Raw genomic sequence first — 127,048 nt, 5'->3', positions numbered from 1 at the left:
CGCGGAATAAGTCGACTTCGCGTCCAAGTATATGGAATCTCAAGTTATTATTGTTAAGAATGAAACCCTTAAGTTTGCGGAAAACTTGGATAGATCAAATTAGGGCAAGTATAACTTTTATAGCTCTATGAATTTGTTTATAACTTCGAAACGTTTCCTTTTATTAGAATACAACCTTTTTCTCGAAGAACATAACACTAAACAATACCAAAGTGCGTCCCCTGAAAAGTCTTTCGTGGAATCCATTCTTGAAAAGGTCGAATATATTGCGTTTAAGTTTTTAAAAAAATGAGTGTTAAGAAAGTGATATGGTAACGAAAGGAATCAGCTTTGTGGTTTCGTAAGTTTGATTTTTTCTTTTTTTCGCAACTTTCTCATAACCTCGAATCATGTTTTTTCAGCCTGGCCATTTAGCGACTATTCCATATTCACTTAGCGAGAAAATCCTTCAAATCATGGCTCCATCCGGAACCCTGAACTTTGTCTTTCAAAAAGGAAGAAATACGGTGTTTATGTTGAGATAGAGAAAGAGCGACTGTTCTCTACGACCCTCGTTGCTTTAAAATACAACGCTTAAAACTTAATCACAAAACAATTCTCCGTCTTGGTATTGAAGCTTTTCCTTAACATTTATTTATAATTTAACACTTAAATAAACGCTTTATTTTAGGTCTCCACCTTTCAAGAGGCGTTTATCGAAATCGAAGAGTCCTTGCAAAATTATCTCTCACTAGACGACCTTAATTCCAATGTCGACAATGTAAAATTTACTTTAAAAGAACGGTGTGACGCTAACTGGCGGTGGCGAAGAGTTTGAAGTCGCTAAAACGTTTATCGAGTCCCAACTAAATTTAGTTGTTAAGGCTGAAACCCTTAACTTTTCCAACAATTTTGACCGATCGAGCAAAGGTGAGTGTCTACGTTTTAAAATCGAATTTATTTCCTCAGATCTCAACCTCATCCTCGAGGAAATTAATTCGAATATTTACTTAAGACAAAATCCGTCGTCGCAAACGTCGTTCGTGGATCACATTATAAACAAAGTACGATTTTTCCTCTAATCATTTGTACAGCAACCTTAGAAAATACTTTATGAATGTTCTCGAGCCTTAGACTTGTGATTCCCCAAGAAATCGAGCGTTAGGCCTAGCTCTGCATTGTTGATCACCAACAATTAGAGCGTAAGGTATCAATCTTCAACAAATAGAGCGTTAGTCTTGGCTCAGCGTCATTAATCTTCAACAAATAGAGCGTTAGGCATAGCTCAGCATCTTGAATCTCCAACAATTAGAGCATTAGGCTAAGCTCAGCGTCATTAATCCCCATATAGTGGGATGGCGTAGCGGTTGGCGCTTTCGCCTCGCATCAAAAGGGTCCCCTGGGTTCGGTCCCGGACAGTGGCAGTGGGTGAAAACACAGGGGACAAGCCCTTCTGCGTTGAGTTTGCAAGTTCTCTCCGCACTTATAAAAGTAGTTTTCCTCCGCTGCCTAACCCGGTTTCTCCATTCCATCGAAACTTCTTGAGGTTAATGTTAATAAATAGTGTAGGGCGATGTCAGTTAGCTGTGGCATAGGGGGTAGCCAGCACCCCTCTATACATTTTAAAGGGACCCACCTGTAAATAAGCCTTAGGCTTAGTGTGCACATCCCTTCGTAGAAAAAGCTTTAATTATTATTATTATTAACAATTAGAGCTTTAGTCTTAGCTCCGTGTCTTCAAATCTAATTACGACATTTTTTTAAAAAGGTGGCCGAAGGCGTAAACCTACCAGACAACTAGAGCTATAATCCCCTCTATTGAACCCGAACAAATTATGGAAAAAAACAGTCTCGCGAACAAATCATTTTACTTTGTCTGTGGAAAGTATGAGAAAAATTTACGCCTTTTGAAAGAAAAGCTTCAAGTTGAAATTCTCGTGGACGAAGTTAATTACGAAATAATAATCTCGGGATTGGTTAAAAATGTTGATAAAGCTATCGAAAGGTTGCGCGATTCCCAATCAAACTTTAGTAAAAACCTACTGGATATGACTTACAACGTAGATCGCAAACTCGATCCCAAAAACGTATTTAACAATTTTGGTGTTTTTTTTCTAAATCTGAGAGCGAGGGCTCGCAGATTTTTTATAACATTGAAAGTGATTTATCAAAGTTTTTCAAACATCTCAATGAGAATGAGGAATTGAAAGGCAATATTTAAAGCCAAGTATTACGTATTAATTACGGTGATGTAAAAGAGGTCTCTAAACATTGAAGGAGAGAGGAAGGGAGTGGAAACCCCCATACCTATAGCGTTGCCTCTGTAGCCCCACCTACGGCACCGTTGTCTTCCCAGCATCCTTAGCGGTTAGGGTCGTACCGGACGAAAATGTAAAGGACGCTCCCTCTATCTAAAAATTAGAAGCTAGTTCTCGTACATATAAAATGGCGCTACGCGGCAGCACTTGGCAATCGCCTACCGAAGGGTAGGGGCGTGCGCGAGGTACACTGGGAGAGATACGGTGCCTCATGTCGCCCTTCATCATTTCCAATCCATCTCACCTCCCTTATCCTGTCTAAACACTATTTTTAGGACTTTTTGCATTTCGTAATGAGTAAGAAGTGAAATTTAACTCTTTTCATATTTAAAAAAAATTTCATATTTAAAAACATGGTTACATTTAATGAGAAAGGAAATTAAAAACCAGTTTCATATTGGAAAAAAACATATTTAAAAAGTGCGTCATATTTAGAAAACAAGTTTCTTAAAAAAATGTTTCATATTTTGAAAAAAGGGCTCCATATTTAAAAAAAGGGTTTCATAATTTGAAAAAAAGGGTTTCATAATTTGAAAAAAAGGGTTTCATATTTTGAAAAAAAGGGTTTCATATTTTGAAAAAAAAGGGTTTCATATTTTGAAAAAAAAAGGGTTTCATATATTGAAAAAAAGGTCTTCATATTTTGAAAAAATGGGTTTCATAATTTGATAAAAATGTTTCATATTTTGAAAAAAAGGGTTTTATTTTGAAAAAAAGGGTTTCATATATTGAAAAAAAGGGTTTCATAATTTGATAAAAATGTTTCATATTTTGAAAAAGAATTGATATTCTGAAAAAAGTTTTGATATTTTTAAAAAGTTTGATATTTTTAAAAAGAAGTTTGATATTTTGAAAAAGTTTGATATTCTGAAAAAAAATTTAATATTTTGAAAAAAAATGTTTCATACATAGCGATTTAAAATAAAAGCATTAATAATTTCAATAATGTTAAAATTATCTCAAAACTATTTTTCACTTTTACGTTTGTAAAAGACAAAGACATCTTGAACATAGTGTTTTTAAACATTATATATATTCTAAATAAATATACGCTATAAATTCGTAAAGCCACTTGCAGACTGAAAATTTGGCCTTTTCAAGCCAAAAAGCATATGTATTTTACACACAAGTGATACATTGGTGTTTGGCGGACGACCTTGAAATTCACGAAATGTCTCATTGTGTTACTGCGTTTAGAGCCTGAGACCAAAATATTGAAGTTCTACCCCATCAGATTCCATCAAAAGCATGGCCTTCAAAAAAATGATGGGGTACTGCAGGTACTTTTTTGAAATTGGCCTCTACATAAAATCCCTATGTTGCTGGTGGAGGAAAGCGTGGCCGAAGGGTGTTCATCCCTCCCGCGAAGAGAATATTTTGCGGGAGGGGGTAGAGATGAAGGGTATTCTTACCCTTCCGCTGAAGGAGTTCATGAAAAGACTCCTTTTGACAAAAATTAAATTCCCAATTTTTTTAGCCCTCTTTTTGAAACTTTTAACATGGATAAAGAATGCCCGTGAGGAAATTTGTTTTCACTCTATAGAATAGGCAACTCCCTATCTCTGATGACAGCTTATTCTGTATATACTCTGTTACAACATCGGTTCTCAGCACGCGCAAACCCACGTCTCTATGTGACGTAGCTTTGTACGTGTTGTCAAGAGACGAAAAACTTCAGGATCTAAAATATCGGCCAGTTTTTTTAGCTCGAGTGCACGGACCTCTAGACCTTAGTTTCAGATACGTGTGAAATTGCCTACTGCCTACAGCGATTTTGAGGTTACTGTATGGCAAGTGTACCCGCCTATCCATTACTTCTTCCAATAAATGTATTAAAAAACTATAACTTTATATTTTTTTTTTTTTTTTGTGTGAGGTTTCAATGCGATAGGGTCTATGGACCGCGGCAAGGATGTGATTATTCAGGTTTCAGTAGGAGTGTAAGCAGGGGAAGGAAATGAGGTTTACTTGGGAGGTGACGGGCGGGGTGTGGGGGTCAAGTCACCTCCGGCGGACACGGGGCAGTCGGCACCTATAGGGTAGGATCGCCGACATGTGTCGTATTCCCTCAAATTTTGCCGCCCAGTAGCTTGGCTTACAGGAGTGCGCCACACTCCCGGCTATAACTTTATATTCGTAAGGAACTAGTACAGCTCTCTACGACGAATAGACCTAAATCGTAAGCAGACGAAAGGTCACGATGAATGTGATGCTGTCAGCAATCTGCCACCATGGAGCAATATTAGTATAGACGTAAGTTTATTTAAGGCAATTTTAATAGAAATACCATTATCACTCCACTAAAACTACTCCATGGAAAACGGCAAAAAATGTAAGTCTATTAAGGGCCAGCGCCGATTGGATGGCCAACTATATGACGGTGATTGGCTTGATTACCGAGTTGTATTTAAGGCGCGAAAAATCGTTGTTTTTTGTGAGTCGTGACCAAAGAACTTGGAACATATAGCCCCCTAGAATTACACAGCCACGCTCGAATTTTTCAATTTCCAAGCCCACTTTTTTTTTAAACGATAACTTTATCATTCGTTGGTAACGCCATCTATAATGCTTGAGACGAAATAATTATCAGTCGTCTGCTAAATTGACGGCGGTGAAAAGGTGAATTTACCTCATTTGCTTTAATTGCTTATGAATTTGGGCGCATAGACGCGGTAATGAAAATGTTTTTACCTCTCCGAGTGACGATGACGTCACGGAGAGGTTTTACACTGGACGTGTCTGTGTGTGTGTCTGTTACCGCGTTCGCAGTTGCCAAGTCAGAGCAAACGTGTTCGCAATCTCCGGACCGCGTTCGCAGTACACAGAAATTCGGAACCAATGATGGAGAAAATAGTATGAATTGCCGACTAACCATAAATTTTCGCCTTTTCCAAAATATCGCTGACTAACCATAAATTTCCGCCTTTTCCAAAATATCGCTGACTAACCATAAATTTCCGCCTTTTCCAAAATATCGCTGACTAACCATAAATTTCCGCCTTTTCCAAAATATCGCTGACAAATTATAAATTTCCGCCTTTTCCAAAATATCGCTGACTAACCCTAAATTACAGCCTTTTCCAAAATATCGCTGACTAGCCATAAATTTACCCCTTTTCCAAAATACTGCTGATAACCATAAATTTCCGCCTTTTCCAAAATATTGCCGACTAACCATAAATTTTCGCCTTTTCCAAAATATTGCTGACTAGCCATAAATTTCCGCCTTTTCCAAAATATCGCTGACTAACCATAAATTTCCGCCTTTTCCAAAATATCGCTGACTAACCATAAATTTCCGCCTTTTCCAAAATATCGCTGACTAACCATAAATTTCCTCCTTTTCCAAAATATCGCTGACTAACCATAAATTTCCGCCTTTTCCAAAATATCGCTGACTAACTATAAATTTCCGCCTTCTCCAAAATATCGCTGACTAACCATAAATTTCCGTCTTTTACAAAATATCGCTGACTAATTATAAATTTCCGCCTTTTCCAAAATATCGCTGACTAACCCTAAATTTCAGCCTTTTCCAAAATATCGCTGACTAGCCATAAATTTCCCCCTCTTCCAAAATACTGCTGATAACCATAAATTTCCGCCTTTTCCAAAATATTGCCGACTAACCATAAATTTTCGCCTTTTCCAAAATATTGCTGACTAGCCATAAATTTCCGCCTTTTCCAAAATATCGCTGACTAACCATAAATTTCCGCCTTTTCCAAAATATCGCTGACTAACCATAAATTTCCGCCTTTTCCAAAATATCGCTGACTAACCATAAATTTCCTCCTTTTCCTAAATATCGCTGACTAACCATAAATTTCCGCCTTTTCCAAAATACTGCTGATAACCATAAATTTCCGCCTTTTCCAAAATTTTGCTGACTAACCATAAATTTCTGCCTTTTCCAGAATATCGCTGACTAACCATAAATTGCCGCCATTTCCAGAATATCGCTGACTAACCATAAATTACCGCCTTTTCCAAAATATTTTTGACTAACCACAAATTTTCGCCTTTTCCAAAATATCGCTGACTAACCATAAATTTCCCCCTTTTCCAAAATATTGCTGACTAACCATAAATTTCCACCTTTTCCAAAATATCGCTGACTAACCATAAATTTCCGCCTTTTCCAAAATATTGCTGACTAACCATAAAATGCCGCCTTTTCCAAAATATTGGAATTTTGGAAATAAGTTAAAACAAAATCAGTAGTTTACTTCTTTTGGTTTAGGAACATTGTTTGCTATACCTTTCACTCTTGTGAATTATACTTTTGCATTATTATTAAAGATAATCTTTGGATTTGGGCTTCTGTTTACCTTTACTTCTAAATGCCTATTATCTGGGGGATTTTCAATAAAATGATCCTTTCGGTAGGATTTTGTTGAACAGTTTTCCTTTTGGGGAATTTTGTCCTGGACGTTTTCTCTGGGGGGATTTTGTCCTGGACGTTTTCTCTGGGGGGATTTTGTACAAACACGTCTAAAATCGGGGGGAAAAAGTCTTGGCAAATCCAAAATAGGGGGATTTTGTCCGGGGGGATTATGTCCAGGGGGATTATGTACGAGACCCGTGAAAACTAGGCCTATAATATTAAATATGTTTTGAAGCGATTGTAGGCCTATACTTAGCTGCTGTTATTATTGTCCTTAAAATAATATCAATTTGGTAAGCTTTTTTCCAACAGCTTCCATTTTCATTTTTTCATTAAAAATACGAATAACACTGGAAACTAGAAAGTTCAGAACATGTTTTCATCCAATTTCTTGGGAAAAATGTTTTCACGCATCAGACACCTTTTTACGATGGATTAAATTTTGAGAGCAATTGTTTTAGAAGCAGTACCACCATCATTTTCAAGGTTTTGCATCCGCAGGCATTTTTTGGTGAGATCAAGAATTTTCACTACGCTCTCCGAAGGATATATTATTAAACTACCATGATCTCTAACAATTAATCCTCTGGTCGACGTGGTCGTAATGCAGTAGTTGTGAAAACTCTTGTGATAAAGAGGAGGTTTTTCTTGTGCAAGTTTGCATTGATTGCATTTGAGGACTTTGTGCAGTTTCCGTACACAAATCCAGCCTAAATAGTGAATGATGGTGTCTCTCAATAGGTTTGACCCATCAAAATATAAATGTCCTCTGTTAGCTTGGAGAAAATTTGTTGTCACCTCAGAAAAAATTGGTGACACAGTATTATCACGAGCCAAGGCATTTGCACAACCAGAACCCTCAACCACAAAGGCGTTCTTATAAGCTCCTTTAAATTTTAAAATCGTGGGATTGTTGTTCCATCCACCTTTTTGTCTTGCTACTCCGAAAAAATATCTAAATGGTTTTGAGACAGTTTGCACGTTGGAACGTAATTTTTTTTTGATTAAAACAATACATTAGTAGATATCAACAGATTTTGATGACCCTAAACTATCACTCTTTTTGCTAGCCCGACTATGTTTTCTATAATTAATGATTAAAAGTTTGAAAACACCGTTGGAGTTTCTCAAAATTTTTTTAATAAAATATAATTCCATCTCTTAGTTGTGGGTTTGTGGGTACACGCAAAGGTAATGTAGAATAGCGGTTTTGCCCAAGTGACAAAAAACTTATTTTGGTGACTTTCCGATAGTCAGATATTTGAAAATGATTGCTAACAGGGTTGCCACAGTACCTGGAAAACCTGGAAAAGTCAGGGAATTTAAAAATGGGTTGAAAAGTCAGGGAAATTGATTTAAGTGAGTAAAATTTCTGGGGATAAGTCTTTATTGAAAGAGTAATGAAAGTTTTCTCCTCATCCTCTCTTCTTAACACAACGCGGTATTTTTCCCGGAGACCAATTTGATTTTCCAATGGCATTGAGCCATTTTACTAACAAACTGGACTGATCAACCGGATATCTTTATTTGAGTTGCAGTTAGTAATAAAAATAATGTAAAATTGTGGAACAATTTTCGCACTTTGCTTACTTACGCCAGGAGGACTGTTCCCATCTGGAACTCCATTCCCACCGAAGTAGTTGGCCAGCCCACTCTTTCTCTATTTAAACTCAAAATACGTAAGTTCCTAAAACTTTAACTCTGATGGAGGGAAAGAAATCCACCAATCCCTATCTCTTTAACAACCTTTTTACTATATTAACAGTGTATAAGTTCAAGTTGGAGCTGTAAGGCTTCACAGCCCTAGCTCGTCAATTGAATGGAGCAAAAAAAAAGAACATTTATTTTTCTACGAGTATTTTTACACTCTTCAATTGAACATTTTTTGCCCATTTTATACTTGCACACTTTGAAATTAGCGCAAGAAAGTGTTTTTCTCAATAATAAATCGTTTTTATTATGTTATTAAACGTTTAAAAACTATATTTAAACATGTAGTGTATTAAACTAAAAGCACTTTGAAATCTCGCTTTTTGCCGCCAAAAAGTTTGAAAATGAAAGTTTGAAAATGTTTCATTTTCGCGCAAAAAATAAAATATAGAAAATTCTAGTTATGCGCCACACACATAGATGGCGCTACCGACGAATGATAAAGTATATCCTACTTGTTGAAAAAACCGGGCGCGCGAAGCGTAGATTTGATGTGTAATTCTAGGCGGCTTATATGTTCCAAGTTCTTTGGTCGTGACACGGTTTTGGTGTTTGCTAGATACTGCTTATACGTATTTAGTTTTGAATCTTTTAATTGTCTAAATTCGCGCACCGGTATTAAGTTTATTTTTCGCCACCAATTTCTTCAATGCCACCCAAGAGTAAAAAATCAGCAAGAGCCAAGAAAGTAAACGAACAAGATGAAGGGAAGTTATTGTTTGAAAACGCTGAGGCGCAAGATGACGGCAAATCATCATATGAAATCGTTGAGGCGCTATGCCAAAATGCAATTGCTAGACTTGAAAAAGATTTCAACGCCAAAATGAACAACTTGACTGTCGGAAAGGAAAAGCTGAATGCCAAAATGGACAACTTGACTGTCGAAATGAACAACCTCAATGCCAAAATGGAAAACCTCACTGACAAATTTCATCTAGCTGTAAAGCAGATCCCAATGGTAAGATTGTAACTAATCAAAAGGGTAAAAATTTGTATAACACATGTAACGTGTTACATTGTCTCATTGTAGCAAGTTATAGGACGGATGCACGTGGACGATGCGTTAAAATTACATGGTAGATTATTAACTTGCCTCGCATTGTAATCTTCTAGTTACTGGTAATTACTAATATATATATATATATATAATTACTTGTAGGCAAGCACCTTCAAGAGGAAAAGGGAGCCTCGGCAAATGCTGTGGATGATGACAGTGACACTGACACTGACACTGACAGTCACATATCACTCATGTAAGTTTTAGTTTAGGCTTAACTGCCAAGTTACTAATATACTAAAGTGTATTAAATTTGGTTTCCAGACGACAAACCCGCAGGCAGCGAGCCAGGTCCAACTCGGATGGCTCTGATGGCAAGCCCAAACAAACGAGAAGCAGATCAAGGGCAGCTTCATTGAAGAAGGCTGGAAGCAGTGAATGTTTAACGGAAAGTAGTGAAATTTACCACAGACCTCTGGGTGGAAGGAGAAAAATCTCCAAGATTCCACCCAAGATTGATCATAGGTATAATGGGGGGAGAATGGTTCTATGTTAAGTAGATGTCCATTATTTTATTAACAATTGCAAATATTTCATTTATAGCAAACTCCTGGAGCGTTCACCGGTGAGACAACCACATCCAGGTGAACTGTTGCTTTCCTTGGCTGGAAGTCCAGTTGATTTGAGTTCCCTTCTTGCGAATAGAAATGCCCAGGTGAAAATTGATAAGATAAGTTTTAATCATTGCATTAAAAATAATTTCAAGCATTATCATCTTCTTCTTTTCCTAGCCCCAGACTACAACAGCCGAGTTGGAAAAGGCAGCAGAAATGCTGAAACGGACTCTGCGTCGAAAATGAGTGTTTTTTAATTTTATAAATTCGTTTTTCTGTTTTTAATTAATAACATGTTAAATATTATTTTGAATTTTATAAATTCGTTTTTCTATTTTTAATTAATTCCCATGTTAAATATTATTTTGTCTAAATTTATCTTTAAATTATTCTTGGAAAAAAAATTTGTTCATATATAAAACGACTAAAGTTGATATTAAAAACTGTTCGTGCATTTTGTACAATAAAGAATGCTGGTTAAAATATATTTATATGCTCTTTGAATATCAAAATATGAAAAAATTATCAATTGCAAGTTAAAAACCACATCAGTTTAAATTATTGAAGAAAATACAATCTATTAAAGGGAGGGTGAAGTAGAAAATCAAGTGATTTTTTATCAATTCTTCTACCAATTTTAAGACCACACTGTTAAAAATAACCGTTTCTTCCTGTTGAATTACCGTAAAATTTCAACAAGTAATATCCAATACTAGATATTACCGTTGGATTAACAGGATATTTACTATAAGCAACAGTAAAAATGTAATAATTTTATCAACTGGGTCAGTCCAGGTGAAATCAGGCAGTGTCCCGAAGGCACCATCACCAATTTTGAGGAAACTTTAACCAGTTGAAATATAGACTATCTCATCGGGAAATCCAAGTTTTCAAGTTAAAATTCAATCTAGATTTTAAGATATGAATAATTGAAAAACAGTCACATGGGGGAAGGAAACTTTTCACCCCCAATTCCAGCGATTTTGACAGCCGATATCTAGGTAATAAAACCAAATATAACCTTACAATCTTTTTTATTCTTCAAATGGGTGGTATAGCCTAGATTAAGCTAATAATAGTTTGCGAAGAACATTTTGTTTTATTTCTATAAATCATCAAAGTGCTCTTTGAATTCAATCAAACGCGAAAAGTAGCCTATAACTTCATATCTCCCGATTCCAAAAACCAAGCTAAAATTAATCAAAGATAATGCTTTCTGGTAGTAATTGAACCGGGGAACACGAATAAATTTCTAGATTTATGGTACGACCAAGGGATGCGGTGCCATTTGCCTTCGAACACCGCCAAGATTTGAAAAATAGTAAAAACATGGTGGTCTTTGAAGCCGTTGCAAGGTACCACCACAATTGAAATAAGTACCAAAGTACAAACTATCTGAAAGCCCTTGTTTTAATCTATAACATATCAAAAATCCAAGGATGATATAGAATTCCTTTGTATGTACACGCGACATCAAATCTGAACGAAATTCTGAAAAAAGTTAAAATTTTAAGTTAGCCAAAACAATTGGAAAATGATTATGGATTAATCAAAAATGTCTTGATTAGAATCAAGACCTGAAAAGTATGGATAAGACTGAGGTTATCACTTGACTGAAGGATCAGATATTAATTTTTCTTTTTAATTGAAACTTAAAGGCATGCTTAAGAAAAAACAACGTTCCATTACAGTTTTCCGTTGAAAAAATTATTTTACTGGTAATCAATTTTAAAAATTTACTTATCTCGGCTTTTTGACCACAATTCCATTCCTCGAAAACATTTTATCATTACATTAATTACTTTTGAGAGAGTACTTGTATGGATTTGCGTTTTAAAAGGTTATTATGGACGTTCCATCCCCATTCCTCCCGGCACGCTTTGCAGTGGAACATTTTAATTATTCCAAAAGCAATGGCGGCAAATTCAATAGGGACAGTAAGATTTTTTCTTGTGGTTTTGCAAAATGATGTGATATCAAGTGTACTTTAGTCAACCGTCGTATTGTTCTTTCTCTTAGTTCAGGGCATGATCAGTGTTACTCCGCAATTTCTCTCTCGAGTTTCTAACAATGGTTAGAGACTATTTGATATGGCACGTCACAACGTTATATACATTTGTAAATTCTAAGTAGCACAAAACGAAAAAGAATTCAATTTATTTTATATTTTGGTTTGAAATAAATAAACTCATGATAGTAGTTATAAAGAACTGAAACTCAAGGGAATGACACCGGTAATGAGCAGCAAAATGAGAGGAAAGTTTGCTTCAAGTTAGCAGAGGGAGATGGTAGTGAAAATAGTAATCTGGAATTTTGTTCCTTCAAATCTTGAAAAATTCAAGTGAGGTGAAACATTGATTTGGCGTGAACGAGTGGTCCGTGAAAATAGCAGATAACAGCGAAAAAATTCCCTTGGATCATAGCAGCTTATGTCGTTAAGCGTGCGGAATCGAGTGGGCTACGCCTGGCACCGAAGTCCTCCCAGCATCCTCAGCATTCAGATGATGCATCACAAGGAACACTGGGAGTTTCAGTGCCACAGGTTGCACATGATGATATTTCAACTGCAGTTTACATAAATTCTCCCTGGTTTTAATAGTAGCGGGTAAAGCTCAAGTTTCTTCAGGTCCTGTTTGTCTCGAAAGGGTTATATGGTGCTTTTAATAATTTAAAGGCTGTTTACATGGCTAAAGAGACCACTATTTCAGTTTTTCTTGTTGTTTTTTAGCTTATCTTGACACGTTGTCTCCCAAAAGTAATTAATGTAATGATAAAATGTTTTCGGGGAATGGCGTTGTGGTCGAAAAGCCGAGATAAGTAAATTTTTGGAATTGATTACCAGTAAAATAAGTTATTTCAACGGAAAACGGTAATGGAACGTTGTTTTTTCTTAAGCATGCCTTTAAGTTTCAATTAAAAAGAAAAATTAATATCTGATCCTTCAGTCCAGTGATAACCTCAGTCTTATCCATACTTTTCAGGTCTTGATTCTAATCAAGACCTTTTTGATTAATCCATATTGCGTTCATAATCATTTTCCAATTGTTTTGGCTAACTTAAAATTTTAACTTTTTAGAATTTCGTTCAGATTTGATGTCGCGTGTACATACAAAGGAATTCTATATCATCCTTGGATTTTTGATATGTTATAGATTAAGACAAGGCCTTTCAGATGGTTTGCACTTTGGTACATATTTCAATTGTGGTGGTACCTTGCAACGGCTTCAAAGACCACCATGTTTTTACTATTTTTCAAATCTTGGCGGTGTTCGAAGGCAAATGGCACCGCATGCCTTGGTCGTACCATAAATCTAGAAATTGTTTCGTGTTCCCCGGTTCAATTGCTACCAGAAAGCATTATCTTTGATTAATTTTAGCTTGGTTTTTGGAATCGGGAGATATGAAGTTATAGGCTACTTTTCGCGTTTGATTGAATTCAAAGAGCACTTTGATGATTTATAGAAATAAAACAAAACGTCCTTCGCAAACTATATTTAGCTTAATCTAGGCTCTACCACCCATTTGAAGAATATAAAAGGTTGTAAGGTTATATTTGGTTTTATTACCTAGATATCGGCTGTCAAAATCGATGGAATTGGGGGTGAAAAGTTTCCTTCCCCCATGTGACGGTTTTTAAATTATTCATATCTTAATATCTAGATTGAATTTTAACTTGAAAACTTGGATTTCCCGATGAGATAGTCTATATTTTAACTGGTTAAAGTTTCCTCAAAATTGGTGATGGTGCCATCGGGACACTGCCTGATTTCACCTGGACTGACCCAACTGTACATTTAGCAGTAAATGTTCAATAAATAACAAGAAAGTTACTGTTATCTTAATATACCGTACCATCAACAATAAAGTAATGGTAAAAATACTGTCGATGAAAAATACTGTAAAATCAACACTAAGTAATAGTAGAAACATAGTCGTTTAGAAATATCGTAACATCAACAATAAATACTCGGTGATCAACTGTGAGGATGCTGTTAGGTTAGGAATAACATATCAACAATGGTATTCTTTGCATTGCGTTTCGTACTACCCCAAATGAAATAAATTCAAATAATTTCACCTTTTTTCTCTGTTAGGATATTATTTACTATTATTTATTTATTATTACAATTTACGACATTGGGCAACAACTAAGCGTGACAAATCGGATTAACCAGCAATCTTCCACGTAATTCAAGGATGCCATATCTAGGGAAATTTATTTTAATGGTATTGGATTTATTTCCTATAAATTAATTGACTTAAAAATTACTTATCTCAGATTTTTCAACAACAATTACAATTTCCTAAAACATTTTATCTAGAAATTTATTTTTACCTCTCCGAGTGACGATGACGTCACGGAGAGGTATTATACTGAACGCATCTGTGTCCGTCTGTCTGTCAAAGCGTTAGCAGTTGGCAAATAGGAGCAAACGTGTTCGCAATTTCCGGACCGCATTCGCAGTATACAGAAATTCGGAAAACTATACTTCATTGCTATATTTATCTTACTTAACGTCAATCATTAACTAGCCGTTATAACTTCATCAGCTGGCTAACCGCGAACTCTTTCACCCAATAACAATCGGTATTTAAAGGATTCTAACAACAACACCATGCACTAGTCTTTCGTCTATACAACATAGACACCAATCTGCAACATAAGCTCCTACTGCATCTACATCTTTAGGTTTAAGATGTACGCGGCGAGCAGCTAGGGTTACGAGAAACGTCTAGCCTCCCAATGGCAGGGCTTCCACCGCAGGTTCACGCATATGCTAATTTTCTTATACCTCACTGTGAATCGATCACCTTATATACCCTAAATTCACGAAAATTCGGAAAAAGGTGTTCGCTGGAAGTCAAACGTTAACAATGGCTATGTTTAAAATAATTTTAATAATGAAGTTTCTTGCATCGACTTAACTATAATTAATCTAAAATACAGACGACTAGAATAATTAATATAAGATATATAAATTTAATTATTTAAGATAAACTTCTTTCTTCAGAACGACACGATTGAAAGTTTATATAGAACGAGTAATGAAGATTGCATCTGAATCGAAACACTATACGCGTATCAAAGTTAATATAAAGTGAGTAGGATGAAAAGATCTTTTACAAAACCATAAACATTTTCTTTTTGCAGAATATTAAATGAAAATCAATTAAATATATTTCGGTATTACGATTCTTTTAGTAGTTGTGTAGCTATAAAGCTCTGATTCATTTCAATATTCCAAGAACATCTCTTGATAATAATATTTCAAATTTTGTGTTTACTATTTAATTCAGCTTTACTACATTGATATATAGCGTAAAAGTAAAATTTATCTTTCATAGTTTCAATGGATGTTAACGCATAATACTTTAGTAACTGTTGCTCTGAGTGGATCCATGAATTAAGAATTCCTTGGGCTAAAGCAAAATAAGCCTTGATTCATGTTCTCCTTGCGGAGGTCTTAACGGTTCAGAGTGAGCCGAACGTTAAATACACATTTAAATGATATATATTAGGTCCTTATATAGAATTAAGGAGGATATATAGTAAAGGAATAGACACTTTAACCTTTACAAATGAACTAGGCAAAATTGTACTTTTTATTTCCTGTTATCTCATTGGCTGATTGTGCTTGCTTGAAAAGTATAATTCTTTTTAGGAAATGTTAGCTCTCGACTCGGAGAGGTTTATTTTGGTTTCCCAACTTAATTTGAGGGATATTGTTACCATCTATTTAGACTTGAAAATTATGATTGATAAACCTTGAAAATAAACCGTAAAAACACATAAAATTTGCTGTAGTTACGATGGGCTGCCGTCATTTAATTTTAAAATAATGGGATGTTACCAGTAATTACTACGGTTAACTGTAATTTTATTTGAAAAACTAGTAGGAAGGAAGGCAGAATTTAACGTTGGAACAACAGTAACGTTCCAGTAAAAGTAACTTTACTTCACTTCTGCATGGAGCAAGATCTTAATTTCAAGATTTACGTGTAAAATAACGTTGGAGTTTTTTACCGTCATTTTATTTTAAAATAATAGTAGAAATCAGGTACAGCTTACTGTTGACACCACAGTAACGTTTCTGTTAAACTAACTATACTATACTTGTACATATATCAGGTTTTTAATTGCAAGTTTCATGATACAATTAATGTTGATGTTAACGGTAAGAAAAACCTGTAATTTAACGGTAACTTTCCTGGTAATTTTCTGCCAGTAAAATTGCCGTAATTTCAACAGTAATTTTTTACAGTGCAGTCTGCATAGTGAAACATTCAGGAAATACTTCCGAATGATTTTAAAATTCAAATTAGGTTCAGATTTTAAGGATAATTTTAAACAAGCACTGCTGACCAATCGCGTAACGCCCTGCCTTTATATTAACAAAATTTTCGTGGCACGTTCCGTGTCTCGAGCAACGATTATCACGTCGCGCGCGAATTTTATCAAATCTCGTGATAAATTTCATTCAACACGGAACGTGCCACGAGAATTTTGTTAATAAAAAGGTAGGGCGTTACGCGATTGGTCGGCAGTCCTTGTTTAAAATTATCCTTAAAATCAGAACCTAATTTGAATTTTAAAATAATTCGGAAGTATTTCCTGAATGTTTCACTATGCAGACTGGCCTTATAATTAGTAGAAGAATCGATAAAAAATCACTTTATTTTCCACTTCAACCTCCCTTTAAATAAATTTTTATTGTAGCCAAGAACCTTATAGAAATCTCAGGGAAATTTGTTTTCCAGAAGTTGTATGAACCCTGGTAAATTTGTCGTGAAACACGAATTTAAATTCTAAAATAAGTTTTTGTTTCTTTGTTTGTTTGTTTGTTTGTAGGATCGCGAATGAGATGTCAAATTCATCAAAAATCATGTCATCAATTAGTAAATGATGCTAATTAATTAGAATTTTAATTGGCAAACTAACTGATTAGCACAGCTCTGAATTATTCCTTTTGTACAAAACCATTAAGAATAGAATCTGACGATTCCAAAGACGAGAAACAGTCCTCCAGCGATGGTAATTCCGATCACGAGGATTATGATGCAGTGCGCTCTGTTTGATTGTTTATTTGTTTGTTTTTAGCAAAATACTAATGTTTGTTTGCCTTTTAAAAAATACATTACGTTTTAAAGTTGTTTTTTTACTATTTTTTTTAATATTTATAAATAAATGAATAAATTTTAAAAGTTGTCCATTTTTAACGTAACAATCGCGGCTCAAAAACTGGGAAATAAATAGTTGACAAAAACCTCAGTGAAATTTCGAATTTTTGGAGGGCCGAGTAATTAAGCAAAAATGTTCATAAACATAGCCCCGCCTCCATAGGATTAACATTACACTCGAGGCTCATAACGCTGGTTCTACTAGAGTTATGGATATTTCCTTTTGTTTATAGTGTCGAACTTATTGTTATTACCTTATGCCTTTAGTGTCGAAGTTATTGTTATTACTAACCTATTCTAAAAAAGCTTTTCATTGTGTTCATTGCTGTTTTAAAAAGCGGACGGGTTTTTGACCGCCAAATAGCCCCGCCTCCTGGTGTAAATGTTATGAATCCTCCATGTGTGAAAACTATCTATAGGCCAAAAAATGACACCAGAGAGGAAAGAGGAGATATGGAGTCGAAATAGGCCAAATGGTATGAATCCTCCATGTGTGAAATCTATCTATAGGCCAAAAAATGACACCAGAGAGGAAAGAGGAGAGATGGAGTCGAAATAGGCCAAATGGTATAAATCCTCCATGTAATAACTGTACTGAACTGAACTGAATTGAACTGTCTCTTATTACGTGGGAGAGAGCCAAGGGGTGCTTATTTGCGAAAAAAAACGTATCGCTGAAAGAAAAATTCTCTCTCCTCTCCGGGCAGTCGCGAGTGACGTAGCTGGATCCCAACAGCCTTTGGGAAGTAGATTTTTGGGGGTATTACGCGGATTTCAAAAAAGTCTGTCTTAGCAAAATGCGTGAAGTGGAATATTTTTCAATTGCATATAATAACGTATACGTTTGCAAATTCTTAACACAGTAGACCGAAATGAGTATATAACTTCTTAATTTTTGATTCTATAAATTCAGCTCTCAATAGTCAATTTTATTTTTCACAAGGTTTTAATCCATACAAAAATGAGGTAGAATTTTAGAAAATTGTGAAAGTTTATCACATACTTTAGCTTTAAAATGTGTTGTAATTGGAAAACTTTGTTTACAAATAAATTTATTGACTAGCCTAAAAACGCTAGTGTAATACTGTATCAACTGTAGAACCAAATTTATCACAAATTTATCTGAGAATTATAATTATTCTGTTTCTACATAGTGAGCTTTTCCATTTTCTTCTCCCGCTTCCTTTCTTGCACTTCACCCAGAGTAGTTAAATTTATGAATTTTATCCTGATATGCGTTCTCATCTTTATGTAAGTAAATATTATTTCTCTTGGGTATTGAGGAAATAATTTAAAAATTTTCTCAGTAAGATTTTTAATAACACCCCTCTCTTTGCTTATTGAAATTCCTTTATTTTTAGTCGGCCCTCTATGATGGTCGAGAAAACATTTTTCAAAGGTATTTACATCACTTAAAAAGTTTTTGGATGGAACTGTAGCGCCCCCATAACTTAATTGAGAAACCCACGAAGGAATACCATAGGAATGATCTGCTAGGGTATTGGAAGAGCTTTTCAATTGCAGATTGGGACATTTATCAACAAATTTTCTCGCAACCCAGCCAGCTAAATACTCCATTCCACCCTCTTCTTGGGTAGTTAATTTTTCCCCCATATTTTCCTTGTTATTTACCTGTACTTTTGGTGAAGAACTAGCATTTTTTCTATTAATTTTCATTGTATTGAAATTTGTTAAGTTTTGAAATCTAGGGTTTTTTTAAGAGGCGAGTGCGTGGGAGAAACAACAGCGTTAATGGAATGAACAACAGTATCATTAAGATCTTCACACAGACTATCACTGGTATCTTCCATTATATCGCTATCTTCTAAAACAATATCTGATTCTTTTAGAACCCACGTTACAAAGTATTCATCAGATGTTTGCGATACCGTATTAACATTTGATTTCACTATTCCAGGATTTTTTCCCAGGACAATCATCCTAATCCTGTAAAATGCATTTATAGGAGTTGGATGATCATCCAAACCCCCTCTTGTCCTTAATTGTGAAAAGAAGTTCTCTAAACAATCCTGATTTAATCTGTGTGTTAAGATGTACTTAATTCCGTACTCCCTTTTCAAGTCATAATATAGATTTTTGAGGGAACTATTGGATATTATAATAGATTTCTGAAAAATTTGTAAGGACCCATTCTTCTTGCAATCGCAAATCATGGCATTCATAGTATAAGACATTTTGTCTAAAATTTCATTTTGGGCAGCCAAATTCATGCCATACCCACATTTAGATTCTGGGGTATCAAATTTTACGTAACTGATCATAACATCGAACCAGCTATTTATTATTTCTAGGAACTCTGCTGTTTCGTCACTAAACCCCATTATTTTCACAGCTGTTGCCACATTCTGTGATAAAAGCTCAGCCGCTAGTTTCACATTTTGCCTTTGAGTTTTAACACAGTTAAAATGCAAGTCAGTCAGCTTTAGACACATCTTGACTTCACCCCAATCTTGCTGGAACATTCGCAATACGGGTTCTTTCGAAATTTTTTCATCATCAAGAATGAACCCTGTGTCCAAAAACCAGTTTCTCACTAATTTTAGTAGATGGGGGGCATCAGCAAAAGAGTAAATTATTTGACTAGAGTCAGCAGGGTTTTTAAACCAAGTTCTATTAAGTGACACACCTAATTCTCTCCACAATCCCTGGTTGCCTCCACCCATATCATTTACACATGCAACCACTTCAAAGCCAGCGTTTTTTTAACTCAACTATGGCTGATGAAAGCACTGACTTGGTCATTTTTTGATCTAGTCCCAAATATATTGGCTGCTTCCAGTTGGTTAATAACCCACGCGCCACAATGACCTGTAGCTGACTATGAGGACCAACAACTTTGACATTTTTGACATCATACTCCAATAGTGACCTAACCTTAACCTCATCAAACGTTAGTACTACCAGTTTATCTTTAATGTCCATGGTTTGCCCATTGGCTCTCATTATGTTTATGATGTCATGCAGCAAACCCTGACTAAAATCGAGCTTGGCAGCATAGCGTCTTAGCGTTGAAAGGTGCGGCAAAGGATAGTTGCACTTTTCTCTAAGATAGATGTAGCTTCGTTTACCCAAATATCTTAGTGCAAAAGCGTTTGCTAAATCTTCATTTCCCCACCGAACCTTTCTCTTCCCAATAATTAATCTGACTTGGCAAGGACTAAAAACCTTACTTAGTAAATATCGGCAATGGCTTTGTTCTTTTTCAAGCATGAAATTCCTTTTCTTAATCAATTTGTTGTCTTTTTTTAAACTACGGTTAGAATATGTTAAAGCGAATAATTTATAACCCATATCTCCTATTTTTTTTTGCTTTTTAAGCAATTTAAAACGAATATTGCTTTCCCTTCTTTCAGATATTTTTTTCTTTGCTCTTAATTTTTCTATTATTTCCAATGCATTACAATTGCAATTATTCCTTGAATGGGGCGGGTTTTTGAAGCATTGCCATGCCGAATAGAAAGGCTTTGGAATTTCAACTTCATTTGTTGATGATCTACAAGTGTGTGATGATAAACCCTCTAAGTTATTAATGCTTTCTGATAAACCCTGAGATTTATTTGTAGTTTCTGATAGACCCAAAGAGTTGTTTTAAGTTTCTGATAAACACAAAGAGTTGTTTTAAGTTTCTGATAAACACAAACAGTTATTTGTAGCTTCTGATAAACACAAACAGTTATTTGTAGCTTCTGATAAACACAAGTTGTTGTTTGTAGTTTCTGATACACTTGGAGTTTTATCGGTGGTTTCTAAAGAATGCGGAGAGTTATCGGTGGTTTCAAAAGAATGCGGAGAGTTATCGGTGGTTTCTAAAGAATGCGGAGAGTTATCGGTGGTTTCAAAAGAATGCGGAGAGTTATCGGTGGTTTCTAAAGAATGCGGAGAATTATCGGTGGTTTCTAAAGAATGCGGAGAATTATCGGTGGTTTCTAAAGAATGCGGAGAGTTATCGGTGGTTTCTAAAGAATGCGGAGAGTTATCGGTGGTTTCTAAAGAATGTGGAGAGTTATCGGTGGTTTCTAAAGAATGCGGAGAGTTATCGGTGGTTTCTAAAGAATGCGGAGAATTATCGGTGGTTTCTAAAGAATGCGGAGAGTGGAGCGGGGCTGCAGCAGTCGATGGAAGCGGAAGCTGGCGGCTGAGAGAATTTATAAATTCTCTCTGCTGGCGGTAGTAAACGACGTCACTCGCGCCTGCGCGTTAGCTAAAATTGTGAAACGGAGATAAAAATTCCTACCTCCACTTTCTTTCCCATATGACGGTTTTTTTAGCATTAGATCAACACTCCTAACGTTCCTTACTCCCTGTTTATACCTATCGACATTCGCAACTTTGCTTCTGTTACTTGCTTTTAGTATTTGTGATGTTCTGAATTCGAGAAATCCCATGGCTAAGGGTTTCAAACTTCAAAGCGCCAATTCGGCGGTACAAACTTGAGATCACAAAAAAGACCTGATGAAAACCAAGAGTCTTTTATTTAATTTAACAGACACTGTAGGAAATTTAGTTCTTAATGGACCAAGAAATACTGCCATTTTAGGTTTTGAAACCTTGAAACTTTAAAGTCTATTTTTTTACTTTCGGCTCCGAATTTGTTAAATCAGGTAGAATTTTTCGCTGTTCTTAATACTGGTGGCTGTTGTTGAATGCCGTGGTGACGCTCAGGGATGGATAGTAAAGTGTTTTGCCCTCCTTCCTCGTGAATATTTAAAGTTATAGAGTATTCAAATTTGATAGTTTGCGCCAAGGCTTAGCTGAGTAAAGCCATTAGGGTGGAAGTGAGCCTCAGTGGGAACCCTGGGGTAAAGGCGCCATCCTCTGGCTTTAGGTTGTCTTAGATTTTTTCACGTGTGATACATATCTCATAAGTAAACGAAATTTGGTCAAGATCTTTCAAACAGGACAATGTCTGACGTATGTGGCAAGTGCAATTCCGAGGACACCCCTCGTGAGTTGAGTGATGGCTCCACTAATACCTGGATCCAATGTCAGGATTGCGTTGCATGGTACCATGCTGAATGTCTAAGTATCCGGCCGGCCAGCGTCCAACGCTTAGCACGGTCCATGTGGAAATGTTAGCAGTGTAATACAGACACTTGTACTAAACTGGCTACTGTCTCGAAGGGGTTGGTTACAAATGAACCATCCTTTGACGCGACTCCGGGGAAGCTGGTGGAAAATGGACAATCCCAAGTTGCTCTGACCGTGCCAACGACTATGAATAGGGAAACCTACTCGATGGAGAGCCTTTTAAGATGCTATGATGGAAAAGAAACTGGGTGTCTATCAAGCCGATTTATTTAAAAAAATTGACAGCATAGCCTCGTTCCATGAAACAGTGAGCAAAAAGATAGATCACGGCTTCCACACATTAGAAACGCGTTTCGATAAGCAACTAGATGCGTTGGATGAACAATTCTCAAACCATTTAGGTGAATTGCAGGAGACGACGGGGGCTCAGGGTTCTGAAACAGCAGCATTGAAGGAACAGGTGGCCTCCTTGCAGGCTTCATTGGAAGAACTTAAGACCCACGCAGCGGCTACTCCGGGTGCGTCGGAAGCCCCAGCTATGGTTGTTACCAATAATGCCAATATCCTTGCCTTTGGCTGTAGTACTGAGGAGCTGCAATGCCCAAAACGTGTTGAAGGCTGGCTGCGTAAAAATTTAAAGTTGGAAGAGGGCTCGTCTGTAGAAGTTCTCCAGTGTGAACTGTTTGGACGCCAGAAGGAGCTAAGCAAAAGACCCATCAGGTTGACGCTTGCATCTATCGAAGCCAACGCACTTGTTCTGAAACGGGCAAAACTGTTAAAGGACAGCGCGGACGTTCCGACGCGTAAAATAATGTTGCAACCGGACCGCTCACTACATGAGCGCATGTGGCATTGGTACCGGACGCGCACGTTCGCCGGCAAGCCGAAAAAACCTCCAGCCCCTCGCAGCAACAAGGGGGCTACTTCCCAGGGAGGTGGCCAAGACAAAAACCAAACAAAAAACATGCAATGAAGCCCGCTTCCGGGGAAGTGGGCGCACCCAATAACTCTGTAAATATATTTGTAAATAGTGTGCATAATAATAAATCCCCCTCGTGCTATTTGCCGCCGGTTTTGTTACCCCTTCGCACCCAAAGCTTAGTCTTATCGCATCGAATCGAACCATTGAATACTCTGGCTCAGACTGTTCCCCGAGCGGAGGACCACTCGGTAGATGCCGACCCGTTGAGAGATGGAACTAGCCCTGTCGGCAGTGGCCATGACAATCACATGAAGCGTAAGCACTGTAAACGAGGAAAACGACGCCGTCAACGAGTCCAGCGCGCCTTACGTTTTGGCTTTCTGAATATTCGTGGGGGTCGGTCTGAAGTAAAATGAACTGAATTGTGTAAATTGTTGATAACAGAACGCTTATCTTTCATGGGGATAGCCGAAACCCACTTACCTAATGGGGAGGAGCCCAGCGGCCGTATTCTGCTGAAAAAGAATGCTCCTCCCCAGACTTAAGCTCGCGGATTGGTCGGTCAGGATCGAACTTAGGGCTGTTGGTTGGATATCATGCTGATGACGCCATTTTGCCCTAGGGGTGTTGATTCGTAAAAATAAATAGGGCAGGCTGCGCAGGCTCTCCTCAACATAGTCAAAATAAACACGAAATTCAAAATTATGAATTTGATGACCGTCGAAACGTTTAGGTTCTTGAATCGATTATCTTACCGACTTTTATGGTTACTTGATGTTGCTGAATGCACTATGAAGCAGACGACAGCCAGCACGAATGTTCATTTCTAATTCTACAATGGCGGGTCGTGCCCGTGTTTATGTAGCTGCTGTTGCCTATCTTGATGAACGAGATAATGGTGATGTTTATCGTAGAAATAGAGGCGATTCACATCTTTTGCCAGATGTGGAGTATTTAAGTCAATATAGACTCAGTAAAGACAAAGTTCGTGCCTTGTGTGACCGACTAAGACCCGAACTTGGAAATAAACCCAATCAGGAATATGTTTTGACGGTGGAGCACCAAGTCCATGTGGCCCTTCTATTTTATGGTTCCGGTAGTTTTCAGCATGCGCTCGCCAGTAACTACGAGCACGGCATGAGTCAGCCATCAGTGAGCCGAGCCATAAAGAATGTTACCGAGGCAATCATTGTTTCCATTAAGGAGCTGGTAAACTTTCCTACTGGTGAAGCTGAAGTGGCTGCGGTTAAGGTTGGTATTATGTGATACAAGAAACCCTCCAAAGTGTTAGCAAGGTTTTGGCGGGCATGTGGGGTTTCAACTTTACTTTTGTACTAGCTGTTACCCGCGGCGTCGCTTGCGTGTAATAAGAACTTCCATCAAAATGATGCAAAGAATGGGTAGATTTAACTGATGACTAATATTTTTGTAGCACCCTAGAAGCGAAGGCACTCGGCGTTGCCCTTCAGCCCGTCGGGACATTTTTTTATTACTTTTCACGCGGGCATTATTCCATAAAGAAGGGATTTTAGTATCTGGCCCCCATTTAAAAAGATGGCAGCAAATCGAACCCAAAAGACCATTCAGCCCGTCAATAGGTTAAAGGAAACCCGTGTACTAAATATCTGTGAAATCGGTTGAAACGCGCGAACTTAGTTGCATAGAGAAGAGTTTTTACATTTCTGGGCACCATTTTTTAAGATGGCGGCGTATTGGAAAAATCTTTCTTAGTACGCGACTACTATTTATGAGTAACGTTCCTGCAAATTTTCAGCCTTCTAGGGCAAGCGGTTTGGGCTGGGCGTTGATTATCACTCAGTCAGTCAGGACTTTGATTTATATAGATATAGATAGCCGTTTAAAGTATTCTTCGATCGTAGCTTCTCCCCCAGAGTAAAGCTCTGAATATCTGGTATATGATTTCGTTATTAGACACATGTTTGAAAAGTACATTGATATTCATGTTCAACAACCGCGAATTTGCCAGAGGCAATCAAAATGTTTTTTTTCCGAAATGTTATTTGGTTTTGTTTTGGTGAGATTTGCCAAAGTAATTTCAGGCATTTTAAGTGGGGTTTTGGGGTTAAATTCATCATGCCAAGTTTAGTTTGCAAGAAAGTTTTTATGGAACCAAAATTTTAACTTGAACATAGAGACAATATTGAAAATTAAGTGTCTCGTATGGTTTTTACAGGCATCATTGAGAGCCAGGTGCTCTTTCCCAGATGTTTTAGGTGCAATTGATTGCACTCATGTGCTAATCAAAGCACCAGTTATTGAACCAAATGCTCACATGGATAGGAAAGGAAATTACTCCCTTAATGTCCAATTGGTAAATGGTGTCCTCCTTGAATGATAATGTGCATACTGACAGTCCTTTTTCTGTACCAGATTTGCGATAATGAAATGCGTATCACTGATGTTGTGGCAAAACATGCTGGTGGGACGCATGACTCATTTATATGGCGTTTCAGCGACATATTTGGGCGTTTTAAGGCTGGAACAATGCCACAAGGGTATCTTTTGGGCGATAGTGGTTACCCGTTACAGCCATTCCTAATGACACCCATTCTCCACCCTGAAACACCAAATGAACAACGCTATAATCAGCGTCATATGTCAGGTAATTGCATTTTGAATGTTTGATTGATAAATAACATAGACCATTCTGACCAATTACGCAAGTGATAGCTATTGACTGACATTAACTATTTAAGTGATAGTTGTCACTTGTGATATTTTCAAAAAACATTTTAAACTATTGGTCACGTTGATACCTGACATAATCAAAGCTAGTGTTGCTGTATTAACTTAGTCAATGAATTGTTATTAACATTTAAGTCGGAATGTTATTGAACGCGTCAATGGCATTTTGAAGATGCGTTTCCGATGCCTATACATGTCAAGAGGTGCCCTTTGCTATAACCCTAGAAAGGTCACTGACATAATTTATGCTTGCTGCATCTTACACAACTTCTGTTTGGATGAGCCAATGCCTAGGGAGCAAGGTAAATTATAGTTATATATGTTGAATGTTAAATTTATTCATGTGCATGGATATATGTACATCATTATGATTAGGATGATGGGGGAAGTATGCGTAATCTGGGAGAAACCGGCACGCTTAATGTGTCACAGCTCAGGTTGGATGGGTCGCCAAAAATGGGGAAGAAAGAGTAGGATTCAATGGATTGTTGCTTCATCTGTAGCCCTTAGTGTTGAGTCCGGCGATTCCTCCCCCTTTTTGGCGTCCTGAGCTTTGATACATTAAGCGTGCCATTTTTCTCTCAGATTACGCATCATCCTGTAATCTAACTGTTAAGCCCATGGTCAGTAAAGGGTGTGTACTAATCTAAATTAATTACAACAGCTTTCTTGACTCCATTTGATTAGAACCAGTTTAAATATAAGGTTTTTGTTTTTAGCTGCACCAGTTGCATTAAATCCGCAACCAAATACCAATGACACCGATGACGAACTTGAAGCAGAACAAGCCCATGACCACAATGAGCTGCTTCAAGCTGGACGAACGATTCGGCAAACATTGATAGCGCTGTAAACGCTGACGTTGGGTGGAAGCACAGCATTTAGCATCATGAAAGTGGGGTGGCGTTGCAGTTATCACTTTCGCCTCACACCAAGTGGGAAATTTTGATCATGAACTGTGGAACCGGTCTACTGCTGCGTAGATTTTGCAAGTTCTCTCCCCATACACTTGTTAAAGGAGTTCTTCGTGGTCTCACCCCGTTTCGCCTTTCCATCAAAACGTGCTGCGGTTAACAGTAATAGTTAGTATAGGACGCTGTCAGTTAGCTGTGTCGGTAGATAAAGCTTGTACTACGCAACGAAATGCGTCTACAATAAGTTCAATAACCCTTAAAAATTTGACCTTGACATTTCACGACGCTTTAAACCGAAATATTTTGTGTCGGTCACGCAGACCCATTCTTCGTGGAAGGTTGAATAGTGTGCTCAGTTGAAAGCTACACAAAACGTTTTGACCTCACAACTAATCATATTCGGGGTCATTAGTTGAGAACTTTAGAGTCTCATTATTTCCGTATCGCGCGTCACTAATTAGAAAATGAGACGTGGCTCACAGTGCAGTAGAACCATTCTTGGTTGAAGATAATGATTTAGAGAACATTCAAAGAACTCGTTTGCGTCAACTGTTCAATAGCCATAATAATGGTTCATTGTAGACGGACGTGTCGATCTGGCGAGACCGCTTTTTATGCATCACAAACACATGTCGGCTAAGTTTGTTAATGATCATGATGTACTACACTGGAAACCACACTTTGGCCTTTCCCAAATATTATCTATATCTATATAAATCAAAGTCCTGACTGACTGCCTGATAATCAACGCCCAGCCCAAACCGCTTGCCCTAGAAGGCTGAAACTTTGCTGGAACGTAAAGGCTCGTTTACATGTGCGCGAGAAATGGAAAAAGTCGAAGCGTAAAGCAGAGAGATGAGGCGTATTGGGGTTTGCGTTCCCTTGGCATACCGTTTACAAACAAGCGAAAGCTTTTTAAGTCGCGCTTGTTGCTCATAGATGAAGCGGGTGTTCGGAATAAGCTCCGATCTGCCGCAGTAGAATCTTCAGCTCGTGTTTGCTTCTCGCAAAGAGTCACGTGATTTTCCAAGCCAATAATATCCATGGACCGAATATCGTTTGATATTTTTGCGTTTGTTTATCTCGCGAAATAGGCCTAGGCACCACCATTGAGAATGTCTTTAAAAGAACAAGATAAAATCCTCATCCTTTCAAGCTCGACAATTAAATCAAAATTATTCTCAAGCTCAAGTAGAGAAAATATACGCATCTTGACAAATTAAATCAAGTTACCTTCCAAAAGGCGAAAATAGCCTTCTTTGTTTCTATTTCTCCATATAGGATGTGCCCACCAACGACGTTCCGTTCTAATTTTCTGTTTTTTTTTGTTATAAATGTCGAATGTTTTTCAAAAGCAATAGTTTCATTTTAAGCAGAAGTAAACTAACGAGAGTCCACGCCATTTTAGTTGTTTACTTCCGACTGAAAGACAACTCTGCAATCTAGGCTCATGCTACCGCCCAGCTCGTATGTAAACGAAGGAGCAGGTGGAGCAGCGGGAACAAACGCTTTTGGCAGACGCGATTTTTTTAGGCGCGAGAAAAAGATTCGACTTTCAACTTCTACTCTCCGCTTTAAGCTTAATTCTCGCTCACATGTAAACGAGCCTTAATTCATAAGTAGTAGGCGCGTACTAAGAAAGATTTTTCCAATCCGCCGCCATCTTAAAAAATGTCGCCCATAAATGTAAAAACTCTTCTCTATGCAACAAAGTCCGCGCGTTTCAACCGATTTCACAAATATTTAGTACTATGGCAACCTATAGACGGGCTAAACGGTCTTTCGGGTTTGATTTGTTGCCATCTTTTTAAATGGCGGCCAAAAACTTAAAAACCCATCTTTATGGAATAATGCCCGCATGAAAAGTAATAAAAAATGTCCCGACGGGCTAACGGGCAACGCTGAGTGCCTTCGCTCCTAGGGTGCTACAAAAATATTAGTCATCAGTTAAATCTACCCATTCTTTGTATCATTTTGATGGAAGTTCTTATTACACGCGAGTGACGCCGCGGGAATAACAGCTAGTATATACATTAAATTAAATGAAACTACAATAAAAGCGCATGTAAACATTAACTTAAAGCAAATTACAATAAAAGCGCATGCCACACTAAGCATGTAAAATATTAATTTAAATTACAATAAAAGTGCATGCCAGACTAAGCATGTAAAACATTAAATTAAATGAAATTACAATAAAAGTGCATGTAAACATTAACTTAAAGTAAATTACAATAAAAGCGCATGCCACACTAAGCATGTAAAATATTAATTTAAATTACAATAAAAGCGCATGCCAGACTAAGCGTGTAAACATTAACATATAGTAAATTACAATAAAAGCGTATGCCAGACTAAGCATGTAAAACATTAAATTAAGATAAAAGCGCACGCCAAATTTTGCGTGTTATAAATAATAAATGAAATGAAACAAATGATGATTGAGAAAAGCGCATGCCAAATTAAGCGCGAAATAAATAATACAAAATAAATATACATGAAATGAAGCAATACAGTAGTGAAAATATACAATGAAAATGTGCAATTTAAAGGTACAATGAAAATAGACAATGAAAATAAGAAACAAAATAGAAAAAGGTGCGTCTTAAATTAAGCGCGAAATAAATTAAAGAAAACAATTTGCATATCAAGTTTTGCATGCAATTAATAAATTAAAAAAAAAGAACAAAACAAAAAGAGGACTTCACGGAAACATGCGTGCAACTAAGGTTTTCAACGCTTCAGCCTGGACCATTGCAGGCTCAGCCTGATGCATAGCAGCCTCGGCTTGAATTTTAGCTGCCTCAGCCTTCAACCTTTCTGTTTCATTTTTCTGCTTCTCATTTTCGGCTTTTCTTTCCATCTTAAGTTTCTTATATTCCAGCCTGGCCCCTTCTTGTTCCAACCTCACCCGTTCATTTTCTACCAGAACTCCCATTACGGAGTGAAGGTGTTCTTCACGCGCATTAGCTTCATTGGCAGATAGAAGAAGCTCTTCTTTGAAGGTTAAAGGTCTCTTGCGGCTGTTCCTGTTAGGCAATTCAGCTGTAAAAGAACTGTGTTCAGTTATGATACCAAATACTAAGCAGCGGACGAACACACTAAGTGTTATGATACCAAATACTAAGCAGCGGACGAACACACTGTAAGTGTACGATGTACGTCATTTATCCGCTGTTGTGTTAATGAAACAATTTCATTTGCAGAGCAATGTCTTTTACAAGTAAATTCTCGCAAGATAACAACGAATATTGCGACAAAAGTTAATGTCATCAGTAGATAGAAAGTACCGATTTGGGGACATGGCGTCAGCCAGTGCCAGATGGCACATGATCTGGCACCAATAAATATGGCGTCAATGGACGCCCACAACATTTTTCCTCTTATGGCGCCAGTGAATCAAAATTTATCCCCCTATATTGTTGTGACGCACATGACGTGTCTTTCCATGGCGTCAGTGAATCAATCATGGCGTCAATGTTAGGCTTAAGCGTCATATTCGACAACGTGGTAAATAACCTTTGTCATACACGTGGTTTAACTATAAGAACGTGATTGGTCTAAAAAGAGCGCCATGTTTACATGGTCAGAAAGTCACGTGACATTAAAGTATAAAAGACGAGGACGGTTTAAAGATAAGGCATTCTACAACCCTCCTTGAAGTACCGATCCAGATCCGAAAAATTTAAGAATAATTTCCCATAAAATCTTAGTGCTATAATCTTGGTCCGCATCCTATTTATTGCGATTACCATATTTCTATTTAATGCGAATATTTAGGGATAACTCCAACGTGTTTGAGATTTCTTCAACTAAATCAGTCACTGTAACGCCGGACTGTAGGATTAGACTAGGAATGACTGATGGTTCAACTGGGATCGTATTAAGCGAGGAGGAATATATGCAACTTCACGGAATGAAGGACTCCATAAACGGATTTTTCGAGAAGGACGACGCTCAACCCACTACGTGCTTTTTCGAGGGATCGATGGACAAGCGAATTCAACTGGTAACTTATCAGGAAAGGAAGATGTTAAATATCCGCCAAGTGATCCAGGGTCAAGGAACGAACTACGGAATCCAATACCCAACTTGGAATGGATTTGCCATAGGACCATTCCTATGGGAGAAGTTATTGGAAAAACACATTCAGGTGACGACATTCATTACCGAAGCGAAACGTGTGGAGAGTGCTATTAAGGACATAGTAATACAGCAACTAACTGAGGGAATAAAGAATTCGTGCAACGGCTGCATTATCGACCATCCTTCACAATTACAGCATGATTGTATAATGATGGAATGGGGTGAACGTGTAGATGAACATTATTCTAATGCCGTGTCTAATTTAAATATCGAGATGATAGTTAATATTTTTAATAGTTCCACTTTCTTAAGTTTTCAATTCTGTAAGCAAATGGTCTCTCGAAGTGTATGCAACTCTAAAAAATTCTTGTAATACATTGAATTTAAATAATAAATATTCAAATTTAATACTTTTTCATTTACCTAAATATAAGCCTATTTCAAATTTTATTATTTTAGTTATTTATATTCGAATTTAATACTATTTAACTAAATATATAGGCATATTCCAAATTTTAGGAGTTATTTCAACTTAATATCTGAATTTAATACTTCTAAATATAAACTTTAGAAATTATTTCAACTTAAACCAATTTCTCTTTATTGATAGGCCTATTTCAAGGATAGGAAATGTAAATAACAAGGTCGGTGAACGGGAATCGAGAAACTCGGACGGTAAATAAACGGCCTATTTCAATAATTAGAAATCATGATAAGCGCTTGTATGAAATCGGTTAGTGTCAACATGGGATGATAGTTGGGGTTGCAATGTTTGTTTATGATAGGAAACTAGTAAGTAAACAAACTAGATTGAAACTTTGCGTGAATTTCGAAACACGGCACGGTCTTCGAAACATGGCGCGGCCCTCATCGTGACGTCAATGGGAAAACCCATATCATAGTTCAGGCAGAGATTTAATGGACGACACCGCAATGTTTGTTTATGCCAGGAAACTTGTAAATAAACAAACTAGATTGAAACTTGGCGTGAATTTCGAAACATGGCGCGAATTTTCGAGTTGGCGTCAATGGAAAAACCCATATGATAGTTCGGGCAAAGATTAAATGGACGACGCCAAGAGGCAAGAGTATAAAAGCCCGGCACGTGTCCATACTCTGTCACTTTTGTTCCTGACTTCAGACGAGATCCAGCCTGCTCCCTAGTTACTTTATAGTATTTATCAATACTTGGTAACATTTGCTGTTGGAAGTTATTTTGCAGAGGGTAAGAAAAAGTTTACGGGCTAGTACCGAAATTACTTGTGATTTTTACAAGTACTTGCGATTTTTTTACAAGTACTTGCGTATTTTTACAAGTACTTGCGATTTTTCTGAGATTAAGATTGTCTTTATCATTCTTTGAGAATGTTTAAGTGTAATATTTGTGAGTGTTCCTTTTGAGACATAAAAGGGAGAAACACGAAGGTGTTAAATACCCATGCTCGCAATGTCCGGCCGTTTATACCAGACTTGCGAATTTAACGTTGCACGCGGCTGCCCGACACTCTACCTTTAAGGTTCCACTCCCCCTCATGACCAATGCAGGTCCATCAACTTCTACCTTTGTCCCATTCTTGGGTCCATCAACCTCTAAGTTTGTTCCATTCTTGGATCCATCAACCTCTACCTTTGTTCCTCCTGTTATCCCATTCTCGGGCCCCTCAACCTCTACCTTTATCCCTCCTGGGACGCAGAGGCCGAAACGGTCCACGTCCGACCCATCCACTCCTGAGACGAAGCGGCCGAAACGGTCCACGTCCAACCCTATTCCTTCCCTAGATGAACTGTCCGACGATGAGAATCGTGCCCTGGACGCGTTCATGAACCGAGAAGAGGGTATTATCAATGGATCTCTACTGGGAACTCCTCCACCCGCCGTTTGCGAAAATCTTGATGAGCTGTCCGACGATGGAAATCGTGCCCTGAACGAGTTCATGGACCAGGAGGATGACTTCCCAGCCCTTTCCAGCCAGGAGAACCGCGACATCCATCGCTTTATGGATCAGCAGGAGGGTGGTGGTGGTCAAGAGCAGGAGGAGGAACCCATCGTTGCGTCACCGGATGTTCCTCTTCACGACGAGCTAGAGGAACTGGAGGTACTCGGTAGGGCTATTTGTTGTGCACGTTTCACACCCGTAGAGACTGAGACAGACGTAGAGCTGTACGTGGGTAGACATAGGGTAGCGATTGAAAATTACTTGCGCAATAAACTGGCTAGGGATAGAGGTATTAAGTGGTATTTAACTGTCAGGGCTCGCTACACCCGTCAGTTAGCCGACACTGACGAGGAAGTAGAAATTTTAATTTATCATAGAACCCAAAACCTTACTATTTTGAACTCCGACTTTATCCCCGGACAGATAGACTTTAGTATTCGGACTCTGAAACGTTTAATGGAGGAGTACGAAGCGCAAGGTAGTGGGTGGGTTTTAGATAAAATTCTCTTCCTGCAAATTAATATCATAGCGTACCTCCCGCTTCACGGGGGTACGTACTTTGAAATCCCTAAAAATCTCCTAGCTAAGAGGGCCCTATTAAATGTGCAAAATACAGACAATAAGTGTTTCTTATGGTCAATTTTGGCACATTTACACCCTGTAAACGTTAACCCGAATCGTGTAACAAAGTACCTAGAGTATAGTAATGAATTACGTTCCCCGTGGAAGTAAATACCGGTAAATTAGAGAATTTCGAACGGGTGAATAACCTTTCGATTAATGTTTTCGGATACGAGAAAGAGGTCTTCCCCCTTTACGTGAGTTCCAAGAGAGTTGAGGAACCACGCCAAGTAGATTTATTGCTACTAACCGAGGGTGAGAAGAAGCATTTTTGCTTAATCCGAAGCATGAGTCGACTTCTAGCGAAGTCATTCACCGTACACCATAGCATGGACTATTACTGTCGTTATTGCCTGCATCGATTCTCCGGTGTAAACTCGGAGAAGAACTACAGGGAACACATCAAGGAGTGCAGTATACACGGACCCCAGAAGATCGAGATGCCGGTAAAGGAACCTACTCTGGAAACAAAAAACGTCGCATGGCAACAAAAGGTAAACTAAAACTTTTGTTATTTATCAGGGTATTTTGAATAACGCGCCAAAAATAGTTTACTGAGACTAACGTCAGACGGCGCCCATAGCAAGATAAATAAAGCAGACGATAAGATGCATGGGAGAGAGGGAGAGAATGTTTTGTTTACATCTTATCTAATATAGTTTTATTTCTATTTCTCACAGGTTAAATACGTCATCTATGCCGATTTCGAGTCTATTCTCCGTAAAGTTCATCGATGCGATCCCGATGCCGACCTCTCTTCAACCACGAAAACTTCGCAGCATATCTCCTGTGGGTTTAGTTATGTCATTGTTAGTCACGACGGTACAGTCTCAAAACCAGTTACTTATCGAGGGATAGATGCCACGGAAACGTTTTTAGAAAACCTTTTGCGTGAAGACGCAATTATTCAGCGTAAGATTAAAGATAACGCCCCCATGAATCTATCAAACTTAGAAAAGGCGCAATTCGCCTCGGCCCAATCCTGTTACTTATGTAACAAGCCTTTCACTGTAAATGACAGTAAAGTTCGTGACCACGACCACACTAACGGAGCCTACAGGGGAGCTGCCCATAATTCGTGTAACCTGAAACTGAGGACCCGGAATTTCGTTCCGGTCTTCATGCATAACTTATCTCGTTACTATTCCCATCTTATTATGGACAAAATTGGATTGGTCAAAGATCACAAGATTACGCGTATCCCCACGAATTCCGAAACGTACATTTCGTTTTCTCTGGGTAATTTACGATTCTTAGACTCAATTAGGTTCATGCCGGCATCGCTAGAGACACTCGTATCGAATTTGGCTCGAGGAGGAGCCGATAAGTTCAAGTGTTTAAACCATGCCTTCAGCGCTGACGAAGTACCGCATCTGCTGAGGAAACAGGTTTACCCCTATGACTACTTCGACTGCGAGACTAAATTCGACGAGACCGAGTTGCCACCCAAGGATGCCTTCTTCAATTCCTTAACTGACGGAGAGGTTTGTGAGGTGGATTATTCTCAGGCTAAAAGTTTTGGGAAAAATTCCAACTCACTAACCTCGGTGAGTACCATGATTTATACGTTAAGACCGACGTTTGGCTCCAAGCGGATGTTTTTGAAAGTTTCAGGGCTATGTCTCTAGAATATTACAAGTTTGATTGCGCACACGCATATACAGGTCTTGGTTTCGCTTGGCAAAGTGCACTTCACATGACCCAAGTGAAATTGGAACTACTCCAGGATCCTGATATGCATCTCTTTATTGAGAAGGGTATAAGAGGGGGTGTTTCTTTAATTACGCATAGACTAGCCATAGCCAATAATAAGGATCTACCCGAGACATTCAACCCGGCAGAACGTAGCTCTTACATTACCTACCTAGACTGTAATAACCTTTACGGCACCGTAATGTGTCATCACCTGCCGATGAGAGGATTTCGATGGATTCAACCATTTCAAGATTTCACTCGTGAAATTATCTTGAATCACCCAGACGATGATCCTTAGGGTTTTATCCTGGAGGTGGATCTTGAGTACCCGGAAAGTTTGCACGGAGAACATAACTGTCTACCCTTAGCACCCGAACGTAGAGTTAATAACGCGGATGAGCTTTCACCGTATTCGATTGAACAGTTGAACAAACTGAAAATTAACGTACAGGATAGCCTTCCAAAGTTAGTTCCCTCGCTCTACAATAGGGAGAAATATGTCCTCCACTACCGGAATCTCAAGTTTTACATCGCTAAGGGGATGAAATTGGGGAAAATCCATCGAATACTCGCATTCGAGCAGGGTGCGTGGTTAAAACCATTTATCGAGTTCAACACGGAGAAAAGGAAGCAGGCAGTGAACGACTTTGAGAAAGATTTTTTCAAGTTGGCCAACAATAGGTACGCATCCACAAAGGCGTATTTACTGAAAACGTCAATGCAGCACAGGAGGTATCTGAACCCTTTATTGTGACGAGTTAGGTTCTTCAAATCGGCTAAATCAATCTGCCACTGCTCATCGATCCCATAAACTATTGTCCTATTTCTCTTAAAGTTTTTTCTAGCATTCCTGTGTAATATATACGTATCTTGGGTTTTTAAAAATGTCTCCACGTCTTTAACCCGACCTCTTTAGCTGCTCGGTATAATCCGAGAACACTTCCATATGAATCCGGGTCAGAAACATTAGAATAAATCTCTTTTAGTCTATCCATTAAGGGTACAGTTGGTTACACTATGATGTCTGAAGGAAAAATCGCTAACCTCTATAATTAGGAATATGGTAATTACTAAAACCACAGTTAAAATTTTAGGAGATTTAAAAAATGTGTCTACTAGGTTGGCTAACACCACAACAGTACCCACCTGATTATCACAACCTTACATATCGGAATACTTAAAATGAATGAAACGTGGAATGTAAATGAATCGTATTTTATTAACAACAAGTGCTACAAGTTTATCCAATTTCCGAAACCTTCACCAGTCTGAGCGGGGAAATAATAATCCCCCTTCACTTCTTCTTCTTTCTCCACTTTTTCTTTCTTCGCTTCACTTTTTTCAGGCGGGGGTAGGTCTGTTTTTCTAATTTTAATTAATGATCTTGGTACATTAACCGTATACAAAAGTTGGTAAATCTGTGGGGCGCCAATGACGGACGACCGTTTTTTAGAACTCGTCGCAGTATAAGCTAATAAATCAATTATATTTGAACCGATGATTTTACGGTTCTCATATATTAACTCTCCCGCGTGTGTCCATCTTATTTTTGATATACGGTCAATCCATTTGTACAAGTTCAAACAATCAGCTGCGCTATAGGAAGGAACCGAAGAGACTATTTCAGGACTCCAATTCCGGTTTTTCGCAGGTTTTGCTTTCACCCTTTTCACCGTTTTATTAATTTCCCTCGAAAGTACGTGGTTATATCTTAATAATTTATCGGTATCGTTTAATTTAGCATCGTTTATGATGGATTTCAACTTGTCTTCCTTATCCAACTCCATTGAAGTGTCGACTTTTAAACCACTATTTGAATTTAACCTATTATACGTTTCTTCGGAAATTAATAACATTTTTCGCGCCATTTTAATTTTATAGCTCGACTTATAGCCGCACCTGCTACTGAACTAATGATAGATAGTAACGGACCGAGAAGTAAAGGGATGAAACCTCCGTTTTGAATTAATAGTTTCCTTTTCTTTGAAGGGCGGATGTTAGACGAAACTCTTCTTATAACGTGTCGATGTTTCTTCAAATGCTCCTTCTCCTCCTCTGAAAGAGGGACATTGCCCCGTAGGATATTTATACAACACTCGACAATAGATTTAATCGCATCTTAATTGGCAAATTTTATTGCGGCATTTCTTTGGCAAGAGTTACAATTTGAAATATATTTTAAAAAATTTAAATGATCGTCGACTCGTTTTGACGGAGCCATTCCGCTAGTTTGGACGCCTTCACCAGGGTACAGTTGTTGCTGTCCCTATGAAATGTACAGGCCCTGGGGGTATCGCACTCGATACTTGATAATCTCGGGCAACCGTAGTCTTCGGCGTTGATAACTTCGCACCCCAAGAACTTTGATAGGGTTTCGGCCTTCTCCGCTCCTTTCGTCACGTATGACGATGCTCTTGCTCGGATGTAGTCGGCGGCCTCCTGCGTCGTTTCGTATGGGTAATCGCCCTCCTCGAATGCCAGATCGCAAGTGTTCCGTGAGAGCCACCTGCACTGTCTTTTATCCTTGGTGGATAACTCTGAGAACTTGCATGGGGATTGGAAGATCCAGACTTCGTGGACGTCGGTCTCCTTCAGGAACATCGTCAGCTCTTTGATTATCCATTGCCCCTTAATCCGGAAAAAGTTCGCTTCAAGGATGGCCGTCATTTCGGTATGAACAGTGCTGCTTGTTGACCTGGAAGTATACCTGTTCTTAGACGGTGGTTATCTAGGGTGTTAGCCTTAAGGTCTACAAATAGATAGCCGTAAGGTTCCAACGTCGCCTGTCTAAAGGAGTCTACCACGTATTTACTATTTCCCGGCGAAATTTGTTTCGCAAGATGGATAATGGCAGACTGATCACGTGGTGTTTTAAATATAACCAAGTAATGGGCATTTAAGTTTAAGGTACGAATTTCCTTCCCGGGGTAATAAAGATTCTGCATTAAAATTAAAACTGAGGTGTTCCTATGGTGCGAGCCCCTAATGAAAAGATTCGTCACGTCCTTATTATTCGCTATTTCACATAGTAAGTCGTCTAATATAACGAAGTTCCTCACACTAGCATCTAGGGTGTTAACATCTAATAAGCCCTCGTGAAATTCTACACTCGGAGTATGGGATAGTATAGCACCGTATAGTTTCGACTGATACTCCGTGTAACACCAAATTATTCTTTCGGGGGTGGGTGAAATACATATATCCTTATGCTTAATTAATTCTCCTACGAAAACATTTTTCCCACAGCCGGTGACTCCGGCTACTAGTCCGGTAAAGGGGTGTTGCATACTTAAATCGATATCGATAAATGCTGGAGGAATTAACTACCATAAACTTATATTTAAAGAAATTTATACTTACATTTTTCGGATCTGGATCGGTACTTCAAGGAAGGATGTAGAATGTCTTATCTTTAAACCGTCCTCGTCTTTTATACTTTAATGTCACGTGACTTTCTGACCATGTAAACATGGCGCTCTTTTTAGACCAATCACGTTCTTATAGTGAACACGACGTGTATGACAGGGGCTATTTACCACTGTTGACGCTTAAGCCTAACATTGACGCCATGATTGATTCACTGACACCATACACGTCATGTACGTCACAACAAGATTGGGTGAAAAAGGTTTGATTCGCTGGCGCCATAAGAAGAAAAATGATGTGGACGCCCATTGACGCCATATTTACCGGTGCCATCTGGCACTGTCTGACGCCAGTGGGCCAGCTCGCACACTTTCTATCTACTAAAGGCGACCTGTAATGTAGGACAATATGACGTAAGATAGGAGTGTACCTTTCCTAGTACGTAAATCGTGCGCTAGCGTCTAGTTCGCAATTGCATGTGGAAGGTACGGTCCAGTGGGGGCCGAATAGGTTTACCGCATTCTATGGGTTTAGGTTTGACCATCGGGGTTACCCGATCCACTTGGTCACGCTCATTGTAGAGCTTAAGTTCCCGTAAGTGGAATGTCCCTTTTAAAACCACGCTACTACCCTGTGGGCGGAGAGTGTAGGAATAGGGTGATAATTTGGAGCTTATTATAAACGGACCTTCCCAGGATGGTGCTAACTTGGCGGAAAACCTATTCCCAGCGGATGATTGGTAGGGTTTTCTTTAAAACTAAATCTCCCTCTACAAATTCGAACTCTCGCTTCTTTTCATCATAAATAGCCTTATTCCTTTGCTGGCTATTTACTAAATTAGCCTGGGCTTTTTTATGGCGCTACTAATTAATTCTGCCTTACGAAGGGGTTATCTCTCTACCAAAATTTAAAAACGAAGGTGAAAATCCTGTTGATTCGTTTTTCGACGCGCGCAATGCCATGACGAACTGTTGAAGGCCTTCATCCCAATATTGGTGGCTTTCTTTGACGTAGCATTTTATCATAATTCCTAAGGTTTTATTAGCTCGCTCGGTTTGATTACTTTGAGGGCTATAGAATGATGTGAATCTCTGCTTGATGTTAAAGAGACTACAAACCTCGCGCATTAGGTTTGACACAAATTGTGACCCATTGTCTGAGACTATTCTTTTCGGAACGCCAAATCGAGAAAATACTTGATTCACCAGGATGTTAGCTATGTTTTTCGTTGTTGCTTTTTTTTTAAAGCAAAAGCTTCAACCCACTTGGTGGAATAGTCTACTACTACTAAAATATGAGTGTTCCCCTTCTTACTTAAGATTGGGGATTGATGCTGTTCAACAAACTACCGAGGAAACTACGACCGACAAATGCACCACTCCAAACCCCAATGATAAATCAGGGTTGCCACGGGTCAGGGAGAACCTGGAAAAGTCAGGGAATTTGAAAATGGTCCAAAAAGGTCAGGGAAAAGTTAGGAAATTTATTTTAGTAGGTAAAATTTCTGGGGATAAGTCATTATTGAAAGAGTAATGAAAGTTTCTCATCCTCTCATAACACAGAAAACTCTAGAGCAATCCTAAAAAATGTCTAGAATTGTTTTTGTAAAGTTAATGCTCTCTAAAGAAATCTACCAGACTGTTATTTATAGTTAAAATGTTTCTTAATCATTTTGGTGAAAAATGTTTCTTAATCGTTTTGGTGTGAAAAATACATTGGAAAACTTAAATGTAGAGACTTTATTTAATTATAAGCACTTAAAACGTGCTGTAAACATTTACACTTTCGGCCTAAAAGGTCAGGGAAAATCTCAGAAAAAGGTCACGGAAAACCTGGAAAAGTCAGGGAATTTGGTTTTGAATATTCCGTGGCAACCCTGTAAATGCATTATGGTCAACACCTTGGAAAATCATACATGTTATGTTAATGCTTCTAATGGAATATTGAATGCCACCTCTATAATTTCATTAACAGGATTACAAAGTACTGGTCTATTTGATGCGATCATTAAAAATATTAACAGTAAATTCATACCCCTTTTTCATGGACAAATAATGTAGAGAGGGCCAAGAATGGGGGAAACTACGAGTCTCGAGATAGGGTATTTTTGACACTAAAACTTGGCATTTCATTCACCGCACTATCAGCTTTGTTTGGAATAAGTAAAGTTCAGACCTCAAATCATTTTAAATTAACTCTTACGCAGTTCCCAAGCTTGTTAAAACCCGTTAAAAAAATGCAAATAAATAATGAACCAAGACTCCTGACATTTTGTAAAACAATTTTATTTAAAAAATTTATAAGATTCTATCACATTTTAAGAAACTTAAAAATATCTCTTCAGCCTTATTTGCGCCATTACATTCCGTACTTTTTATTCCATTTCAAATAATTTGGAATGTAGTAATTAAAATAAGTAATTTATAATCTTGGTAAAAGATTGTTAATAAATTTTTGGTCTTTAGGCACATAAATAACAAAACAGTCATCTTCCAGTTCAGAATAAATTCCAAAATGACAACTTTGAAGTCCTAAAGGGCCCAAACTAAGTTGCACTTGCCCATAATACATTTGTTAGGGTTTCAAAGAAAATGTTCTGTCCTTCTTGATTACGTAAGGAGTTTTCTTGAGGACTGTTTCTAAGTTTCCTTTTTCACCAATGACTGGACACTTCATTTCGACCAAATTATCGTTGACTAGACCGTCAGGGGAACACCCCAAGAATGGATAACAAGGGTTGACTTCAAAGCCAATCTTCGGTACAGACTGTTAAATAAGTCTTTGCGCGTTGCAGTTTTCGCTCATATTTTACTATATTTCTAAAACTATTCAAGCTAATGCTCTGGAATAAAGTGCGTTATAGAAGTTTTGCATTTATCTTTCATATTTTACCCGTTTCACAGTTATCCTTTGCATACTTATACCGGAAACCGGAAATGTCAAAATTATCAACTTTGAAAATATTGGATTCTCGAGGATATAAATGCGATTTTCGGATTCCTTGGGGTCGATTCATATTTGAAAAATTTTCACCAAATTCAATTCGGATGAATAGGTCACGAGTAATCAGCCTTTATTCAAAATCTGGCAACTTCGATTTAAATGGCGATAATTCATAATCGGGAATCGAATCTTTGTCGTAATAATGCTTGTTAGATGTTATGGCGCTTTATGCATATATATATGATTGGTCTTGTGGCGCGATACTTTGGAACACTTCAGACGCTCATTAAAGAGATGGTGAAGTTGAAAATTAAGTAATTTTTTACTGATTCTTCTATAAGACCAATCTGCATAGTGAATTATCCAAGAAATAACACCGAAGGATTTTTATACGTCAATTAGTTTGAAATTTCATGGATAATTTTAAATAAGGATCTCCGACCAATCACGTAGAGCCCTGTCCTTTTATAAACAATTTTCTCGTGGCACGTTCCGTGTTGAATCAATTTATCGCGAGATTTGAAAAAATTTGCGTGATGTGACAATTGTGGCGCGAGACATGGAGCGTGCCACGATAATTTTGTTAACAAAAAGGCACGGCGTTACGCGATTGGTCGGAGGTCCTTATTTAAAATTATTCTTAAAATCTTAGCCTAATTTGAATATTAAAATCAATGGGAGGTATTTCCTAAATTTTTCATTATGCAGACTGGTCTTATAAGAACCGATAAAAAATCACTTTAATTTCCACTTCCCCCTCCCTTTAAGAGAAAACTCGCGTCTTTTGAAGAGGAGAAGCGGTTTGAAAATATTGTTATTTGGGCCATGATATCATAATATTTAGAACTCATATTAATTACGTCTAGGTGTTCAGCCCGACTCATTGCAGCCTAGTGAAAATCTCATTCATGATGGCATATGCCCTTCACGAGATCCTTTCAAATAGACATATTCGACTATTCCATTTAAGAAACAACATCAGAGGAGATGGCTTCTATGCCAGGAAGGTTGGCTACGCGATTGAGCTTCGCTAAACGGAGCCTGGGGTTGCTTATAGCCTCCCGCGCATAGAGCAAATGTCGGGCCATTGAAAGATTTTATTTTAGAGGTAGGAATAGGGAACAGAGTAATCTAGGCGCGCGTCAAAGTCCCGGACCCCCTTCCTCGAGACGGTGGGATATGAAAGAAGAGGCGTGTCATAGCGACAGAGGTAAATAGGAATTACGTATTTTTCGCCGTCCCAGTCAGTAACGTCATAAAAACCTAGTTTAAGTGAGCCAATCTGAAATTTTAAACTTTTAATTACGTGTTGGAGGGAGGGGCTCTATACTGGGCTATGAGTCGGACTGAATTAAACACTAACCGTTCTCTATTCCTACTTCTAAAATTAAATATATCTCTGGTAAGGCTTAATAATAAAGCCGACCACAACCAAAGCATGGGAAAGGCGTATTTCACAACTGACATTCAAAGCTACCGATGGAAAAGCCTAAAAATTAAATGAAAAGAATTAAAGCCGGTAACAATGATCACAACTAAAAATAACAGCTAACAGCTAAACCGAGCCCGAACGGTAAATCTTGAAGTTAGTCTCTGCGCTGCTGGTCTGCTACTCCTTTTGTTTATTTTCTATGGCAAAAACACTAACTTAGGGAGGTATTGGGATATTAGGGCATTTTGTGTTTTAAAAAATTTATTGTGAAGGAAAGAAAACAAGCCTGTTTAAAGATATTTCGAATAACTTTTAATATCTTTAAAAGTCGAAAAATATCTGTAAAATTATTTGGACGAAAATTTTCAAATAACAAGACTTCCTTCGAGTTTCAAATTGAAGAATGTTCGTGTGCTTTATTGAACTTTTTTTTACAAACAAGGCAGTCACTTTCAGTTTTAATTGTTGCTCTATTTTTTATTGGACCTCCCCTAGTCTTTAAATGGAGGATTTAGAGCGGGCAACGGAAATTTTGTTAACAGGAAGGCAGGGTGTTAAGCGATTGGTCAGACTTGCTTATTTCCAATTATCTATAAAATCTGAGCCTAATTTGTATTTTAAAATCATTCGGAGACATTATTTCCTGGAAGTTTCACTATGCAAAATGGACTTATAATTAGAAGAAGAATCGGTAAAAAATCACTTTATTTTCCTCTTCATCCTCCATTTAAAGACTAGGGGAGGTCCAATGAAAAATAGAGCAACAATTAAAACTGAAAGTGACTGCCTTGTTTGTAAAAAAAAGTTCAATAAAGCACACGAACATTCTTCAATTTGAAACTCGAAGGAAGTCTTGTTATTTGAAAATTTTCGTCCAAATAATTTTACAGATATTTTTCGACTTTTAAAGATATTAAAAGTTATTCGAAATATCTTTAAACAGGCTTGTTTTCTTTCCTTCACAATAAATTTTTTAAAACACAAAATGCCTTAATATCCCAATACCTCCCTAAGTTAGTGTTTTTGCCATAGAAAATAAACAAAAGGAGTAGCAGACCAGCAGCGCAGAGACTAACTTCAAGATTTACCGTTCGGGCTCGGTTTAGCTGTTAGCTGTTATTTTTAGTTGTGATCATTGTTACCGGCTTTAATTCTTTTCATTTAATTTTTAGGCTTTTCCATCGGTAGCTTTGAATGTCAGTTGTGAAATACGCCTTTCCCATGCTTTGGTTGTGGTCGGCTTTATTATTAAGCCTTACCAGAGATATATTTAATTTTAGAAGTAGGAATAGAGAACGGTTAGTGTTTAATTCAGTCCGACTCATAGCCCAGTATAGAGCCCCTCCCTCCAACACGTAATTAAAAGTTTAAAATTTCAGATTGGCTCACTTAAACTAGGTTTTTATGACGTTACTGACTGGGACGGCGAAAAATACGTAATTCCTATTTACCTCTGTCGCTATGACACGCCTCTTCTTTCATATCCCACCGTCTCGAGGAAGGGGGTCCGGGACTTTGACGCGCGCCTAGATTACTCTGTTCCCTATTCCTACCTCTAAAATAAAATCTTTCAATGGCCCGACATTTGCTCTATGCGCGGGAGGCTATAAGCAACCCCAGGCTCCGTTTAGCGAAGCTCAATCGCGTAGCCAACCTTCCTGGCATAGAAGCCATCTCCTCTGATGTTGTTTCTTAAATGGAATAGTCGAATATGTCTATTTGAAAGGATCTCGTGAAGGGCATATGCCATCATGAATGAGATTTTCACTAGGCTGCAATGAGTCGGGCTGAACACCTAGACGTAATTAATATGAGTTCTAAATATTATGATATCATGGCCCAAATAACAATATTTTCAAACCGCTTCTCCTCTTCAAAAGACGCGAGTTTTCTCTTAAAGGGAGGGGGAAGTGGAAATTAAAGTGATTTTTTATCGGTTCTTATAAGACCAGTCTGCATAATGAAAAATTTAGGAAATACCTCCCATTGATTTTAATATTCAAATTAGGCTAAGATTTTAAGAATAATTTTAAATAAGGACCTCCGACCAATCGCGTAACGCCGTGCCTTTTGGTTAACAAAATTATCGTGGCACGCTCCATGTCTCGCGCCACAATTGTCACATCACGCAAATTTTTTCAAATCTCGCGATAAATTGATTCAACACGGAACGTGCCACGAGAAAATTGTTTATAAAAGGACAGGGCTCTACGTGATTGGTCGGAGATCCTTATTTAAAATTATCCATGAAATTTCAAACTAATTGACGTATAAAAATCCTTCGGTGTTATTTCTTGGATAATTCACTATGCAGATTGGTCTTATAGAAGAATCAGTAAAAAATTACTTAATTTTCAACTTCACCATCTCTTTAATGAGCGTCTGAAGTGTTCCAAAGTATCGCGCCACAAGACCAATCATATATATATGCATAAAGCGCCATAACATCTAACAAGCATTATTACGACAAAGATTCGATTCCCGATTATGAATTATCGCCATTTAAATCGAAGTTGCCAGATTTTGAATAAAGGCTGATTACTCGTGACCTATTCATCCGAATTGAATTTGGTGAAAATTTTTCAAATATGAATCGACCCCAAGGAATCCGAAAATCGCATTTATATCCTCGAGAATCCAATATTTTCAAAGTCGATAATTTTGACATTTCCGGTTTCCGGTATAAGTATGAAAAGGACAACTGTGGAACGGGTAAAATATGAAAGAGAAATGCAAAACTTTTATAACGCACTTTATTCCAGAGCGCTAGCTTGAATAGTTTTTGAAATATAGTAAAATATGTGCGAAAAACGCAACGCGCAAAGACTTTTTTAACAGTCTGTACAAGTAGAGATCATCGTTAAAATAAATCCTTTTAGACTAAAACCGCGAAATGGTGATACCGTGGGTTGAACCCGGGACTTCTCACATGCAAAGCGAGCGCTCTTCCACTGAGCTATATCCCCTTCGGATATACAAGTAGAGGTCATCGTAAAAATAAATACTCTTAGACTATAACCGCGAAATGGAGATACCGGGATCGAACCCGGGACATCTCACATGTAAAGCGAGCGCTCTTCCACTGAGCTATATCCCCTTCGGATGTACGAGTGGAGATTTTCAGAAAAGAATACATATTTTGTTAAAACCGCGAAATGGAGAAACCGGGGGTTGAACCCTGGACTTCTCACATGCAAAGCCAGCGCTCTTCCACTGAGCTCTATCCCCTTCGGATGGATGAGTGGAGATTTTCAGAAAAGAATACATATCTTGTTAAAACCGCGAATTGGAGATACCGGGGGTTGAACCCTGGACTTCTCACATGCAAAGCAAGCGCTCTTCCACTGAGCTATATCCCCTTCGGATGTACAAGTAGAGATCATCTCAAAAATTCAATTCAATTCAATCAAGTGTTTTGTAATTCAAATAAATACTTTTAGACTAAAACCGCGCAATGGAGATACCGGGGGTTGATCCCGGGACTTCTCACTTGCAAAGCGCGCGCTCTTCCACTGAGCTATATCCCCTTCGGATGTACAAGTAGAGATCATCGTTAAAATAAATCCTTTTAGACTAAAACCGCGAAATGGTGATACCGGGGGTTGAACCCGTGACTTCTCACATGCAAAGCGAGCGCTCTTCCACTGAGCTATATCCCCTTCGGATGTACAAGTAGAGATCATCGTAAAAATAAATACTCTTAGACTAAAACCGCGAAATGGAGATACCAGGGTCGAACCCTGGACTTCTCACATGCAAAGCGAGCGCTCATCCACTGAGCTATATCCCCTTCGGATGGATGAGTGGAGATTTTCAGAAAAGAATACATATTTTGTTAAAACCGCGAAATGGAGATACCGGGGGTTGGACCCTGGACTTCTCACATGCATAGCGAGCGCTCATCCACTGAGCTATATCCCCTTCGGATGTACAAGTAGAGATCATCTTAAAAATTCAATTCAATTCAATCAAGTGTTTTGTAATTCAAATAAATACTTTTAGACTAAAACCGCGAAATGGAGATACCGGGGGTTCATCCCGGGACTTCTCACATGCAAAGCAAGCGCTCTTCCACTTAGCTATATCCCTTTCGGATGTACAAGTAGAGATCATCGTTAAAATAAATCCTTTTAGACTAAAACCGCGAAATGGTGATACCGGGGGTTGAACCCGTGACTTCTCACATGCAAAGCGAGCGCTCTTCCACTGAGCTATATCCCCTTCGGATGTACAAGTAGAGATCATCGTAAAAATAAATACTCTTAGACTAAAACCGCGAAATGGAGATACCAGGGTCGAACCCGGGACTTCTCACATGCAAAGCGAGCACTCATCCACTGAGCTATATCCCCTTCGGCGGGATCAGTGGAGATTTTCAGAAAAGAATACATATTTTGTTAAAACCGCGAAATGGAGATACCAGGGTTGAACCCGGGACTTCTCACATGCAAAGCGAGCGCTCATCCACTGAGCTATATCCCCTTCGGATGGATGTGTGGAGATTTTCAGAAAAGAATACATATTTGGTTAAAACCGCGAAATGGAGATACCGGGGGTTGAACCCGTGACTTCTCACATGCAAAGCGAGCGCTCTTCCACTGAGCTATATCCCCTTCGGATGCATGAGTGGAGATTTTCAGAAAAGAATACATATTTTGTTAAAACCGCGAAATGGAGATACCGTGGGTTGAACCCGGGACTTCTCACATGCAAAGCGAGCGCTCTTCCACTGAGCTATATCCCCTTCGGATATACAAGTAGAGGTCATCGTAAAAATAAATACTCTTAGACTAAAACCGCGAAATGGAGATACCGGGGGTTGAACCCGGGACTTCTCACATGCAAAGCGAGCGCTCTTCCACTGAGCTATATCCCCTTCGGATATACAAGTAGAGATCATCGTAAAAATAAATACTCTTAGACTAAAACCGCGAAATGGAGATACCAGGGTCGAACCCGGGACTTCTCACATGCAAAGCGAGCGCTCATCCACTGAGCTATATCCCCTTCGGATGGATGAGTGGAGATTTTCAGAAAAGAATACATATTTTGTTAAAACCGCGAAATGGAGATACCGGGGGTTGAACCCTGGACTTCTCACATGCAAAGCCAGCGCTCTTCCACTGAGCTCTATCCCCTTCGGATGGATGAGTGGAGATTTTCAGAAAAGAATACATATTTTGTTAAAACCGCGAAATGGAGATACCGGGGGTTGAACCCTGGACTTCTCACATGCAAAGCAAGCGCTCTTCCACTGAGCTATATCCCCTTCGGATGTACAAGTAGAGATCATCTTAAAAATTCAATTCAATTCAATCAAGTGTTTTGTAATTCAAATAAATACTTTTAGACTAAAACCGCGAAATGGAGATACCGGGGGTTGAACCCTGGACTTCTTACATGCAAAGCAAGCGCTCTTCCACTTAGCTATATCCCCTTCGGATGTACAAGTAGAGATCATCGTTAAAATAAATCCTTTTAGACTAAAACCGCGAAATGGTGATACCGCGATCGAACCCGGGACATCTCACATGTAAAGCGAGCGCTCTTCCACTGAGCTATATCCCCTTCGGATGTACAAGTAGAGATCATCGTTAAAATAAATCCTTTTAGACTAAAACCGCGAAATGGTGATACCGGGGGTTGAACCCGTGACTTCTCACATGCAAAGCGAGCGCTCATCCACTGAGCTATATCCCCTTCGGATGCATGAGTGGAGATTTTCAGAAAAGAATACATATTTTGTTAAAACCGCGAAATGGAGATACCGTGGGTTGAACCCGGGACTTCTCACATGCAAAGCGAGCGCTCTTCCACTGAGCTATATCCCCTTCGGATATACAAGTAGAGGTCATAGTAAAAATAAATACTCTTAGACTATAACCGCGAAATGGAGATACCGGGATCGAACCCGGGACATCTCACATGTAAAGCGAGCGCTCTTCCACTGAGCTATATCCCCTTCGGATGTACGAGTGGAGATTTTCAGAAAAGAATACATATTTTGTTAAAACCGCGAAATGGAGAAACCGGGGGTTGAACCCTGGACTTCTCACATGCAAAGCCAGCGCTCTTCCACTGAGCTCTATCCCCTTCGGATGGATGAGTGGACATTTTCAGGAAAGAATACATATCTTGTTAAAACCGCGAATTGGAGATACCGGGGGTTGAACCATGGACTTCTCACATGCAAAGCAAGCGCTCTTCCACTGAGCTATATCCCCTTCGGATGTACAAGTAGAGATCATCTCAAAAATTCAATTCAATTCAATCAAGTGTTTTGTAATTCAAATAAATACTTTTAGACTAAAACCGCGCAATGGAGATACCGGGGGTTGATCCCGGGACTTCTCACTTGCAAAGCGCGCGCTCTTCCACTGAGCTATATCCCCTTCGGATGTACAAGTAGAGATCATCGTTAAAATAAATCCTTTTAGACTAAAACCGCGAAATGGTGATACCGGGGGTTGAACCCGTGACTTCTCACATGCAAAGCGAGCGCTCTTCCACTGAGCTATATCCCCTTCGGATGTACAAGTAGAGATCATCGTAAAAATAAATACTCTTAGACTAAAACCGCGAAATGGAGATACCAGGGTCGAACCCGGGACTTCTCACATGCAAAGCGAGCACTCATCCACTGAGCTATATCCCCTTCGGCGGGATCAGTGGAGATTTTCAGAAAAGAATACATATTTTGTTAAAACCGCGAAATGGAGATACCGGGGGTTGAACCCATGACTTCTCACATGCAAAGCAAGCGCTCTTCCACTGAGCTATATCCCCTTCGAATGCATGAGTGGAGATTTTCAGAAAAGAATACATATTTTGTTAAAACCGCGAAATGGAGATACCGTGGGTTGAACCCGGGACTTCTCACATGCAAAGCGAGCGCTCTTCCACTGAGCTATATCCCCTTCGGATATACAAGTAGAGGTCATCGTAAAAATAAATACTCTTAGACTAAAACCGCGAAATGGAGATACCGGGGGTTGAACCCGGGACTTCTCACATGCAAAGCGAGCGCTCTTCCACTGAGCTATATCCCCTTCGGATATACAAGTAGAGATCATCGTAAAAATAAATACTCTTAGACTAAAACCGCGAAATGGAGATACCAGGGTCGAACCCGGGACTTCTCACATGCAAAGCGAGCGCTCATCCACTGAGCTATATCCCCTTCGGATGGATGAGTGGAGATTTTCAGAAAAGAATACATATTTTGTTAAAACCGCGAAATGGAGATACCGGGGGTTGAACCCGTGACTTCTCACATGCAAAGCGAGCGCTCTTCCACTGAGCTATATCCCCTTCGGATGCATGAGTGGAGATTTTCAGAAAAGAATACATATTTTGTTAAAACCGCGAAATGGAGATACCGTGGGTTGAACCCGGGACTTCTCACATGCAAAGCGAGCGCTCTTCCACTGAGCTATATCCCCTTCGGATATACAAGTAGAGGTCATCGTAAAAATAAATACTCTTAGACTATAACCGCGAAATGGAGATACCGGGATCGAACCCGGGACATCTCACATGTAAAGCGAGCGCTCTTCCACTGAGCTATATCCCCTTCGGATGTACGAGTGGAGATTTTCAGAAAAGAATACATATTTTGTTAAAACCGCGAAATGGAGAAACCGGGGGTTGAACCCTGGACTTCTCACATGCAAAGCCAGCGCTCTTCCACTGAGCTCTATCCCCTTCGGATGGATGAGTGGACATTTTCAGGAAAGAATACATATCTTGTTAAAACCGCGAATTGGAGATACCGGGGGTTGAACCCTGGACTTCTCACATGCAAAGCAAGCGCTCTTCCACTGAGCTATATCCCCTTCGGATGTACAAGTAGAGATCATCTCAAAAATTCAATTCAATTCAATCAAGTGTTTTGTAATTCAAATAAATACTTTTAGACTAAAACCGCGCAATGGAGATACCGGGGGTTGATCCCGGGACTTCTCACTTGCAAAGCGCGCGCTCTTCCACTGAGCTATATCCCCTTCGGATGTACAAGTAGAGATCATCGTTAAAATAAATCCTTTTAGACTAAAACCGCGAAATGGTGATACCGGGGGTTGAACCCGTGACTTCTCACATGCAAAGCGAGCGCTCTTCCACTGAGCTATATCCCCTTCGGATGTACAAGTAGAGATCATCGTAAAAATAAATACTCTTAGACTAAAACCGCGAAATGGAGATACCAGGGTCGAACCCGGGACTTCTCACATGCAAAGCGAGCACTCATCCACTGAGCTATATCCCCTTCGGCGGGATCAGTGGAGATTTTCAGAAAAGAATACATATTTTGTTAAAACCGCGAAATGGAGATACCGGGGGTTGAACCCATGACTTCTCACATGCAAAGCAAGCGCTCTTCCACTGAGCTATATCCCCTTCGAATGCATGAGTGGAGATTTTCAGAAAAGAATACATATTTTGTTAAAACCGCGAAATGGAGATACCGTGGGTTGAACCCGGGACTTCTCACATGCAAAGCGAGCGCTCTTCCACTGAGCTATATCCCCTTCGGATATACAAGTAGAGGTCATCGTAAAAATAAATACTCTTAGACTAAAACCGCGAAATGGAGATACCGGGGGTTGAACCCGGGACTTCTCACATGCAAAGCGAGCGCTCTTCCACTGAGCTATATCCCCTTCGGATATACAAGTAGAGATCATCGTAAAAATAAATACTCTTAGACTAAAACCGCGAAATGGAGATACCAGGGTCTAACCCGGGACTTCTCACATGCAAAGCGAGCGCTCATCCACTGAGCTATATCCCCTTCGGATGGATGAGTGGAGATTTTCAGAAAAGAATACATATTTTGTTAAAACCGCGAAATGGAGATACCGGGGGTTGAACCCGTGACTTCTCACATGCAAAGCGAGCGCTCTTCCACTGAGCTATATCCCCTTCGGATGCATGAGTGGAGATTTTCAGAAAAGAATACATATTTTGTTAAAACCGCGAAATGGAGATACCGTGGGTTGAACCCGGGACTTCTCACATGCAAAGCGAGCGCTTTTCCACTGAGCTATATCCCCTTCGGATATGCAAGTAGAGGTCATCGTAAAAATAAATACTCTTAGACTAAAACCGCGAAATGGAGATACCGGGGGTTGAACCCGGGACTTCTCACATGCAAAGCGAGCGCTCATCCACTGAGCTATATCCCCTTCGGATGGATGAGTGGAGATTTTCAGAAAAGAATACATATTTTGTTAAAACCGCGAAATGGAGATACCGGGGGTTGAACCCGTGACTTCTCACATGCAAAGCGAGCGCTCTTCCACTGAGCTATATCCCCTTCGGATGCATGAGTGGAGATTTTCAGAAAAGAATACATATTTTGTTAAAACCGCGAAATGGAGATACCGTGGGTTGAACCCGGGACTTCTCACATGCAAAGCGAGCGCTTTTCCACTGAGCTATATCCCCTTCGGATATGCAAGTAGAGGTCATCGTAAAAATAAATACTCTTAGACTAAAACCGCGAAATGGAGATACCGGGGGTTGAACCCGGGACTTCTCACATGCAAAGCGAGCGCTCTTCCACTGAGCTATATCCCCTTCGGATATACAAGTAGAGATCATCGTAAAAATAAATACTCTTAGACTAAAACCGCGAAATGGAGATACCAGGGTCGAACCCGGGACTTCTCACATGCAAAGCGAGCGCTCATCCACTGAGCTATATCCCCTTCGGATGGATGAGTGGAGATTTTCAGAAAAGAATACATATTTTGTTAAAACCGCGAAATGGAGATACCGGGGGTTGAACCCGTGACTTCTCACATGCAAAGCGAGCGCTCTTCCACTGAGCTATATCCCCTTCGGATGCATGAGTGGAGATTTTCAGAAAAGAATACATATTTTGTTAAAACCGCGAAATGGAGATACCGTGGGTTGAACCCGGGACTTCTCACATGCAAAGCGAGCGCTCTTCCACTGAGCTATATCCCCTTCGGATGTACGAGTGGAGATTTTCAGAAAAGAATACATATTTTGTTAAAACCGCGAAATGGAGAAACCGGGGGTTGAACCCTGGACTTCTCACATGCAAAGCCAGCGCTCTTCCACTGAGCTCTATCCCCTTCGGATGGATGAGTGGAGATTTTCAGGAAAGAATACATATCTTGTTAAAACCGCGAATTGGAGATACCGGGGGTTGAACCCTGGACTTCTCACATGCAAAGCAAGCGCTCTTCCACTGAGCTATATCCCCTTCGGATGTACAAGTAGAGATCATCTCAAAAATTCAATTCAATTCAATCAAGTGTTTTGTAATTCAAATAAATACTTTTAGACTAAAACCGCGCAATGGAGATACCGGGGGTTGATCCCGGGACTTCTCACTTGCAAAGCGCGCGCTCTTCCACTGAGCTATATCCCCTTCGGATGTACAAGTAGAGATCATCGTAAAAATAAATACTCTTAGACTAAAACCGCGAAATGGAGATACCAGGGTCGAACCCGGGACTTCTCACATGCAAAGCGAGCACTCATCCACTGAGCTATATCCCCTTCGGCGGGATCAGTGGAGATTTTCAGAAAAGAATACATATTTTGTTAAAACCGCGAAATGGAGATACCGGGGGTTGAACCCATGACTTCTCACATGCAAAGCAAGCGCTCTTCCACTGAGCTATATCCCCTTCGAATGCATGAGTGGAGATTTTCAGAAAAGAATACATATTTTGTTAAAACCGCGAAATGGAGATACCGTGGGTTGAACCCGGGACTTCTCACATGCAAAGCGAGCGCTCTTCCACTTAGCTATATCCCCTTCGGATATACAAGTAGAGGTCATCGTAAAAATAAATACTCTTAGACTAAAACCGCGAAATGGAGATACCAGGGTCGAACCCGGGACTTCTCACATGCAAAGCGAGCGCTCATCCACTGAGCTATATCCCCTTCGGATGGATGAGTGGAGATTTTCAGAAAAGAATACATATTTTGTTAAAACCGCGAAATGGAGATACCGGAGGTTGAACCCGTGACTTCTCACATGCAAAGCGAGCGCTCTTCCACTGAGCTATATCCCCTTCGGATGCATGAGTGGAGATTTTCAGAAAAGAATACATATTTTGTTAAAACCGCGAAATGGAGATACCGTGGGTTGAACCCGGGACTTCTCACATGCAAAGCGAGCGCTCTTCCACTGAGCTATATCCCCTTCGGATGTACGAGTGGAGATTTTCAGAAAAGAATACATATTTTGTTAAAACCGCGAAATGGAGAAACCGGGGGTTGAACCCTGGACTTCTCACATGCAAAGCCAGCGCTCTTCCACTGAGCTCTATCCCCTTCGGATGGATGAGTGGAGATTTTCAGGAAAGAATACATATCTTGTTAAAACCGCGAATTGGAGATACCGGGGTTGAACCCTGGACTTCTCACATGCAAAGCAAGCGCTCTTCCACTGAGCTATATCCCCTTCGGATGTACAAGTAGAGATCATCTCAAAAATTCAATTCAATTCAATCAAGTGTTTTGTAATTCAAATAAATACTTTTAGACTAAAACCGCGCAATGGAGATACCGGGGGTTGATCCCGGGACTTCTCACTTGCAAAGCGCGCGCTCTTCCACTGAGCTATATCCCCTTCGGATGTACAAGTAGAGATCATCGTAAAAATAAATACTCTTAGACTAAAACCGCGAAATGGAGATACCAGGGTCGCACCCGGGACTTCTCACATGCAAAGCGAGCACTCATCCACTGAGCTATATCCCCTTCGGCGGGATCAGTGGAGATTTTCAGAAAAGAATACATATTTTGTTAAAACCGCGAAATGGAGATACCGGGGGTTGAACCCATGACTTCTCACATGCAAAGCAAGCGCTCTTCCACTGAGCTATATCCCCTTCGAATGCATGAGTGGAGATTTTCAGAAAAGAATACATATTTTGTTAAAACCGCGAAATGGAGATACCGTGGGTTGAACCCGGGACTTCTCACATGCAAAGCGAGCGCTCTTCCACTGAGCTATATCCCCTTCGGATATACAAGTAGAGGTCATCGTAAAAATAAATACTCTTAGACTAAAACCGCGAAATGGAGATACCGGGGGTTGAACCCGGGACTTCTCACATGCAAAGCGAGCTCTCTTCCACTGAGCTATATCCCCTTCGGATATACAAGTAGAGATCATCGTAAAAATAAATACTCTTAGACTAAAACCGCGAAATGGAGATACCAGGGTCGAACCCGGGACTTCTCACATGCAAAGCGAGCGCTCATCCACTGAGCTATATCCCTTTCGGATGGATGAGTGGAGATTTTCAGAAAAGAATACATATTTTGTTAAAACCGCGAAATGGAGATACCGGGGGTTGAACCCGTGACTTCTCACATGCAAAGCGAGCGCTCTTCCACTGAGCTATATCCCCTTCGGATGCATGAGTGGAGATTTTCAGAAAAGAATACATATTTTGTTAAAACCGCGAAATGGAGATACCGTGGGTTGAACCCGGGACTTCTCACATGCAAAGCGAGCGCTCTTCCACTGAGCTATATCCCCTTCGGATATACAAGTAGAGGTCATCGTAAAAATAAATACTCTTAGACTAAAACCGCGAAATGGAGATACCGGGGGTTGAACCCGGGACTTCTCACATGCAAAGCGAGCGCTCTTCCACTGAGCTATATCCCCTTCGGATATACAAGTAGAGATCATCGTAAAAATAAATACTCTTAGACTAAAACCGCGAAATGGAGATACCAGGGTCGAACCCGGGACTTCTCACATGCAAAGCGAGCGCTCATCCACTGAGCTATATCCCCTTCGGATGGATGAGTGGAGATTTTCAGAAAAGATTACATATTTTGTTAAAACCGCGAAATGGAGATACCGGGGGTTGAACCCGTGACTTCTCACATGCAAAGCGAGCGCTCTTCCACTGAGCTATATCCCCTTCGGATGCATGAGTGGAGATTTTAAGAAAAGAATACATATTTTGTTAAAACCGCGAAATGGAGATACCGGGGGTTGAACCCTGGACTTCTCACATGCAAAGCAAGCGCTCTTCCACTGAGCTATATCCCCTTCGGATATACAAGTAGAGGTCATCGTAAAAATAAATACTCTTAGACTAAAACCGCGAAATGGAGATACCGGGGGTTGAACCCGGGACTTCTCACATGCAAAGCGAGCTCTCTTCCACTGAGCTATATCCCCTTCGGATATACAAGTAGAGATCATCGTAAAAATAAATACTCTTAGACTAAAACCGCGAAATGGAGATACCAGGGTCGAACCCGGGACTTCTCACATGCAAAGCGAGCGCTCATCCACTGAGCTATATCCCTTTCGGATGGATGAGTGGAGATTTTCAGAAAAGAATACATATTTTGTTAAAACCGCGAAATGGAGATACCGGGGGTTGAACCCGTGACTTCTCACATGCAAAGCGAGCGCTCTTCCACTGAGCTATATCCCCTTCGGATGCATGAGTGGAGATTTTCAGAAAAGAATACATATTTTGTTAAAACCGCGAAATGGAGATACCGTGGGTTGAACCCGGGACTTCTCACATGCAAAGCGAGCGCTCTTCCACTGAGCTATATCCCCTTCGGATATACAAGTAGAGGTCATCGTAAAAATAAATACTCTTAGACTAAAACCGCGAAATGGAGATACCGGGGGTTGAACCCGGGACTTCTCACATGCAAAGCGAGCGCTCTTCCACTGAGCTATATCCCCTTCGGATATACAAGTAGAGATCATCGTAAAAATAAATACTCTTAGACTAAAACCGCGAAATGGAGATACCAGGGTCGAACCCGGGACTTCTCACATGCAAAGCGAGCGCTCATCCACTGAGCTATATCCCCTTCGGATGGATGAGTGGAGATTTTCAGAAAAGATTACATATTTTGTTAAAACCGCGAAATGGAGATACCGGGGGTTGAACCCGTGACTTCTCACATGCAAAGCGAGCGCTCTTCCACTGAGCTATATCCCCTTCGGATGCATGAGTGGAGATTTTAAGAAAAGAATACATATTTTGTTAAAACCGCGAAATGGAGATACCGGGGGTTGAACCCTGGACTTCTCACATGCAAAGCAAGCGCTCTTCCACTGAGCTATATCCCCTCCGGATGCATGAGTGGAGATTTTCAGAAAAGAATACATATTTTGTTAAAACCGCGAAATGGAGATACCGTGGGTTGAACCCGGGACTTCTCACATGCAAAGCGAGCGCTCTTCCACTGAGCTATATCCCCTTCGGATATACAAGTAGAGGTCATCGTAAAAATAAATACTCTTAGACTAAAACCGCGAAATGGAGATACCGGGGGTTGAACCCGGGACTTCTCACATGCAAAGCGAGCGCTCTTCCACTGAGCTATATCCCCTTCGGATATACAAGTAGAGATCATCGTAAAAATAAATACTCTTAGACTAAAACCGCGAAATGGAGATACCAGGGTCGAACCCGGGACTTCTCACATGCAAAGCGAGCGCTCATCCACTGAGCTATATCCCCTTCGGATGGATGAGTGGAGATTTTCAGAAAAGAATACATATTTTGTTAAAACCGCGAAATGGAGATACCGGGGGTTGAACCCGTGACTTCTCACATGCAAAGCGAGCGCTCTTCCACTGAGCTATATCCCCTTCGGATGCATGAGTGGAGATTTTAAGAAAAGAATACATATTTTGTTAAAACCGCGAAATGGAGATACCGGGGGTTGAACCCTGGACTTCTCACATGCAAAGCAAGCGCTCTTCCACTGAGCTATATCCCCTTCGGATGTACAAGTAGAGATCATCTTAAAAATTCAATTCAATTCAATCAAGTGTTTTGTAATTCAAATAAATACTTTTAGACTAAAACCGCGAAATGGAGATACCGGGGGTTGATCCCGGGACTTCTCACATGCAAAGCAAGCGCTCTTCCACTTAGCTATATCCCCTTCGGATGTACAAGTAGAGATCATCGTTAAAATAAATCCTTTTAGACTAAAACCGCGAAATGGTGATACCGGGATCGAACCCGGGACATCTCACATGTAAAGCGAGCGCTCTTCCACTGAGCTATATCCCCTTCGGATGTACAAGTAGAGATCATCGTTAAAATAAATCCTTTTAGACTAAAACCGCGAAACGGAGATACCGTGGGTTGAACCCGGGACTTCTCACATGCAAAGCGAGCGCTCTTCCACTGAGCTATATCCCCTTCGGATATACAAGTAGAGGTCATCGTAAAAATAAATACTCTTAGACTATAACCGCGAAATGGAGATACCGGGATCGAACCCGGGACATCTCACATGTAAAGCGAGCGCTCTTCCACTGAGCTATATCCCCTTCGGATGTACGAGTGGAGATTTTCAGAAAAGAATACATATTTTGTTAAAACCGCGAAATGGAGAAACCGGGGGTTGAACCCTGGACTTCTCACATGCAAAGCCAGCGCTCTTCCACTGAGCTCTATCCCCTTCGGATGGATGAGTGGAGATTTTCAGAAAAGAATACATATCTTGTTAAAACCGCGAATTGGAGATACCGGGGGTTGAACCCTGGACTTCTCACATGCAAAGCAAGCGCTCTTCCACTGAGCTATATCCCCTTCGGATGTACAAGTAGAGATCATCTCAAAAATTCAATTCAATTCAATCAAGTGTTTTGTAATTCAAATAAATACTTTTAGACTAAAACCGCGCAATGGAGATACCGGGGGTTGATCCCGGGACTTCTCACTTGCAAAGCGCGCGCTCTTCCACTGAGCTATATCCCCTTCGGATGTACAAGTAGAGATCATCGTTAAAATAAATCCTTTTAGACTAAAACCGCGAAATGGTGATACCGGGGGTTGAACCCGTGACTTCTCACATGCAAAGCGAGCGCTCATCCACTGAGCTATATCCCCTTCGGATGCATGAGTGGAGATTTTCAGAAAAGAATACATATTTTGTTAAAACCGCGAAATGGAGATACCGTGGGTTGAACCCGGGACTTCTCACATGCAAAGCGAGCGCTCTTCCACTGAGCTATATCCCCTTCGGATATACAAGTAGAGGTCATCGTAAAAATAAATACTCTTAGACTATAACCGCGAAATGGAGATACCGGGATCGAACCCGGGACTTCTCACATGCAAAGCGAGCGCTCATCCACTGAGCTATATCCCCTTCGGATGGATGTGTGGAGATTTTCAGAAAAGAATACATATTTTGTTAAAACCGCGAAATGGAGATACCAGGGTCGAACCCGGGACTTCCCACATGCAAAGCGAGCGCTCATCCACTGAGCTATATCCCCTTCGGATGGATGAGTGGAGATTTTCAGAAAAGAATACATATTTTGTTAAAACCGCGAAATGGAGATACCGTGGGTTGAACCCGGGACTTCTCACATGCAAAGCGAGCGCTTTTCCACTGAGCTATATCCCCTTCGGATATGCAAGTAGAGGTCATCGTAAAAATAAATACTCTTAGACTAAAACCGCGAAATGGAGATACCGGGGGTTGAACCCGGGACTTCTCACATGCAAAGCGAGCGCTCTTCCACTGAGCTATATCCCCTTCGGATATACAAGTAGAGATCATCGTAAAAATAAATACTCTTAGACTAAAACCGCGAAATGGAGATACCAGGGTCGAACCCGGGACTTCTCACATGCAAAGCGAGCGCTCATCCACTGAGCTATATCCCCTTCGGATGGATGAGTGGAGATTTTCAGAAAAGAATACATATTTTGTTAAAACCGCGAAATGGAGATACCGGGGGTTGAACCCGTGACTTCTCACATGCAAAGCGAGCGCTCTTCCACTGAGCTATATCCCCTTCGGATGCATGAGTGGAGATTTTCAGAAAAGAATACATATTTTGTTAAAACCGCGAAATGGAGATACCGTGGGTTGAACCCGGGACTTCTCACATGCAAAGCGAGCGCTCTTCCACTGAGCTATATCCCCTTCGGATGTACGAGTGGAGATTTTCAGAAAAGAATACATATTTTGTTAAAACCGCGAAATGGAGAAACCGGGGGTTGAACCCTGGACTTCTCACATGCAAAGCCAGCGCTCTTCCACTGAGCTCTATCCCCTTCGGATGGATGAGTGGAGATTTTCAGGAAAGAATACATATCTTGTTAAAACCGCGAATTGGAGATACCGGGGGTTGAACCCTGGACTTCTCACATGCAAAGCAAGCGCTCTTCCACTGAGCTATATCCCCTTCGGATGTACAAGTAGAGATCATCTCAAAAATTCAATTCAATTCAATCAAGTGTTTTGTAATTCAAATAAATACTTTTAGACTAAAACCGCGCAATGGAGATACCGGGGGTTGATCCCGGGACTTCTCACTTGCAAAGCGCGCGCTCTTCCACTGAGCTATATCCCCTTCGGATGTACAAGTAGAGATCATCGTAAAAATAAATACTCTTAGACTAAATCCGCGAAATGGAGATACCAGGGTCGAACCCGGGACTTCTCACATGCAAAGCGAGCACTCATCCACTGAGCTATATCCCCTTCGGCGGGATCAGTGGAGATTTTCAGAAAAGAATACATATTTTGTTAAAACCGCGAAATGGAGATACCGGGGGTTGAACCCATGACTTCTCACATGCAAAGCAAGCGCTCTTCCACTGAGCTATATCCCCTTCGAATGCATGAGTGGAGATTTTCAGAAAAGAATACATATTTTGTTAAAACCGCGAAATGGAGATACCGTGGGTTGAACCCGGGACTTCTCACATGCAAAGCGAGCGCTCTTCCACTTAGCTATATCCCCTTCGGATATACAAGTAGAGGTCATCGTAAAAATAAATACTCTTAGACTAAAACCGCGAAATGGAGATACCAGGGTCGAACCCGGGACTTCTCACATGCAAAGCGAGCGCTCATCCACTGAGCTATATCCCCTTCGGATGGATGAGTGGAGATTTTCAGAAAAGAATATATATTTTGTTAAAACCGCGAAATGGAGATACCGGGGGTTGAACCCGTGACTTCTCACATGCAAAGCGAGCGCTCTTCCACTGAGCTATATCCCCTTCGGATGCATGAGTGGAGATTTTCAGAAAAGAATACATATTTTGTTAAAACCGCGAAATGGAGATACCGTGGGTTGAACCCGGGACTTCTCACATGCAAAGCGAGCGCTCTTCCACTGAGCTATATCCCCTTCGGATATGCAAGTAGAGGTCATCGTAAAAATAAATACTCTTAGACTAAAACCGCGAAATGGAGATACCGGGGGTTGAACCCGGGACTTCTCACATGCAAAGCGAGCGCTCTTCCACTGAGCTATATCCCCTTCGGATATACAAGTAGAGATCATCGTAAAAATAAATACTCTTAGACTAAAACCGCGAAATGGAGATACCAGGGTCGAACCCGGGACTTCTCACATGCAAAGCGAGCGCTCATCCACTGAGCTATATCCCCTTCGGATGGATGAGTGGAGATTTTCAGAAAAGAATACATATTTTGTTAAAACCGCGAAATGGAGATACCGGGGGTTGAACCCGTGACTTCTCACATGCAAAGCGAGCGCTCTTCCACTGAGCTATATCCCCTTCGGATGCATGAGTGGAGATTTTCAGAAAAGAATACATATTTTGTTAAAACCGCGAAATGGAGATACCGTGGGTTGAACCCGGGACTTCTCACATGCAAAGCGAGCGCTCTTCCACTTAGCTATATCCCCTTCGGATATACAAGTAGAGGTCATCGTAAAAATAAATACTCTTAGACTAAAACCGCGAAATGGAGATACCAGGGTCGAACCCGGGACTTCTCACATGCAAAGCGAGCGCTCATCCACTGAGCTATATCCCCTTCGGATGGATGAGTGGAGATTTTCAGAAAAGAATACATATTTTGTTAAAACCGCGAAATGGAGATACCGGGGGTTGAACCCGTGACTTCTCACATGCAAAGCGAGCGCTCTTCCACTGAGCTATATCCCCTTCGGATGCATGAGTGGAGATTTTCAGAAAAGAATACATATTTTGTTAAAACCGCGAAATGGAGATACCGTGGGTTGAACCCGGGACTTCTCACATGCAAAGCGAGCGCTCTTCCACTGAGCTATATCCCCTTCGGATATGCAAGTAGAGGTCATCGTAAAAATAAATACTCTTAGACTAAAACCGCGAAATGGAGATACCGGGGGTTGAACCCGGGACTTCTCACATGCAAAGCGAGCGCTCTTCCACTGAGCTATATCCCCTTCGGATATACAAGTAGAGATCATCGTAAAAATAAATACTCTTAGACTAAAACCGCGAAATGGAGATACCAGGGTCGAACCCGGGACTTCTCACATGCAAAGCGAGCGCTCATCCACTGAGCTATATCCCCTTCGGATGGATGAGTGGAGATTTTCAGAAAAGAATACATATTTTGTTAAAACCGCGAAATGGAGATACCGGGGGTTGAACCCGTGACTTCTCACATGCAAAGCGAGCGCTCTTCCACTGAGCTATATCCCCTTCGGATGCATGAGTGGAGATTTTCAGAAAAGAATACATATTTTGTTAAAACCGCGAAATGGAGATACCGTGGGTTGAACCCGGGACTTCTCACATGCAAAGCGAGCGCTCTTCCACTGAGCTATATCCCCTTCGGATGTACGAGTGGAGATTTTCAGAAAAGAATACATATTTTGTTAAAACCGCGAAATGGAGAAACCGGGGGTTGAACCCTGGACTTCTCACATGCAAAGCCAGCGCTCTTCCACTGAGCTCTATCCCCTTCGGATGGATGAGTGGAGATTTTCAGGAAAGAATACATATCTTGTTAAAACCGCGAATTGGAGATACCGGGGTTGAACCCTGGACTTCTCACATGCAAAGCAAGCGCTCTTCCACTGAGCTATATCCCCTTCGGATGTACAAGTAGAGATCATCTCAAAAATTCAATTCAATTCAATCAAGTGTTTTGTAATTCAAATAAATACTTTTAGACTAAAACCGCGCAATGGAGATACCGGGGGTTGATCCCGGGACTTCTCACTTGCAAAGCGCGCGCTCTTCCACTGAGCTATATCCCCTTCGGATGTACAAGTAGAGATCATCGTAAAAATAAATACTCTTAGACTAAATCCGCGAAATGGAGATACCAGGGTCGAACCCGGGACTTCTCACATGCAAAGCGAGCACTCATCCACTGAGCTATATCCCCTTCGGCGGGATCAGTGGAGATTTTCAGAAAAGAATACATATTTTGTTAAAACCGCGAAATGGAGATACCGGGGGTTGAACCCATGACTTCTCACATGCAAAGCAAGCGCTCTTCCACTGAGCTATATCCCCTTCGAATGCATGAGTGGAGATTTTCAGAAAAGAATACATATTTTGTTAAAACCGCGAAATGGAGATACCGTGGGTTGAACACGGGACTTCTCACATGCAAAGCGAGCGCTCTTCCACTGAGCTATATCCCCTTCGGATATACAAGTAGAGGTCATCGTAAAAATAAATACTCTTAGACTAAAACCGCGAAATGGAGATACCGGGGGTTGAACCCGGGACTTCTCACATGCAAAGCGAGCGCTCTTCCACTGAGCTATATCCCCTTCGGATATACAAGTAGAGATCATCGAAAAAATAAATACTCTTAGACTAAAACCGCGAAATGGAGATACCAGGGTCGAACCCGGGACTTCTCACATGCAAAGCGAGCGCTCATCCACTGAGCTATATCCCTTTCGGATGGATGAGTGGAGATTTTCAGAAAAGAATACATATTTTGTTAAAACCGCGAAATGGAGATACCGGGGGTTGAACCCGTGACTTCTCACATGCAAAGCGAGCGCTCTTCCACTGAGCTATATCCCCTTCGGATGCATGAGTGGAGATTTTCAGAAAAGAATACATATTTTGTTAAAACCGCGAAATGGAGATACCGTGGGTTGAACCCGGGACTTCTCACATGCAAAGCGAGCGCTCTTCCACTGAGCTATATCCCCTTCGGATATACAAGTAGAGGTCATCGTAAAAATAAATACTCTTAGACTAAAACCGCGAAATGGAGATACCGGGGGTTGAACCCGGGACTTCTCACATGCAAAGCGAGCGCTCTTCCACTGAGCTATATCCCCTTCGGATATACAAGTAGAGATCATCGTAAAAATAAATACTCTTAGACTAAAACCGCGAAATGGAGATACCAGGGTCGAACCCGGGACTTCTCACATGCAAAGCGAGCGCTCATCCACTGAGCTATATCCCCTTCGGATGGATGAGTGGAGATTTTCAGAAAAGATTACATATTTTGCTAAAACCGCGAAATGGAGATACCGGGGGTTGAACCCGTGACTTCTCACATGCAAAGCGAGCGCTCTTCCACTGAGCTATATCCCCTTCGGATGCATGAGTGGAGATTTTCAGAAAAGAATACATATTTTGTTAAAACCGCGAAATGGAGATACCGTGGGTTGAACCCGGGACTTCTCACATGCAAAGCGAGCGCTCTTCCACTGAGCTATATCCCCTTCGGATATACAAGTAGAGGTCATCGTAAAAATAAATACTCTTAGACTAAAACCGCGAAATGGAGATACCGGGGGTTGAACCCGGGACTTCTCACATGCAAAGCGAGCGCTCTTCCACTGAGCTATATCCCCTTCGGATGGATGAGTGGAGATTTTCAGAAAAGAATACATATTTTGTTAAAACCGCGAAATGGAGATACCGGGGGTTGAACCCGTGACTTCTCACATGCAAAGCGAGCGCTCTTCCACTGAGCTATATCCCCTTCGGATGCATGAGTGGAGATTTTAAGAAAAGAATACATATTTTGTTAAAACCGCGAAATGGAGATACCGGGGGTTGAACCCTGGACTTCTCACATGCAAAGCAAGCGCTCTTCCACTGAGCTATATCCCCTTCGGATGTACAAGTAGAGATCATCTTAAAAATTCAATTCAATTCAATCAAGTGTTTTGTAATTCAAATAAATACTTTTAGACTAAAACCGCGAAATGGAGATACCGGGGGTTGATCCCGGGACTTCTCACATGCAAAGCAAGCGCTCTTCCACTTAGCTATATCCCCTTCGGATGTACAAGTAGAGATCATCGTTAAAATAAATCCTTTTAGACTAAAACCGCGAAATGGTGATACCGGGATCGAACCCGGGACATCTCACATGTAAAGCGAGCGCTCTTCCACTGAGCTATATCCCCTTCGGATGTACAAGTAGAGATCATCGTTAAAATAAATCCTTTTAGACTAAAACCGCGAAATGGTGATACCGGGGGTTGAACCCGTGACTTCTCACATGCAAAGCGAGCGCTCATCCACTGAGCTATATCCCCTTCGGATGCATGAGTGGAGATTTTCAGAAAAGAATACATATTTTGTTAAAACCGCGAAATGGAGATACCGTGGGTTGAACCCGGGACTTCTCACATGCAAAGCGAGCGCTCTTCCACTGAGCTATATACCCTTCGGATATACAAGTAGAGGTCATCGTAAAAATAAATACTCTTAGACTATAACCGCGAAATGGAGATACCGGGATCGAACCCGGGACATCTCACATGTAAAGCGAGCGCTCTTCCACTGAGCTATATCCCCTTCGGATGTACGAGTGGAGATTTTCAGAAAAGAATACATATTTTGTTAAAACCGCGAAATGGAGAAACCGGGGGTTGAACCCTGGACTTCTCACATGCAAAGCCAGCGCTCTTCCACTGAGCTCTATCCCCTTCGGATGGATGAGTGGAGATTTTCAGAAAAGAATACATATCTTGTTAAAACCGCGAATTGGAGATACCGGGGGTTGAACCCTGGACTTCTCACATGCAAAGCAAGCGCTCTTCCACTGAGCTATATCCCCTTCGGATGTACAAGTAGAGATCATCTCAAAAATTCAATTCAATTCAATCAAGTGTTTTGTAATTCAAATAAATACTTTTAGACTAAAACCGCGCAATGGAGATACCGGGGGTTGATCCCGGGACTTCTCACTTGCAAAGCGCGCGCTCTTCCACTGAGCTATATCCCCTTCGGATGTACAAGTAGAGATCATCGTTAAAATAAATCCTTTTAGACTAAAACCGCGAAATGGTGATACCGGGGGTTGAACCCGTGACTTCTCACATGCAAAGCGAGCGCTCATCCACTGAGCTATATCCCCTTCGGATGCATGAGTGGAGATTTTCAGAAAAGAATACATATTTTGTTAAAACCGCGAAATGGAGATACCGTGGGTTGAACCCGGGACTTCTCACATGCAAAGCGAGCGCTCTTCCACTGAGCTATATCCCCTTCGGATATACAAGTAGAGGTCATCGTAAAAATAAATACTCTTAGACTATAACCGCGAAATGGAGATACCGGGATCGAACCCGGGACTTCTCACATGCAAAGCGAGCGCTCATCCACTGAGCTATATCCCCTTCGGATGGATGTGTGGAGATTTTCAGAAAAGAATACATATTTTGTTAAAACCGCGAAATGGAGATACCAGGGTCGAACCCGGGACTTCCCACATGCAAAGCGAGCGCTCATCCACTGAGCTATATCCCCTTCGGATGGATGAGTGGAGATTTTCAGAAAAGAATACATATTTTGTTAAAACCGCGAAATGGAGATACCGGGGGTTGAACCCTGGACTTCTCACATGCAAAGCAAGCGCTCTTCCACTGAGCTATATCCCCTTCGGATGTACAAGTAGAGATCATCTTAAAAATTCAATTCAATTCAATCAAGTGTTTTGTAATTCAAATAAATTATTTTAGACTAAAACCGCGAAATGGAGATACCGGGGGTTGATCCCGAAACTTCTCACATGCAAAGCAAGCGCTCTTCCACTGATCTATATCCCCTTCGGATGTACAAGTAGAGATCATCGTAAAAATAAATACTCTTAGACTAAAACCGCGAATTGGAGATACCAGGGTCGAACCCGGGACTTCTCACATGCAAAGCGAGCGCTCATCCACTGAGCTATATCCCCTTCGGCGGGATCAGTGGAGATTTTCAGAAAAGAATACATAGTTTGTTAAAACCGCGAAATGGAGATACCGGGGGTTGAACCCAGGACTTCTCACATGCAAAGCAAGCGCTCTTCCACTGAGCTATATCCCCTTCGAATGCATGAGTGGAGATTTTCAGAAAAGAATACATATTTTGTTAAAACCGCGAAACGGAGATACCGTGGGTTGAACCCGGGACTTCTCACATGCAAAGCGAGCGCTCTTCCACTGAGCTATATCCCCTTCGGATATACAAGAAGAGGTCATCGTAAAAATAAATACTCTTAGACTAAAACCGCGAAATGGAGATACCGGGGGTTGAACCCGGGACTTCTCACATGCAAAGCGAGCGCTCTTCCACTGAGCTATATCCCCTTCGGATATACAAGAAGAGGTCATCGTAAAAATAAATACTCTTAGACTAAAACCGCGAAATGGAGACACCGGGGGTTGAACCCGGGACTTCTCACATGCAAAGCGAGCGCTCTTCCACTGAGCTATATCCCCTTCGGATATACAAGTAGAGATCATCGTAAAAATAAATACTCTTAGACTAAAACCGCGAATTGGAGATACCAAGGTCGAACCCGGCACTTCTCACATGCAAAGTGAGCGCTCATCCACTGAGCTATATCCCCTTCGGATGGATGAGTGGAGATTTTCAGAAAAAAATACATATTTTGTTAAAACCGCGAAATGGAGATACCGGGGGTTGATCCCGGGACTTCTCACATGCAAAGCAAGCGCTCTTCCACTGAGCTATATCCCCTTCGGATGGATGAGTGGAGATTTTCAGAAAAGAATACATATTTTGTTAAAACAGCGAAATGGAGATACCGGGGGTTGAACCCTGGACTTCTCACATGCAAAGCAAGCGCTCTTCCACTGAGCTATATCCCCTTCGGATGTACCAGTAGAGATCATCTTAAAAATTCAATTCAATTCAATCAAGTGTTTTGTAATTCAAATTAATACTTTTAGACTAAAACCGCGAATTGGAGATACCGGGGGTTGATCCCGGGACTTCTCACATGCAAAGCAAGCGCTCTTCCACTTAGCTATATCCCCTTCGGATGTACAAGTAGAGATCATCGTTAAAATAAATCCTTTTAGACTAAAACCGCGAAATGGTGATACCGGGGGTTGAACCCGTGACTTCTCACATGCAAAGCGAGCGCTCTTCCACTGAGCTATATCCCCTTCGGATGTACAAGTAGAGATCATCGTAAAAATAAATACTCTTAGACTAAAACCGCGAAATGGAGAAACCAGGGTCGAACCCGGGACATCTCACATGCAAAGCGAGCGCTCATCCACTGAGCTATATCCCCTTCGGCTGGATCAGTGGAGATTTTCAGAAAAGAATACATATTTTGTTAAAACCGCGAAATGGAGATACCGGGGGTTGAACCCAGGACTTCTCACATTCAAAGCAAGCGCTCTTCCACTGAGCTATATCCCCTTCGGATGCATGAGTGAAGATTTTCAGAAAAGAATACATATTTTGTTAAAACCGCGAAATGGAGATACCGGGGGTTGAACCCTGGACTTCTCACATGCAAAGCAAGCGCTCTTCCACTGAGCTATATCCCCTTCGGATATACAAGTAGAGATCATCGTAAAAATAAATACTCTTAGACAAAAACCGCGAAATGGAGACACCGGGGGTTGAACCCGGGACTTCTCACATGCAAAGCGAGCGCTCTTCCACTGAGCTATATCCCCTTCGGATATACAAGTAGAGATCATCGTAAAAATAAATACTCTTAGACAAAAACCGCGAAATGGAGACACCAAGGTCGAACCCGGCACTTCTCACATGCAAAGTGAGCGCTCATCCACTGAGCTATATCCCCTTCGGATGGATGAGTGGAGATTTTCAGAAAAAAATACATATTTTGTTAAAACCGCGAAATGGAGATACCGGGGGTTGATCCCGGGACTTCTCACATGCAAAGCGAGCGCTCTTCCACTGAGCCATATCCCCTTCGGATGTACAAGTAGAGATCATCATTAAAGTAAATCCTTTTAGACTAAAACCGCGAAATGGAGATACCGGGGGCTGAACCCGGGACTTCTCACATGCAAAGCAAGCGCTCTTCCACTGAGCTATATCCCCTTCGGATGGATGAGTGGAGATTTTCAGAAAAGAATACATATTTTGTTAAAACAGCGAAATGGAGATACCGGGGGTTGAACCCTGGACTTCTCACATGCAAAGCAAGCGCTCTTCCACTGAGCTATATCCCCTTCGGATGTACCAGTAGAGATCATCTTAAAAATTCAATTCAATTCAATCAAGTGTTTTGTAATTCAAATAAATTATTTTAGACTAAAACCGCGAAATGGAGATACCGGGGGTTGATCCCGGGACTTCTCTCATGCAAAGCAAGCGCTCTTCCACTGAGCTATATCCCCTTCGGATGTACAAGTAGAGATCATCGTAAAAATAAATACTCTTAGACTAAAACCGCGAATTGGAGATACCAGGGTCGAACCCGGGACTTCTCACATGCAAAGCGAGCGCTCATCCACTGAGCTATATCCCCTTCGGCGGGATCAGTGGAGATTTTCAGAAAAGAATACATATTTTGTTAAAACCGCGAAATGGAGATACCGGGGGTTGAACCCAGGACTTCTCACATGCAAAGCAAGCGCTCTTCCACTGAGCTATATCCCCTTCGAATGCATGAGTGGAGATTTTCAGAAAAGAATACATATTTTGTTAAAACCGCGAAACGGAGATACCGTGGGTTGAACCCGGGACTTCTCACATGCAAAGCGAGCGCTCTTCCACTGAGCTATATCCCCTTCGGATATACAAGTAGAGGTCATCGTAAAAATAAATACTCTTAGACTAAAACCGCGAAATGGAGATACCGGGGGTTGAACCCGGGACTTCTCACATGCAAAGCGAGCGCTCTTCCACTGAGCTATATCCCCTTCGGATATACAAGTAGAGATCATCGTAAAAATAAATACTCTTAGACTAAAACCGCGAAATGGAGACACCAAGGTCGAACCCGGCACTTCTCACATGCAAAGCGAGCGCTCATCCACTGAGCTATATCCCCTTCGGATGGATGAGTGGAGATTTTCAGAAAAAAATACATATTTTGTTAAAACCGCGAAATGGAGATACCGGGGGTTGATCCCGGGACTTCTCACATGCAAAGCGAGCGCTCATCCACTGAGCTATATCCCCTTCGGATGGATGAGTGGAGATTTTCAGAAAAGAATACATATTTTGTTAAAACCGCGAAATGGAGATACCGGGGGTTGAACCCTGGACTTCTCACATGCAAAGCAAGCGCTCTTCCACTGAGCTATATCCACTTCGAATGCATGAGTGGAGATTTTCAGAAAAGAATACATATTTTGTTAAGACCGCGAAATGGAGATACCGTGGGTTGAACCCGGGACTTCTCACATGCAAAGCGAGCGCTCTTCCACTGAGCTATATCCCCTTCGGATATACAAGTAGAGGTCATCGTAAAAATAAATACTCTTAGACTAAAACCGTGAAATGGAGATACCGGGGGTTGAACCCGGGACTTCTCACATGCAAAGCGAGCGCTCTTCCACTGAGCTATATCCCCTTCGGATATACAAGTAGAGATCATCTTAAAAATTCAATTCAATTCAATCAAGTGTTTTGTAATTCAAATAAATTATTTTAGACTAAAACCGCGAAATGGAGATACCGGGGGTTGATCCCGGGACTTCTCACATGCAAAGCAAGCGCTCTTCCACTGAGCTATATCCCCTTCGGATGTACAAGTAGAGATCATCGTAAAAATAAATACTCTTAGACTAAAACCGCGAATTGGAGATACCAGGGTCGAACCCGGGACTTCTCACATGCAAAGCGAGCGCTCATCCACTGAGCTATATCCCCTTCGGCGGGATCAGTGGAGATTTTCAGAAAAGAATACATATTTTGTTAAAACCGCGAAAAGGAGATACCGGGGGTTGAACCCAGGACTTCTCACATGCAAAGCAAGCGCTCTTCCACTGAGCTATATCCCCTTCGAATGCATGAGTGGAGATTTTCAGAAAAGAATACATATTTTGTTAAAACCGCGAAACGGAGATACCGTGGGTTGAACCCGGGACTTCTCACATGCAAAGCGAGCGCTCTTCCACTGAGCTATATCCCCTTCGGATATACAAGTAGAGATCATCGTAAAAATAAATACTCTTAGACTAAAACCGCGAAATGGAGACACCAAGGTCGAACCCGGCACTTCTCACATGCAAAGCGAGCGCTCATCCACTGAGCTATATCCCCTTCGGATGGATGAGTGGAGATTTTCAGAAAAAAATACATATTTTGTTAAAACCGCGAAATGGAGATACCGGGGGTTGATCCCGGGACTTCTCACATGCAAAGCGAGCGCTCTTCCACTGAGCTATATCCCCTTCGGATGTACAAGTAGAGATCATCATTAAAGTAAATCCTTTTAGACTAAAACCGCGAAATGGAGATACCGGGGGCTGAACCCGGGACTTCTCACATGCAAAGCAAGCGCTCTTCCACTGAGCTATATCCCCTTCGGATGGATGAGTGGAGATTTTCAGAAAAGAATACATATTTTGTTAAAACCGCGAAATGGAGATACCGGGGGTTGAACCCTGGACTTCTCACATGCAAAGCAAGCGCTCTTCCACTGAGCTATATCCACTTCGAATGCATGAGTGGAGATTTTCAGAAAAGAATACATATTTTGTTAAGACCGCGAAATGGAGATACCGTGGGTTGAACCCGGGACTTCTCACATCCAAAGCGAGCGCTCTTCCACTGAGCTATATCCCCTTCGGATATACAAGTAGAGATCATCGTAAAAATAAATACTCTTAGACTAAAACCGCGAAATGGAGATACCAGGGTCGAACCCGGGACTTCTCACATGCAAATCGAGCGCTCATCCACTGAGCTATATCCCCTTCGGATGGATCAGTGGAGATTTTCAGAAAAGAATACATATTTTGTTAAAACCGCGAAATGGAGATACCGGGGGTTGAACCCTGTACTTCTCACATGCAAAGCAAGCGCTCTTCCACTGAGCTATATCCCCTTCGGATGTACAAGTAGAGATCATCTTAAAAATTCAATTCAATTCAATCAAGTGTTTTGTAATTCAAATAAATTATTTTAGACTAAAACCGCGAAATGGAGATACCGGGGGTTGATCCCGGGACTTCTCACATGCAAAGCAAGCGCTCTTCCACTGAGCTATATCCCCTTCGGATGTACAAGTAGAGATCATCGTAAAAATAAATACTCTTATACTAAAACCGCGAATTGGAGATACCAGGGTCGAACCCGGGACTTCTCACATGCAAAGCGAGCGCTCATCCACTGAGCTATATCCCCTTCGGCGGGATCAGTGGAGATTTTCAGAAAAGAATACATATTTTGTTAAAACCGCGAAATGGAGATACCGGGGGTTGAACCCAGGACTTCTCACATGCAAAGCAAGCGCTCTTCCACTGAGCTATATCCCCTTCGAATGCATGAGTGGAGATTTTCAGAAAAGAATACATATTTTGTTAAAACCGCGAAACGGAGATACCGTGGGTTGAACCCGGGACTTCTCACATGCAAAGCGAGCGCTCTTCCACTGAGCTATATCCCCTTCGGATATACAAGTAGAGGTCATCGTAAAAATAAATACTCTTAGACTAAAACCGCGAAATGGAGATACCGGGGGTTGAACCCGGGACTTCTCACATGCAAAGCGAGCGCTCTTCCACTGAGCTATATCCCCTTCGGATATACAAGTAGAGATCATCGTAAAAATAAATACTCTTAGACTAAAACCGCGAAATGGAGACACCAAGGTCGAACCCGGCACTTCTCACATGCAAAGCGAGCGCTCATCCACTGAGCTATATCCCCTTCGGATGGATGAGTGGAGATTTTCAGAAAAAAATACATATTTTGTTAAAACCGCGAAATGGAGATACCGGGGGTTGATCCCGGGACTTCTCACATGCAAAGCGAGCGCTCTTCCACTGAGCTATATCCCCTTCGGATGTACAAGTAGAGATCATCATTAAAGTAAATCCTTTTAGACTAAAACCGCGAAATGGAGATACCGGGGGCTGAACCCGGGACTTCTCACATGCAAAGCAAGCGCTCTTCCACTGAGCTATATCCCCTTCGGATGGATGAGTGGAGATTTTCAGAAAAGAATACATATTTTGTTAAAACAGCGAAATGGAGATACTGGGGGTTGAACCCTGGACTTCTCACATGCAAAGCAAGCGCTCTTCCACTGAGCTATATCCCCTTCGGATGTACCAGTAGAGATCATCTTAAAAATTCAATTCAATTCAATCAAGTGTTTTGTAATTCAAATTAATACTTTTAGACTAAAACCGCGAAATGGAGATACCGGGGGTTGATCCCGGGACTTCTCACATGCAAAGCAAGCGCTCTTCCACTTAGCTATATCCCCTTCGGATGTACTAGTAGAGATCATCGTTAAAATAAATCTTTTTAGACTAAAACCGCGAAATGGTGATACCGGGGGTTGAACCCGTGACTTCTCACATGCAAAGCGAGCGCTCTTCCACTGAGCTATATCCCCTTCGGATGTATAAGTAGAGATCATCGTAAAAATAAATACTCTTAGACTAAAACCGCGAAATGGAGATACCAGGGTCGAACCCGGGACATCTCACATGCAAAGCGAGCGCTCATCCACTGAGCTATATCCCCTTCGGCTGGATCAGTGGAGATTTTCAGAAAAGAATACATATTTTGTTAAAACCGCGAAATGGAGATACCGGGGGTTGAACCCAGGACTTCTCACATTCAAAGCAAGCGCTCTTCCACTGAGCTATATCCCCTTCGGATGCATGAGTGAAGATTTTCAGAAAAGAATACATATTTTGTTAAAACCGCGAAATGGAGATACCGGGGGTTGAACCCTGGACTTCTCACATGCAAAGCAAGCGCTCTTCCACTGAGCTATATCCCCTTCGGATGTACAAGTAGAGATCATCTTAAAAATTCAATTCAATTCAATCAAGTGTTTTGTAATTCAAATAAATTATTTTAGACTAAAACCGCGAAATGGAGATCCCGGGGGTTGATCCCGGGACTTCTCACATGCAAAGCAAGCGCTCTTCCACTGAGCTATATCCCCTTCGGATGTACAAGTAGAGATCATCGTAAAAATAAATACTCTTAGACTAAAACCGCGAATTGGAGATACCAGGGTCGAACCCGGGACTTCTCACATGCAAAGCGAGCGCTCATCCACTGAGCTATATCCCCTTCGGCGGGATCAGTGGAGATTTTCAGAAAAGAATACATATTTTGTTAAAACCGCGAAATGGAGATACCGGGGGTTGAACCCTGGACTTCTCACATGCAAAGCAAGCGCTCTTCCACTGAGCTATATCCCCTTCGAATGCATGAGTGGAGATTTTCAGAAAAGAATACATATTTTGTTAAAACCGCGAAACGGAGATACCGTGGGTTGAACCCGGGACTTCTCACATGCAAAGCGAGCGCTCTTCCACTGAGCTATATCCCCTTCGGATATACAAGTAGAGGTCATCGTAAAAATAAATACTCTTAGACTAAAACCGCGAAATGGAGATACCGGGGGTTGAACCCGGGACTTCTCACATGCAAAGCGAGCGCTCTTCCACTGAGCTATATCCCCTTCGGATATACAAGTAGAGATCATCGTAAAAATAAATACTCTTAGACTAAAACCGCGAAATGGAGACACCAAGGTCGAACCCGGCACTTCTCACATGCAAAGCGAGCGCTCATCCACTGAGCTATATCCCCTTCGGATGGATGAGTGGAGATTTTCAGAAAAAAATACATATTTTGTTAAAACCGCGAAATGGAGATACCGGGGGTTGATCCCGGGACTTCTCACATGCAAAGCGAGCGCTCTTCCACTGAGCTATATCCCCTTCGGATGTACAAGTAGAGATCATCATTAAAGTAAATCCTTTTAGACTAAAACCGCGAAATGGAGATACCGGGGGCTGAACCCGGGACTTCTCACATGCAAAGCAAGCGCTCTTCCACTGAGCTATATCCCCTTCGGATGGATGAGTGGAGATTTTCAGAAAAGAATACATATTTTGTTAAAACAGCGAAATGGAGATACCGGGGGTTGAACCCTGGACTTCTCACATGCAAAGCAAGCGCTCTTCCACTGAGCTATATCCCCTTCGGATGTACCAGTAGAGATCATCTTAAAAATTCAATTCAATTCAATCAAGTGTTTTGTAATTCAAATTAATACTTTTAGACTAAAACCGCGAAATGGAGATACCGGGGGTTGATCCCGGGACTTCTCACATGCAAAGCAAGCGCTCTTCCACTTAGCTATATCCCCTTCGGATGTACAAGTAGAGATCATCGTTAAAATAAATCCTTTTAGACTAAAACCGCGAAATGGTGATACCGGGGGTTGAACCCGTGACTTCTCACATGCAAAGCGAGCGCTCTTCCACTGAGCTATATCCTCTTCGGATGCATGAGTGGAGATTTTCAGAAAAGAATACATATTTTGTTAAAACCGCGAAATGGAGATACCGTGGGTTGAACCCGGGACTTCTCACATGCAAAGCGAGCGCTCTTCCACTGAGCTATATCCCCTTCGGATATACAAGTAGAGGTCATCGTAAAAATAAATACTCTTAGACTATAACCGCGAAATGGAGATACCGGGATCGAACCCGGGACTTCTCACATGCAAAGCGAGCGCTCATCCACTGAGCTATATCCCCTTCGGATGGATGTGTGGAGATTTTCAGAAAAGAATACATATTTTGTTAAAACCGCGAAATGGAGATACCAGGGTCGAACCCGGGACTTCCCACATGCAAAGCGAGCGCTCATCCACTGAGCTATATCCCCTTCGGATGGATGAGTGGAGATTTTCAGAAAAGAATACATATTTTGTTAAAACCGCGAAATGGAGATACCGGGGGTTGAACCCTGGACTTCTCACATGCAAAGCAAGCGCTCTTCCACTGAGCTATATCCCCTTCGGATGTACAAGTAGAGATCATCTTAAAAATTCAATTCAATTCAATCAAGTGTTTTGTAATTCAAATAAATTATTTTAGACTAAAACCGCGAAATGGAGATACCGGGGGTTGATCCCGAAACTTCTCACATGCAAAGCAAGCGCTCTTCCACTGATCTATATCCCCTTCGGATGTACAAGTAGAGATCATCGTAAAAATAAATACTCTTAGTCTAAAACCGCGAATTGGAGATACCAGGGTCGAACCCGGGATGTCTCACATGCAAAGCGAGCGCTCATCCACTGAGCTATATCCCCTTCGGCGGGATCAGTGGAGATTTTCAGAAAAGAATACATATTTTGTTAAAACCGCGAAATGGAGATACCGGGGGTTGAACCCAGGACTTCTCACATGCAAAGCAAGCGCTCTTCCACTGAGCTATATCCCCTTCGAATGCATGAGTGGAGATTTTCAGAAAAGAATACATATTTTGTTAAAACCGCGAAACGGAGATACCGTGGGTTGAACCCGGGACTTCTCACATGCAAAGCGAGCGCTCTTCCACTGAGCTATATCCCCTTCGTATATACAAGAAGAGGTCATCGTAAAAATAAATACTCTTAGACTAAAACCGCGAAATGGAGATACCGGGGGTTGAACCCGGGACTTCTCACATGCAAAGCGAGCGCTCTTCCACTGAGCTATATCCCCTTCGGATATACAAGAAGAGGTCATCGTAAAAATAAATACTCTTAGACTAAAACCGCGAAATGGAGATACCGGGGGTTGAACCCGGGACTTCTCACATGCAAAGCGAGCGCTCTTCCACTGAGCTATATCCCCTTCGGATATACAAGTAGAGATCATCGTAAAAATAAATACTCTTAGACAAAAACCGCGAAATGGAGACACCGGGGGTTGAACCCGGGACTTCTCACATGCAAAGCGAGCGCTCTTCCACTGAGCTATATCCCCTTCGGATATACAAGTAGAGATCATCGTAAAAATAAATACTCTTAGACAAAAACCGCGAAATGGAGACACCAAGGTCGAACCCGGCACTTCTCACATGCAAAGTGAGCGCTCATCCACTGAGCTATATCCCCTTCGGATGGATGAGTGGAGATTTTCAGAAAAAAATACATATTTTGTTAAAACCGCGAAATGGAGATACCGGGGGTTGATCCCGGGACTTCTCACATGCAAAGCGAGCGCTCTTCCACTGAGCCATATCCCCTTCGGATGTACAAGTAGAGATCATCATTAAAGTAAATCCTTTTAGACTAAAACCGCGAAATGGAGATACCGGGGGCTGAACCCGGGACTTCTCACATGCAAAGCAAGCGCTCTTCCACTGAGCTATATCCCCTTCGGATGGATGAGTGGAGATTTTCAGAAAAGAATACATATTTTGTTAAAACAGCGAAATGGAGATACCGGGGGTTGAACCCTGGACTTCTCACATGCAAAGCAAGCGCTCTTCCACTGAGCTATATCCCCTTCGGATGTGCCAGTAGAGATCATCTTAAAAATTCAATTCAATTCAATCAAGTGTTTTGTAATTCAAATTAATACTTTTAGACTAAAACCGCGAATTGGAGATACCGGGGGTTGATCCCGGGACTTCTCACATGCAAAGCAAGCGCTCTTCCACTTAGCTATATCCCCTTCGGATGTACAAGTAGAGATCATCGTTAAAATAAATCCTTTTAGACTAAAACCGCGAAATGGTGATACCGGGGGTTGAACCCGTGACTTCTCACATGCAAAGCGAGCGCTCTTCCACTGAGCTATATCCCCTTCGGATGTACAAGTAGAGATCATCGTAAAAATAAATACTCTTAGACTAAAACCGCGAAATGGAGAAACCAGGGTCGAACCCGGGACATCTCACATGCAAAGCGAGCGCTCATCCACTGAGCTATATCCCCTTCGGCTGGATCAGTGGAGATTTTCAGAAAAGAATACATATTTTGTTAAAACCGCGAAATGGAGATACCGGGGGTTGAACCCAGGACTTCTCACATTCAAAGCAAGCGCTCTTCCACTGAGCTATATCCCCTTCGGATGCATGAGTGAAGATTTTCAGAAAAGAATACATATTTTGTTAAAACCGCGAAATGGAGATACCGGGGGTTGAACCCTGGACTTCTCACATGCAAAGCAAGCGCTCTTCCACTGAGCTATATCCCCTTCGGATGGATGAGTGGAGATTTTCAGAAAAGAATACATATTTTGTTAAAACCGCGAAACGGAGATACCGTGGGTTGAACCCGGGACTTCTCACATGCAAAGCGAGCGCTCTTCCACTGAGCTATATCCCCTTCGGATATACAAGTAGAGGTCATCGTAAAAATAAATACTCTTAGACTAAAACCGCGAAATGGAGATACCGGGGGTTGAACCCGGGACTTCTCACATGCAAAGCGAGCGCTCTTCCACTGAGCTATATCCCCTTCGGATATACAAGTAGAGATCATCGTAAAAATAAATACTCTTAGACTAAAACCGCGAAATGGAGACACCAAGGTCGAACCCGGCACTTCTCACATGCAAAGCGAGCGCTCATCCACTGAGCTATATCCCCTTCGGATGGATGAGTGGAGATTTTCAGAAAAAAATACATATTTTGTTAAAACCGCGAAATGGAGATACCGGGGGTTGATCCCGGGACTTCTCACATGCAAAGCGAGCGCTCATCCACTGAGCTATATCCCCTTCGGATGGATGAGTGGAGATTTTCAGAAAAAAATACATATTTTGTTAAAACCGCGAAATGGAGATACCGGGGGTTGATCCCGGGACTTCTCACATGCAAAGCGAGCGCTCTTCCACTGAGCCATATCCCCTTCGGATGTACAAGTAGAGATCATCATTAAAGTAAATCCTTTTAGACTAAAACCGCGAATTGGAGATACCGGGGGTTGATCCCGGGACTTCTCACATGCAAAGCAAGCGCTCTTCCACTTAGCTATATCCCCTTCGGATGTACAAGTAGAGATCATCGTTAAAATAAATCCTTTTAGACTAAAACCGCGAAATGGTGATACCGGGGGTTGAACCCGTGACTTCTCACATGCAAAGCGAGCGCTCTTCCACTGAGCTATATCCCCTTCGGATGTACAAGTAGAGATCATCGTAAAAATAAATACTCTTAGACTAAAACCGCGAAATGGAGAAACCAGGGTCGAACCCGGGACATCTCACATGCAAAGCGAGCGCTCATCCACTGAGCTATATCCCCTTCGGCTGGATCAGTGGAGATTTTCAGAAAAGAATACATATTTTGTTAAAACCGCGAAATGGAGATACCGGGGGTTGAACCCAGGACTTCTCACATTCAAAGCAAGCGCTCTTCCACTGAGCTATATCCCCTTCGGATGCATGAGTGAAGATTTTCAGAAAAGAATACATATTTTGTTAAAACCGCGAAATGGAGATACCGGGGGTTGAACCCTGGACTTCTCACATGCAAAGCAAGCGCTCTTCCACTGAGCTATATCCCCTTCGGATATACAAGTAGAGATCATCGTAAAAATAAATACTCTTAGACAAAAACCGCGAAATGGAGACACCGGGGGTTGAACCCGGGACTTCTCACATGCAAAGCGAGCGCTCTTCCACTGAGCTATATCCCCTTCGGATATACAAGTAGAGATCATCGTAAAAATAAATACTCTTAGACAAAAACCGCGAAATGGAGACACCAAGGTCGAACCCGGCACTTCTCACATGCAAAGTGAGCGCTCATCCACTGAGCTATATCCCCTTCGGATGGATGAGTGGAGATTTTCAGAAAAAAATACATATTTTGTTAAAACCGCGAAATGGAGATACCGGGGGTTGATCCCGGGACTTCTCACATGCAAAGCGAGCGCTCTTCCACTGAGCTATATCCCCTTCGGATATACAAGTAGAGATCATCGTAAAAATAAATACTCTTAGACTAAAACCGCGAAATGGAGACACCAAGGTCGAACCCGGCACTTCTCACATGCAAAGCGAGCGCTCATCCACTGAGCTATATCCCCTTCGGATGGATGAGTGGAGATTTTCAGAAAAAAATACATATTTTGTTAAAACCGCGAAATGGAGATACCGGGGGTTGATCCCGGGACTTCTCACATGCAAAGCGAGCGCTCATCCACTGAGCTATATCCCCTTCGGATGGATGAGTGGAGATTTTCAGAAAAAAATACATATTTTGTTAAAACCGCGAAATGGAGATACCGGGGGTTGAACCCTGGACTTCTCACATGCAAAGCAAGCGCTCTTCCACTGAGCTATATCCACTTCGAATGCATGAGTGGAGATTTTCAGAAAAGAATACATATTTTGTTAAGACCGCGAAATGGAGATACCGTGGGTTGAACCCGGGACTTCTCACATGCAAAGCGAGCGCTCTTCCACTGAGCTATATCCCCTTCGGATATACAAGTAGAGGTCATCGTAAAAATAAATACTCTTAGACTAAAACCGCGAAATGGAGATACCGGGGGTTGAACCCGGGACTTCTCACATGCAAAGCGAGCGCTCTTCCACTGAGCTATATCCCCTTCGGATATACAAGTAGAGATCATCTTAAAAATTCAATTCAATTCAATCAAGTGTTTTGTAATTCAAATAAATTATTTTAGACTAAAACCGCGAAATGGAGATACCGGGGGTTGATCCCGGGACTTCTCACATGCAAAGCAAGCGCTCTTCCACTGAGCTATATCCCCTTCGGATGTACAAGTAGAGATCATCGTAAAAATAAATACTCTTAGACTAAAACCGCGAATTGGAGATACCAGGGTCGAACCCGGGACTTCTCACATGCAAAGCGAGCGCTCATCCACTGAGCTATATCCCCTTCGGCGGGATCAGTGGAGATTTTCAGAAAAGAATACATATTTTGTTAAAACCGCGAAATGGAGATACCGGGGGTTGAACCCAGGACTTCTCACATGCAAAGCAAGCGCTCTTCCACTGAGCTATATCCCCTTCGAATGCATGAGTGGAGATTTTCAGAAAAGAATACATATTTTGTTAAAACCGCGAAACGGAGATACCGTGGGTTGAACCCGGGACTTCTCACATGCAAAGCGAGCGCTCTTCCACTGAGCTATATCCCCTTCGGATATACAAGTAGAGGTCATCGTAAAAATAAATACTCTTAGACTAAAACCGCGAAATGGAGATACCGGGGGTTGAACCCGGGACTTCTCACATGCAAAGCGAGCGCTCTTCCACTGAGCTATATCCCCTTCGGATATACAAGTAGAGATCATCGTAAAAATAAATACTCTTAGACTAAAACCGCGAAATGGAGACACCAAGGTCGAACCCGGCACTTCTCACATGCAAAGCGAGCGCTCATCCACTGAGCTATATCCCCTTCGGATGGATGAGTGGAGATTTTCAGAAAAAAATACATATTTTGTTAAAACCGCGAAATGGAGATACCGGGGGTTGATCCCGGGACTTCTCACATGCAAAGCGAGCGCTCTTCCACTGAGCTATATCCCCTTCGGATGTACAAGTAGAGATCATCATTAAAGTAAATCCTTTTAGACTAAAACCGCGAAATGGAGATACCGGGGGCTGAACCCGGGACTTCTCACATGCAAAGCAAGCGCTCTTCCACTGAGCTATATCCCCTTCGGATGGATGAGTGGAGATTTTCAGAAAAGAATACATATTTTGTTAAAACCGCGAAATGGAGATACCGGGGGTTGAACCCTGGACTTCTCACATGCAAAGCAAGCGCTCTTCCACTGAGCTATATCCACTTCGAATGCATGAGTGGAGATTTTCAGAAAAGAATACATATTTTGTTAAGACCGCGAAATGGAGATACCGTGGGTTGAACCCGGGACTTCTCACATGCAAAGCGAGCGCTCTTCCACTGAGCTATATCCCCTTCGGATATACAAGTAGAGATCATCGTAAAAATAAATACTCTTAGACTAAAACCGCGAAATGGAGATACCAGGGTCGAACCCGGGACTTCTCACATGCAAATCGAGCGCTCATCCACTGAGCTATATCCCCTTCGGATGGATCAGTGGAGATTTTCAGAAAAGAATACATATTTTGTTAAAACCGCGAAATGGAGATACCGGGGGTTGAACCCTGTACTTCTCACATGCAAAGCAAGCGCTCTTCCACTGAGCTATATCCCCTTCGGATGTACAAGTAGAGATCATCTAAAAAATTCAATTCAATTCAATCAAGTGTTTTGTAATTCAAATAAATTATTTTAGACTAAAACCGCGAAATGGAGATACCGGGGGTTGATCCCGGGACTTCTCACATGCAAAGCAAGCGCTCTTCCACTGAGCTATATCCCCTTCGGATGTACAAGTAGAGATCATCGTAAAAATAAATACTCTTAGACTAAAACCGCGAATTGGAGATACCAGGGTCGAACCCGGGACTTCTCACATGCAAAGCGAGCGCTCATCCACTGAGCTATATCCCCTTCGGCGGGATCAGTGGAGATTTTCAGAAAAGAATACATATTTTGTTAAAACCGCGAAATGGAGATACCGGGGGTTGAACCCAGGACTTCTCACATGCAAAGCAAGCGCTCTTCCACTGAGCTATATCCCCTTCGAATGCATGAGTGGAGATTTTCAGAAAAGAATACATATTTTGTTAAAACCGCGAAACGGAGATACCGTGGGTTGAACCCGGGACTTCTCACATGCAAAGCAAGCGCTCTTCCACTTAGCTATATCCCCTTCGGATGTACAAGTAGAGATCATTGTTAAAATAAATCCTTTTAGACTAAAACCGCGAAATGGTGATACCGGGGGTTGAACCCGTGACTTCTCACATGCAAAGCGAGCGCTCTTCCACTGAGCTAAATCCCCTTCGGATGTACAAGTAGAGATCATCGTAAAAATAAATACTCTTAGACTAAAACCGCGAAATGGAGATACCAGGGTCGAACCCGGGACATCTCACATGCAAAGCGAGCGCTCATCCACTGAGCTATATCCCCTTCGGCTGGATCAGTGGAGATTTTCAGAAAAAAATACATATTTTGTTAAAACCGCGAAATGGAGATACCGGGGGTTGAACCCAGGACTTCTCACATTCAAAGCAAGCGCTCTTCCACTGAGCTATATCCCCTTCGGATGCATGAGTGAAGATTTTCAGAAAAGAATACATATTTTGTTAAAACCGCGAAATGGAGATACCGTGGGTTGAACCCGGGACTTCTCACATGCAAAGCGAGCGCTCTTCCACTGAGCTATATCCCCTTCGGATATACAAGTAGAGGTCATCGTAAAAATAAATACTCTTAGACTAAAACCGCGAAATGGAGATACCGGGATCGAACCCGGGACTTCTCACATGCGAAGCGAGCGCTCTCCACTGAGCTATATCCCCTTCGGATGGATGAGTGGAGATTTTCAGAAAAGAATACATATTTTGTTAAAACGGCGAAATTGAGATATCGGGGGTTGAACCCGGGACTTCTCACATGCAAAGCGAGCGCTCCTCCACCACCTGTGCTACGGTCGTGAATGTAATCATACGCAGAGGGGGGTTGGCACTATTTTGAAATGAAGCGGGGATTCTCATATTACACGGCGCGAGGAAGAACCTATTAACTGTACTTTTTGTTTATATATATATATAAATATATACTTTTGGTAATCTTTGTTGTATTTTAAAATAATTTCAATTGTTGCACTCAAACAAACTCGATTTAAAAAGCAAAAGCTGGGAAATTTCAAAATACGATGTTAATTATATTGATGAAGTCTTAATAAAGTGGGCTTGTACTTTCAATTTTCTCAATCTTTTAGCCAATACATTCATTATTAAATGTTTTTGAAGTGACCCTAGTAGAAATGATTTGCCTTGATTATATGTCAGGAATGAAATTTTAATTTAAAAATACACATTTCTGTAACTTATTGCTCATTTCTAGGGCAATATTCGAAAGTCATAAGCTGGACTTTTTAGAAACTTAAAATTTTTAATGAACCTAATTTAGCAAACGTAAGTGAATTTTCGGCCAATAAAGAAGTACCAAATGCATTTCTCTCTTACGACATTTCACCCCGATTTAGAAAGTTCATTGTGTCATGACTCCCACGCCGCTCTCAATTTTCGACGGCCGACAGGAATATTTCAGTCCGTCTTCGCCCTTTGGAGCGTCCAGAACTATTATCGTGTCCGCCGCCCCGAAAAGGGTCGTGTCAACTTCGCTATCTTTCCTAAATATGGCTTTGCCAGTAAATTTCAGTCAATTACAATCCAGTACCCAATCATAAATTCGTTTTTGATTTCATAAGGTCGTGACATTAATGGCTTTAACAGTAGTCCTTCTTGCGGTTTTACTCGTCATTCATTCGGTAGTAACGGACAAATATAAACATATGTCCAAAACTAAAATTGTTAAGAAATTGGTCCGAGAAACGCTGGAAAATGTCTGGGATAACGCGTCGCTCTTGTGTGCTGAACGTAAGGAAGTTTTTTATCTTTTCGTGCCACTGGTTTTGGAGGAAAAATAATTCTGATCGTGGTTGGGGCATAACACCTTTGACACGAGACTGGTGGGCTCCTAAAAAGGTTTTCGCTCTACGATTCTTAGACTTGGAAAATATTTTCTATAGCGATTTCCACCGTTCTACCCCACATTACTTGTCGTCTGCTGGCTTCGTCGTGGCTTATCGGAGTGACTTTCATTCTGTTTTTCTTGGGTTGTTTCTTGCGAACCGAGTTCACGACAGAAAGTTACAATAGCATTGACAACCTATCGGACTTGATCAAATCGGGAATTCCATCTGTTATGATCGAAGGAACTGGAACATTCGAATATCTTTTGGTGAATATCCACGTTAATATTAAGTCCTCTATTCACTCGACGTCATTGGTTCGTATTTAGGCTGCCAAGGATACAGTTGTTCAGGAATGGCTAGACGCAGGGCCGGATTAAGGGGGGGCAGAGGGGGCACCTGCCCCCGGGCGCCAGACAAATAGGGGCGCCCAAGAAGTCTGGTGATACCCAAATCTGAGCGATTGTTTTATTAAATTTTCGAAAACCTCAAAAACACGACGTTAGTTTTGAATGATTACGGGACTGTTTTTCGTTTTTAAATAGCGTGAGCGTATGAAAAGTTTTGAATTTCGATGGTTGTCTATCGTGATTCGTATTACGTGTATAGGCTACATTCTTGCTTAGAGAAAAAAAGAGTTTAGAAGTAGTTTTTGACTTTTATTCCCACGCTTTTGCTTAGGATCCACTTTTAGTCTATTTTCGCCTACTTTCCCACAATTTCCATTTCCCAACTTTCCATGCTGTTCCCACGCTACTGTTGCTACAGACTAGAGTGTTGCAACGAGCAAGGGCTAACGGAATTTCGTGAATCATAGATTCGCTGGTTTTTCTTTCAGTCAGTCGGTTCTAAAATATAATTAAAATAATTAAATTAGGTAAAGGCTTAAGGTTAATTAACTTGATTCGGGCTCTTGTAGTTATTTTGTTAACAATGAGTGAACCAAGAAAAACAAGAAGCTAAGTGGAGCCCAAAGCCGAAAAAGAGAAGCTGAAAGTTCTATGAGAGAAAAGGAACTTCTCGAAAAAGTACCAAAAACTAATTCTTTCTTTACAACATTATCGACGAGGGAAACTCCGGAAAATGAAATATCAGAAACGGAAGCCGACATCAAAGACTCTATCGAGACATCTTTTATTACCAAATCCAAGGATGCAGCGGATGATATTGATAAAAATCACGGCAATGTACATGTTTCAGCTGAATCAAGTTCACTTTCAATATCAAAAGAAAATGAGAAAATTCTCGAAAAGGAATTAAAGGAGGATAGTTGTGATAGTTTGGGAAGCGATCCAGCTCTTTGGAGTTTAAATGATAATACACGAAACCAAGTTGCAGCTAATCCTGTTATTCAAAATATTGAAGATATAGACTTTTTAAAGACGGAGCGCAAAATCGGTAACATTTACAGGCATTTATCTAAAGATGCTTTCACACGAACCTTAGTTGTACTGTGTTCCGTGTTTATTGTTTTCCGATAAAAGGGCTTCTAATTCTGCTTTCGCGACTGATGGATTTACAAATTGGAAGAAAACAAGCGAAAAGATTTTCTCGCATGCAAAAAGTACTGTTCACAAGACTTCTCAAAGTCAGATAGTATTACGATCTAACCAGAAATCATCCGTACATAATTATTTAAGTCTCCAACTTGAATCGGAAGTACAATATTGGAGGAATGTTTTGCAGAGAGTGGTTGCAACCATAAAGTTTTTAGCTTCTAGAGGCCTAGCCTTTAGGGGAGAAAACGAGAATATTGGGTCTAAACATAACGGTAATTTTCTTGGATCTCTCGAATTAATCGCCGAGTTTGATCCTTTCTTGGCTAAGCATTTGGCTGAACATGCAATTAAGGGAAAGGGACACGTGTCGTACTTGTCTTCTACGATATGTAACGAGTTTATAGAAATCATGGGTACTCGTGTTCGTCAAGAGATTCTACGTGAGATGAAAATTGCGAAATACTTCGCAATCAGTGTGGATTCTACTCCAGACATTACCAAAGTTGATCAGCTTACACTTATTTTTCGGTATGTTCTCCAAGATGGTACTCCAGTTGAGCGGTATTTTAAATTCCTGTCATCAGTCGGGCATAAAGGCCTTGAAATGTTCGAAGCAATTCTCTCAGAATTTAAAGAAAACGACATAGATATTAGAAACTGTAGGGGCCAATCTTATGACAACGCTGCCAATATGTCAGGGTTATATAAAGGATTGCAGGGACGTATTCGAGGAGAGGCTCATTATGCTGATTACGTGCCATGTTCAGCACATTCTCTTAACCTAATTGGAAATTGTGCCGCCGACTGCGCATCAGTGTCAACCGATTTTTTCATTTTTCTCCAAGGCATATACGTTTTTTTTTCGGCATCAACGAATCGATGGGAAATACTTGCCACTCATTTAAAAACAAACGTCCATTCTCAAACCGTAAAATCCCTTTCGGAAACCAGATGGTCAGCCAGAGACGATGCATGCGCAGCTCTTTTAAAAGGATACAATGAAATTAAAAACGCTTTGGATGAAATCTCTAACGATGCTTCACAAAAAGCCGCCGTTTGCCATGAAGGTAAGTGCCTCTACGTAAAATTATCTTCCTTGGAAATATCCTTCATGCTTGTGTTGTGGAATCCAATTTTAAAACGATTTAACGCTAGCAGTAAGATTTTACAAAGCGAAAAAGTAGAACTCTCAACAGTAGTGCATGTTTATAAGTCACTAGAAGAATTTGTTAGTTTACAAAGGGATGAATTTGATCAGTTCCAAAAAGATGCTGAAGCGCTTAGTGGAAAAACTGAATATAAATGGGAATCTAGGAGGAAAATAAGTCGGAGGAAAGCGAGCGTTGAAGGCGCAGCAATTCACACTGAATTTTGTGGCAAAGATAAAATGCGAGTAGAGACATTCCTTGTCATTATTGATAAATTACGAAGTGAGCTTCAAAAACGAGGACAATGTTACAAGACACTACAGGAACGTTTCAGTATCATTTTTGACCTTCCCAAACTGGGAGTGGGAAACGAAGAAATAAAATCTGGTTCAAAAATTATAACAGACTATTACCCCGAAGATATTGAACCCGATCTTGTACATGAACTATTCCAGTTAAAAGGATTACTTTCTTCTTTATTAGAAGAATTTAACACTGGTCACCCAAATGCACCAAATGCTCAAGATCTGTTAAACATATTAAGAGACAAGAAATTAGATAGTACATTTCCCAACGTCGAAATAGCCTTACGGAAATATCTTTGCTTACCTTGTTCAAACTGTTCTGGAGAGAGGTCTTTTTCGACTCTTAAAAGAGTTAAAAACTACCTACGCTCGACAATTTCTCAGGAAAGACTCCATTCCTTAGGTATATTAGCTATCGAGACCGATTTATTAAACCAAATTAGTTGGGAGGAGACGATAAATAGATTTTCCGAGTCTAAATCTAGAAAAGCCTATTCAAAGACATAGGGGTAATCTTCACTTTTACAAAATTACAATATTTCTAATAAAAACTAAATTGTTAAACTTTCTAACTGATTTTTATAAATTATGGGGCTAAGAGAGGGGGCGCCCATCGAGCCACTGCCCCCGGGCGAAAATCTTCTTAATCCGGCCCAGGCTAGACGCACTCGATATGGAAAACATTTCCAAAAGTATTGTGGATTATATTGTGATTGACGGATACATTCCGACAATTTCTGGGAAAAAAGCTCTAATCATATCAGAAAGATACCTGACTTGGTTCTTGGGAGAAGTCTTGGCCGCTGAAGCTGAGGCTAAAGAGCTCTTTGCGAACCAAGGAGGACTTTACTTTTCGCAGGAAGAAATGGGTTTCGAATTCTTACACATTGTTCACAATACATCTTGGATGAGTGGCAGTCCAATAGTACACGAGTTAGGACAACAGAGGTCAGTAAGAATTTGGTCATAAAGTGAAAGGGGCTGACGATTATTTATTGCAGTCTGGGACCAATATTCGAAACGCAAGTTTTCAACTATATGGAGTTCGTCTACGATCACCCTTTGGAATACATCACTTGGAAGAGACCATTGAAAAGCTCTTCGGACTTGGACCTCAGTAGCGTCACCGCTCCTTTCTACTTGTTTTTCATTCTGATATCAGTATCAGTTGTCGTCGTTCTAACCGAAATATACTTCAACGAAGTTTCTAAACGTTGAAATTAAGCCATGGTCTTTCAATAGTTTTATCGTACCATAAATCAATTAGTCAAAAATGTCTTGATTAGAATCAAGACTTAAAAAAGTATCGATAAGACTGAGGTTATCACTTGACTGAAGGATCAGATATTAACTTTTCTTTTTAATTGAAACTTAAAGGCATGCTTAAGAAAAAACAACGTTCCATTACCGTTTTCCGTTGAAATAACTTATTTTACAGGTAATCAATTTCAAAAATTTACTTATCTCGGGTTTTCGGGCACAATCCCATTCCCCCAAAACATTTTATCATTACATAAATCACTTTTGAGAGAGTACGTGTATGACATTCCCTCATTTGTGCCCGGCATGCTTCGCAGTGGATACGTTTTAAAACAATGGCGGAAAATTAAGTAGGGACAGTTAGATTTTTACTCGTGGTTATGAAAAATGATGTAATGTCTAGTGTACTTCAGTCAACAGTCATACTGTTCATTCTCATAGCTCAGGACATGATTAATGCTGCTCACTATTTCCCTCTCTAGTTTCAAACAATGGTTAGAGACCATTCAGTGCCGCAGGTCGCACATGAATATATTTCAACTACAGTTTACATCAATTCTCTGTGGTCGTACTATTAGCGGGTTAAGCACTAATTTGTTCAGAACATGTCTCGAAAGTGTGCTTGTTGTAAGTTTTTAAAGCAGTGTTGCCAATGTGTGGGTAATTTCCCACATCGTGGGAGATTTAGGTTTGGTTTTAGGCTCTGTGGGGAAAAAGTAATATTTTTCCGAAATCAATCAAATGTCGGAATTTTCCTGTTCAAGGGTTAATAGTGCGAAATTTTCAAAAATGCACTAATTTTAACTGCACAGTTAAAATTAGTGCATTTTCGAAAATTTTATCCGGTTTAATAATTTCAAGCGACATTTTGAAATAAATTCGGTGATTTTAAGTTTGGCACTGAAAAAAAAAGAAAGCATATTTTGAGAATTTTAAAGCTTTATAGCATTTGTACATATTGTCAAAGCCATGCGGAGTGATATTCCATATTAAACTTAGTATGATAAAATAGTCCAGATAAATATGACTGTAAAAAAGGCGGTGTGGGAAATGCGGCAAATTTTTTAAAATGGAAGTGGGAAAATCCACTTTCTAACATTAGCAACACTGATTTGAAGGTTTTGGTCATGGCTAAACAGACCGCTCATTCAGTTTTCTATTGTTTTAAAGCTTATTTTGACACGTTATCTCTCAAAAGTAATGTAATGATAAAATGTTTTGGGGGAATGGAATTGTGCCCGAAAACCCGAGATAAGTAAATTTTTGAAATTGATTACCTGTAAAATAAGTTATTTCAACGGAAAACGGTAATGGAACGTTGTTTTTTCTTAAGCATGCCTTTAAGTTTCAATTAAAAAGAAAAGTTAATATCTGATCCTTCAGTCAAGTGATAACCTCAGTCTTATCGATACTTTTTAGGACTTGATTCTAATCAAGACATTTTTGATTAATATCTGCTCCTTCAGTCTTCATTTTAATTAAGATTGTTAAGAAACTGTTTTACATTTTCAAAATCTACACTAAGCAGAAACATATAAAAAGGGGACCGTAACTTTAGCTCAATCAGTCATTTATTTATAATGATACTCCAAAAAATAAAAACGTAACTCATTGAAAGTTTGTATTCTTATTGTAATTAACATAATACAATTTTTTACAACCCTTTATTGAAACGCGAGGCGCTCCCCTAAAAATTCCACAAATAGGACCAAATTGACAGTTTTACACAATTTTTTAAAACGCTGATTTAGCCTATGTCTGTTTAACCTTTAGCTCAAACTTTTCATAAGCGCAATATGAAATTCGGATGTCCTTAAAACTTCTCAACGACGATCCGAGATTTTCAATTTCGAACTTTTTTGTAGCATTAACTAACGTCTGTTTGATATTAAGCTTATAAACCTTAAACACAATATAGTCAGGGCAATGCCGACTCAATTTTTAAGGGCTACCCTAAAAGTCCACAAAGGTGATCCAAGATTGTTAATAAATACGCCTAAAAAGTGCCCTCTTCAAAATATGTAGCCGGGGAAAAGAGAGCGTGATCGAGTGGGCTATGCTAGTGGGTATTTTGGTAGTAAGTAACGGGGGTTGGGACTCCAGGCATAGCCCGCTCCATCACGCACTCGACAACGCAAAGCAACTCGCGCCAGCGTGGGAAATAAGGCGGTAACACAGGGCAAATGACGAGTTTAAAAATTGCCTGGTACAGTTCAAAAATTAAATCGGAGGGGGGTCAGTGGTCCACGAGACTACTAAACAAGTTGGGAAACCAAAATGAATCTCTCCGAGCCGAGACGAATTTACTTTCTAAACACAGGTCCACCAGCCAATGAGATAAACCGGGAGTACATAGTTCAAATTGGCGAAATATTGCCAAGGTCTTTAGCAAAGGCTTAAGCGTTTAACAATTTCCTTTGTATCCTCAATAATTCTAATGAGGACCTAAAATGTATCAGTGAAGGGTGTATTTAACTTTCGGCTCACTCTGAACCGTTAACACCTCCTATAAGATGAGGTGAAACAAGGTCATTTCTAGTATAAATCTAGGGTATCTTATTTCACAGACCCAATCGTTTCAACACTTGTGGATAGATGAAGAATTAACATCCATATTATCTATTGAATATAAAAAATGCGTTTACACTATATATAAATGTAGTAAAGCTGAATTAAAAAGTAAACACCAAATTTGAAATGTTAATATCAAAAGATGTTCTTGGAATATAAAGATGAAACAGAGCTTTATAGCTACACAACTACTTAAAGAATCGTAATGCCGAAAAATATTTAAAATATTTCCGTATAATATTCTGCAAAAAGGAAATGTTATCGTTTTGTAAGAGATCTTATCATCCTACTCGCTTTATATTAACTTTGATGTGCGTGTAGTGTTTCGATTCGGATGCAATCTTCATTACTCGTTCTATATAAACTCTCACTTGTGTCATTACATAGAAATAAGTTTATCTTAAATAATTAATTAAATATTAATGATATTAATTATTTTAATCGCCAGTAAATAACTTTAAAAATAGTTAAATCGTTTTAAATAAAGTTGTTCCTATTATCTTTCGAAACTTTGCTAATATTGACGTTTAAAGTGAAGAGTACCCCTCTTGCCCGATTTCTTCAAATTTTGGGGTATATATACGATTCGTTTCCATTATAATAATAGATAAAAACGCATTCGCGTGAACCGATGGTGGAAGCCCTGCCATTGGGAGGCTAGACGTTTCTCGTAACCCTAGCCGATCGCCGCGTATATCTTGAAACCAAACGATGACGAAGGCAAAGAAGCCAGAATGGACTGACTGGCGTCCATGTGGAATGGACAAAGACCTGAAGATGGTGGTGCATAGAAGCTGGTGTCAATGTGGAATTGACGAAGAACAGAAGATGGTGGTGCATAGAAGCTGGTGTCAATGTGGAATTGACGAAGAACAGAAGATGGTGGTGCATAGAAGCTGGTGTCAAGGTGAAATTGACGAAGAACAGAAGATGGTTGTGCTTGGAAGCTAGCAAGTACAGACTAGTGTCCATGTGGGATGGACAAAGACTAGCAGATTTTGGTCCTTAGAAGCCAGTTAGTAAAGACTGGTGTTGGTAGATGATTGGCCAAATTTCCGTGAACCGCGAACGCATTCCGGAAATCGGGTATTTGTTTGCTCCGATTTGTAAACTGCGAACGCGGTCACGTGGGGTCTGACAGACAGACAGACACACAGACAGACACACAGACAGACACACACACAGACAGACACGTCCAGTGCAATACCTCTCCGTGACGTCATCGTCACTCGGAGAGGTAAAAATTCAAGGGTAACCAGAGTCCACACATTAAAATTCTAATATTTTAATTATCCACTTCCTTAGCTTAGCAGACGACGTGCTCTGGCCAATGGTCACGGACCAGTTTATTTATTCCAAGTCAGGAGGGTCTCTGGCCTAATGTCCAGTTTAAAAAAATCCTTATTTCCCACCCTGACTCGCGCTGTAGGGCAAGCAGCTTGCGACGTGTTGCGCGTGATCGAGTAGGCTATGGTCCGGTCAAAAGAAATCTTCAGTTCAGCGTTGTAAATAAGGGAAAATGACCAGTTTAAAAATTAAATCGGAGGGGGAGCAGTGGACCACAGGACCACTAAGGAAATTCTAGGGTAACCAGGGTCCAGACATTATCTCAACTATTTTAATTACCCACTTCTTTAGTTTAGCAAACGCCGCGCCCTGGTCAATGGTCATGGACCAGTTCATTTATTCCTGGGCAGGGGGTCGCTGGCCCAATGTCTAGTTTTAAAAAAATCCCTATTTCCCACCCTGCTTCAGTTGGGAGTCTGACTCCTGGAGCTCCTAAAGTCCAGAGATGCATATGACAAGGATTCATTTCTCATAAGCGAGAATGGCCAACTCTGTTGTGTTAGAGACAGCCTGGCAGCCTGGTATTTTTTTACTTCTAAAGTTCTAAGTCAGCTGGGTTTTCACCTTTAAAGTTAATACAGCCCTTTAAAAATGTAATTAAATGAATGAATCTATACGGTTGCAGTTATGTCGAAATGAGAGCAATTAAATATGTGTCTTTGATATTTAGCTCTGATAATTTCAGAAAATTAATAAAAAGTAGTGTTATGTATTTAACCAGAATTTATTTTATTGAAATTTATTAATAATTATTTAATTAAAAAAATTGTAATACTATTTTATGTTTTAAATTTTACAAATAAAATTCAAAACAGTAAACATAGGGCAAAGGTTATATTGTATTATAAATAGCCTGTGGGATTGATTTTAGCTATATCGCAATTAGAGCTCGACATTTTCTATCCATTATCCACAAATTAGTAATTAATTTGAATGAAAATAGGTGGATATCTTTTATTAATTGGGAAATAATGCACACACTTTACATTTAAATTTTAGAAGTTAATTTATTATTTACTTTTTGTATGTAATATTCAGCATTAATTTGACTAAGACAATTAACTAATTACCTACGAGGAATTAACTAGTATATATGCTTAAAATTATAATTTAATCGTTTCAAAACTAATATGATTTTGAACCGGTTTTAATAATTTAGTTATTAAAATTTGTGATTATCGATTGGTCAATATTGAAAATTAACCAATGGTGGAACTAATTTTTTTTAAACTCAATGAAACTGAAATATCAATGAATCATCTACTGAAAGAGGTATCAACCTATTATTTTTTTTCAAAAGAAGGTAAATAAGGATTAGATGGCCGCTTGCTGCTTCAAACAAGATTTTTAACCATGAATAGAATATTTTTTTAATTTTAGTCAAATTTAGATATTCGGTAATCGAGTTGATATGAATAAAGCTGTTTTTGCTCATGTCTATTTTAAACTTTAATCACAGATTTCGCTTACCATTTCACAAGCATAATAAACACTACGGAAGGGCGCAAATCTATCTGTGATCGGTAACGGTGACCAATATAGCAATTTGCCCAATTAATCGGTTTGAACTTCATTTGAACATTTCTATCTGTTAATTTGAAATGTTGCGAGAAATTTGAATGGAATATAAGTAGATATCTCTTTCAGAAGATAATTGTTAATGTTGATATTAAAGATTCATTGATTTAAAAAAAATTGGTATCGGTATTTCAATTAAGCTTTAATATCAACATCGGTATGGGCTCATGATGTTAGTCTGTTTATAAGATTAAATCGTTACTTCAAGTGTCACAAGACAGTATCTACCTCCAAAATCGAGTGTCATTAGTAACTTTAAAACCATCTCCTCGTCACAGGATATCCGAGGTTGAATTTATTATATCATTGATAGGTGATAATATGACAAGGCGCAATAGCTCAGTCAAGTTTTGGCAAGGCCTAATACCGTTTTGCTTGACTGCATGGCGCCGTCAAATTCCTTTTAAAGCATAGATCATATAGTATCCACCCTTGATTTTCATTTCGCAACACACATTGGATTCGTAAACCTCGACGCGCACCACGATTAGAAGAATTAAAATGCAAACACAACAACATACTGAGTGCATACATTTTTAATAAATAACATTTCTAAATTCTCACTACAGCTGTTTTCGGGCTGAAGCGACCGAAAGACGGTGATAAATAAAAATTCTTCGGGGGGTAGTTTCGAGGGAACGAAATTCAAATGCAAGGCGCGTCCCATCAACAAACAACATTGAATTCGTTTTACGCAATTATAATATTGAAATTTTATACAATTAAGTAATATTTAAGAAAACAAAGCACTACTTTCAAAGTCTAAACTTTAAAAGTACGACGATACGAGAAGGCGAAGTAACGGGCAACGAGAAATAAACATTTTTTTAAACGGCAAAAATTAACGGAAAGCCAAGGCTTAGCGCAATTTCACCGCCTTAAAAAAAGTGCCAAGTTTAGAAATAGATTGTGGGATAATAAAAAGGTGGAAAATTATGAAATTAGGCTTATATTAAAGCTTGAAACCTACTTTATATTATATTTAAAATCCATCCATGAGCAAATCCTCAAAACATATGAAAATGACAACGAAAAAGGACCCACTCTCAAATATTTTGGCCTTAAAAAAATGGCGGCCACAAACGGGGTGAAAAAGGGGAAAAGAGCTCCTTCCTGAAGTTATTAAACAGGCTTATCTCACTATCGATAGGCCATTTCAACCAAAAGGTTTAAGAATAAACAATCGGATTATTATGAGGCAACTATACGTAACAAAAGGCCAATATTGGTCGCGCTGATATCTACTAATAAAACAGTGTATCCATGCTAAAATATCGCAGATTGGGGTAGTTTTTAAAATTTTAAATTAAACATACTTAAAATTAACTTTTCTTAATAACAAGAAAAATGATCCTAGAATATAGTTTAAAGTTTAATTTAAGACCGTTCCCAAAACTAACCAACGTATAGTTTTTCTAAGTCACGAGACACAATTTTTTTTTTCGAAAAATTTCCCATGTTATTTCTATGGGAAAAATTCCAGTTTTTCATCAAAAGGTGTGATTAATTTTATGGAAATGAAAACCACCCTTAGCAACTTTATTTTTTGTAAAATAAACTAATTAATGGATCTCTTTGAAATTTTAACCACATATTAAGGGCCCAAATTGTAGTTCTTTGGAATTATTTCAAAACAGTTAATACAATACAAAAAAAACTACATCCAAACAAAAAACCCTCCTTATACATTAAGAGCAGTATGAAGTCTTATCTAAGAGAGCGACCGCTCTCTCAGAATACCACGAGCCTAGCTGCTCAATACAATTTCAAGATATATTTTTTTATAAAGCTCGCGCATGCGTATCAGATTCATGGTTACACCTGTACACCAAAACTTCAGCGCAACACCGCCGGTATTCCACGGGGGAATTTTTCATCCTTTCCCTCTCGTGGGCCCGTATATTTCCATTAACACTGGAGCGTGCTCGACGGGCTTAGGTCTTTCGTTTATAAAAATATAACTTTTGAATGCCATCTATTGATGGCGTGCAAAAGTAAAAAGGCAGGGCGTTACGCGATTGGTCGGAGGACCTTTAAAATTATCTTTAAAATCTGAACCTAATTTGAATTTTAAAATCATTCGGATATATTTCCTATGCAGACTGGTCTTATGATTAGTAGAAGAATCGATAAAAAATCACTTGATTTTCTACTTCACCCTCCCTTTAAATGCCGTTTCAGCGAAATCACGTTTGACCAGAATCCAAAATGGCGGAGATCGCTTCGCAATGTTTTACGTTCAATATTCAAAAAGGCGATCGTTTAGTTATTTAGGTTAATGATAATTGGGCCTAAACATGTCCTGGAAAATCGTAATAAAAGTCAGACAAAACCTGAAAATGTCAGGAAATTTAAATCTAAAAATTTCGTTCTAAAAAGTTCCTGAGATTTAAGATAATTAAACGAAAAATGTAAGGTAGTTAACTATAAAAGTTTCATGGTAAATAAATTAATTACTACACTATTACCTACTAGTCCAAAGTAGATTAAATAATGATCATATTTTTATAAATATGCATAAAAGTTCTAGTCTACTCTCTAATGTATAATTTACTTCCTGTAAAACTCCAATAATTCCTTATTTTAAACGTATAAAATATACATAAGTTTGAACCTATAAATATCCTATAATTTTGGCTTTTTAGACCTATAATACCTGTAGGGTTGTAAATAGACGTAAAATAGGTAATGCAATAATAGGTCAATAATAGACAAACAAACATGTAAAAAGATTAGCCGAGATAAGAGACTGTATAAATAAGGAGTTGGGGACGACACTCTTGGCAGAGTGGAACACGCGAGGACGACGACTGTTACTTGACGACAGATCAGATATTGACTGAATAAAGTAAATTATAATAAGTACGAAATGTCTTCTATATGCCTAGTATTAAGCCTAACAATGGCGACGGAGGCTAACGCGACCGCTACGGAAGTTTACGTGCCTCAAGATTAAATACCGGGACTTACGCGCAATAGTATAGTTAAAGTACGGGAGGATCAACATCGCGAAGTATCGAACAATCGGTTACCCTTAGTCAACGCGCAACGTGACCGCTCAAAGAATGGCCCCAGGTGCGGGACAATTCCCTCCCTTCGACTCCTTGACCGATCAATGGAATATATATGCTGAACGCTTAGACCAGTACCTTTTGGCCAACAGGATAAAGGAGTCCACTGCGGTGGGGGCTGATAACACCGTGGTCCAGGAATTGAAACGGGCAACTTTACTCACGGTAGTAGGCACAACCACGTACACGCTCTTGAGAAATTTAATAGCGCCGGACAAATTAGCCGATAAGACGTACGAACAATTGGTTTCAACACTAACCAAGCACTACAACCCTGCGCCGCTGGAGATAGTGGAACGCGTGAAGTTTTATAGACGCGATCGGGCGGACGGCGAGTCGGCATCATCCTTCGTAGCGGCTATACGCAAAATGACTGAATTCTGTAACTTCGGTGCAACCCTAAATGACATGTTACGTGATAAATTCATTGCCGGTATCAATAACGACCCAGTGCAACGCGAGCTACTCAACTTTCCTAACGTAACTTTTGACACCGCGGTGAACAAAGCCTTATCAATAGAGACGATAGAACGAGAATCTCAATCAATAAATACCCACAGCCGTCACGACTCAGACAACATTCACAGTATTCAACGACGCCAGCAATGACAGCACGACTTGGCCACGAGAGCGCAGACAAGGGTATTCATCGACCAGTTCATACCCACGATCATCAAGGACAACTACAATTCAACCGAGGCCCAGACCTTGTTTTAGATGCGACAGTACACGTCACTCAGACAAAGAGTGTCCCTTCATCGACGCAGAATGTTACTCATGCCGCAAGAATGGCCATATAGCAGCCGCATGCCGAAGATTTCCATCTCCATCGTTGAGATGGATACGATCGCGAAACCCTCGGTCTAACAACTATGCAGCACATTACGTCACACCCTATGTCGAAGGACATCAGACGCGGCGGGATACCATACAAGCCACGACATCACCCGGGGAAAACGCACAGACTATGCACCACAATGAATATGGATGTTTCTACGTTGGGCATGTATCCGACAGCAACGCATACAGCGACATCTTACGGCCGGTGCATATAACGTGCCAAATCAACAACACCGATGTACGATTCGAGTTGGATACGGGCTCAGCATACACTCTTATATCCGAAGGGTATCAGACCATTCTTCCCGGATTGAATCAGTTGACAGCGCCACCATCGTCCTTATCATCGTTCACAGGCCATACCGTAAATCTAAAAGGGCAAGCACGTGTTCGAGCGACCTACAGGGGAAAAACACTGGATTTACCTATACTGGTATACAAAGGTCGCGGTCCAACCCTTTTGGGGCGCCAGTGGATATTCTCCGATTTCAACATCTTAACTAGACCGCAAAATCACGTCGGACACATCGAGGCATCGAGAGAAAAACTAGAAGAAATCATTCGTCGACACGAAACATTTTTTCTCCGGGCTGCCTTAAGGGAGTTAAAGTCAAATTACATATCAAACCAGATGCGGTGCCACGCTTCTTCAAGGCACGTTCATTACCATACCATTTCAAGGACAAGGTGGAAAAGGAGTTAGCTCGATTACGCGAGGAAGGTATCATGACATCAATACCGTATGCCGAGTCAGCTGCAACGATCGTATCCTTACTGAAGGCCAACAAGGACGTGCGAATAAGCGGGGACTTCAAGATCACAACTAACAAAATGATCGACACAGCCAAATACCCGTTGCCCCGAGTGGAAGACATATTTGCAAAATTGGCGGGATGTACGGTATTTTCGCGACTCGATATGCGCAACGCCTATAATCAACTCGAATTGGCCGAAGAATTCTGGAAATACGTAGTGATAAACACAACGAAAGGACTATTTCAATACAACAAGTTACCATTTGGAATATCATCAGCGTCGGCCATATTCCAAAGGCATATGGAATCATTACTTCAAAAACACCCTTCCTGCCTCCCGTTCCAAGATGACAACATAGTCGGAGGAAAAGATGTAGAAGATCACAACCGGAAGTTGGACGACATTCTGACAACGCTTGAAGATGCCGGTCTCAAGCTCAACAGAGACAAATGTCGATTTCTACAGTCGTCCATAGATTTCCTCGGATACCGTCTGGACGCCCAGGGACTTCACCCGCAGGAAGGCAAGCTAGACGCAATAAAAAACGCACCACAACCGCAATCCGTAGAAGAGCTCCGGTCGTTCTTAGGGCTAATAAATTATTATTCGAGATTCTTGCCAAATTCAGCCACACTGTTGGAACCATTGTACACGCTACTCAGCAAGTCTACCAAGTGGTAGTGGGACAAGAAGCACCAGGAGACCTTCGACAAGGCCAAAGAAGCCATTCAAGCATCGGACTTGCTCATTCATTTTGACCCCACTCAGGAAATCATACTGGCATGCGACGCTTCACCAGTAGGAGTGGGTGCGGTTATATCACATAGGATGGGAAATGAAGAACGACCAATTGCCTTTGCCTCAAGGTCCCTTAAACAAGCCGAACGCAAGTATCCGCAGATCGAGAGGGAAGCGTTGGCGTTGGTATTTGGAGTGACGCGCTTTCGAATACACGATTGAGTACAAGAAGGGTTTTACTCATAACAACGCCGACGCCCTTAGCCGACTTCCGTCAGATCAACCGGAAGGAGAACCACCGCTACCCTCTGAATTGGTCTTATTACTACGCACGAGAACAAATGGCTTGCTGGATGTCGTGGGGTTACGCCGAGCGACGCAAAAGGACCCCATACTATCACAGATTATGACGTATACCGGAGAGGGCTGGCCACGCAACACATCCAGGATCACAAAGGAGTTCCAGAGATACCATCATAGACGCTACGAAATATCAATATCCGATGACGTACTATTGATGGGAAATAGAGTAATCATACCGAGGGACGAATGATCTAAGATACTGGCGGAATTAAACAGTAGCCACAAAGGTGTCCGGTCAATGAAAGAGCTGGAACGCTCAAAAGTATGGTGGCCAGGCTTGGATCAGGATATAGAAGACGTGTCGCATTCATGTAAAACCTGCCGATTGCTAGCACCATTGCCCAAGCAAAAGTATTCGCCGTGGCCGACAGAAGATAAACCCTGGCACAGAGTACACATAGACTTCGCAGGTCCCATAAAAGGACATTATTTGCTGATTACTGTGGACTCGATTTCCAAATGGTTGGAAGTGGACATCACAAAAAATACCACGTCAGCGACGGTAATAGATTGCCTCAGAGGGCACATAGCGCGCTTCGGAATCATGATTCAGTTGGTTAGCGACAACGGCCCGTGCTTTACAAGTGGCGAGTTCAAACAGTTCATGGAGGAGATGGGGATTAATCACACCACAACGGCACCATACCATCCAGCGTCAAATGGTCAAGCGGAGAGATCACTTAGGACTGGTTGCCAACGCTCTGGCCAACTGCAACGAAGGTTCCCTCAAATTGAAACTATCGCGCTTTCTACTCAACTATCGTAGAACACCGGTAAATGGGGGAAAATCACCGGCAGAAGTGATGTGCAACGGAACAATAGTAACGGCTTTAGACTTATGTCATAATAGCAATGCGACAACGTCAGGAACAGTAACACGCGAACCGGGCGAAAATAGGCAACGTATCTTAGCAAGGAATTTCGGGCGGGGTCCAAAGTGGATCGAAGGAACCGTTGTGAGACGTATGGGCAAAATGATGATGGAAATCGAGACCACCGATGGAGTCATACGAAGACATCGCAACCAGACTCGAAGCGTTTGGATAAAGAGGAACGCGGCAGCAGACTCGGCGTCATCACCGGAAAACCGATCAAGCGTTCCAAAGAAATAAAATCCCGAATCGATGCCTGGCAAGGATCTGGACCCGGAAAACTACCCGATTGTCACCTTTGGAAGGTGGCAAGAAGACACGCCAACAAGTTGTCACCCACGAAACCAGAGTCCAACCACAGCTATTTTACCTCGAATACCTATTTCACCAACGGAGCCACATGCAACCAGTACATCCGAAGAACGTCCAGATCAACCAGCAACCGCACGTCATCATCATCAATGCCCGCGCAGGAGCCACAGACAACGCCAACCACCAGACAGATTAGGATTGTAACAAAAAAAAGGGGGGAAAGTAATGTAGGGTTGTAAATAGACGTAAAATAGGTAATGCAATAATAGGTCAATAATAGACAAACAAACATGTAAAAAGATAAGCCGAGATAAGAGAATGTATAAATAAGGAGTTGGGGCCGACACTCTTGGCAGAGTGGAACACGCGAGGACGACGACTGTTACTTGACGACAGATCAGATATTGACTGAATAAAGTAAATTATAATAAGTACGGGATGTCTTCTATATGCCTAGTATTAAGCCTAACAATACCTATTATTTTTTGTGCACTAAACCCTTTGAGCCCTGTATAAGGAATTTAAATTTATGAATGGCGCCCAGCGAATGTGTTTTTTAATTAGTTACAAATAAATGTTCGTAGAACTTCGAAATTACTAAGAAAAATTGGGAATAACATGGAATCTGGATATTTATTGTATTTATTTAGGCCTAGCTTAATTAGTTTCGAGTTGAATGAGAATGGTTTACGCTAATTTTAGTTAAAAGGTAATTTTTGGCATTTTAGTTAGGGCCGCTTATATTTGGGAGGATAATGGCGGCTACGGCGGCTATATAGTTGGAGATGAGCGCCATATTTTTCTAACTCGAGAAGAAAGAGATTTGTGGAGCGAAAGGCAGGAAGGGGAAAAGGGCCATGATAATATAGCACGTGACCCAGAGAGAGCCAAAGCTGCTGGCAAATCCGGCTTAGGGGATAGAGGAGGAAGAAATGAAATCGACCAACCGCGCATTCGGAATTAGCTGCCACCTTTTCCAAAATACTCTCCTAATAATTAGCTGCCACCTTTTCCAAAAACATTCTCCTATTAATTAGCGGCCATCTTTTCCAAAATATTCTCCAATTAAATAGCTGCCACCTTTTCAAAAACATTCTCCCATTGATTAGCTGCCACCTTTTCCAAAATATTCTCTTATTTATTAGCTGCCACCTTTTCCAAAAACATTCTCCTATTAATTAGCGGCCATCTTTTCCAAAATATTCTCCTATTAATTAGCTGCAACCTTTTCAAAAACATTCTCCCATTGATTAGCTGCCACCTTTTCCAAAATATTCTCCTATTAATTAGCTGCCACCTTTTCCAAAAACATTCTCCTATTAATTAGCGGCCATCTTTTCCAAAATATTCTCCTATTAATTAGTTGCCACCTTTTCAAAAACATTCTCCCATTGATTAGCTGCCACCTTTTCCAAAATATTCTCCTATTAATTAGCTGCCACCTTTTCCAAAATATATTCCCGGTATACAACACATAAAGCGACAAATAAATATTAAAACCTTTTCTTATCTAATTTTAACACATAAAGAGAAAAATAAATATTTAAACCTTTTCTTATTTAATTTTAAGTAGCTCACTAAAGACTTAAGTTTTAGAACGCATTGTGGTATTACTAAAAAAATGCTTGGCTTGTTATTTTTATACATACACAACAAATGAAAAAAATTAGTACATAATTTAATATTAATTTAACAAAATTTAAAATCCTCCAAAAAATTAGATTCCAAATTAATAAATGGCATTAAAGAATTTTTGAAAGAGCAGAGTATTATCGTAAACTTAAAAATTATGATGGTGTGAAATTTTTTTTTACAAAATGTGTTGTGGGTATTTTTTGCTACCGTTTAAAACAATACAAAATTTGAGCATCTTTGAGTTCATGTCATGAGGAATGAATTGCTAGGCTTAATTGAAAAACAATTCTTTAAATGAAATTAACAACAATGCCTAAAAAATCTTACATTTATATCATTGTGTAGAAATAAATACTTGTAAGCATATTAAATTAATTTGGTTTTATTTTTATTATTTTTTCCTTAGGTTTTTGGCACAGCCTTATTTATAATTGTCGTTACTGTGTGGGATCGTAAGGATTCGACTTTTTGGAATTTGCTCGTGGATACGTCGGGGGACGTTCATTACGCTGTAATTAAAGAAAGAAACAATATATTTTTTTTAAATTGGTGATGGTTTTTCGAGGGACCAAGGCTTAGCCTACTTGCCCCGCTGTAGTAGTCGTTATACCTATCCTGTCCCGGTTTTAATTCCTCTTGGAATGTTTTCATTTCGTGTCGACCTTTACCGTAAACTCTGGAATCAATGGTCCCGTCCCTAGAGGGTATACAAGCGTACGCGGCATAGGCTGACCCCGGGGTTATTGTTCCTGGTTCTTGGCACGCAAGGACGCCCGGTGGTAACATGGGTCGGGCCTTGTCAATGTCTATATAGAGTTGATTTGTTTCTGTGGCGTACGTTGGGTTCTTACTGCTGCAGCTGGCTTCCAGGGCTGTAAAAAAGGCGCGAAATTAAGTACTCATCCATTGTGGACTTTCTGTCAGACCTTACATTTCTCAAACTTCCTACGCGATTTGACCTTTCTGACGTATGTGATGACAACTATAATGACTACTATGACCGCTATCGTACCAGTAGCGGCTGGGATTATGACACCCATATCCACGTTGAATGGGAGTTTTAATTGCATTCCTGGTTTTGCGGAAAAGTTAGGCTTAAGTATACGGACAAGGCTTAGATGAATATGATTAGGTTTCTACCAGTTATGGCTGTTTTGATGTTAAGAGTTTCACTGGGATGACCTCGACCAAATTGGTTATTGGCAGTGACGTATACTCTGTAATTAGTTTTTCCAAACCAGTTAGTGTGTACCGATTTTGTTCCGATATATTATCATTGGTATGTGCATCCATTCTCCGGATTCTTTTTCAAGATGAATTGTGTATCCTGCGTATATCCAGATGTCTGTTAGACCTAATCCATCATAGCTTTTAAAACGGTGACCTTACCCGTGACCTTTACAATTGGCCATTCATTATGACCCCATTTGACGCTAATTGAATCGGAAGACGCTGCTATTATCGACACAGCCGGGGGTGGAAGTAGTTCTGCGGGAGACATCACTTCAGTACTTAATCTTGTAATTAAGGGGGCCCAATTTAGTTACGTTACCTCCTTCCAAAGTTTTTATCAATAGATCTTGACACGCGGGTCCCGTTCCGGCGCTGTTGTACGCCTTAACAACGATATTGTATCGGGTCGCCTTGTTTACATCCGTTAACATATGAGTCATGGTTTAGTTTACACTTCCGTAGACTTTATTGTACGAGTACGTCTGACTAGTTCGCTCAACTTTGTAACCGACGTAAAATCCTTTGATTTCACCATTCCAATCGTCTTTAGGTGGTGCCTGTTAAAATTATTACGTCCGTTTGTTTGTAAATGTTGAATTTTATGTCTTGGAGTTGTTGCAATATACCGTCCATTGAACCTCTATGGTCGTAGAACCCTTTGCCCTGGCCCAAAAGTCAGTTGTAGGACCACTCGGCTCTTCTTCCCCCGTTACGAATTGTAATTCCTTCGATGGTTCGCCTTGACCTAATTCGTTCTCTGCTATAATGGTCAACGCGTAGGACACTCCCGGTTGATGACTTTTACTGATAGCCGCCGTTGTTTGCGACGCGGATTCGTCGTGTTCGTGTAGTTTGGGAGGGGCAACTGTGAATTAAGTCGTCAGAATCCTTTCTGGCACGATTGGTCGAGTTGGTTACCTTTGTGTCTCCAGTACTGTATGATGTACTTTGTTATGACGCTGTTACCGCTATAAGGAGCTGACCAACTGATACTAACACTTCGACTCCATACTTCTTGTACCTTGGCGTCCAGTATTTGAGCGGGAACCTCTGTTTATTTAATTAACAGATTTAGATAACAATCTTTGAAATTATATTCTTTCGAAAATACCTACCAACTACGACAACTTTTATGTTCCGTTCGTCACTTCCGTAGTTATTTTTGGCTTGACAACTGTATAATGCACCGTCTTGGCGTTCAACGTTTCGTATGAACCATCTTTCTCGGAGCTTTCATATCTGAATTAATTTAATTAATTAGGCAAAATTAATCAACGAGTTTTTATAACAAAAAAAAGGTTATACCTCGCGTCTCTCATTATATCTTGTTTGTCTTTGGTCCATATTATGGTCAAGGGTTCGTCACCTCTGGCCTTACATTTTAACGTCGTGCTATCGCCTCTCCTTACTGTCTCAATCCTAAATTTCTCCTCGAATCTGGCGGGCACTGTAAAGATAAATGGGATCCCAAATGATCAATAATGAATTCTTAGATTTTAATTAGAAATTACGTAATTAAAATTAAATTAGGCTTAGTATAAAGATAATCATTAATTAGTTTCGCGCCCCGTTTAAAATTGAGTGTCATGGCAATGGCGATTTTAAATCGTACCGGTAAGCTGCAAATTAACATTTTGTTTAATAGTTTGAAATAAGTTAGTGGCGACGCAAGTGTACGTTCATTCGTCGCTTTTTTTAATCGAATTTAAAACCTATTTTTGTTGGTTTAGCGTTGATTTTTCGTTTAGGCTACCATCGTTTTTATCTGAAATATTATTTAAAAATTTCTGTTAGATTTGCGTACAGTTTTAGTTAGATTTCAATTAACAATACGCCTGCCTACCTTTTTGCCATTGTATTATAGGCTCGGGGTAACCACTAGCAGACTAGCTTCGCAAGTTAGAGAGGCATTACTTCCAGCTAACACAGTCTGGTCATTTAGCTTCGATAACCATTTGGGTGGCGCTGAAAAAAAATATAAAGAGATGACGTGATTTAGTTAGGGTGAAGAACCTTGGATCGATTTGGGGAAAAACTTGTTTTAAGCTACAAAAATTTGAGGCAAATGTGTTTTTGCGAAATTTGATTAAAAAACGTTGCGTGTTTAAAATTTGAGTTAAACCAGAAGTGAGATGAGACTGAAGTAAAGGGCTCTAGCATTGATAGTAGATCCTGGCACTAGTGAACAAATTTGAGGATTTTATGCCGCTTCCCACGCGCTAAATCTAGAGAGAAAAAAATTGGTCGAGTTCCAAAAACATTTCCTATCCCCTTCCCCTCAACCTAAAGCGGCCAAACACGGACGCGGCTCCTTGAATCTAGTTCGGCCGTCTACCACCGCGAGCGTCTCACGTTTTGGAGGGAAAATCAGAAACCGCTACTAGAGGGCCAACCGTTCTTGTGTTATCAAGAATATTCACTTTCGCGGAGTGAAGAAATTGGTTAGCTCAATACTTCTGGTCTCATCTCACTTCTGGTTAAACGAAGGAAAACGCGTATTGCGAATTGTTAGAATTTCCTTCGTAATCAAAACAACAAGGCCAACTTCAATCTGGTCTCGGAAACTTTAATGTTTTTGGATTGCATTTGCGGGAGTACGACGGGGACTTTACATCAACGAACGTAACGTCAAACTGGTCAATCAAACGCTGGAAAAGTTAACCGAATATTGTCAAGGACCTTGTCACGAAAATCAGAATTGTATCGCCATGCACGAAAGCAACGGAATGGTTAGAACGAATGGTTAGTTGAGAAGCTGAAGAAAAGCTTTTCTAAGGAGGGGGAAAAAATATAAGCAAATGAGCGCATGCGCTTATGCAAAGAATGGAAGGGGGATGGAAACACCCGGAATTAGATTATGGAGAGTTTTTTTTATTATTCGTATTCTTCTTTTCGTCTCTGTAAATTATTAAATATGTTGTTTAATCCTTGCACCTAAACAGTATTATGAGATTTAGAATGACCCCAGGGTCAGGGAAAAGTCGGGGAATTTCAAAATGGGCCAAAACTTTCAGGGTAATAATTTCGACAAAGTCCGGGTTTCTTGGTTAAAATGAGTTAAATATTTGTTGTTCACTCATCCAGCTGGGTGACGTTTTATATGCAGTTTAAGCGAGATCACGTTTGACCAGACGCCGAAATCGAGAGCTAGTCAAAAAAAGGTCAGGGTTAACCTGAAAAAGTCAGGGAATTTGAATCTGAAAATTTCGGGGCAACCATGGACCTAGATATGCAAGAATCTTCATCTTATCCTTGCTCTATGTGCCCTGGTTCTTATGTTGACAAAATGCCCAAGTTTCAAAGGGTTTATTACAAGATGCATATGATCACACGTGCTTTTTATTTTTAATATAACCTCTACACGCTCTATGATCTTAGTGCTAAATTTTCTGTTAGTTTCTTCAACTTTATAGTGACCAAGGGACCAAAACATGGGTTCTTTCATTGGACTAGCATTACGTAAGACCCTCTCAAAAATACCATATTTTTTATCATTCATATGTACTCCAGAGATAAAATCAGACTATTTTTAGACCAGTTTTTATTTATTTTCCCATCTCTTACTTCGAAACTGCTTCTCTGCTTTTATATTTTCCAATGTTAGACCAACCCAATACCCTAGGTCTTTGGATTCTGTCGCTATCTGGTTAGGTCTACCTAACTCTAAGATTATCAAAACGTGGTCTGGGTTCAAGTAAATTGAAAAATCTTGCGCTAAGCCTAAAATAAAAATCAGTATTTGAAAAGTATAATTTAAATAACTTTTAAGGCCATCAATAGATGGCGCTTAAAAGTAAAAACGGGCGCGAGCGAAAAAACACGCGAGCACGCGGTTTATGTTTGTGATTGTGAATGTGGTGTCCATAGACATTATAACACTATTAAGAACCTAGACAAACTATTGCGAGGGGGTCTCGCGACTTTCTGTTACGAAAATTTCCATCCCACCCCTTCACGTGTGTGATAGGGTTTTTGATACGTGGCGCCCCTATCGGCGAGCGAAGGAGCTATTCAATTTGATCAAAAATAAATACCGTAATGTTTCATCTTGCAAATGTTTTAATTCTCTGTTAATAAACATCTCTTTATTTTACAAACACTTTTCATTCCATACGGAAATTAATAAAAATTAATTAAATATAAAACGTCCCCGGCGGGATTCGAACCCGCATTGTTTCCCTCCCAAGTACTGACCGCGCTCGAAGCTGCTTAACTTTTTAGTTTACCTCGCCGCATGTAGATGGCGCTACAAGCAACTCACCCTATCACAGTTCACACACGCTAAACAGGGCTTTAGTAATATTTTAGTTTACCTCGCAGCATGTAGATGGCGCTACAAGCAATTCACCCTATCACACACGCGAAGGAGTGCTTCCATTGAACCCGAATCAAAGTTGAAAATTCAACTGTTCTTCTTGTATGTCTATGGTGGTGGCGCGCGGTCGCGTTTTCTTTTTTCTCCCGCTCCTTATTTGATTTTCAAACTCCGAAATTTTAAGGCCAAGGCTTAGGCCTTTAGCCAACCTGTTTCGAGAGGTATGTCATTTACGCAAACAAACTCGACTAGATAAACGTTATAGCCCCTCAATTTAGGTCTTTAATTAATGAATTTAATTGATATTTGTTAAGGGCCTTTGTAGAAATTATCGTATCTCTGATCTGGGGTGTTAGTCAAAAAGCCAACATTTAGGGGTAAATTTTCTAACCGAGTCGAATTGAAACGTACGTCCTTAATTGAATTTAAATTGCTTGAATTGAAGCGCGTTACTTGGGCTTTTACTACTCGATAATTTTAAATAATTGATGCGCTCTTTTAGATCAAACTTAATAAAAAAACTAAAACTTTATTTAATAAAGTAACTGAATTGATCTAAGTTGGTAAAGACTTTAACAGTAATTGAGTCTTACCTCGTCCGAAAATTGGAAATTGAGAACCGCATAAAAATTGTATCAATTGAACGGGAATTGTAAAAATTGTGTTTTATAAATTGAAAAGGAGAACCTTTTATAAGTTTTTAAGAGAGGGGGACGCTCGATTTTTTAAAGCTTTGACCAATAATGTGCGAGCTTTTTGGGGTTTCTCCTGGGTATTTTCGAGCCTGCCTCTCCCTGTTGTCGACGAAATTCTAGAAGCGTGCTTCTTTACAATATCCTGTTTTTCATCACAGTTTAAAATTTTCCATTCTTTACTATTGAAAAGATTGGTAAAAAATACTTTTGTAGGATCTTGTTTTGAGTTCTTGGGGTTTTTCTTAATTTTAGACTTATTTCTTACTAGCATGTTCTTTTTTTAAGGCCTATTATTAACTATATCGAGTTTCTTAATTTTAATTTTTACTAGAAATTTAAACGTAATTTTAATTTAAAATTTTTGAATGTTAGGTGTAATTTTAATTTTAGGCTTAACTTTAATTTCTAGATTTTAGAATTTTAGAGACGCTTTTGTGTATTATTCAACAGAGAGAATAAATATCGCTACAACCAGAAGTGAGATGAGACTGAGCTAACCAAATTCTTCACTTGGCGAAAGTGAATATTCTTGATAACACACCAACGGTTGGCCCTCTGGTAGCGGTTTCTGAATTTTCCCTCCAAAACGTGAGACGCTGGCGGTGGTTCTAGATTCAAGCACCAGCGTCCGTGTTCCGCGACTTTAGGTTGAGGGGAAATGGGTAGGAAATGTTTTGAAACTCGACCAATTTTTTCCCTCTAGTGATGGAAGCGACATGAAATCCTCAAATTTGTTCACTAATGCCAGGATCTACTACCAATGCTTGAGCTCTTTACTTCTAGTCTCATCTTACTTCTGCTGCAACTAAGACCCGTACATAACGTTTTGGTTTTTAAATACATCATTAACGAGAAAAGTAAACCAAATAATCAAGCTGTGCTAACTTATTCAAACCTCTTTGTATGATTTAGAGATGGATCTAGGTCTACCGTGGTGTACCGAGTATGCCAAAAGTGGCAGGTCATAATGCAAAAGCTGTAAAAGGCGCATAGCTAAGGATGAGCTAAGAATGGGGGCAATTATTCAGTCGTCACGTTTTGATTAAAAGGTAAAATATCAAAATTGAGCATCTGATGACGCGAGTGACATTAATTTCCTATTGTGGAAACAGATTCCAAATTGGTACCATTTTCGGTGCTTTTTCTCAAAGTTTATAGTGTCAACTGAGGCTGACATCTCACACTTTGAGGCTTTACGTTAGGAAGATCAAGAGAAAATATAGAGTGAAATTCCGAGTGGGTCTCAAGCAGCACCTGCTGCTTCAAGCAATACCCCACCTAAAGGAACGAAGAGAAAGAGCTCCTCCATTGAAATTCAAGACTTCTCAACTGAATATTCCAAAAGTAATCGGTCATCTTGTAAAGGTTGTGGAGAAAAAATCGCAATGGATCAAGTTCGCATTTCAAAACTTGACAGGAGTGCAAAATCTAGAAAAATTGGTCCATATCCAGCGTGGTATCACCTTGATTGCTTTGTACAAGCGAGAGAAACTCTGAATTTTTTGGAAGATGGATCTAAAATACGAGGATTTAAGACACTCTGTGTTGAAGATCAAAAGGCCATCACAGACAAGATAAAAAAAATTGAAGTGACTCCACCAAATAAAATTAAGAAAGAGGAATTCATTGATCGGGGCGAGAAGAAAATTCTTAAGGAACAGTCCCAGTTAATTTATGAACATCGAGACGAGCTTAAAAATATCTTTAAAAAAAAGAAATGGTGGAACTATTAAAATATAATGACCAAAAAATTCCTTCAGGAAACCGCAAAATTCTAGATAGACTTTCCGATATCATGACGTTTTGGGTCTCTTGAACCTTGCACAGAATGTGACGGTGGACAATTTGTTTTCTCAAAAGATGGTTAACACTGTACTGGAAATGCAAGCGAATGGAGCAAATGTACAAATGTAATGAAACTACCTAGAAGAAAGCCTTTCCAGATTCCAGATCACCTAAAAGAGGAATATGCATTCTTAAACAGCTACGAATACATAGAGCAACACCGTTACTTTCCTACAAACGCACCTACTACAAGTACACCAGAAAATTTGCCATCAACCTCGGGTGTCAAGAGAAAGCCACAACCATTGAACCATACTAAAATAGTGCTAGTTGGTAATCTCCATAGTAGCGATGATTCTCTAAAGAAAAGCATATCGAGATTAGGAGGCAATGTTGTCTCTCAAATTGACAAAACTACAGCTTGCGTTATAAGTACCAAGATAGATGTTGAGAAAAATATCAAGGAAATTCGTGAAGCTAAGGAACACGATGTTCACGTTGTATCTGAGGACTTTATAAGTGGTGTGGAATATGGAGGTTTAGTTTCTATGATCCATCAATACAGCATAGCCAGTTGGGGTGGAAATCTTGAAGACAGAATTAATTCATGCGCTGCTGAAAAAAGACTCAAAAGTGCGGCTGTAGGAAAAAGTGACTCAACATTCTCATCCGGAAAGAGCACGAAAGTTAAACTGATAGTGAAAGGCAGCGTAGCTGTTGAACCAGATTCAAATCTTGAAGCCACCACACACGTGTTTGAAAACGAAGAAGGAGCTGTCAACGCTGTTCTCGGAAAAGTCGACATTACTCAAGGATCTAATTCATTTTACAAGCTTCAACTTATAAAGTCAGACGATGGAAACGATTACTATGTGTTTCGGAGCTAGGGACGTGTTGGAACTACTATTAGTGGAAAGATGAAGGAACACTTTGATACTAAGTATAAAGCTGTTGCTTTACGAAAAAAACAGGATTTGAGTGGGAGTTACGCCACACTGCCTCAAAGGTTCCTAATAAAATGTATCCACTTGACATTGACTATGGAACTTTAGAAAAACAGGTAGTAGGATCTGGATCTAAACTTCCCAACGCCATCCAAGAACTAATTCGCCTTATCTTTGACGTGGAGAAAATGAAGAAGGCCATGTGGGAGTTAGAAATTGATCTGAAGAAAATGCCACTAGGAAAACTTTCGAAGAACCAAATTGAAGAGGCGTATTCCGTTTTGACGGAACTCCTGGCTTTACTCGACGATGAACGTGGCCGAAAAAAGAAAGCCCAGCTAATAGCTTGCACCAATAAATTCTTCACGCTAATACCTCATGATTTTGGAACCATAAGGCCCCCTCTTTTGGAAATGTTGAGATAATAAAATCCAAGGTAGAAATGCTAGATTTCCTTCTTGAAGTGGAGATCGGTTAGAAGTTAGTTAAAGAGGAAGGTGGAACGACCAAAGATCCAATAGATCAACACTATGAACAATTGAAAACTGAAATTGAAGTATTAGATAGAGATTCCGAAGAATTCGAGACATTATTAAGATACGTAAACAACACGGGCGCTGATTTTCACAGTGATTGTGAACTTGAAGTAGATCAAATATTTAAAATTGCACGTCAGGGATAACGCGAACGCTACCGAGAATTCCAAAAATTCCCTAATAGAAAGCTACTATGGCATGGTTCCAGAACCCCAAACATGATGGGCATTTTGTCTCAAGGCCTTCGTATTGCTCCAAAAGAAGCTCCATCTACTGGTTACAACTTTGGAAAAGGAGTGTACTTTGCAGATATGGTACTACACATAGCCTTTTAATAAAATTATAGGTTGCTAACTTCAAATATGTGATTCTTTTAGGTCTCTGAAAGTGCCAAATACTGTTACGCCAGTTGAGAGAACAACACCGAGTTGTTGCTCCTCTGCGAAGTAGCTTTAGGAAATATGCTTGAGCTATCTGACAAGTAATTTATTGAAAAATTACCTAGAAATATGCATAGTACGAAGGGAATTGGACAAACCTTTCCAGATCCTAAGAAAAGCATTTTCATAAATGGTGTGGAGATCCCATTAGGACCCCCAGTTCAAGGTAAAATTAACTCCAGCTTACTCCACAACGAGTTCATTGTCTATGATGTGGCGCAAATAAATATTCAGTACCTTGTAAAAATGAAGTTCTGTTGGACCTAATAAAACAATTGGTTATTTAATTAATGCAAAACGTTTATTTACGAACATAATAAATTAATAATACTGTTAAAGGGCAGACTCAGGGCTCCCACCAGGTCCCTAAAAGTCCCTATTTTCCTACAAGGTCATTAATCTACCCTAAAATTGGTATTCGGTCCCTAAATCACAATATTTTTATAAACCTCAGAAAAAGTATAAGGGTGACCTGAAAATGTCTTGTCTGAGATTTTAGCAGAGCCCCAAATTTGCAGAGCTCGCTCCGGTTATTGATAATTTACTTAATGTTAAATTTAAACGAATTAATTGGCTAATTTTTATAACAATAACAACTCGTGAAAATTATTCGACTGAATTTAGACTGGTTTTCATATATGTTCGTCATGTGCGTTATTGCAAATGGTCAGAGAAATTTGTTCAAGTTAGTCAGGGAATTTCATTCCAAACATTTTGTACGAACCCTGTAAAGGCCCATATTCTAGTTCAGTGGATTTTTTAAAAAACAATAAACATGATACGAAAATAGTTACTTTTAATCAGAAAACCTTCCTTATACATTAGAGCCAGTTTCAAGTCTTACCTACCGCTCCCTCAGAATAAGAATATAAACAAAAAAGTCAGAAATAATATCCTATTTTATCGAAAAAATAGAAGAGTAATAGCATCTCTCTCGAGATGATGTCCTTATGGTAATAGGTTCCTAACTGTTTGTGATATTTTCACAGAATAGATATCATTTTGTTTTACCAGTGGTCCCTTTTTGGTTCCTACTTTTAAAATTTAGGTCCCTATTTTACCCTATTTTTATCGTGAAAAGTCCCTTTTTCCCCTATTTATTTTTGAGATTTTTGTGGGAGCCATGCAGACTGGATTTTGGGTAGGATATACCTTAAGTTCTTAGTAGTACCAGAAGTTTATAATTATATCAAGAAGTACGTAAATTCGTATTTTCGCGCGCCATGTAAGTTTCTCTGCTATTCCCTCTCCATCCCCCTTTCCCGCGCAGTTAAATATCACGGTAAAATGGCCCTTAGAGGCACGCGTCATCGCCAGACACTTTACTTGTTATATAGGGAAAGAGTATCATGGTGCCAAGAAAAGAAGGTCCCCGTAAAGCAGGTTTTGAGCTTTTGTGCCAGACGATTGGTTATAAGCTATCGTCTGCTTTAATATGTTGTTAGAGGGCCCTCGATAGGTAGCCCTAGGCGGTTCGCGTGCGGTTGTTTCCACCGTCAAAAAGGTAAAAGTTTCATTATTATTATTATTATTATTATTATTATTATTATTATTATTATTATTATTATTATTCTTAATTATTCTAATGTTTTCCACTTCGTTTATTAAATAGCTTTTCTCTATTAAACATGGAAGGTAAACAAATGGTACGTCCTTTATTCACAGTTTCGTTAATAAATTACGAAGATGATTTTTTTAAAATTGATGAGACTGGAGTTCGCTGCAGCATAATTGAACATTTAAAACCGGATAAAAAGCTAGAACATTTAATAAATACGCTAAGTGAAAAATATATTTCATTAAAAGAAAACTGCAAGGCTGAAAAGAGGAGTACCGCAAACTTTCCCTGTGTTTGGAATAGCTGGTTAACGCAGTACTCGTTTGGACAGTTTGAAATTGACTTAGGCGAAAAACTTGATTTTAATGAAACTGAAGTTGCCCTCACTGTCTATTGGTTAGCAAGCAAGGTCGTCAAAGAAATTGAAAACTTTGAGCGGGCTAGGACTCTAGCACAATTAATAGCGAACGAATCAGCAAACTAACAAATTAAGACAACTTTTCTGAAAAAACCTTTACGCAATCTTAAAACTGATGAACTGTACTCGTTGTGCAGGCTAGGAGGAGGTTGTCTAGGGGAGATGTGGAAGGTAAACAAACAAAACATGCAAGTTTCACAGAAACTTATACGAGGCATGAAACCGCTAACGCAACGACAACGTGATAAAGCTCACATATTTTATAAAATAAGCCTATCTTTGAGAAATAAAGACCAGTTTCCAGAAGACATTCCTCCTGCGCTCATTCACATAAACCGAGGTGGATTACTCATACCACATGTACTACTTATGGAGTACATAAAAGAAGTCAATAACATTGTTATTGCTGAATGGTTAAAATGGAATGCCATCACGGATCTGTCAAAAAATGTGCTCAGTAAGTCCTTTTTTTTAAGATAATAGAATCGAGGAAGTCTATTTAAAGTCTAAATAACCTAAATAAAAATTTACTAAACTTCAGAGGAAACAATGGCGTCATTAAAGAGAAATGAGCAATTGGAGATTATGTATCATGAAGCATTAACAAAAATAGAGGAAGTGGTTGAAAGAGGTTTCGAAAAAGAAGATTTAGAAGATTTCAGACAAGTCTGGCAAAGGAAGTTGGGTCACGCCAAGTTAGGGGATTTGTTTCGTCAAAAAATTCGGATGCGAAATGACAAAAAAGGCAAAAGAGGAATTGGAGGACAAAATTTAAGGTGCTACCTCTACAGAAACACAATAAAGAAGAAAGCTTTGAAAACCTCATCAAAACCAAACAAGCCTACTAATAAACAGACGAAAAAAGGTAGCCCTATTAAAACTAAGTCTTATAGTCGCAAACTAAAAGTACAAAGTCCCACATCAAAACCCAAAAAGCCCACTGTTGAACAGACCAAAAAAACTAGTCCTATTAAAACTAAGCCTTGTAACCGTAAACAAAAAGTACAAAGTGCTAGTCCTGTTAGACCTAAACGTTTAATCACTAGAAAAAAATTATGCTTAGACTAGGTTGGTGAAGCTGAGGTTAATAATTGTGATATTTAACTATTTCGAAATGTATTTCTTGTGATATTTGAGTGATAATTACTATTCAGATTTGTTAAACATGAAAAGTTCCTGTGTTAATTAAAAAAAGTTCCTGTTTTAATTGAATTTTTTAATTTCTGGTTTTACAATTTACATCCATTTCGCAGTAATATATTCATTAAATGTGATCACGATATTTAAATGAATTTAATAACAATTTATGGATCTTGAAATATATCCAAATTCACTTTGCGGTAAGATTGTTCTGCGTTTTGTACCGTTTTGGTACAATTTTTTAGCAGCAACGCTCTTACACCAGGTGAATAGTTCAAGCTCGTTAACTTCCCACCAGAAATATATTTCAGCTGACTAAATACGGTTTCGATAGCCGAACCATTTATTCTGACAGGCGCGATCCAGTTATTGGGATGGCGAGAGAGAAAATCCTCGGCTAAGTTCGAAAATCCATATACACTGATCCTTAAAAGTTCCCAAGTCTGCCATGCCAAAAATTTGTTTTCATTACGGCTTTTAAGAGAATCACCACACAAATTTCTTTCCGTCGCCCACAGTTCGAAATATTCCAAACCTTTTCTCATAGAGACAATCGGGGAAGAATTCATAGAGTCAACTCTCTCATGAGATAACAACCCATTTTCAAATATTTGGTTGCAGGCATAAAGGTAATCGTGGCAAGCCATAACTGACTCATGATCATGAGAGGGACTCCCGTATTTCGGATTTGCATAGTTGTATAATTCCCCAATCGTTTTAAGGTCTTGCATGATTTTAGCAGGGAAAACGTTGAGTTTGGTCCAAGAATCTCTCTCAATGTGAGCCAAAGACAACCCTTTAACTTGAGCCAACTCGTTTTTCTCAGCCCGATCAACTTCCCGAGCATACAAATCGATGATTTGATTCCAGCCAAATTGCACATCACCCATAACTGTAAAGTTTCTCGATCCATCTTGCTGGGAGTGATGTAACCCATTTATCATGTTTTTCAACTGGTGCGTTGGGCAAACAATCCAGTATATCCACCTGTTTTTCAGGAAAGGGTGTTGAAATTGGGGTTTGAAACTAAAATCAAAAGAGCCATCATTCTTTTCTGTATAACTGAAAGAAGCGTCCATCCCTAAAGTGTGACGTAACGCTCCAATATTGGAGGTTCCACCATCACAAACCAATGCCGAAGTCTCCAAGCCTACAGATTGAAATGCCCAAATGAATTTATACACCAAGTCTGATATAAATGACTGAGAAGCTGGTTTAGGGAGCATAAAGTAAGGTCCTAAAATGTCAAATTTTCCACCTATGCACCTCCACAAGAACTGCAAAACATATTCGGCTTCTAGAGTCTCTGACATGGTTTTTTCTTTGAATAAATCCTCCATAGAAGGAATATCCTCGGGACTTAAAGTGCAACCGATGAATTCGTTGCTTCTTGAGTTCCATATAAGCTTGCCAATAATCTTCACCTCATCAAAAATTAGAATCCCATCAGCAGGCGGCTTATGATTTCCACGATAATTTTCAACGTATCTTTTAAAATTATTAGCTTCGCATTTCAGATGCGCTAAATTGATGCCTTGCTTGCTTGGAATTTCGCCCAACTTTTTTTTATGGTGTGAACGCTTGGCAATTTTAGGACATCAAAGGAAGCCAATGCTTCATAAGCAGCAGGGGATCTTGCAAATACGCTCAAAGCTATTCGATAAGTCAACGGGCACCAACGATTGCCTGTTTTCCCCTTGACACACTTCATTTGATCTCTTTCGAAACCATTTCTTGCTGAGTCCAAGTTCCAAGAGGTTCGAAGGGCTTCACCCAATGTTTTATTTTTCTTGGTTGCACTTTTGAAGATTTTATTTAATTCATTTTGACCACTCTTGTTTATTTCAAAAACAACATTCTGCATATTTTTGTGCTGAATATCACTAAGAGTTACGCTAGCTTCTGTTAACCTTTGTTGCAATTTCTTAATCTTGCGGGTTAGGCTAGCTCGATTTTGCTTAATTTCTTGTAATCTTTTTCTTCTTGATTTAGGAGTTAAGACACTAATTCTGCACCGTGAGGTTACGGATACTCTTTTTAGTTTGGTTCTAGGCGTGACATTTTCTTTCTTCTTAGCCAGATTCAAGATGTATCTTAAAAATCAACAATTTAATGTCAGACAGCACTTCACATGATCATACTCATACTAATGATCCTAAATTCTTATAAATATATTGACTAAATTACCTATTCAGGTAACGACATTTCCCACATTGGTACAATCCACTGCTATATAAACTCTTATTTATATTCTTTGGGGGAATATGCCAAACTAGGCAATCATTTGCTTGGTGCCTATCAAAAGGGTATTTAATAGTCTCCAGTTTTTTTGTTCTTAAATCCTCGAGTTTGTGTGAATCATGCTTAAAATATTTTAAAATATGAGTTTATATCTATTTTTAGCTTATCTTAAGACGCAATTCATTGAGAATTTTTAATAGCTTTCAGCGCGATTGTGCTTGCATCCAAAATAATTTCTCAGCTTTGCTTCAATCCAATCTAGCAACCCACCAATGATGCTTAGCCAGCTAGCGCTTCAAGTTAATAAACATTTTCATGGAAAGGGTTAGCAAAGTAACAAAAATTACCAGTGAAATACCAGTACAAAACACAAAATCATCTCTCAGTATTGCCAGAGATTCTTGAATAATCTCTAAGTTGATGTCTTTAACTTCAGAATCAGGATCAAAAACGTTTTTTGTTGTTGGAGTTTTAAACATCGTGTAAACCGTTACGGTTCCAGTTATGGAAAATACGAGCTTTACAGGCGTGTCAAAATATGTTGAACTGAGCCTGAGTGTATCATTTCTAGTGACTTCGATTTGAAATAGAGTTTGATCACGGTTTCTTTTTTTAACAATATTTAAACCATCTGTGAAAAGTTTCGTCATTATGGAAAACTCTACTCCAGGCACTAAGTCCACTATAAAATTATAAGAATATAGTACCTGGTTTTAAATATTTTATTTGGTCTTCTATGGATATTAGAGCCTTTTCACACAAAGAACTACTGCTAATCGGAATATTTTCTTCCAAAACATGACAGTTTTCTTCATGAACGCCATCCAGAGATGTAAAACACAATAAACAAAATTTTAAACAAAAACAGCTGTCAAAACTTACACAAGGACTGATCATTTGTAGAAGTTTCCGTATCTTTCTCACAGATGGTCTCGTTGATTTTTAATTTTTTGATTTTTTGGGACTCTAAAATAAATTCAGGTTTTCTTTTGGAAACTACATTAACTACGCTTCCAATTGAAGGGGTTTCTTCAATAAAATCAGTCTGAGATTGTCTTGAACAATGAGGTTTTATAAAAAAATCACATTGCGTGGATCTATGATTAACGTAGATTTGTGGTAGCCTTTCAGCTAATATTTGTTGTGGGTGTTTCACAGTTGCATTTCCTAGCAACGTTCTTTCAGTTGGTATTGTTTGTGTTGACGAATTTTTGGTTTTAATAACTACTCTGTCAGTTTCAGTTGACACGTTTGACACGAAATCAGAGTTATCATACTGAATTTGTTTTGTTGACGTAGATTTTAGAAAAAAATTACACTGCGTTGATTCATTTTTCGGTAACAACCGTAGCTGCGTAGGAGTTTTCTTACGAGGCATTTCAAATATTTTACCCTTTATAAGGCAGCTAAATTTAACATGAACTTCCTTAAGTAAGTTAAGTTACTGTTTGACCAAAAATACAGCCAAGGCTTAGCCCGTTAGCAGCAGCATTTACGTGAAATACTATGAACGTTTATAAACAATTTATGTTACCTAAATCAATTCACAACTCGCGGTTAGAGACGAAACATTTTTCGCACTAAAGTTTTAACATTAGTTCATTAATTAAATTTTTTTTATTTAAAACGCGGCTCCGTACCTATTATTCCCGCAAAATCAACGGCGCCATTTTACTTTTTCATTTGAGGTCAAAGATTAAAAGAAACTACTTTTCAACTACGTAATTTTCCTGCCTTTTTATTGGTTGCTACTAAACAGTCATTCGTCTGCTTAAGAACTTTCAAGGAATGCAGGAAAAAAGCCTCCAATTAGTCCAATTTACGTACTTCTTGATATAATTATAAACTTCTGGTAGTACGTGATTACAATCAGATGTCCATATCCCCCTCTCAGTATTTTCAATGAATATTTAAAAAAATTGATGTATCCCTTACTAGCGCACACATTTCGCGCTGTTGAACTTTCGAACAGTGGAAAATTGACGTCCGCGTCAGGTTGTAGGCCTACAAGTTTTGAGGCAGGTTTATGTCGAAAGTAGAAATGTTTTCAGTGAAAAAGGTTTAATGTTACGCTTATCATTTCACCGTTTTTGAAGAATTTTTTCTGCATTGCGAAGTAATCTGTTTTTATTTAATAAACAACAGGGTTCGTACTGAACCTGGAAAATCTGGATAAGTCGGCGATATGGAAAATAAGGGAATAAATCAGGGATTTAAAATATTTTCCTCAAAAGTCAGGGATATGTCAGGGATTTCGTTTGGTATATCAAACCATGCTTCGAGCAATGCTAAATATGAGCCAGGTGTGGAAAGTGGGCTTTGGTAAATACCTTAAAATGGTCAGGGATATTGTGAAAATATGGTCAGGGATAACCTGCAAAAGTCGGGGATTTTCAATGTAAAAATATCGTACGAACTCTCTACTAGCAGAAGTAAATGAACCGAAGTTACTTAAGAACGTTAAGACTCTAAAAACTGTCCAACACATTTGACATAACGCTGGGCTTTAGAAAAGCAGAACCTTTCATCCCCCCCTCGTCCTTGGCAGAATTATTGCAGAGGATTCTGGGACCAAAGACTCTAAGTGACTGTGCCATTTAAGCCCGACTATATAGTCTTTGTTCCGGTATTTCAGTTGTTTTGAAAAAGTCGTCTGCTTGATCAAATTGAGCTTGACGTCCAAGGCTTAGGCTTAGTACCTGTTGTTTACTTCAACTTGCCGTTTCGGAACTGTATACCGATGGTTTCTGATTCAAATCGATCCCGAATTAAAAGCAACTTCAATTATGGCCAAAAACTTAAAGGAGAAACTGAATATTTATCTAATATTAAACGACCCTTCGTTATTTCAAGATTCCAAAATTACAAAGACATTTTGGTAGGAATTTACTTTACCTACCTAACCTAACCAACACTTGATTCTGATTAATTAGGCCACGAAAGTTCGAAAAAAATAATGAAAAAATTCTAAACCCGCAGCAAGTTGGTCAAAATTTTTTTTTTAAATTTGAAAGTTGCATGTACTTACCGCCATTAAGACCACTACGCGACTAAACGCATTCTGCAGACTGCCCTCGATCTTGAAAAACTACTCGAGGGGGGGGGGGTAAATATAATAACAAGGACTCGCGACGGAAATATGGCTATGAAATTTTAAACACCTGCTGAAACATGTACATGCAAGCTCCAATTTTAAAAATAAACAACGACATTTTGCTAAATTGCGTAGATTATTTCGGAAGTAAATGAAGGTAAGCAATAATATTTTGGAAAAGGCGTAATATTATTTGGGAAGTAAATGAAGATAAGCAATAATATTTTGGAAAAGGCGTAACATTATTTGGGAAGTAAATGAAGATAAACCAAAATATTTTGGAAAAGGCATAATATTGTTTGTTAAGTAAGTGAAGATAATTAGCAATATTTTTGAAAAGGCGGCCAATTATTGGGAAGCAAATGATGGTGAACAACAATATTTTAAAAAGGCTTCAATATGTTGGAAGGAAGTGTACATTAAGAAGTATACACTATTAACTGTAAAACTGTTTATACCGATGGCTATGCAGTAAAGTGTGGCACTTAGCGTTACCCGAGAAACACCACTTGGAGGTGGCCACACGTCGTTTCTCATGAGTAGTTTTGATAAGGCAGGCCCCCTTGCCTACTGCCGATATAATCCAACCGGGAGTTTTAATAAGGCAGGTCCCTTGCCTACTGCCGCTATAATCCAACCGGAGAGTTTTGATAAGGCAGGTCTCCTTGCCTACTGCCGCTATAAACCAACCGGGGAGTTTTGATAAGGCAGGTCCCCTTGCCTACTGCCGCTATAACCCAACCGAGGAATTTTGATAGGGCAGGTCCCTTGCCTACTGCCGCTATAATCCAACCGGGGAGTTTTGATACGGCAGGTCCCCTTGCCTACTGTCGCTATAATCCAACCGGGGAGTTTCTATAAGGCAGACTCTCTTGCCTACTGTCGCTATAATCCAACCGGGGAGTTTTGATAAGGCAGGCCCCCTTGCCTACTGCCAAAAACTCAGAAAACGTTGCCTTATTCGTCAGTGAATTCGGCAGTGTTTTCTTCGTTTTGGCCAGCAATTGAAAATGCTGGGTCTGTCTCGGGATCGAGAGTAGCCAGCTCTTCCTCCGAGACCCCGATTTCAATTAATTCAAGGCATTTTTTGCCCGGTCCAGGGTAGCAAGACTTTTCGTCTTCCAAGAACCGAGCAAAATTTATTCCAGGAGGAAGCCAGTTTCCATCCTGGTCCTTGAAAAATAGGCATCGGTACCAATAAGAGGCCAAATAGCTACTTAATGATCTGTCTGATCTGTAGGACTTAATGGCATCCTTCACGTGTCTATTTCGGTTCTCGATGTTGTTCGTATGGGCGCGAGAATCTTCCGAGTTGACAAACTCGTACTTATGAAGCACGGTAAGGTGCTCCCGAAAGCCCATTAACGTACAATTCATGTACCTACACGATGATGGACCCAGAGGCTATATATTTTGCCATTTGCGTCCACAGAACAGCACGGGACTTATTTTTCACTTTCAAAAATAGACCATCTTTTGTATCCCGGCAATAAATTCCAAAGATACAAATGGTTTCCCCGGCTAACTCCGCCCCTCGGTTGTATTTGCGTGTATGAAGGTCGGTAAAATTTTCGTAAAATTTCATCATGAAAAATCTGAGATAAGTAATTTTTTATTTCAATTAATTTATAGGAAATAAATCCATTACCAGTAAAATCAGGAGATTGAATTAAATTCTAAAGAGTAGTAAAATACGGATTGTCCTTAAAATTATATAGAAAAATAAAATATCCGCGCTTCAGTCAACTGGAAAAAACTCTTATCGTTTTGTTTTTTAGGCTTGGGCTAACCAAGTCCTTTTTTATATAATATTCGCCTTGGGCCTCACCGGTCGTCCTTGCGACGAAAAAGGAAGGAACGTTTCGACTTTGCGTCGGTTATCGGCAGCTAAACGCCATTTCATCTGACGACTCCTACCCCATGCCATCCATCCCAGATATATTTGACTGCCTGAAAGGTGCAAAGTACTTTAGTCGGATTGACTGAAGGTCAGGCTATTGGCAGGTAGACCTTGATGAAAACTCTCGAGACAAGTGCGCCTTTGTTACTGCAGAAGGGCAATTTCGTTTCAAAAGGATGCCATTCGGGTTAAAAACAGCTCGCATGACTTTTCAGCGACTAATGAATAAAGTGTTGGCAAATTGCCGCGACTTCGCGTGCGGCTATTTAGATGATATTCTCGTTTTTAGCTCCACGGTCGAGGAACATTTAGAACACCTAGAAACAATCCTCGGAACACTACGAAAAGCAAACTTAACCTGCAATTTAGAAAAATGCAGTTTCTTTCAAGAGCAGATCTACTTTTTGGGATTTGTAGTATCGGCAGAAGGAATTCAAACTGATCCTGAAAAGGTCAATGCCATTACAAACTTTCCTGCGCCCTTGACTCAAACCGCCATAAGATCATTTTTGGGGTTGGTTAACTTTTATCGCTCGTATATAGCCAACATGTCGGATATAGCAAGACCCCTCTTTCGGCTTTTAAAGAAAAACGTTCCGTGGAGATGGGAAAAAAGCGAAGCGGATGCTTTTGAGCGCCTTAAACAAGAACTCATTAAGAGCGTCGTATTAGCTTTCCTGGACGTAACAAAGCCATACATTTTACAAACCGATGCCTCGCAAACAGGGATCGGGGCTGTTTTATTGCAAAAAAACGAGAACGGAAAAGAACGAGTCGTCGCGTTCACAAGTTATACTCTGAAACCCGTCGAACAACGATATCACGCGACAGAGAGAGAGAGCTATTAGCTGTAGTCATAGCAGTAACGAAGTTTCGGAATTATTTGGATGGAAAAACGTTCACTCTCCGAACCGATAATAAAGCCTTAATGTGGATGCATAGGATGAGAGACGTAAATAGCCGACTCGTAAGGTGGGCTTTACTTCTTCAAGAATTCAGTTTTGTTGTTGAGCATGTCGCTGGGAAAAACAACATCGTCCCTGACGCTATTTCCATAGCGGAATATAGTGATGCGGGAAAGGGTGCCGCCCCCTTTGTTGTAGACGATGAGAAGATATTCGTCCCAGAAACAGCACATGCAGTAACTCGTTTGACACTTCTTACGGTTCAAGAAGAAGAAAAGAAAGAATTCGACACCTTACCAGCCTTGACACCGGAAATTTTACGTGAACATCAAAAAGACGACGATCGTATACGTCGAATTACAGACTTCTTGAATCACGGTACACTGCCAGACGCCGTACCGTTAGCCCGCTCGATTCGTAAAAAAGCCGCATTTTATCTTCTATCTGATTCAATCCTCTATCACGCTGAGAATACAATTAGCACGGAACCAACATGGGTACCGTGTATCCCTCTCTTTTTACGCGAAACTGTTCTTGGATTGCTTCATGACGATCCGTCCGTGGGTCATCTCGGTGTCGCGAAAACCATTTATCGTGCGCGACAGCGTTGTTATTGGGATGGAATGGTTCGCGACGTGAAAACGTTCGTTTTATCTTGCGATATTTGTCAAAAAAGTAAACCACGACACGAGAACCCCGCCGGATTTTTACAGCCTGTCGAGCCAACCGGTCCTGGAGAAGTCTACAGCATAGACTTAGTCGGACCATTACCAAATATAAAAAAACGTCTTGGTTTGGACCAAGGCCGAAAAAACAAACGATATGTGTGAGTTTTATCATTTGACTGAAGTTTCAGATATTGCAATTGTTTTAGTTATTTTTATCCATTTAATCCTTAATCAATATTAAATTCAATCAACTGATTTTACTGTTAATCGATCCATTCCCTCTAAATTAATTGAAAAAATTACATATCTACGCTTTTTCAAGAACAATTACATTTTCCGAAAACATTTTATCATGAAATTAATTATTTTGAAGGGAGTACGTGTTGAGGCGTCAATATTGAATATTTGAAATATTCTACTGACTTTCTTAAAAGAGCAGGTGAACTTTGACATAATTCGAAAGGAAAATGTAAATATTTAATAGTGGATGCCAAACAAGGGTGTTGCACGAATTTATACATTTAATTTCGTATAACGAAACGCTACATTTCTATTGTCGCCTCTATTTTGAAAAGATTGCACTGTAAATTCCCTCTCCGTGCTTTAGAATTTCTTGGTCATAATTCAGTCTTCATTTGAAACGTCACCACCCCTTTCTACATTGTTGGCGCTACTTGTACACCGGTTACGTATTACGTGTAATCATTTTAGTACGCATAAAGACCATTTCGAAAAACACACAGGGGCGAGGCCAGCATTGGGGTATTCTCCCTCACACCAAGGGTCACCGCCAGACTGTGCCAAAGTTCACTACAGGCAAGAGGCTAGTCAAATCTCACTGCCTATAGCGGTGCTTCTAGGCAAGAGAGAGAAGACCTCAATGGTGGCATCACCGCTGTGTTTTAGTTATGTGTATGTAATTTCCAAAATGGTCCACTCACCTCAGACCACCTCAGTGGTCTGAGCACTCACGTACAAATGTACACCGATTACACTGAGTGATCGGTCCGTCAGGCGCCAGAACCGTAATCATTCATGTACACGAATGTTTTATAGTTTTAGGTTATTAAGGTTGGCGGGCAAGTCCGGAGAGTCATGTACCGTTCACTAATGTGAAAAGGTCTCGAACTATATGATAATATTGGCTGAGTGTGTTGCGACGGCTCAGATGACCCATACACTGGAACCACTGGTGATTGTAAAACTGTATATATTGAAATTATAGAGGAAGGGGGGGAGTTACATCAAAAGCGCATACATTAAAATAAAATAATATATTTTTCGTGTGCTACAGAGTGCCACCTACTAAAAGAAACCACACGGGATAAACGTTGTTGCTTTTTCTTAAGAAGACGACATTAGTTTATGAATTAGTTTGAGCAAAATAAGTTATTTATCATCAATTTCTTGAACATCAGTCTTCTCAGAAACTAGCTACAGATTTAAACGTTTTTGCTGCAAACTTCAAAATTTGTCAAGCCAGCCTTAATTAAAACTATGACCGTCAATGTGCTTTAAAGTTAGTATTCATCGACACGAAATCCCTTCGAAATAATTAATTTCATGATAAAATGTTTTCGGAAAATGTAATTGTTCTTGAAAAAGCGTAGATATGTAATTTTTTCAATTAATTTAGAGGGAATGGATCGATTAACAGTAAAATCAGTTGATTGAATTTAATATTGATTAAGGATTAAATGGATAAAAATAACTAAAACAATTGCAATATCTGAAACTTCAGTCAAATGATAAAACTCACACATATCGTTTGTTTTTTCGGCCTTGGTCCAAACCAAGACGTTTTTTTATAATATCTGTCACTTCAGTCTTATTGTAATTAAAATTTTAATAATTTTATTTTTGCTTTACCGTAATACATTTGGGGTTGATCTATTTCTAATTGCTCAAAGAAGTACTTAAGTATCGTTAATTACATTTAACTTATATTCAAAAACATTGATTTCGATAAGCATATAATGTTGTACCATAAGTCTATTATGGGGACCTTACATAATAGATTTATGGTTGTACTTTATTTATGAAAGAAGTTTAAAAACTACGGTATTTGAAATATGGAAGAAAAATATTTGTTTCGTAACACTGTATACACATACAGTATTGTCGAGATCAGACCAACAGCATTGAATGTTGCCAGATTAAATAGTTGCTGGTGATTTTGCGAACTATGTTAATGATATATTAAAATTTAAATGGAAAAGTTACATTTTGACACATTCCTAACCCTAAAATTTTGTATTTGGAGACTATTAAATGCATTATAGTGATAATGTAATTAATTTCAGTGTTAAATAGGAAAAACGTTTAGGCTGAAAGAACAACTCGCGAAGTTTAATCTTATTTTCTTATTTCAGTTAAAGGTTATCTAAATTTACCTAAAAAACCTATTGTTTTCGATTAATTTCACGTTAAATATGGTTATTAAGTTGAATTTAACGGCTTATCTTCTTTTATTAGTGTTATTGCAGTTTATTAT

At 40.0% G+C, this 127,048-nt stretch overlaps 3 protein-coding genes and 147 non-coding genes across 150 annotated transcripts; 1 reads left to right on the top strand and 149 right to left on the bottom strand.

Moving 5' to 3' along the window:
- Window positions 1-45,749: 45,749 nt before the first annotated feature.
- Window positions 45,750-45,821, bottom strand: TRNAA-UGC (transfer RNA alanine (anticodon UGC)). Its single transcript has one exon. It is a non-coding gene; the product is annotated as a tRNA-Ala (tRNA).
- Window positions 45,822-46,142: 321 nt separating this feature from the next.
- Window positions 46,143-46,214, bottom strand: TRNAA-UGC (transfer RNA alanine (anticodon UGC)). The gene has a single exon. It is a non-coding gene; the product is annotated as a tRNA-Ala (tRNA).
- A 228-nt stretch (window positions 46,215-46,442) lies between these two features.
- Window positions 46,443-46,514, bottom strand: TRNAA-UGC (transfer RNA alanine (anticodon UGC)). The gene has a single exon. It is a non-coding gene; the product is annotated as a tRNA-Ala (tRNA).
- A 490-nt stretch (window positions 46,515-47,004) lies between these two features.
- TRNAA-UGC (transfer RNA alanine (anticodon UGC)) lies at window positions 47,005-47,076 on the bottom strand. The gene has a single exon. It is a non-coding gene; the product is annotated as a tRNA-Ala (tRNA).
- Window positions 47,077-47,396: 320 nt separating this feature from the next.
- TRNAA-UGC (transfer RNA alanine (anticodon UGC)) lies at window positions 47,397-47,468 on the bottom strand. Its single transcript has one exon. It is a non-coding gene; the product is annotated as a tRNA-Ala (tRNA).
- A 59-nt stretch (window positions 47,469-47,527) lies between these two features.
- TRNAA-UGC (transfer RNA alanine (anticodon UGC)) lies at window positions 47,528-47,599 on the bottom strand. Its single transcript has one exon. It is a non-coding gene; the product is annotated as a tRNA-Ala (tRNA).
- A 60-nt stretch (window positions 47,600-47,659) lies between these two features.
- Window positions 47,660-47,731, bottom strand: TRNAA-UGC (transfer RNA alanine (anticodon UGC)). Its single transcript has one exon. It is a non-coding gene; the product is annotated as a tRNA-Ala (tRNA).
- Window positions 47,732-48,052: 321 nt separating this feature from the next.
- On the bottom strand, window positions 48,053-48,124 carry TRNAA-UGC (transfer RNA alanine (anticodon UGC)). Its single transcript has one exon. It is a non-coding gene; the product is annotated as a tRNA-Ala (tRNA).
- Window positions 48,125-48,614: 490 nt separating this feature from the next.
- Window positions 48,615-48,686, bottom strand: TRNAA-UGC (transfer RNA alanine (anticodon UGC)). Its single transcript has one exon. It is a non-coding gene; the product is annotated as a tRNA-Ala (tRNA).
- A 621-nt stretch (window positions 48,687-49,307) lies between these two features.
- On the bottom strand, window positions 49,308-49,379 carry TRNAA-UGC (transfer RNA alanine (anticodon UGC)). The gene has a single exon. It is a non-coding gene; the product is annotated as a tRNA-Ala (tRNA).
- Window positions 49,380-49,700: 321 nt separating this feature from the next.
- Window positions 49,701-49,772, bottom strand: TRNAA-UGC (transfer RNA alanine (anticodon UGC)). The gene has a single exon. It is a non-coding gene; the product is annotated as a tRNA-Ala (tRNA).
- Window positions 49,773-49,832: 60 nt separating this feature from the next.
- Window positions 49,833-49,904, bottom strand: TRNAA-UGC (transfer RNA alanine (anticodon UGC)). Its single transcript has one exon. It is a non-coding gene; the product is annotated as a tRNA-Ala (tRNA).
- A 190-nt stretch (window positions 49,905-50,094) lies between these two features.
- On the bottom strand, window positions 50,095-50,166 carry TRNAA-UGC (transfer RNA alanine (anticodon UGC)). Its single transcript has one exon. It is a non-coding gene; the product is annotated as a tRNA-Ala (tRNA).
- Window positions 50,167-50,225: 59 nt separating this feature from the next.
- On the bottom strand, window positions 50,226-50,297 carry TRNAA-UGC (transfer RNA alanine (anticodon UGC)). Its single transcript has one exon. It is a non-coding gene; the product is annotated as a tRNA-Ala (tRNA).
- Window positions 50,298-50,618: 321 nt separating this feature from the next.
- Window positions 50,619-50,690, bottom strand: TRNAA-UGC (transfer RNA alanine (anticodon UGC)). Its single transcript has one exon. It is a non-coding gene; the product is annotated as a tRNA-Ala (tRNA).
- Window positions 50,691-50,918: 228 nt separating this feature from the next.
- TRNAA-UGC (transfer RNA alanine (anticodon UGC)) lies at window positions 50,919-50,990 on the bottom strand. Its single transcript has one exon. It is a non-coding gene; the product is annotated as a tRNA-Ala (tRNA).
- Window positions 50,991-51,311: 321 nt separating this feature from the next.
- On the bottom strand, window positions 51,312-51,383 carry TRNAA-UGC (transfer RNA alanine (anticodon UGC)). Its single transcript has one exon. It is a non-coding gene; the product is annotated as a tRNA-Ala (tRNA).
- A 60-nt stretch (window positions 51,384-51,443) lies between these two features.
- TRNAA-UGC (transfer RNA alanine (anticodon UGC)) lies at window positions 51,444-51,515 on the bottom strand. Its single transcript has one exon. It is a non-coding gene; the product is annotated as a tRNA-Ala (tRNA).
- Window positions 51,516-51,705: 190 nt separating this feature from the next.
- Window positions 51,706-51,777, bottom strand: TRNAA-UGC (transfer RNA alanine (anticodon UGC)). Its single transcript has one exon. It is a non-coding gene; the product is annotated as a tRNA-Ala (tRNA).
- Window positions 51,778-51,836: 59 nt separating this feature from the next.
- TRNAA-UGC (transfer RNA alanine (anticodon UGC)) lies at window positions 51,837-51,908 on the bottom strand. The gene has a single exon. It is a non-coding gene; the product is annotated as a tRNA-Ala (tRNA).
- A 60-nt stretch (window positions 51,909-51,968) lies between these two features.
- On the bottom strand, window positions 51,969-52,040 carry TRNAA-UGC (transfer RNA alanine (anticodon UGC)). Its single transcript has one exon. It is a non-coding gene; the product is annotated as a tRNA-Ala (tRNA).
- A 59-nt stretch (window positions 52,041-52,099) lies between these two features.
- Window positions 52,100-52,171, bottom strand: TRNAA-UGC (transfer RNA alanine (anticodon UGC)). Its single transcript has one exon. It is a non-coding gene; the product is annotated as a tRNA-Ala (tRNA).
- A 59-nt stretch (window positions 52,172-52,230) lies between these two features.
- TRNAA-UGC (transfer RNA alanine (anticodon UGC)) lies at window positions 52,231-52,302 on the bottom strand. Its single transcript has one exon. It is a non-coding gene; the product is annotated as a tRNA-Ala (tRNA).
- A 60-nt stretch (window positions 52,303-52,362) lies between these two features.
- TRNAA-UGC (transfer RNA alanine (anticodon UGC)) lies at window positions 52,363-52,434 on the bottom strand. The gene has a single exon. It is a non-coding gene; the product is annotated as a tRNA-Ala (tRNA).
- Window positions 52,435-52,624: 190 nt separating this feature from the next.
- TRNAA-UGC (transfer RNA alanine (anticodon UGC)) lies at window positions 52,625-52,696 on the bottom strand. Its single transcript has one exon. It is a non-coding gene; the product is annotated as a tRNA-Ala (tRNA).
- Window positions 52,697-52,755: 59 nt separating this feature from the next.
- On the bottom strand, window positions 52,756-52,827 carry TRNAA-UGC (transfer RNA alanine (anticodon UGC)). Its single transcript has one exon. It is a non-coding gene; the product is annotated as a tRNA-Ala (tRNA).
- A 190-nt stretch (window positions 52,828-53,017) lies between these two features.
- TRNAA-UGC (transfer RNA alanine (anticodon UGC)) lies at window positions 53,018-53,089 on the bottom strand. The gene has a single exon. It is a non-coding gene; the product is annotated as a tRNA-Ala (tRNA).
- An 882-nt stretch (window positions 53,090-53,971) lies between these two features.
- Window positions 53,972-54,043, bottom strand: TRNAA-UGC (transfer RNA alanine (anticodon UGC)). Its single transcript has one exon. It is a non-coding gene; the product is annotated as a tRNA-Ala (tRNA).
- A 750-nt stretch (window positions 54,044-54,793) lies between these two features.
- On the bottom strand, window positions 54,794-54,865 carry TRNAA-UGC (transfer RNA alanine (anticodon UGC)). The gene has a single exon. It is a non-coding gene; the product is annotated as a tRNA-Ala (tRNA).
- Window positions 54,866-54,925: 60 nt separating this feature from the next.
- Window positions 54,926-54,997, bottom strand: TRNAA-UGC (transfer RNA alanine (anticodon UGC)). Its single transcript has one exon. It is a non-coding gene; the product is annotated as a tRNA-Ala (tRNA).
- Window positions 54,998-55,187: 190 nt separating this feature from the next.
- Window positions 55,188-55,259, bottom strand: TRNAA-UGC (transfer RNA alanine (anticodon UGC)). The gene has a single exon. It is a non-coding gene; the product is annotated as a tRNA-Ala (tRNA).
- Window positions 55,260-55,318: 59 nt separating this feature from the next.
- Window positions 55,319-55,390, bottom strand: TRNAA-UGC (transfer RNA alanine (anticodon UGC)). The gene has a single exon. It is a non-coding gene; the product is annotated as a tRNA-Ala (tRNA).
- A 60-nt stretch (window positions 55,391-55,450) lies between these two features.
- TRNAA-UGC (transfer RNA alanine (anticodon UGC)) lies at window positions 55,451-55,522 on the bottom strand. The gene has a single exon. It is a non-coding gene; the product is annotated as a tRNA-Ala (tRNA).
- A 190-nt stretch (window positions 55,523-55,712) lies between these two features.
- On the bottom strand, window positions 55,713-55,784 carry TRNAA-UGC (transfer RNA alanine (anticodon UGC)). The gene has a single exon. It is a non-coding gene; the product is annotated as a tRNA-Ala (tRNA).
- Window positions 55,785-55,843: 59 nt separating this feature from the next.
- On the bottom strand, window positions 55,844-55,915 carry TRNAA-UGC (transfer RNA alanine (anticodon UGC)). Its single transcript has one exon. It is a non-coding gene; the product is annotated as a tRNA-Ala (tRNA).
- A 60-nt stretch (window positions 55,916-55,975) lies between these two features.
- TRNAA-UGC (transfer RNA alanine (anticodon UGC)) lies at window positions 55,976-56,047 on the bottom strand. The gene has a single exon. It is a non-coding gene; the product is annotated as a tRNA-Ala (tRNA).
- A 190-nt stretch (window positions 56,048-56,237) lies between these two features.
- Window positions 56,238-56,309, bottom strand: TRNAA-UGC (transfer RNA alanine (anticodon UGC)). The gene has a single exon. It is a non-coding gene; the product is annotated as a tRNA-Ala (tRNA).
- Window positions 56,310-56,368: 59 nt separating this feature from the next.
- Window positions 56,369-56,440, bottom strand: TRNAA-UGC (transfer RNA alanine (anticodon UGC)). The gene has a single exon. It is a non-coding gene; the product is annotated as a tRNA-Ala (tRNA).
- A 60-nt stretch (window positions 56,441-56,500) lies between these two features.
- Window positions 56,501-56,572, bottom strand: TRNAA-UGC (transfer RNA alanine (anticodon UGC)). Its single transcript has one exon. It is a non-coding gene; the product is annotated as a tRNA-Ala (tRNA).
- A 190-nt stretch (window positions 56,573-56,762) lies between these two features.
- On the bottom strand, window positions 56,763-56,834 carry TRNAA-UGC (transfer RNA alanine (anticodon UGC)). The gene has a single exon. It is a non-coding gene; the product is annotated as a tRNA-Ala (tRNA).
- Window positions 56,835-56,893: 59 nt separating this feature from the next.
- TRNAA-UGC (transfer RNA alanine (anticodon UGC)) lies at window positions 56,894-56,965 on the bottom strand. The gene has a single exon. It is a non-coding gene; the product is annotated as a tRNA-Ala (tRNA).
- Window positions 56,966-57,024: 59 nt separating this feature from the next.
- TRNAA-UGC (transfer RNA alanine (anticodon UGC)) lies at window positions 57,025-57,096 on the bottom strand. The gene has a single exon. It is a non-coding gene; the product is annotated as a tRNA-Ala (tRNA).
- Window positions 57,097-57,156: 60 nt separating this feature from the next.
- On the bottom strand, window positions 57,157-57,228 carry TRNAA-UGC (transfer RNA alanine (anticodon UGC)). Its single transcript has one exon. It is a non-coding gene; the product is annotated as a tRNA-Ala (tRNA).
- A 190-nt stretch (window positions 57,229-57,418) lies between these two features.
- On the bottom strand, window positions 57,419-57,490 carry TRNAA-UGC (transfer RNA alanine (anticodon UGC)). Its single transcript has one exon. It is a non-coding gene; the product is annotated as a tRNA-Ala (tRNA).
- A 59-nt stretch (window positions 57,491-57,549) lies between these two features.
- On the bottom strand, window positions 57,550-57,621 carry TRNAA-UGC (transfer RNA alanine (anticodon UGC)). The gene has a single exon. It is a non-coding gene; the product is annotated as a tRNA-Ala (tRNA).
- A 359-nt stretch (window positions 57,622-57,980) lies between these two features.
- On the bottom strand, window positions 57,981-58,052 carry TRNAA-UGC (transfer RNA alanine (anticodon UGC)). The gene has a single exon. It is a non-coding gene; the product is annotated as a tRNA-Ala (tRNA).
- Window positions 58,053-58,373: 321 nt separating this feature from the next.
- On the bottom strand, window positions 58,374-58,445 carry TRNAA-UGC (transfer RNA alanine (anticodon UGC)). Its single transcript has one exon. It is a non-coding gene; the product is annotated as a tRNA-Ala (tRNA).
- Window positions 58,446-58,804: 359 nt separating this feature from the next.
- On the bottom strand, window positions 58,805-58,876 carry TRNAA-UGC (transfer RNA alanine (anticodon UGC)). Its single transcript has one exon. It is a non-coding gene; the product is annotated as a tRNA-Ala (tRNA).
- A 60-nt stretch (window positions 58,877-58,936) lies between these two features.
- On the bottom strand, window positions 58,937-59,007 carry TRNAA-UGC (transfer RNA alanine (anticodon UGC)). Its single transcript has one exon. It is a non-coding gene; the product is annotated as a tRNA-Ala (tRNA).
- A 189-nt stretch (window positions 59,008-59,196) lies between these two features.
- On the bottom strand, window positions 59,197-59,268 carry TRNAA-UGC (transfer RNA alanine (anticodon UGC)). The gene has a single exon. It is a non-coding gene; the product is annotated as a tRNA-Ala (tRNA).
- Window positions 59,269-59,328: 60 nt separating this feature from the next.
- TRNAA-UGC (transfer RNA alanine (anticodon UGC)) lies at window positions 59,329-59,400 on the bottom strand. Its single transcript has one exon. It is a non-coding gene; the product is annotated as a tRNA-Ala (tRNA).
- A 190-nt stretch (window positions 59,401-59,590) lies between these two features.
- On the bottom strand, window positions 59,591-59,662 carry TRNAA-UGC (transfer RNA alanine (anticodon UGC)). The gene has a single exon. It is a non-coding gene; the product is annotated as a tRNA-Ala (tRNA).
- Window positions 59,663-59,721: 59 nt separating this feature from the next.
- Window positions 59,722-59,793, bottom strand: TRNAA-UGC (transfer RNA alanine (anticodon UGC)). The gene has a single exon. It is a non-coding gene; the product is annotated as a tRNA-Ala (tRNA).
- Window positions 59,794-59,983: 190 nt separating this feature from the next.
- Window positions 59,984-60,055, bottom strand: TRNAA-UGC (transfer RNA alanine (anticodon UGC)). Its single transcript has one exon. It is a non-coding gene; the product is annotated as a tRNA-Ala (tRNA).
- Window positions 60,056-60,806: 751 nt separating this feature from the next.
- On the bottom strand, window positions 60,807-60,878 carry TRNAA-UGC (transfer RNA alanine (anticodon UGC)). Its single transcript has one exon. It is a non-coding gene; the product is annotated as a tRNA-Ala (tRNA).
- A 59-nt stretch (window positions 60,879-60,937) lies between these two features.
- Window positions 60,938-61,009, bottom strand: TRNAA-UGC (transfer RNA alanine (anticodon UGC)). Its single transcript has one exon. It is a non-coding gene; the product is annotated as a tRNA-Ala (tRNA).
- A 60-nt stretch (window positions 61,010-61,069) lies between these two features.
- TRNAA-UGC (transfer RNA alanine (anticodon UGC)) lies at window positions 61,070-61,141 on the bottom strand. The gene has a single exon. It is a non-coding gene; the product is annotated as a tRNA-Ala (tRNA).
- A 190-nt stretch (window positions 61,142-61,331) lies between these two features.
- TRNAA-UGC (transfer RNA alanine (anticodon UGC)) lies at window positions 61,332-61,403 on the bottom strand. The gene has a single exon. It is a non-coding gene; the product is annotated as a tRNA-Ala (tRNA).
- Window positions 61,404-61,724: 321 nt separating this feature from the next.
- Window positions 61,725-61,796, bottom strand: TRNAA-UGC (transfer RNA alanine (anticodon UGC)). Its single transcript has one exon. It is a non-coding gene; the product is annotated as a tRNA-Ala (tRNA).
- A 59-nt stretch (window positions 61,797-61,855) lies between these two features.
- On the bottom strand, window positions 61,856-61,927 carry TRNAA-UGC (transfer RNA alanine (anticodon UGC)). The gene has a single exon. It is a non-coding gene; the product is annotated as a tRNA-Ala (tRNA).
- A 60-nt stretch (window positions 61,928-61,987) lies between these two features.
- Window positions 61,988-62,059, bottom strand: TRNAA-UGC (transfer RNA alanine (anticodon UGC)). Its single transcript has one exon. It is a non-coding gene; the product is annotated as a tRNA-Ala (tRNA).
- A 190-nt stretch (window positions 62,060-62,249) lies between these two features.
- Window positions 62,250-62,321, bottom strand: TRNAA-UGC (transfer RNA alanine (anticodon UGC)). The gene has a single exon. It is a non-coding gene; the product is annotated as a tRNA-Ala (tRNA).
- Window positions 62,322-62,380: 59 nt separating this feature from the next.
- Window positions 62,381-62,452, bottom strand: TRNAA-UGC (transfer RNA alanine (anticodon UGC)). The gene has a single exon. It is a non-coding gene; the product is annotated as a tRNA-Ala (tRNA).
- Window positions 62,453-63,202: 750 nt separating this feature from the next.
- On the bottom strand, window positions 63,203-63,274 carry TRNAA-UGC (transfer RNA alanine (anticodon UGC)). The gene has a single exon. It is a non-coding gene; the product is annotated as a tRNA-Ala (tRNA).
- A 60-nt stretch (window positions 63,275-63,334) lies between these two features.
- Window positions 63,335-63,406, bottom strand: TRNAA-UGC (transfer RNA alanine (anticodon UGC)). Its single transcript has one exon. It is a non-coding gene; the product is annotated as a tRNA-Ala (tRNA).
- A 190-nt stretch (window positions 63,407-63,596) lies between these two features.
- On the bottom strand, window positions 63,597-63,668 carry TRNAA-UGC (transfer RNA alanine (anticodon UGC)). The gene has a single exon. It is a non-coding gene; the product is annotated as a tRNA-Ala (tRNA).
- Window positions 63,669-63,727: 59 nt separating this feature from the next.
- TRNAA-UGC (transfer RNA alanine (anticodon UGC)) lies at window positions 63,728-63,799 on the bottom strand. The gene has a single exon. It is a non-coding gene; the product is annotated as a tRNA-Ala (tRNA).
- Window positions 63,800-63,859: 60 nt separating this feature from the next.
- Window positions 63,860-63,931, bottom strand: TRNAA-UGC (transfer RNA alanine (anticodon UGC)). Its single transcript has one exon. It is a non-coding gene; the product is annotated as a tRNA-Ala (tRNA).
- Window positions 63,932-64,121: 190 nt separating this feature from the next.
- On the bottom strand, window positions 64,122-64,193 carry TRNAA-UGC (transfer RNA alanine (anticodon UGC)). Its single transcript has one exon. It is a non-coding gene; the product is annotated as a tRNA-Ala (tRNA).
- Window positions 64,194-64,252: 59 nt separating this feature from the next.
- Window positions 64,253-64,324, bottom strand: TRNAA-UGC (transfer RNA alanine (anticodon UGC)). Its single transcript has one exon. It is a non-coding gene; the product is annotated as a tRNA-Ala (tRNA).
- A 60-nt stretch (window positions 64,325-64,384) lies between these two features.
- On the bottom strand, window positions 64,385-64,456 carry TRNAA-UGC (transfer RNA alanine (anticodon UGC)). The gene has a single exon. It is a non-coding gene; the product is annotated as a tRNA-Ala (tRNA).
- A 59-nt stretch (window positions 64,457-64,515) lies between these two features.
- Window positions 64,516-64,587, bottom strand: TRNAA-UGC (transfer RNA alanine (anticodon UGC)). Its single transcript has one exon. It is a non-coding gene; the product is annotated as a tRNA-Ala (tRNA).
- A 59-nt stretch (window positions 64,588-64,646) lies between these two features.
- TRNAA-UGC (transfer RNA alanine (anticodon UGC)) lies at window positions 64,647-64,718 on the bottom strand. The gene has a single exon. It is a non-coding gene; the product is annotated as a tRNA-Ala (tRNA).
- An 883-nt stretch (window positions 64,719-65,601) lies between these two features.
- On the bottom strand, window positions 65,602-65,673 carry TRNAA-UGC (transfer RNA alanine (anticodon UGC)). Its single transcript has one exon. It is a non-coding gene; the product is annotated as a tRNA-Ala (tRNA).
- Window positions 65,674-66,032: 359 nt separating this feature from the next.
- On the bottom strand, window positions 66,033-66,104 carry TRNAA-UGC (transfer RNA alanine (anticodon UGC)). Its single transcript has one exon. It is a non-coding gene; the product is annotated as a tRNA-Ala (tRNA).
- Window positions 66,105-66,164: 60 nt separating this feature from the next.
- On the bottom strand, window positions 66,165-66,235 carry TRNAA-UGC (transfer RNA alanine (anticodon UGC)). Its single transcript has one exon. It is a non-coding gene; the product is annotated as a tRNA-Ala (tRNA).
- Window positions 66,236-66,424: 189 nt separating this feature from the next.
- TRNAA-UGC (transfer RNA alanine (anticodon UGC)) lies at window positions 66,425-66,496 on the bottom strand. The gene has a single exon. It is a non-coding gene; the product is annotated as a tRNA-Ala (tRNA).
- A 358-nt stretch (window positions 66,497-66,854) lies between these two features.
- Window positions 66,855-66,926, bottom strand: TRNAA-UGC (transfer RNA alanine (anticodon UGC)). The gene has a single exon. It is a non-coding gene; the product is annotated as a tRNA-Ala (tRNA).
- Window positions 66,927-66,985: 59 nt separating this feature from the next.
- Window positions 66,986-67,057, bottom strand: TRNAA-UGC (transfer RNA alanine (anticodon UGC)). Its single transcript has one exon. It is a non-coding gene; the product is annotated as a tRNA-Ala (tRNA).
- A 60-nt stretch (window positions 67,058-67,117) lies between these two features.
- On the bottom strand, window positions 67,118-67,189 carry TRNAA-UGC (transfer RNA alanine (anticodon UGC)). The gene has a single exon. It is a non-coding gene; the product is annotated as a tRNA-Ala (tRNA).
- Window positions 67,190-67,249: 60 nt separating this feature from the next.
- TRNAA-UGC (transfer RNA alanine (anticodon UGC)) lies at window positions 67,250-67,321 on the bottom strand. The gene has a single exon. It is a non-coding gene; the product is annotated as a tRNA-Ala (tRNA).
- A 190-nt stretch (window positions 67,322-67,511) lies between these two features.
- TRNAA-UGC (transfer RNA alanine (anticodon UGC)) lies at window positions 67,512-67,583 on the bottom strand. The gene has a single exon. It is a non-coding gene; the product is annotated as a tRNA-Ala (tRNA).
- A 59-nt stretch (window positions 67,584-67,642) lies between these two features.
- On the bottom strand, window positions 67,643-67,714 carry TRNAA-UGC (transfer RNA alanine (anticodon UGC)). Its single transcript has one exon. It is a non-coding gene; the product is annotated as a tRNA-Ala (tRNA).
- A 228-nt stretch (window positions 67,715-67,942) lies between these two features.
- Window positions 67,943-68,014, bottom strand: TRNAA-UGC (transfer RNA alanine (anticodon UGC)). Its single transcript has one exon. It is a non-coding gene; the product is annotated as a tRNA-Ala (tRNA).
- A 190-nt stretch (window positions 68,015-68,204) lies between these two features.
- Window positions 68,205-68,276, bottom strand: TRNAS-UGA (transfer RNA serine (anticodon UGA)). Its single transcript has one exon. It is a non-coding gene; the product is annotated as a tRNA-Ser (tRNA).
- A 59-nt stretch (window positions 68,277-68,335) lies between these two features.
- TRNAA-UGC (transfer RNA alanine (anticodon UGC)) lies at window positions 68,336-68,407 on the bottom strand. The gene has a single exon. It is a non-coding gene; the product is annotated as a tRNA-Ala (tRNA).
- Window positions 68,408-68,467: 60 nt separating this feature from the next.
- TRNAA-UGC (transfer RNA alanine (anticodon UGC)) lies at window positions 68,468-68,539 on the bottom strand. The gene has a single exon. It is a non-coding gene; the product is annotated as a tRNA-Ala (tRNA).
- Window positions 68,540-68,729: 190 nt separating this feature from the next.
- TRNAA-UGC (transfer RNA alanine (anticodon UGC)) lies at window positions 68,730-68,801 on the bottom strand. Its single transcript has one exon. It is a non-coding gene; the product is annotated as a tRNA-Ala (tRNA).
- A 191-nt stretch (window positions 68,802-68,992) lies between these two features.
- Window positions 68,993-69,064, bottom strand: TRNAA-UGC (transfer RNA alanine (anticodon UGC)). Its single transcript has one exon. It is a non-coding gene; the product is annotated as a tRNA-Ala (tRNA).
- Window positions 69,065-69,422: 358 nt separating this feature from the next.
- Window positions 69,423-69,494, bottom strand: TRNAA-UGC (transfer RNA alanine (anticodon UGC)). Its single transcript has one exon. It is a non-coding gene; the product is annotated as a tRNA-Ala (tRNA).
- Window positions 69,495-69,553: 59 nt separating this feature from the next.
- Window positions 69,554-69,625, bottom strand: TRNAA-UGC (transfer RNA alanine (anticodon UGC)). Its single transcript has one exon. It is a non-coding gene; the product is annotated as a tRNA-Ala (tRNA).
- Window positions 69,626-69,685: 60 nt separating this feature from the next.
- TRNAA-UGC (transfer RNA alanine (anticodon UGC)) lies at window positions 69,686-69,757 on the bottom strand. The gene has a single exon. It is a non-coding gene; the product is annotated as a tRNA-Ala (tRNA).
- Window positions 69,758-69,947: 190 nt separating this feature from the next.
- TRNAA-UGC (transfer RNA alanine (anticodon UGC)) lies at window positions 69,948-70,019 on the bottom strand. The gene has a single exon. It is a non-coding gene; the product is annotated as a tRNA-Ala (tRNA).
- Window positions 70,020-70,209: 190 nt separating this feature from the next.
- On the bottom strand, window positions 70,210-70,281 carry TRNAA-UGC (transfer RNA alanine (anticodon UGC)). Its single transcript has one exon. It is a non-coding gene; the product is annotated as a tRNA-Ala (tRNA).
- Window positions 70,282-70,341: 60 nt separating this feature from the next.
- On the bottom strand, window positions 70,342-70,413 carry TRNAA-UGC (transfer RNA alanine (anticodon UGC)). The gene has a single exon. It is a non-coding gene; the product is annotated as a tRNA-Ala (tRNA).
- Window positions 70,414-70,509: 96 nt separating this feature from the next.
- TRNAA-UGC (transfer RNA alanine (anticodon UGC)) lies at window positions 70,510-70,581 on the bottom strand. The gene has a single exon. It is a non-coding gene; the product is annotated as a tRNA-Ala (tRNA).
- A 190-nt stretch (window positions 70,582-70,771) lies between these two features.
- Window positions 70,772-70,843, bottom strand: TRNAA-UGC (transfer RNA alanine (anticodon UGC)). Its single transcript has one exon. It is a non-coding gene; the product is annotated as a tRNA-Ala (tRNA).
- Window positions 70,844-70,902: 59 nt separating this feature from the next.
- On the bottom strand, window positions 70,903-70,974 carry TRNAA-UGC (transfer RNA alanine (anticodon UGC)). Its single transcript has one exon. It is a non-coding gene; the product is annotated as a tRNA-Ala (tRNA).
- A 190-nt stretch (window positions 70,975-71,164) lies between these two features.
- TRNAA-UGC (transfer RNA alanine (anticodon UGC)) lies at window positions 71,165-71,236 on the bottom strand. Its single transcript has one exon. It is a non-coding gene; the product is annotated as a tRNA-Ala (tRNA).
- A 752-nt stretch (window positions 71,237-71,988) lies between these two features.
- On the bottom strand, window positions 71,989-72,060 carry TRNAA-UGC (transfer RNA alanine (anticodon UGC)). The gene has a single exon. It is a non-coding gene; the product is annotated as a tRNA-Ala (tRNA).
- Window positions 72,061-72,250: 190 nt separating this feature from the next.
- On the bottom strand, window positions 72,251-72,322 carry TRNAA-UGC (transfer RNA alanine (anticodon UGC)). Its single transcript has one exon. It is a non-coding gene; the product is annotated as a tRNA-Ala (tRNA).
- Window positions 72,323-72,381: 59 nt separating this feature from the next.
- On the bottom strand, window positions 72,382-72,453 carry TRNAA-UGC (transfer RNA alanine (anticodon UGC)). Its single transcript has one exon. It is a non-coding gene; the product is annotated as a tRNA-Ala (tRNA).
- A 60-nt stretch (window positions 72,454-72,513) lies between these two features.
- TRNAA-UGC (transfer RNA alanine (anticodon UGC)) lies at window positions 72,514-72,585 on the bottom strand. The gene has a single exon. It is a non-coding gene; the product is annotated as a tRNA-Ala (tRNA).
- Window positions 72,586-72,775: 190 nt separating this feature from the next.
- On the bottom strand, window positions 72,776-72,847 carry TRNAA-UGC (transfer RNA alanine (anticodon UGC)). The gene has a single exon. It is a non-coding gene; the product is annotated as a tRNA-Ala (tRNA).
- Window positions 72,848-73,338: 491 nt separating this feature from the next.
- Window positions 73,339-73,410, bottom strand: TRNAA-UGC (transfer RNA alanine (anticodon UGC)). Its single transcript has one exon. It is a non-coding gene; the product is annotated as a tRNA-Ala (tRNA).
- A 190-nt stretch (window positions 73,411-73,600) lies between these two features.
- On the bottom strand, window positions 73,601-73,672 carry TRNAS-UGA (transfer RNA serine (anticodon UGA)). The gene has a single exon. It is a non-coding gene; the product is annotated as a tRNA-Ser (tRNA).
- Window positions 73,673-73,731: 59 nt separating this feature from the next.
- TRNAA-UGC (transfer RNA alanine (anticodon UGC)) lies at window positions 73,732-73,803 on the bottom strand. Its single transcript has one exon. It is a non-coding gene; the product is annotated as a tRNA-Ala (tRNA).
- A 358-nt stretch (window positions 73,804-74,161) lies between these two features.
- Window positions 74,162-74,233, bottom strand: TRNAA-UGC (transfer RNA alanine (anticodon UGC)). Its single transcript has one exon. It is a non-coding gene; the product is annotated as a tRNA-Ala (tRNA).
- A 59-nt stretch (window positions 74,234-74,292) lies between these two features.
- TRNAA-UGC (transfer RNA alanine (anticodon UGC)) lies at window positions 74,293-74,364 on the bottom strand. Its single transcript has one exon. It is a non-coding gene; the product is annotated as a tRNA-Ala (tRNA).
- A 60-nt stretch (window positions 74,365-74,424) lies between these two features.
- Window positions 74,425-74,496, bottom strand: TRNAA-UGC (transfer RNA alanine (anticodon UGC)). Its single transcript has one exon. It is a non-coding gene; the product is annotated as a tRNA-Ala (tRNA).
- Window positions 74,497-74,686: 190 nt separating this feature from the next.
- TRNAA-UGC (transfer RNA alanine (anticodon UGC)) lies at window positions 74,687-74,758 on the bottom strand. The gene has a single exon. It is a non-coding gene; the product is annotated as a tRNA-Ala (tRNA).
- Window positions 74,759-74,949: 191 nt separating this feature from the next.
- Window positions 74,950-75,021, bottom strand: TRNAA-UGC (transfer RNA alanine (anticodon UGC)). The gene has a single exon. It is a non-coding gene; the product is annotated as a tRNA-Ala (tRNA).
- A 359-nt stretch (window positions 75,022-75,380) lies between these two features.
- Window positions 75,381-75,452, bottom strand: TRNAA-UGC (transfer RNA alanine (anticodon UGC)). Its single transcript has one exon. It is a non-coding gene; the product is annotated as a tRNA-Ala (tRNA).
- A 60-nt stretch (window positions 75,453-75,512) lies between these two features.
- Window positions 75,513-75,583, bottom strand: TRNAA-UGC (transfer RNA alanine (anticodon UGC)). Its single transcript has one exon. It is a non-coding gene; the product is annotated as a tRNA-Ala (tRNA).
- A 189-nt stretch (window positions 75,584-75,772) lies between these two features.
- Window positions 75,773-75,844, bottom strand: TRNAA-UGC (transfer RNA alanine (anticodon UGC)). Its single transcript has one exon. It is a non-coding gene; the product is annotated as a tRNA-Ala (tRNA).
- Window positions 75,845-76,202: 358 nt separating this feature from the next.
- Window positions 76,203-76,274, bottom strand: TRNAA-UGC (transfer RNA alanine (anticodon UGC)). Its single transcript has one exon. It is a non-coding gene; the product is annotated as a tRNA-Ala (tRNA).
- A 59-nt stretch (window positions 76,275-76,333) lies between these two features.
- On the bottom strand, window positions 76,334-76,405 carry TRNAA-UGC (transfer RNA alanine (anticodon UGC)). Its single transcript has one exon. It is a non-coding gene; the product is annotated as a tRNA-Ala (tRNA).
- A 60-nt stretch (window positions 76,406-76,465) lies between these two features.
- Window positions 76,466-76,537, bottom strand: TRNAA-UGC (transfer RNA alanine (anticodon UGC)). The gene has a single exon. It is a non-coding gene; the product is annotated as a tRNA-Ala (tRNA).
- Window positions 76,538-76,597: 60 nt separating this feature from the next.
- TRNAA-UGC (transfer RNA alanine (anticodon UGC)) lies at window positions 76,598-76,669 on the bottom strand. Its single transcript has one exon. It is a non-coding gene; the product is annotated as a tRNA-Ala (tRNA).
- Window positions 76,670-76,729: 60 nt separating this feature from the next.
- On the bottom strand, window positions 76,730-76,801 carry TRNAA-UGC (transfer RNA alanine (anticodon UGC)). The gene has a single exon. It is a non-coding gene; the product is annotated as a tRNA-Ala (tRNA).
- Window positions 76,802-76,991: 190 nt separating this feature from the next.
- Window positions 76,992-77,063, bottom strand: TRNAA-UGC (transfer RNA alanine (anticodon UGC)). The gene has a single exon. It is a non-coding gene; the product is annotated as a tRNA-Ala (tRNA).
- A 191-nt stretch (window positions 77,064-77,254) lies between these two features.
- On the bottom strand, window positions 77,255-77,326 carry TRNAA-UGC (transfer RNA alanine (anticodon UGC)). Its single transcript has one exon. It is a non-coding gene; the product is annotated as a tRNA-Ala (tRNA).
- A 228-nt stretch (window positions 77,327-77,554) lies between these two features.
- On the bottom strand, window positions 77,555-77,626 carry TRNAA-UGC (transfer RNA alanine (anticodon UGC)). The gene has a single exon. It is a non-coding gene; the product is annotated as a tRNA-Ala (tRNA).
- A 190-nt stretch (window positions 77,627-77,816) lies between these two features.
- TRNAS-UGA (transfer RNA serine (anticodon UGA)) lies at window positions 77,817-77,888 on the bottom strand. The gene has a single exon. It is a non-coding gene; the product is annotated as a tRNA-Ser (tRNA).
- Window positions 77,889-77,947: 59 nt separating this feature from the next.
- Window positions 77,948-78,019, bottom strand: TRNAA-UGC (transfer RNA alanine (anticodon UGC)). The gene has a single exon. It is a non-coding gene; the product is annotated as a tRNA-Ala (tRNA).
- Window positions 78,020-78,078: 59 nt separating this feature from the next.
- Window positions 78,079-78,150, bottom strand: TRNAA-UGC (transfer RNA alanine (anticodon UGC)). Its single transcript has one exon. It is a non-coding gene; the product is annotated as a tRNA-Ala (tRNA).
- Window positions 78,151-78,210: 60 nt separating this feature from the next.
- TRNAA-UGC (transfer RNA alanine (anticodon UGC)) lies at window positions 78,211-78,282 on the bottom strand. Its single transcript has one exon. It is a non-coding gene; the product is annotated as a tRNA-Ala (tRNA).
- A 190-nt stretch (window positions 78,283-78,472) lies between these two features.
- TRNAA-UGC (transfer RNA alanine (anticodon UGC)) lies at window positions 78,473-78,544 on the bottom strand. The gene has a single exon. It is a non-coding gene; the product is annotated as a tRNA-Ala (tRNA).
- A 59-nt stretch (window positions 78,545-78,603) lies between these two features.
- On the bottom strand, window positions 78,604-78,675 carry TRNAA-UGC (transfer RNA alanine (anticodon UGC)). The gene has a single exon. It is a non-coding gene; the product is annotated as a tRNA-Ala (tRNA).
- Window positions 78,676-78,867: 192 nt separating this feature from the next.
- Window positions 78,868-78,939, bottom strand: TRNAA-UGC (transfer RNA alanine (anticodon UGC)). Its single transcript has one exon. It is a non-coding gene; the product is annotated as a tRNA-Ala (tRNA).
- Window positions 78,940-79,129: 190 nt separating this feature from the next.
- TRNAS-UGA (transfer RNA serine (anticodon UGA)) lies at window positions 79,130-79,201 on the bottom strand. The gene has a single exon. It is a non-coding gene; the product is annotated as a tRNA-Ser (tRNA).
- A 59-nt stretch (window positions 79,202-79,260) lies between these two features.
- Window positions 79,261-79,332, bottom strand: TRNAA-UGC (transfer RNA alanine (anticodon UGC)). Its single transcript has one exon. It is a non-coding gene; the product is annotated as a tRNA-Ala (tRNA).
- Window positions 79,333-79,392: 60 nt separating this feature from the next.
- Window positions 79,393-79,464, bottom strand: TRNAA-UGC (transfer RNA alanine (anticodon UGC)). The gene has a single exon. It is a non-coding gene; the product is annotated as a tRNA-Ala (tRNA).
- A 190-nt stretch (window positions 79,465-79,654) lies between these two features.
- On the bottom strand, window positions 79,655-79,726 carry TRNAA-UGC (transfer RNA alanine (anticodon UGC)). The gene has a single exon. It is a non-coding gene; the product is annotated as a tRNA-Ala (tRNA).
- A 190-nt stretch (window positions 79,727-79,916) lies between these two features.
- Window positions 79,917-79,988, bottom strand: TRNAA-UGC (transfer RNA alanine (anticodon UGC)). Its single transcript has one exon. It is a non-coding gene; the product is annotated as a tRNA-Ala (tRNA).
- A 190-nt stretch (window positions 79,989-80,178) lies between these two features.
- TRNAA-UGC (transfer RNA alanine (anticodon UGC)) lies at window positions 80,179-80,250 on the bottom strand. Its single transcript has one exon. It is a non-coding gene; the product is annotated as a tRNA-Ala (tRNA).
- Window positions 80,251-80,310: 60 nt separating this feature from the next.
- Window positions 80,311-80,382, bottom strand: TRNAA-UGC (transfer RNA alanine (anticodon UGC)). Its single transcript has one exon. It is a non-coding gene; the product is annotated as a tRNA-Ala (tRNA).
- A 96-nt stretch (window positions 80,383-80,478) lies between these two features.
- On the bottom strand, window positions 80,479-80,550 carry TRNAA-UGC (transfer RNA alanine (anticodon UGC)). The gene has a single exon. It is a non-coding gene; the product is annotated as a tRNA-Ala (tRNA).
- A 190-nt stretch (window positions 80,551-80,740) lies between these two features.
- Window positions 80,741-80,812, bottom strand: TRNAA-UGC (transfer RNA alanine (anticodon UGC)). Its single transcript has one exon. It is a non-coding gene; the product is annotated as a tRNA-Ala (tRNA).
- A 59-nt stretch (window positions 80,813-80,871) lies between these two features.
- On the bottom strand, window positions 80,872-80,943 carry TRNAA-UGC (transfer RNA alanine (anticodon UGC)). Its single transcript has one exon. It is a non-coding gene; the product is annotated as a tRNA-Ala (tRNA).
- Window positions 80,944-81,003: 60 nt separating this feature from the next.
- TRNAA-UGC (transfer RNA alanine (anticodon UGC)) lies at window positions 81,004-81,075 on the bottom strand. Its single transcript has one exon. It is a non-coding gene; the product is annotated as a tRNA-Ala (tRNA).
- A 190-nt stretch (window positions 81,076-81,265) lies between these two features.
- On the bottom strand, window positions 81,266-81,337 carry TRNAA-UGC (transfer RNA alanine (anticodon UGC)). The gene has a single exon. It is a non-coding gene; the product is annotated as a tRNA-Ala (tRNA).
- Window positions 81,338-81,659: 322 nt separating this feature from the next.
- TRNAA-UGC (transfer RNA alanine (anticodon UGC)) lies at window positions 81,660-81,731 on the bottom strand. Its single transcript has one exon. It is a non-coding gene; the product is annotated as a tRNA-Ala (tRNA).
- A 358-nt stretch (window positions 81,732-82,089) lies between these two features.
- TRNAA-UGC (transfer RNA alanine (anticodon UGC)) lies at window positions 82,090-82,161 on the bottom strand. The gene has a single exon. It is a non-coding gene; the product is annotated as a tRNA-Ala (tRNA).
- Window positions 82,162-82,351: 190 nt separating this feature from the next.
- On the bottom strand, window positions 82,352-82,423 carry TRNAA-UGC (transfer RNA alanine (anticodon UGC)). Its single transcript has one exon. It is a non-coding gene; the product is annotated as a tRNA-Ala (tRNA).
- Window positions 82,424-82,876: 453 nt separating this feature from the next.
- On the bottom strand, window positions 82,877-82,948 carry TRNAS-UGA (transfer RNA serine (anticodon UGA)). Its single transcript has one exon. It is a non-coding gene; the product is annotated as a tRNA-Ser (tRNA).
- A 59-nt stretch (window positions 82,949-83,007) lies between these two features.
- TRNAA-UGC (transfer RNA alanine (anticodon UGC)) lies at window positions 83,008-83,079 on the bottom strand. Its single transcript has one exon. It is a non-coding gene; the product is annotated as a tRNA-Ala (tRNA).
- A 14,081-nt stretch (window positions 83,080-97,160) lies between these two features.
- On the top strand, window positions 97,161-99,520 carry LOC149640323 (uncharacterized). The gene is made up of 4 exons (XM_089850674.1): window positions 97,161-97,646; window positions 97,741-98,370; window positions 98,607-99,340; window positions 99,391-99,520. The coding sequence occupies exons 1-4, from the start codon at window positions 97,161-97,163 to the stop codon at window positions 99,518-99,520; spliced, it is 1,980 nt and encodes a 659-aa protein (XP_089706800.1).
- A 3,661-nt stretch (window positions 99,521-103,181) lies between these two features.
- LOC149640322 (uncharacterized) lies at window positions 103,182-103,959 on the bottom strand. Its single transcript, XM_089850643.1, has 3 exons — window positions 103,823-103,959; window positions 103,614-103,754; window positions 103,182-103,554 (listed from the first exon to the last, which is right to left on the bottom strand). The coding sequence occupies exons 2-3, from the start codon at window positions 103,750-103,752 to the stop codon at window positions 103,187-103,189; spliced, it is 507 nt and encodes a 168-aa protein (XP_089706769.1). The 5' UTR covers window positions 103,753-103,754; window positions 103,823-103,959; the 3' UTR covers window positions 103,182-103,186.
- A 12,989-nt stretch (window positions 103,960-116,948) lies between these two features.
- LOC149640321 (uncharacterized) lies at window positions 116,949-118,789 on the bottom strand. The gene is made up of 4 exons (XM_089850642.1): window positions 118,695-118,789; window positions 118,335-118,618; window positions 117,934-118,109; window positions 116,949-117,839 (listed from the first exon to the last, which is right to left on the bottom strand). Exons 2-4 carry the CDS (start codon window positions 118,464-118,466, stop codon window positions 117,269-117,271), a joined length of 879 nt encoding a protein of 292 aa, XP_089706768.1. The 5' UTR covers window positions 118,467-118,618; window positions 118,695-118,789; the 3' UTR covers window positions 116,949-117,268.
- Between the last annotated feature and the right edge of the window lie 8,259 nt (window positions 118,790-127,048).

This window comes from Phalangium opilio, unplaced genomic scaffold (genome assembly GCF_054372755.1).
Source record: "Phalangium opilio isolate 3A_F unplaced genomic scaffold, DU_Popi_V2 ptg000093l_1, whole genome shotgun sequence".
Taxonomy (NCBI): domain Eukaryota; kingdom Metazoa; phylum Arthropoda; class Arachnida; order Opiliones; family Phalangiidae; genus Phalangium; species Phalangium opilio.
This window is presented reverse-complemented; position numbering and strand designations above follow the sequence as displayed.

What these genes read in the sequence shown, in the direction of transcription:
- LOC149640321 (XM_089850642.1), bottom strand. Translation starts at nt 118,466, where the DNA reads ATGTTTAAAACTCCAACAACAAAAAACGTTTTTGATCCTGATTCTGAA. An exon ending in TTTGTACTGGTATTTCACTG is followed by an intron (nt 118,110 to 118,334) that starts GTAATTTTTGTT and finishes AAATATTTTAAG; the next exon opens with CATGATTCACACAAACTCGA. An exon ending in AAATGTCGTTACCTGAATAG is followed by an intron (nt 117,840 to 117,933) that starts GTAATTTAGTCA and finishes TTGATTTTTAAG; the next exon opens with ATACATCTTGAATCTGGCTA.
- LOC149640322 (XM_089850643.1), bottom strand. Translation starts at nt 103,752, where the DNA reads ATGCAATTAAAACTCCCATTCAACGTGGATATGGGTGTCATAATCCCA. An exon ending in GCGTAGGAAGTTTGAGAAAT is followed by an intron (nt 103,555 to 103,613) that starts GTAAGGTCTGAC and finishes CCTTTTTTACAG; the next exon opens with CCCTGGAAGCCAGCTGCAGC.
- LOC149640323 (XM_089850674.1), top strand. Translation starts at nt 97,161, where the DNA reads ATGGCCCCAGGTGCGGGACAATTCCCTCCCTTCGACTCCTTGACCGAT. An exon ending in CATCGTTCACAGGCCATACC is followed by an intron (nt 98,371 to 98,606) that starts GTAAATCTAAAA and finishes GGCTGCCTTAAG; the next exon opens with GGAGTTAAAGTCAAATTACA. An exon ending in CAATCCGTAGAAGAGCTCCG is followed by an intron (nt 99,341 to 99,390) that starts GTCGTTCTTAGG and finishes TGCCAAATTCAG; the next exon opens with CCACACTGTTGGAACCATTG.